This window comes from Hyla sarda, unplaced genomic scaffold (genome assembly GCF_029499605.1).
Source record: "Hyla sarda isolate aHylSar1 unplaced genomic scaffold, aHylSar1.hap1 scaffold_1127, whole genome shotgun sequence".
Taxonomy (NCBI): domain Eukaryota; kingdom Metazoa; phylum Chordata; class Amphibia; order Anura; family Hylidae; genus Hyla; species Hyla sarda.
Genome location: NW_026607748.1, coordinates 1 through 119,141, shown reverse-complemented (window position 1 = coordinate 119,141; position 119,141 = coordinate 1). Strand labels below are relative to the sequence as shown.

At 47.7% G+C, this 119,141-nt stretch overlaps 2 protein-coding genes across 3 annotated transcripts; one reads left to right on the top strand and one right to left on the bottom strand.

Annotated features, from left to right (window-relative positions):
- Positions 1-1,744: 1,744 nt before the first annotated feature.
- On the top strand, positions 1,745-10,682 carry LOC130301388 (oocyte zinc finger protein XlCOF7.1-like). Of its 2 annotated transcripts, XM_056551619.1 has the most exons (8): positions 1,746-1,974; positions 2,216-2,395; positions 5,400-5,526; positions 5,623-5,714; positions 5,807-5,885; positions 5,994-6,085; positions 6,220-6,328; positions 9,134-10,682. In XM_056551619.1, the coding sequence occupies exons 1-8, from the start codon at positions 1,897-1,899 to the stop codon at positions 10,258-10,260; spliced, it is 1,884 nt and encodes a 627-aa protein (XP_056407594.1). In that variant the 5' UTR covers positions 1,746-1,896; the 3' UTR covers positions 10,261-10,682. The 2 variants fall into 2 exon arrangements, with proteins under 2 accessions (XP_056407595.1, XP_056407594.1); XM_056551620.1 differs by lacking the exons at positions 5,623-5,714; positions 5,807-5,885 and having other exon boundaries at positions 1,745-1,974.
- Positions 10,683-27,391: 16,709 nt separating this feature from the next.
- Positions 27,392-102,456, bottom strand: LOC130301389 (zinc finger protein 585B-like). Its single transcript, XM_056551621.1, has 13 exons — positions 102,323-102,456; positions 101,902-102,081; positions 69,606-69,732; positions 56,684-57,833; positions 36,823-36,892; positions 36,494-36,613; positions 36,073-36,252; positions 32,723-32,849; positions 32,531-32,622; positions 32,382-32,460; positions 31,214-31,305; positions 30,971-31,079; positions 27,392-29,048 (listed from the first exon to the last, which is right to left on the bottom strand). Exons 1-13 carry the CDS (start codon positions 102,398-102,400, stop codon positions 28,072-28,074), a joined length of 3,381 nt encoding a protein of 1,126 aa, XP_056407596.1. The 5' UTR covers positions 102,401-102,456; the 3' UTR covers positions 27,392-28,071.
- Between the last annotated feature and the right edge of the window lie 16,685 nt (positions 102,457-119,141).

Below are 119,141 nucleotides of genomic sequence, written 5' to 3'. Positions count from 1 at the left end.
GTATGATATATATAATAAGTGAGGATGTGTATGTGACATATGATGTGGCCCCCTGTATGATATATATAATAAGTGAGGATGTGTATGTGACATATGATGTGGCCCCTGTATGATATATATAATAAGTGAGGATGTATATGTGACATATGATGTGGTCCCTGTATGATATATAATAAGTGAGGATGTGTATGTGACATATGATGTGGCCCCTGTATGATATATATATAATAAGTGAGGATGTGTATGTGACATATGATGTGACCCCTGTATGATATATATATAATAAGTGAGGATGTGTATGTGACATATGATGTGACCCCTGTATGATATATATATAAGTGAGGATGTGTATGTGACATATGATGTGACCCCTGTATGATATATATAATAAGTGAGGATGTATATGTGATATATGATGTGGCCCCTGTATGATATATATAATAAGTGAGGATGTGTATGTGATATATGATGTGATCCCTGTATGATATATATAATAAGTGAGGATGTGTATGTGATATATGATGTGGCCCCTGTATGATATATATAATAAGTGAGGATGTGTATGTGACATATGATGTGGCCCCTGTATGATATATATAATAAGTGAGGATGTGTATGTGATATATGATGTGGCCCCTGTATGATATATATAATAAGTGAGGATGTATATGTGACATATGATGTGACCCCTGTATGATATATATAATAAGTGAGGACGTGTATGTGACATATGATGTGGCCCCTGTATGATATATAATAAGTGAGGATGTGTATGTGACATATGATGTGACCCCTGTATGATATATATAATAAGTGAGGATGTGTATGTGACATATGATGTGACCCCTGTATGATATATATAATAAGTGAGGATGTGTATATGACATATGATGTGACCCCTGTATGATATATATATAGTAAGGGAGGATGTGTATGTGATATATGATGTGACCCCTGTATGATATATATATAATAAGGGAGGATGTGTATGTGATATATGATGTGGCCCCTGTATGATATATATATAATAAGGGAGGATGTGTATGTGATATATGATGTGGCCCCTGTATGATATATATATAATAAGTGAGGATGTGTATGTGATATATGATGTGGCCCCTGTATGATATATATATAAGTGAGGATGTGTATGTGATATATGATGTGGCCCCTGTATGATATATATAATAAGTGAGGATGTGTATGTGACATATGATGTGGCCCCTGTATGATATATATAATAAGTGAGGATGTGTATGTGACATATGATGTGACCCCTGTATGATATATATAATAAGTGAGGATGTGTATGTGACATATGATGTGGCCCCTGTATGATATATATATAATAAGTGAGGATGTTTATGTGACATATGATGTGGCCCCTGTATGATATATATATAATAAGTGAGGATGTGTATGTGACATATGATGTGACCCCTGTATGATATATATATAATAAGTGAGGATGTGTATGTGACATATGATGTGGTCCCTGTATAATATATATAATAAGTGAGGATGTGTATGTGACATATGATGTGACCCCTGTATGATATATATAATAAGTGAGGATGTGTATGTGACATATGATGTGGCCCCTGTATGATATATTTATAATAAGTGAGGATGTGTATGTGATATATGATGTGGCCCCTGTATGATATATATAATAAGTGATGATGTGTATGTGACATATGATGTGGTCCCTGTATGATATATATAATAAGTGAGGATGTGTATGTGACATATGATGTGACCCCTGTATGATATATATAATAAGTGAGGATGTGTATGTGATATATGATGTGGCCCCTGTATAATTTAGGGCCCCATTAGGACTATCCCCCTCCAGCTGATCCCGTTGTCTCCTCTTCTCCTGAATGACCCCCAAGGATGGACACGGACAGGAATGAGATGACTAAGAGAATATTCCACCTCACCTTGGAGATCCTCCACCTGCTGACTGGAGAGGTGAGGTGACCCATCTACATTTCTATCATCTTTATTGTATTATGGAACAAGTCAGAGATACAGAAGAAAAAATCCAGAATAGGAAGAATCCAGGGTCCTGTATAAGATCTTCAAGACCCCAGAACTGCCCCCAGTATTCCAGATGTGGTCACTAGAGCTCTATACAGGGGGCGCCATCTCCTCTTTGTAGTGGGGGAGGAATACTGGGGTCAGTCCCCTCATTGTCTCTCTCCATACACAGGATTACACCATAGTGAAGAAGACATCGGGGGAGTGTGTGGCCCCCAGCAGCCATCTTCAGGAGTCAGGAGGACGGAGCAGGGCCCGGGGCCCCATCATGGAGCCTCCACCTCACTCACCGATACATGATCAGAAGATACTAGAACTTATCCACAGGATCACTGAACTGCTGACTAGAGAGGTGACCCTGCTGGGACATTATACAGTAATGGAGGGGTCTGGTGATGACTGGAGAGGTGACACTGCTGGGACATTATACAGTAATGGAGGGGTCTGGTGATGACTGGAGAGGTGACACTGCTGGGACATTATACAGTAATGGAGGGGTCTGGTGATGACTGGAGAGGTGACACTGCTGGGAATGCTGGGACACTATACAGTAATGGAGGGGTCTGGTGATGACTGGAGAGGTGACACTGCTGGTACATTATACAGTAATGGAGGGGTCTGGTGATGACTGGAGAGGTGACACTGCTGGGACATTATACAGTAATGGAGGGGTCTGGTGATGACTGGAGAGGTGACACTGCTGGGACATTATACAGTAATGGAGGGGTCTGGTGATGACTGGAGAGGTGACACTGCTGGGACATTATACAGTAATGGAGGGGTCTGGTGATGACTGGAGAGGTGACACTGCTGGGACATTATACAGTAATGGAGGGGTCTGGTGATGACTGGAGAGGTGACACTGCTGGGACATTATACAGTAATGGAGGGGTCTAGTGATGACTGGAGAGGTGACACTGCTGGGACATTATACAGTAATGGAGGGGTCTGGTGATGACTGGAGAGGTGACACTGCTGGGAATGCTGGGACATTATACAGTAATGGAGGGGTCTGGTGAGGACTGGAGAGGTGACACTGCTGGGAATGCTGGGACATTATACAGTAATGGAGGGGTCTGGTGATGACAGGAGAGGTGACACTGCTGGGACATTATACAGTAATGGAGGGGTCTGGTGATGACTGGAGAGGTGACACTGCTGGGACATTATACAGTAATGGAGGGGTCTGGTGATGACTGGAGAGGTGACACTGCTGGGACATTATACAGTAATGGAGGGGTCAGGTGATGACTGGAGAGGTGACACTGCTGGGACATTATACAGTAATGGAGGGGTCTGGTGATGACTGGAGAGGTGACACTGCTGGGAATGCTGGGACATTATACAGTAATGAAGGGGTCTGGTGCTGACTAGAGAGGTGACCCTGCTGGGACATTATACAGTAATGGAGGGGTCTGGTGATGACTGGAGAGGTGACACTGCTGGGACATTATACAGTAATGAAGGGGTCTGGTGCTGACTAGAGAGGTGACCCTGCTGGGACATTATACAGTAATGGAGGGGTCTGGTGATGACTGGAGAGGTGACACTGCTGGGAATGCTGGGACATTATACAGTAATGGAGGGGTCTGGTGATGACTGGAGAGGTGACACTGCTGGGACATTATACAGTAATGGGGGTGTCTGGTGATGACTGGAGAGGTGACACTGCTGGGACATTATACAGTAATGGAGGGGTCTGGTGATGACTGGAGAGGTGACACTGCTGGGACATTATACAGTAATGGAGGGGTCTGGTGATGACTGGAGAGGTGACACTGCTGGGACATTATACAGTAATGGAGGGGTCTGGTGATGACTGGAGAGGTGACACTGCTGGGACATTATACAGTAAGGTAGGGGTCTGGTGAGTACTGGAGAGGTGACACTGCTGGGACATTATACAGTAATGGAGGGGTCTGGTGATGACTGGAGAGGTGACACTGCTGGGAATGCTGGGACATTATACAGTAATGGAGGGGTCTGATGATGACTGGAGAGGTGACACTGCTGGGAATGCTGGGACATTATACAGTAATGGAGGGGTCTGGTGATGACTGGAGAGGTGACACTGCTGGGAATGCTGGGACATTATACAGTAATGGAGGGGTCTGGTGATGACTGGAGAGGTGACACTGCTGGGAATGCTGGGACATTATACAGTAATGGAGGGGTCTGGTGATGACTGGAGAGGTGACACTGCTGGGACATTATACAGTAATGGAGGGGTCTGGTGATGACTGGAGAGGTGACACTGCTGGGACATTATACAGTAATGGTGGGGTCTGGTGATGACTGGAGAGGTGACACTGCTGGGACATTATACAGTAATTGAGGGGTCTGGTAGTGACTGGACAGGTGACACTGCTGGGACATTATACAGTAATGGAGGGGTCTGGTGATGACTGGAGAGGTGACACTGCTGGGACATTATACAGTAATGGAGGGGTCTGGTGATGACTGGAGAGGTGACACTGCTGGGAATGCTGGGACATTATACAGTAATGGAGGGGTCTGGTGATGACTGGAGAGGTGACTCTACTGGGAATGTTGGGACACTATACAGTAATGGAGGGATGTGGTGATGACTGGAGAGGTGATACTGCTGGGACATTATACAGTAATGGAGGGGTCTGGTGATGACTGGAGAGGTGACACTGCTGGGACATTATACAGTAATGGAGGGGTCTGGTGATGACTGGAGAGGTGACACTGCTGGGACATTATACAGTAATGGAGGGGTCTGGTGATGACTGGAGAGGTGACACTGCTGGGACATTATACAGTAATGGAGGGGTCTGGTGATGACTGGAGAGGTGACACTACTGGGACATTATACAGTAATGGAGGGGTCTGGTGATGACTGGAGAGGTGACACTGCTGGGAATGCTGGGACATTATACAGTAATGGAGGGGTCTGGTGATGACTGGAGAGGTGACACTGCTGGGACATTATACAGTAATGGAGGGGTCTGGTGATGACTGGAGAGGTGACACTGCTGGGACATTATACAGTAATGGAGGGGTCTGGTGATGACGGGAGAGGTGACACTGCTGGGACATTATACAGTAATGGAGGGGTCTGGTGATGACTGGAGAGGTGACACTGCTGGGACATTATACAGTAATGGAGGGGTCTGGTGATGACTGGAGAGGTGACACTGCTGGGAATGCTGGGACATTATACAGTAATGGAGGGGTCTGGTGATGACTGGAGAGGTGACACTGCTGGGACATTATACAGTAATGGAGGGGTCTGGTGATGACTGGAGAGGTGACACTGCTGGGAATGCTGGGACATTATACAGTAACACCACTGGAGGGGTCGGGGTGATGACTGTATTATTATGTGTCAGGTTCCTATAAGGTGTCAGGACGTGGCGGTCTATTTCTCCATGGAGGAGTGGGAGTATGTAGAAGGACACAAGGATCAGTACAAGGATCAGGTCATGATGGAGGATCAGCAGCCCCTCACATCACCAGGTAAGAAGAGACATATATATATGTCACTGTCACCATCTAGTAACATAGAAATTTCTCCAGCTGGTGATGTATTCATTCCCTGTGTGTTCCCTACAGATGGAGTCATGGATAGAAATCCACCCGAGAGGTGTCCCCGTTCTCTGCATTCCCAGGACTGTCCAGAGGGAAATATCCCAGAGAACCATCAGGTAGATGACGATAAGGTCTCCCAAAAAAAAGATGAACATGAAGTGACTGAACCAAAGATCATTTTACAATCTTTTTTTTCTTCTCTGTTTAGGATGAAAATATTATTTCTATTAAGGTTGAGGTCAAAGAGGAAGAAGAGGAGGAGACGGATTTCTATGCCAATCAGCAGTGTAAGGGGGGGGGGGGATGTAACAGATAAACCTGAGATTCTCCTAGATATTGTACTAATGATCTGATCATCACATGTAAATAATCTATTCCCTGTGTGTTCCCTACAGATGGAGTCATGGATAGAAATCCACCCGAGAGGTGTCCCCGTCCTCTGTATTCCCAGGACTGTCCAGAGGGAAATGTCCCAGAGAAGCATCAGGTAGATGAGGCTGATCCTATCCCACATCTCTATAGGGGGGTCCTGCAGTCATAGATGTGGGGATAGATTTTGGGGGTCTCTGTTGCTCCTCCTGTCTGCTGTATTGTAGTGAATTGTTCTATATGTCACATCAGGGGGGAGATCTGACTAATAATAAAGTGGAGGATGAAGAAGAGAGGATGAGGGGCCATCACCCGTGTATGAGGGAAGTGAAGGAGGAAATTCCAGGAGGTGTTACCCCAGGTAGGTAATAATTCCAGGAGGTGTTACCCCAGGTAGGTAATAATTCCAGGAGGTGTTAGCACAGGTAGGTAATAATTCCAGGAGGTGTTACCCCAGGCATGTAATAATTCCAGGAGGTGTTACCCCAGGTATGTAATAATTCCAGGAGGTGTTACCCCAGGTAGATAATAATTCCAGGAGGTGTTACCCCAGGTAGGTAATAATTCCAGGAGGTGTTACCACAGGTAGGTAATAATTCCAGGAGGTGTTACCCCAGGTAGGTAAGAATTCCAGGAGGTGTTACCCCAGGTATGTAATAATTCCAGGAGGTGTTACCCCAGGTATGTAATAATAATAATAGCTCCCCCTGGTGGCTCAGCCTTCCCTTACATAGCTCCCCCTGGTGGCTCAGTTTTCCCTTACATAGCTCCCCCTGGTAGTTCAGCCTTCCCTTACATAGCTCCCCCTGGTGGCTCAGCCTTCCCTTACATAGCTCCCCCTGGTGGCTCAGTTTTCCCTTACATAGCTCCCCCTGGTAGCTCAGCCTTCCCTTACATAGCTCCCCCTGGTAGCTCAGCCTTCCCTTACATAGCTCCCCCTGGTAGCTCAGCCTTCCCTTACATAGCTCCCCCTGGTGGCTCAGTTTTCCCTTACATAGCTCCCCCTGGTAGCTCAGCCTTCCCTTACATAGCTCCCCCTGGTAGCTCAGCCTTCCCTTACACAGCTCCCCCTGGTGGCTCAGCCTTCCTTTACATAGCTCCCCCTGGTGGCTCAGTTTTCCCTTACATAGCTCCCCCTGGTAGCTCGGCCTTCCCTTACATAGCTCCCCCTGGTGGCTCAGCCTTCCCTTACATAGCTCCCCTTGGTGGCTCAGCCTTCCCTTACATGGCTCCCCCTGGTGGCTCATTTTTCCCTTACATAGCTCCCCCTGGAGGCTCAGCCTTCCCTTACATAGCTCCCCCCGGTGGCTCAGCCTTTCCTTACATAGCTCCCCCTGGTGGCTCAGCCTTCTCTTACATAGCTCCCCCTGGTGGCTCAGTTTTCCCTTACATAGCTCCCCCTGGAGACTCAGCCTTCCCTTACATAGCTCCCCCCGGTGGCTCGGCCTTCCCTTACATAGCTCCCCCTGGTGGCTCAGCCTTCCCTTACATAGCTCCCCCTGGTGGCTCAGTTTTCCCTTACATAGCTCCCCATGGAGACTCAGCCTTCCCTTACATAGCTCCCCCCGGTGGCTCGGCCTTCCCTTACATAGCTCCCCCTGGTGGCTCAGCCTTCCCTTACATAGCTCCCCCTGGTGGCTCAGTTTTCCCTTACATTGCTCCCCTGGTGGCTCAGTCTTCCCTTACATATCACCCCCTGGTGGCTCAGCCTTCCCTTACATAGCTCCCCCTGGCGGCTCAGTTTTCCCTTACATAGCTCCCCCTTGTGGCTCGGCCTTCCCTTAAATAGCTCCCCCTGGTGGATCGACCTTCCCTTATATAGCTCCCCCCGGTGGCTCAGCCTTCCCTTACATAGCTCCCCCTGGTGGATCGGCCTTCCCTTATATAGCTCCCCCCGGTGGCTTAGCCTTCCCTTACATAGTTCCCTCTGGTGGCTCAGCCTTCCCTTACATAGCTCCTCCTGGTGGCTCAGCCTTCCCTTACATATCTCCCCCTGGTGGCTCAGCCTTCCCTTACATAGCTCCCCCTGGTGGCTCAGCCTTCCCTTACATAGCTCCCCCTGGTGGCTCAGCCTTTCCTTACATAGCTCCCCCCGGTGGCTCAGCCTTTCCTTACATAGCTCCCCCTGGTGGCTCGGCCTTCCCTTACATAGCTCCCCCTGGTGGCTCGGCCTTCCCTTACATAGCTCCCCCTGGTGGCTCGGCCTTCCCTTACATAGCTCCCCCTGGTGGCTCGGCCTTCCCTTACATAGCTCCCCCGGTGGCTTCGCCTTCCCTTACATAGCTCCCCCTGGTGGCTCGGCCTTCCCTTACATAGCTCCCCCTGGTGGCTCTGCCTTCCCTTACATAGCTCCCCCTGGTGGCTCGGCCTTTCCTTTATAATTGTTCACAAGCAGAATGAATGGATGAGCCCTTCCTGTCAGGTGTGAACAGTCCTGTAGTGTAGGAGGTGTAATAGTTTGGGGAGGGGGGACATCTAAATTACATCTATCACTAGTTCTCAGTTCTGGATATAGAAGTTTGACTAGTGATAAGAATTACCTCCTCCTCCCTGTACAATGACCTCTGCACAGGTCACAGATTATGCCCAGAAAAGGTGTCACTAGGGTTTCCTCTGGTCTATTGTTTCCTATGATCATAGGGGCGGGGGGGGGCACATATTTCTAAAGTCTCTGGTGAACATTCCCTAGAGTCAGTGCCCGGAGTGACCCCAAAAAGAAGGAAACTATAAAGGGGGGATCATCTCCTCTCTTCTGTATTCTCTTCTGGAGTCTGGTGACCATCAAAAACTGTATCAAAACTTTGTGTTTTTGAACTATTAAGATTTAAAACAATGTCCTTAAGGGTCTTAACCCTTAAGGGGTATTCTGGGTATTCCATCTTTATACATTACCACCTCCATTCATGTCTATGGGAGAGGGCGTGACTGCATGCCCCCTCCCATAGACATGAATGGAAGGGTTTGGCGTGATGTCACGAGGGGGCGGGGCCATGATGTCATGTCTCGGAGGCAGCGCCCAGCACAGAATGCTGGGGGCTGCACAGAGGTCACGGGGGTCCCAGCAGTGAGACCCCTGCAATTCATACATCTTATCTCCTATCCTTAGCCGGAATACCCCTTTAATGGTTTGCAGCAAAAGTCTCATTATCCATTTTTATCCCAACAGAAAATCCCACTAGGAACTTTGGGGAAAACTTCATATTATCTCCAAATTATAAAGTAGAAGATGAAGATATGATGGAGCGCTCTTCAGATGATGGAGCGCTCCTCACCCCTTACGTACATCCTGGACTTCACAGTACAGATCTATCCTACAATAATCCCCCTGATCATGAGGAACCTTCTCCCGACCAATCACACATTGGCTTTTATTATGATGCCAGCGGAAGAGATTTTATAAACAGTTCAAGTGTTGGGCACAGAGAAAGTCTCACAGGAAAAAAGCTGCATGTCTGTTCTGAATGTGGTAAATGTTTTATTGAGAAATCAAAGCTTGTTAGACATGAGAGAAGTCATACAGGAGAGAAGCCATATTCATGTTCTCATTGTGGGAAATGTTTTATTGAAAAATCTGGTCTTGTCAGACACGAGAAAAGCCACACAGGAGAGAAGCCGTATTCTTGTTCAGAATGTGGGAAATGTTTTAAATTGAAATCATATCTTGCTTCACATGCAAGAAGTCACACAGGAGAGAAGCCTTACTCATGTTCAGAATGTGGGAAATGTTTTGCAAATAAATCACATCTCGTTACACATAAAAGAAGTCACACAGGAGAGAAGCCATATTCATGCTCAAAATGCGGGAAATGTTTTGCAAGTAAATCCAATCATGTTAAACACGAGAGAAATCACACAGGAGAGAATCCATTTTCTTGTTTAGAATGTGGGAAATGTTTTGCAAGTAAATCACATCTTGTTATACACGAGAGAAGTCACACAGGAGAAAAGCCATTTTCATGCTCAGAATGTGGGAAACGTTTTTCAAATAAGCCCAATCTTGTTATACATGAGAGAAGTCACACAGGAGAGAAGCCATTTTCATGCTTCGAATGTGGGAAAAGTTTTGCAAGTAGATCAAATCTCGGTATACATGAGAGAATTCACACCGGAGAGAATCCATATTCATGTTCAGAATGTGGAAAATGCTTTACAAGTAGATCCAATCTTGTAACGCATGAGAGATGTCATACCGGAGAGAAGCCTTATTCATGCACAGAATGTGGGAAATGTTTTACAAGTAAATCCAATCTTCTTAAACATAAGAGATGTCACACAGGAGAGACGCTGTATTAATGTTCATAAGGTGGGAAATTGTAAAAAAAAAAAAAAAAAATCACATCTTGTCGGACGTGGGAGAAAACATACAGGGCAAAATCCACTTTGATGTTTTATATGCAAAAAACTTAACAGAGAAGAAACAGTGGCTCACATTTACTATGCCTGATGTGCCTAACGTTTTGGTACCACATGCGCCAAAATAACGTTGCTTTAAAATAATTACAAACTTATTATTAGGTTCATGCCAGAAAGATACCGTATATATTCGAGTATAAGCCTACGCACCTAATTTCACCCCAAAAACCCAGGAAAAGTTATTGACTCGACTAAAAACCTAGGGTGGGAAATACATCACCCCCCCCCAATGTCATCATCCCCCCCATGTCATCACCCCCCCTTCATCATCACCGCCTGTCAATCCCTTTCAGTGGTCTTCAACCTGCGGACCTCCAGATGTTTCAAAACTACAACTCCCAGCATGCCCGGACAGCCGATGGCTGTCCGGGCATGCTGGGAGTTGTAGTTTTGAAACACCTGGAGGTCCGCAGGTTGAAGACCACTGCGGCCTTTGTCATCATCCAGACCCCCCCCTTTAGTTTTCTACTCCCCTCCCCTCGGTGGGAAGGAAGGGTGAGCTGGTCCGGGCCATCTATGCTGCAGGGACCGTCCGGTGGGGAGGGTTAGTCGTTGCGGGCTGTCCATTTTCACCGGGAGGTCCTTTTCTCCGCCCCGGACTAGTGACTTTGCCTTGACGATGATGCACAGGGACGTTCATGCGCATGTACGTCTGCTGCACACGGACGTCCATGTGCGTCGTCGTCAAGGTAACGTCACTAGTCCGGAGGGGAGAAGAGGGCCTCCCGGTGAAAATGGACAGCCCGCAACGACTAACCCTCCCCACCGGACGGTCCCTGCAGCATAGATGGCCCGGACCAGCTCACCCTTCCTTCCCACCGAGGGGAGGGGAGTAGAAAACTAAAGGGGGGTCTGGATGATGATGGAGGCCCGCGCAGTAGTCTTCAACCTGCGGACCTCCAGATGTTTTAAAACTACAACTCCCAGAATGCCCGGACAGCCGATGGCTGGGAGTTGTAGTTTTGCAACATCTTGAGGTCCGCAGGTTGAAGACCACTGAGAAGGGATTGACAGGCGGAGAGTTCCCTCGAGTAAAAGCCGAGGGGGGCGTTTCCAGCACGAAAAATCGTGCTGAAAAACTCGGCTTATACTCGAGTATATACGGTGTGTGTGTATGTATGTATATATGTGTATGTATATATATATATATGCAATTTTTTTCTATTAGACTTTCCTTGAATTTACATGAAATATAACCCTGCATAGCCAAATATACATCTGTTTAATTCACTTGTGCGGCCATAATACACTTTGTCGTTCTATTTAGTATCCGCGTCCTTTTGTTTACATTTTTACAGGGGTATTCTGGCCTTATACATCTTATCCCCCCTATCCTTTCGATAGGGGGATAAGATGTGTGATCGATGGGGTCCCACTGCTGGGACCCCCCATGCAATCTAGGTGCCGGGAGCTTCCTCCGAGACATGACATCACAACCACGACCCCTCGTCACGCCACGCCCCCTCCATTCATGTCTATGGGGGAAGGGCGTGACGGACGTCACACCCCCTCCCATAGACATGAATGGAGGGGTTGTGGTGCGAGGTAACGAGGGGGCGTGGCTGTGATGTCATGTCTTGGAGGCACCTCTCTGAGGACACGTGTCTCGGGAACTGTCCAGAGTAGAAGCAAATCCCCATAGCAAACCTCTTCTACTCTGTGCAGTTCCCGAGACAAGCAGAGATGTCAGCAGAGAGCACTGTTGTCAGACAGAAAAGAACAACCCAACTTCAGCAGCTGATAACTACTGTAAGGATTAAGATTTTTTAATAGAAGTAATTTACAAATCTGGCACCAGTTGATTTAAAAAAAAAAAAAAAGTTTTCCACCGGAGTACCCCTTTAATGGGGACGGGGCCTTGTCAGGCAAATTATCAACTATCAATGAGAGACCATCCGGGATTCATATAGCAAGCACATGTATTCAGTATTACTTCAGAGAGACCATAAGACAGCTTACATCAGTGTTTCCCATCCAGGGTGCCTCCAGCTGTTGCAAAACTACGATTCCCAGCACGCCCGGACAGCCTACCGTTGCCTTACAGGTGGTTGGGTGGTATATAAGCCATAGGAGTTATGTTACCACTATGGAACAGCTATGCGTTTCCCAACCAGGGTGCCTCCAGCTGGTGCAAAACTACAACTCCCAGCATGCGCGGACAGCCAACGGCTGTCCGCGCATGCTGGAAGTTGTAGTTTTGCAACAGCTGGAGGCACCCTGGTTGGGAAACAGTGACTTACATGATGGGTACAGCTTTTATAAGACCTTATTGTGGTCAGCGCATAGACTTCCTGTTTCCAATGGTTTCTTTGCAGGAGATTGTGCTTTACACTTTCTTTTTCGTACATGGTAAGGTACCAATAACTAGTTTCATTAAGCAGAAGCGAATACATTAAATGGGCACGGTCATTAAAACTAATTTTTGTTATTGCACTCCTTATAGTAAATAAAAAATATTTCCAATGTACTTTGTTTAAAAAAAAAATAAAGTTTTCAATGTTTTATTTGTGTTTAAAAAAAGCTGCCACTAGGTGTCTCCCTACTTGTCCAGAGCACATCCCTGTGACATCACAAGCATCTCCCCCCACATCACCAGTCACCCGTCACGGAGCCGAGATCATGGGGGGACCCCCCCCCCCCTGATGAGACATCTCATCTGAGTACCCCTTTAAGTTCAAGATGTCTAGGGGCTGAGTACATCTTTAAAGGGGTACTCCACCCCTAGACATCTTATCCCCTTTCCAAAGGATAGGGGATAAGATGTATGATCATGAGGGTCTGGCTGCTGGTATCCCCCTGTGGTCCCCCAGTCATCCAGTGCATGGAGCAAACATCACTCTTTGCTGGATGATGGGCGACCATAGCAGTCACATCCCCTCCATTCACATCTATGGGAGGGGGTACATAGCCGTCACGCCCCCTCCCACAGACATGGAGGGTGTGTGTCGTGACGTCACAAACATGGAGGCTCCAAGGGTCCGTGTTCATCGTGGTGCCAGGCAAGCCAGAGATCGCGGGGGGTCGCAGCCATCAGGCCCCCTGCGATCAGATAGGAAGCTTAGGGGCGGAGTACCCCTTTAAGGGCTAGGAAATTAGAAAATATCTCCATCTTCCACTATAAAGCAGGTTTCTGGGGATATTTGGCATAACCCCCATATTGGGTGAGGATTACCCAGCAGCTACAGTTCGGGCAGAGATCCATACACGCGGGTATTACGCTTTGCGCTCTCTGCCGAGCTTGCATTCCACAGTGGAACGCACACCGGCCACGGACCAGAAGTGACGTTTTTTTGCACTTCTGGTTTGAATTTTTTTGTATTTTTTTTCTTCTAAATCTGCATTTTCCTTTTTATCACCTAATATCAGACCTATTTTCTTTCAAAGACCACTCCCTGTCTGTCTCCAGGTTGTGTGTGGTATTACAACTTGGCTCTATTCCCTTCAATGGAACAGAGCTGCAAAACCACACCCACCCCGGAGACAGACAAGGAGCGGTCTTTGAAAGAAGTGGTCTCTGTTTTTCGATTCCTGGATAACCTCTTAAGGACCCATGACGTATGCATACGTCATCACACCTGGCGGAGATCGGAAGCGGTTCCCTGCTGAAATCCTTCAGCAGGCATCCAGGGCAAACACCGAGGGGGGGCCCTGTAGGCCCCCCATGTCGGCGATCGTCGCAAATCGCGAGGGAAATAGCCCCTGTGATCTGCGGCGATACCGGGCTGATCGGGTCTCTGGGACCCGATCGCCCGGTAATTTTGCATGATCCCGGCTGTCACAGACAGCCAGGACCATGCTGGAGGCTAGGAGCGAGGTGGCAAGCCTGCCACCTCCTCCTATACCCTGCGATCTGTCGGTTAGATAACCGACCAATCGCAAGGGGGGGGGGGGCGGTTACTTCCTCCCGTCCTGCCCGGCCCCTTGAAGTCCGGAGAGAACGGGAGGAAGACCGGAGGACGCGGCGGGGGACGGGGGAGTGCTGGGGCCAGTTTTGCAACATCTGGAGGTCCACAGTTTTGGTACCACTGTGTCCTTCCAGATGTTGCAAAACTACACATCCTCAGCTTGCCCTTACTGTCCAGGCATGCTGAGAGTTGTAGTCCTGTAACATATGGCCCTTCACATGTTGCAGAACTACAACTCCCAGCATGCCTGGACAGTTTTAGCATACTGGGAGTTGTAGTTTTGCAACATCTGGAAGGGCACAGATTGGGAACCACTGTATTAGTGGTCTGAAAACTGTAGTCCTCCAGATGTTGCCGAACTACTACTTCCAGCATGCCTGAGAATGTTTGGGAGTTGTAGTTTTGCATCAACTGGAGGCACACTGGTTGGGAAACATTGTCTGTTTCCTAACTCAGTGTTTCCCAACCCGTGTGCCTCCAGCTGTTGCAAAACTATAACTACCAGCATGCACTGATAGACTGTTGTAGTTTTGCAACAGCTGGAGATTCCCCCCCCCCCCCCTGTGAATGTACAGGGTACATTCACATGGGCAGGGGGCTTACAGTGAGTATCAGGCTCCAAGTTTGCGATGCAGCTAATTTTGCGCGGCAGCTCAAACTCGCAGCGGGAAACTCGCTGTAATCCCCCGCCCGTGTGACTGTACCCTAAAAACACTACACTAACAAAATAAAATAAAAAGTACTACATATACACATACCCATACACAGCCCCCCTCCCCAATAAAAATGAAAAACGTCTGGTACGCCATTGTTTCCAAAATGGAGCCTCCAGCTGTTGCAAAACAACAACTCCCAGTATTGCCGGACAGCCGATGACTGTCCAAGCATGCTGGGAGTTTTGCAACAGCTGGAGGCACCCTGTTTGGTAATCACTGGGGTAGAATACCCCTATGTCAACCCCTATGCAAGTCCCTAATTCAGGCCTCAAATGCGCATGGCGCTCTCATGGAGCCCTGTCGTATTTCAAGGCAACAGTTTAGGGTCACATATGGGGTATCGCCGTACTCGGGAGAAATTGCCTAACAAATTTTGGGGGTCTTTTTCTCCTTTCACCCCTTATGAAAAGGTGAAGTTGGGGGTCCACACCAGCATGTTAGTGTAAAAAAAGAATTTTTTTACATTAACATGCTGGTGTTGCCCTATACTTTTCATTTTTGACAAGAGGTAAAAGGGAAAAAAGCCCCCCAAAATTTGTAATGCAATTTCTCCCGACTACGGAGATTCCCCCATATGTGGGCGTAAAGTACTCTGGGGGCGCACAACAAGGCCCAGAAGGGAGAGTGCACCATGTACATTTGAGGTGATGTGCACAAGGGTGGCTGATTGTTACAGCGGTTTTGACACACGCAAAAAAAAAAATAAACCATTTTGGAAACTACACCCCTCACGGAATGTAATGAGGGGTGCAGTGAGAATTTACACCCCACTGGTGTCTGACAGATCTTTGGAACAGTGGGCTGTGCAAATTAAAAATTTTGTACAGCCCACTGTTCCAAAGATCTGACAGACACCAGTGGGGGGGTAAATGCTCACTGTACCCCTTGTTACGTTCCTCAAGGGGTCTAGTTTCCAAAATGGTATGCCATGTGGGGGTTATTTTGCTGTCCTGGCACCATAGGGGCTTCCTAAATGCGACATGCCCCCCCGAGCAAAATTTGCTCTCAAAAAGCCAAATATGACTCCTTCTCTTCTGAGCATTGTAGTTCGCCCATAGTGCGCTTCAGGTCAACTTATGGGGTACCTCCATACTCAGAAGAGATGGAGTTACAAATTTTGGGGGGTATTATCTGCTATCAACCCTTGCAAAAATTTGAAATTTGGGGGGAAACACACATTTTTGTGATTTTATTTTTTTACATATGCAAAAGTCGTGAAACACCTGTGGGGTATTAAGGCTCACTTTATTCCTTGTTACGTTCCTCAAGGGGTCTAGTTTCCAAAATGGTATGCCATGTGTTTTTTTTTCCTGTTCTGGCACCATAGGGGCTTCCTAAATGCAACATGCCCCCCAAAAACCATTTCAGAAAAACGTACTCTCCAAAATCCCATTGTCGCTTCTGAGCCCTCTACTGCGCCCGTCAAGCAATTTACATAGGCATATGAGGTATGTGCTTACTCGAGAGAAATTGGGCTACAAATACAAGTAAAAATTCTCTCCTTTTACCCCTTGTAAAAATTCTAAAATTGGGTCTACAAGAACATGCGAGTGTAAAAAATGAAGATTGTGAATTTTCTCCTTCAATTTGCTGCTATTCCTGTGAAACACCTTAAGGGTTAAAACACTGACTGGATGTCATTTTGAATACTTTGGGGGGTGCAGTTTTTATAATGGGGTCATTTGTGGGGTATTTCTAATATGAAGACCCTTCAAATCCACTTCAAACCTGAACTGGTCAATTTTATGATGCAAACATAAAGTAGACATATTGTATATGTGAATAAAAAAAATTATTTGGAATATCCATTTTCCTTACAAGCAGAGAGCTTCAAAGTTAGAAAAATGCAAAATGTTCACATTTTTCATCAAATTTTGGGATTTTTCACCAAGAAAGAATGCAAGTTACCAAAAAATTTTACCACTATGTTAAAGTAGAATATGTCACAAAAAAACAATCTCGGAATCAGAATAACTAAAAGCATTCCAGAGTTATTAATGTTTAAATTGACAGTGGTCAGATGTGCAAAAAATGTCCGGGTCCTAAGGTGTAAAATGGCTGGGTCCTTAAGGGGTTAAAGGGGTATTCCGGCCCCAAGACATCTTATCCCCTATTCAAAGGATAGGGGATAAGATGTCTGATCACGGGGGTCCTGCCGCTGGGGACTCCTGCAATCTAGCATGCAGCACCCACCTATTAGTACTGCAGGAAACACTGGAGGCTCCAAGTCTTATGCCTCCTGACCATGGGGACGGAGTATCGTGACATCACGACTCCGCCCCCGTGTGATGTCACATCCCGCCCCCTCAATGCAAGTCCATGGGAGGGGGCGTGATGGCAGCCACGCCCCCTCCCATAGACTTGCATTGAGGGGGCGGGGCATCACGGGGAGGAGTTGCGACATCACAAGATTATTTGAGCAGCCCGATATCTTACAGTGAGAAGGTTATCTTTCAGTTAAATACCGATTTCTGTAGACCCGGGTGGAACGAGGGGTTGGCAATAAAAGATAGAAGTGGGGAGACGGTTCTCCACAGTGACAAAGCCTGGAGGGAGATCCAAGCCGAAGAGGGTAGCAAAGAGGAAATAGGGCAGGAGGACCATAGCAGAGCAGAATATGAGTAAGGAGAAAAAAAGACTCCAAAGTGACCCATCGTGGTGCACCCTTCCCAACCTGAACTAAGGCCAGCTGCGCAATTCTGGCGGCGTAGTAGTATCTGATAAAGTGGGGCACAGACATCCCACCAACCCTTTTGTGATGATGCATCAAGGATCGGCTAATCCTAGGGCGATTATTCGACCAAATATACCGAAAAACATCATTTTGAAGTTTTCTCAGATCAGGTAGTGGGACAGGAATGGGCAAAGTGCGAAAGAGATAAAATAAGCGGGGCAATATAACCATTTTAATAACATTAATCCGACCTATCCATAAAATATAGGGCAATGACCATTTACGTAAATCGGAGCGTATAGAAGAATATAGGGACGGGTAATTATTTTGGCATAGAAGCGGTAATTTAGGAGTAATTTTGATTCCCAAATAAGGCAAGCCTTTACTAGAATATTTAAACCCAAAATTAAGAGTAATCAAATGTTGGGTGGCGACAGGTACATTACAAAACAGCACCTGCGACTTCGCTATATTAACTTTAAGACCCGACTGCTCATGGAAAGTAAGCAAAAGTAGAAAAATTGGGCAGTGATACTAGGGGTTTAGTCAGTGTGAGCAGGAGAGCATCTGCAAACAAGTTCGTTTTATATTCAGCTGACCCCACCGCTACACCACTGATGTCTGGGTTTCGGCATATCATGGTAGCCAACGGCTCCATCACCGACGTGAAGAGCGCCGGCGACAGGGGACAACCCTGAAGGGTGCCCCGTCTAATAGCAATAGGTGTGGGTGTGGAAGTGGGCAATTTCAGGTAGGCAGTCGGGTTAGCGTATAGGAGACGGAGGACATGCAAAGAAGAGCCAGAAAATCCGAACTTCGATAGAACAGCAAACCGGTACGGCCAGGTGACACTATCGAAGGCCTTCTCGATGTCTAGGGCTAAGGCCAGCATGGGGGTGATGGTAGTATTAGACCACTGTATGAGATTCAAGATAGTGCGGACATTATAAGGAGCCTGCCTACCAGGAACAAACCCCACTTGGTCAGAGTGCACCAACGCTGGAAGGAAACGGTTAAGACGGATGGCAAGGATAGAAGTTAGTAGTTTGGAGTCAAGATTCAGAAGAGAGATAGGGCGGTAATTAGCATGAAAAGTATGGTCTTTAAGGGGTTTAGGAAGAACAGTGATAAGTGCATCCAAGAAGTCCGGAGAAAGAGAGTCCGAGGAAAGTAGTGAGTTAAAGAAATCCGTAAGATGGGGGAGTAGGAGGGGAGAGAATTTTTTGTAATAGGGAGCAGAAAACCCATCAGGGCCTGGAGACTTACCATTTTTCAACCTATCAATCGCTTCCTGCACCTCCTCTTCCGATATCGGGCCGTTCAAAACTTCCCTATCCTCCGGGGAGAGGGATGGCAGTGGAACAGTTGACAAAAAGTCTTGTATCTTAGACTCATCAGCAAGCACACTATTAGGAGGTGAGTATAAAGAAGAGTAAAAATCCTGAAAGGCATCATAAATCTTGTTTGGGTGGGAAGTGCGGAGGCCGGGGCGCAGCTGGATAATGTGTACTCTGTTAAAAGATGTAGTTTTTTTCAGCATGGAAGCTAATAATTTATCGGGTTTATTTGCAAACTTATAATAAGTTGCTCCCGTCCAACGAATTGCTTTTTCTACTTGTGTTGAAAGAAGGGCATCCAGCTGCGTCCTAGCATCGCTAATTGATTTGTATAGGTACATAGATGGAGATTGCTGATGTGCCAAAGATAATCTAGCTAATTTAGTCTCAAGTGCCCTCTGCACCGCCGTCCTATCCCTTCTTATACCGGTCGACAGAGAGATCAATTTACCCCTCATATAAGCCTTATGGGCAAGCCAGACCCACTGCGGGTTGGAGTCAGTGACAGAATTAGAAGTGAAATAGCTCACCAAATCTCCCTCCATTTGGGTCCTAACTCGAGGCATAGTCAGTAAGGACTCATTTAGACGCCACCTAAAGGGAGATGTGGTGCGATGGCCAAAATCAAAGGTCGCTAAAACGAGGTCATGATCTGACCATGAGGCTGGGACATGTCTAGCATACAATAAACAATTCAGGGAGAGCGTGTTAGTCAATATCCAGTCAATCCTGGTATAGTGGTGATGAACCGGGGAGTAGAGGGAGTAACCTCGGGTGGTGCCATTGTGTTCTCTCCACACATTGGCTAAATGGTGGTTAGTAAACAGGGAATGGAGTAAGCGGTGCTGAGACCCTGTCCTACGAAACAGTACAGTGTTGGACCGATCAAGTCCACCGTTAAGCACAAAATTAAAATCGCCAGCCCAAAGCAATGCATCGTAGGAGAGGCGTCCCAATTCATCACACATAGTAGTAAAATATTGAACCGGATTATCAGTTCGAGCATAAGAATTGACAATGCACATACGTCGATCTAAATAATCTCCCAACAGAAATAAAAAACGCCCCTCCGGATCAGTTTTAGTCTCAGATATCGAGAAAGGGAAAGAATTATTAAGCAATATGAGAACCCCTCTACTCTTTGTGGTAAAGGACGACATGTAGCACCTTCTATATGACTTGTAAAGTGTGTTTCCTGTATACATATGATATCAGGAGTGTGACGTGCATAATCCCTAAAGGCTTTCGCCCTCTTGCCCGGAGAGTTGAATCCTCTCACATTATGAGAAATAATTTTACACATTACAGTATAGAGCAATCTCAAGAAAGCCAACAGTAATAATAGGATAAGGAGCAAAATAGATCAGAAGGCCCAGGAGGAGTATCACCGACACAGCAGACATTAATAATTCGGCAAAGCCACAGTAAAGACTGACAAGGTAAATATACATTAAATAAAACAAAACAAGAACAAAACAACCAAAACAGACATAAATAGGAAAGACAGCACACCAGGGGAGTGTACCATTGTACTTCCATTTGCACACCAAGTGTGTTGGGGACACAACAATCTGCTCCGCACCCAGCCAACTGCGAAAGATGCTGCAGCTACCAGCATCATGGTCAACGCCATGAGAATAAAAGATGAGGAAAGAAGAGATCAGAAAGCATAGATAGGTCAGATTGGAAAAGAAGAAAAATAAGGGCCAAAAATCATAAGGTAAAAGGAAGGAGAGAGGGGAGTAAGTGGAGTAAGTAACAGAACATCAAGAAACAGAGAAAAAGTAAGGGATCAGGAAAAGGCATGGGTTTGTATAGGAGGGTATAAGTCACCAAAAGAAAAAGAAGAAATGTAAGAACTGTAGAGAAACGGAGGGAAGGAAGGGGAATGAGGGGAAGTGGCGAGGAAGGAAGGCTGGAAAAAATACAAAATTAGAAAAAATTTAAAAATTTGAAAAATATAAAAATGGTGGCGAAAAAAGGAGTAGTCCAAACAGTCATTCAGAAACCCGATCCAAAAAGCGTCCATTGACAACGGCCGCAAAGAAGAGTCAGCGACTCAGGTACAAGGCTGTATGAGGAAACAGTCCCGAAAAGTCTCAAGGAGATAGAGAGTCCTCTCCAGCGCCATCCCCGCGACTGCAGCTTTTAGGCGCGGGGGTCCAAGTGCGCACAGGTCTCGGTGCCCTCTGGGGTTGGGGGGCAGCTGCTTCCATGGGGACATTCTCCTGACGCAGCACAGCTTTCGCATCAGCGAGATTCCGGACCGTGTGTGAGCGGCCATTAATCCGGAAAGCCAGTGAAAAGGAAAAACCCCATCTATATTTTACTTGGGCTTGCTGGAGCGCTAGGGTGACCGGGCGAAATTCACACCTTCAAGCCAGAGTGGTAGGGGCTAGATCCGAATAAAGATGAACCGAAGGCGGGACACCTGGCAGGGTGGGCAAATTTCTGGTGGCCGCCAGCAATACATCACGTACATCAGGATAGTGGAGCTTAAGAACAATGTCTCTAGGGAGATCAGGGTTCCGCGGTGCTGCCAGGGCCCGGTGGATACGGTCAAATCTCAGCAACTCCGGTTCCAGCTGTGGTGCCAACTCAAAGAACAGTGCAGTTATAACCTTCGTGAGGTCCGTCTCTGACTCAGGTAAGCCTCGGATCCGTAGGTTCGCCCTACGCGATCTGTTCTCCAGATCCTCTAACTTAAGCTCCAGAGACTGGATTTGTGCCTCGTGGTCGTCCAGATCCCGTCTATCCTCCTCTGCTGCGTCAGCCAGTTCATCTATCTTCGCCTCCGTGTCGGAGACTCGCTTTGCCAACTCTTGGATCTGAGAGGTAAAGTCCGATACTGCTTTGGCCAAAGCCGTGTGAAACAGAGTCTTTATATTTTTAAACATGGCGGCCGGAGAGAGATCTTCAGTGTCTCGCTGTTCTTCACCCTCAGAGAGGTCTGTAGGCGAGGCCGAGCGGGACACCATCTTCGCCCTTGCGTGTGTTGGATCGGGGCAGACGCGTCCTCCTCAGTGAGCCGCGCACATGCGCCCCCCCAAGGGTTAATATTTTTTAATAGAAGTAATTTACAAATCTGTTTAACTTTCTGACAACCAATTGATTTAAAAGAAAATGTTTTCCAGTGGAGTACCCCTTTAAAAGGATATTGTAATAACAGGCCAGTTTGTAAACATTCCATAGGTGGAAACGTTAATCGCCGTCATATATACTCGTAACATATTGGCTTTAAGGCCTTTTCTCGAAACCTTTTTGGAAAAATTGTAAAATCACCAGCAAGGTTCTCTCTCGCTGTATTGGTCTTGTTATGGAAGAGGCCGGTACTCTCCACTCAAAAGATGCAACAATTAAAGGGGTACTCCGCTGATCAGCGTTTGGAACAAACTGTTCCGAACGCTGGAGTCGGGAGCTCGTGACGCCATAGCCCCACCCCCTCATGACGTCACATCCTACCCCCTCAATGCAAGTCTATGGGAGGGGGCGTGACGGCTGTCACGCCCCCTCCCATAGACTTGCATTGAGGGGGTGGGGCGTGATGCCACAAGCTCCCAGCACCGACTCCTGCGTTCGGAACAGTTTGTTCCAAACGCTGATCAGTGGAGTACCCCTTTAAGGGGAACCAAGCCCTTCTGGGCTAGAATGTGGGCAAGGAGTATGACTTGTGGCTTGTCCAGAAGTATCTTCCTCAATACTCTGCTGATCATCACTGTTAGGGTATGTTCACACTTCGGAGTTCCGCGAGTAGAATTTCGCGCAGTGAACATTACCATCAGTGTGCAAGGGTCTTCCGCGAGACCCGTTCACACTGAGGAAAATTGTTCCGCGCATAGAAAGAACGTGTTCTTTCTTTGCGCGGAATTCCGCGAGCACTGCATAGCCGTCAATTGTGACGGTGCAGTGCTGCGAGGTCCTACTGCCGAAGTATTTTTGGCGGCGTCCGCCAGACGGAGTCTCCTCTGGTGGACTTCAGCGAGCGGAGATTCCGCAGTGTGAACGTACCCTCAGAAGGAATACGTAAGCAAACAGACCTTTCCAAGACATTGTCTTTGCATCCAGATGGTCTGGAAGATCCCGTGGGTTCAGGGAGCAGTACTTGTTGTCTCTCGTTGCCATGAGATCCTGCAGGGGCAGCCCCACCCTGGACTAGCTCTGCTTAACCCCTTAAGGATTGAGTGTTTTTCCACTTTCATTTTTTCCTCCTCACCTTTTAAAAATCATAACCCTTTTAATTTTGCACATAAAATTCCATATGATGGCTTATTTTTTGTGCCACCAATTCTACTTTGTAATGACATCAGTCATTTTACCCAAAAATCCACAGCGAAACGGAAAAAAAATCATTGTGCATTTTGTAACTTTTGGGGGCTTCCGTTTCTACGCAGTGCATATTTCGGTAAAAATGACACCTTATCATTATTCTGTAGGTCCATACGATTAAAATGATACCCTACTTATATAGGTGATTTTGTCTTACTTCTGGAAAAAATCATAACTACATGCAGGAAAATGTATACGTTTAAAATTGTCATCATATGACCCCTATAACTTTATTTTACCGCGTATGGGGCGGTACTAGGGCTCATTTTTGCACCGTGATCTGAAGTTTTTAGCAGTACCATTTTTGTATGGATAGGACTTTTTGATCGCTTTTTATTCATTTTTTCATGATATACAAAGTACGATTCATGGTATACAAAATACGCTATTTTGGACTTTAGAATTTTTTTTGCGCGTACGCCATTGACCATGCGGTTTCTTTAAAGATATATTTTTATAATTCGGACATTTCCGCATGCGGCGATACCACATATGTTTATTTTTATTTACACTTTTCTTTTTAAATGGGAAAAGGGGGGTGATTCAAACTTTTATCATATTAGGGAAGGGGTTAAATGATCTTTATTCACTTTTTTTTTTTGCAGTGTTATAGGTCCCATAAGAAACTATAACACTGCACACACTGATCTTTTACACTGATCATTGTTATCCCATAGGGGGCTATAACACTGCACACACTGATATCCCATAGGATAACATTGATCAATGATTCTGCCGCTTGACTGCTCATGCCTGGATCTCAGGCATGGAGCAATCATTCGGCAACTGGACACCAGGAGGAAGGTAGGGACCCTCTCGCTGTCCTACAGCTGTTCGGAACGCCGCGGAGGTCCCGAACAGCCCACTGACCTAGGCTGGAGCAGTTTAGTTTTACTTTAGATGTGGCGATCAACTTTGAACACCACGTCTAAAGGGTTAATAGCGCGCGGCCACGTAATCAGTGCCGCGCGCTATTAGCTACGGGTCCCGGCCGTTGCTAGGTGCCAGGCCCGACCCGCTATGACGCGGGGCCACAGGTACGCCCTGCGTCCTTAAGGGGTTAAACAATCTGTTGACAGACCCTTTTATATAGAGACATAAGGGGAGATTGATTAAAACTTGAGCAGAGAAAAAGTTGCTGAGTTGCCCATAGCAACCAATCAGATCCCTTCTTTCATTTTTGAAAAGGCCTCTGAAAAGTGAAAGAAGCGATCTGATTGGTTGCTATGGGCAACTTGGCAACTTCTCCTCTGGACAGGTTGTGATAAATCTCCCCCATGGTTTGTAAGGTTGATAAAAGACCAGAGTAAATCCAGTTCATCCTAAAACCCTACTGTGTTGATCCAGAGGAAGGCGAAACCCCCTATGAGGCTGATGCCAATTGCCCCATGACAGTGGTAAAATTACTTCCGACTCCAATACGGCATCAGAACAAGTCCCTGCTGATATCTGACTAACTCTCTTTTTGCAGTCACGGACTCCTGGTAAACCCTTATTTCTTACATACAGTTACGGATTTTCTGATTGTACACGTACTAGTTTGTTTCTCAGACTAAGGCTGGGTTCACATCACGTTTTTGCCATACTGTTTTCAATCCGTTTTTCTAAAGAAAACCGTATGGCAAAAAAACGGATGGAACAGTATGGAAAAAAGTAAACCGTATGCGTTTTTAAACAGTATACTGTTTTTAAAAGTGCATACTGTTCCGCCAGTTTTTATTTTTAAAAAAACCCCATACGTTTTTGAAAATTTTGTCCATTTTTAATGGGAGGGGTCTTGGGTGGGGACTTTAGGATTCAAATGCGCATGTGCAAAGTAAAAACGTATACGTTTTTCCCGTATACATGTGCGTTTCCCATTGACGTCCATGTTAAAAAAAAACGTATGCGGTTGCAGTACGGTTTTTAAACCGGAGTCAAAACCGTGGTTGACCACGATTCTGTCTCCGGTTTAAAAACCGTACTGCAACCGCATACGTTTTTTTTAACATGGACGTCAATGGGAAACGCACATGTATACGGTTCCATACGGGAAAAACTTATACGTTTTTACTTTGCACATGTGCATTTGAATCCTAAAGTCCCCACCACAGACCCCTCCCATTAAAAATGGACAAAATTTTCCAAAACGTATGGTTTTAAAAAAAAAATTAAACTGACGGAACTGTATGCACTTTTAAAAACAGTATACTGTTTAAAAACGCATACAGTTTACTTTTTTCCATACTGTTCCATCCGTTTTTTTTGCCATACGGTTTTCTTTAGAAAAACGGATTGAAAACAGTATGGGAAAAACGTGATGTGAACCCAGCCTAAGCAAATAATAAGGATGCCAAACAAACTTCAGTTTCCCCAGGTTTGCGGACAGACCACAGTCCCTGCGTCCAGTTTCCTTCCGTCTGCACTTCCCATCTAGTGTTCGGGGCATCTATAGTGACTACCATAGATTCTGTGGGGCGAAAACGGTTTCCCCTATAAAGATTCCTGTGAATTAAAAGGGGCACTCCACTGGAAAGCATCATTATTATTATTTTTTTTTTTTTATCAACTGGTGCCAGAAAGTTAAACAGATTTGTAAATTACTTCTATTTAGAAATCTTAATCCTTCCAGTACTAATCAGCTGCTGTATACTACAAGTTCTTTTCTTTTTGAATTTCTTTTCAGTCTGACCACAGTGCTCTCTGCTGCCACCGCTGTCCATGTCAGGAACTGTTCAGAGCAGGAGCAAATTCCCATAGCAAACCTCTCCTGCCGTGGACAGTTCCTGACACGGACAGAGGTGTCAGCAGAGAGCACTGTAGTCAGACAGAAAAGAAATTCAAAAATAAAAGAACTTGTAGTATACAGCAGCTGATAATTACTGGAAGGAATAAGATTTTAAAATAGAAGTAATTTACAAATCTGTATAACTTTCTGGAGCCAGTTTATGTGAAAACATTTGTTTTCCACCGGAGTACCCCTTTAATATTATTGCTGACAATCTAATGAAATAAGCTAATGTACCAAGGGACAAATCTCATTCCTCGGGTAGAATTCATGGACATAAGGCTATGTTCACATGATGGAATGTCTGCATAGAAAATCTCCGTGTGGACATTCCACATAACATGCCGGCACTAGGACCACTCAGAAATGAGCCGCCTCAGAGATGACAATGGATTGCTGTGCGGACACTGCAGAAAGAATAGACACGTCTTTTCTTTCTGCGAACACCGGAACCTGAAAGCGGGACTCTGTACACTGAGGACAAGCGGGACTCTGTACACTGAGGACAAGCGGGACTCTGTACACAGAGGACAAGCGGGGCTCTGTACACAGAGGACAAGCGGGGCTCTGTACACAGAGGACAAGCGGGGCTCTGGACACACCGAGGACAAGCGGGGCCCTGTACACACCGAGGACAAGCGGGGCCCTGTACACACCGAGGACAAGCGGGGCCCTGTACACACCGAGGACAAGCGGGGCCCTGTACACACCGAGGACAAGCGGGGCCCTGCGCACCGAGGACAAGCGGGGCCCTGCGCACCGAGGACAAGCGGGGCCCTGTACACACCGAGGACAAGCGGGGCCCTGTACACACCGAGGACAAGCGGGGCCCTGTACACACCGAGGACAAGCGGGGCCCTGTACACACCGAGGACAAGCGGGGCCCTGTACACACCGAGGACAAGCGGGGCCCTGTACACACCGAGGACAAGCGGGGCCCTGTACACACCGAGGACAAGCGGGGCCCTGTACACACCGAGGACAAGCGGGGCCCTGTACACACCGAGGACAAGCGGGGCCCTGTACACACCGAGGACAAGCGGGGCTCTGTACACTAAGGCTCTATAACATGCTCTTATCTAACACAGCTGGATGATTGACAAGCCAGGAGCCTGCACAGATCCCTGCTTGTCCCGCCCTCACTTCCTGTATTTGGTCTCCTCATAGAGACACACAGGCAATAGCTGCAGAAACTGCATTTTTTTCACCCACAAATATACACATTTTTAAATCAATGTATTTTACTAATATACATATAATGGTATTATCTACATTATATAAAAAGTTTTTGTTAACAACAGGTACAGTTTAAGAAGGAAGAGTGGAAAGTAGGACAAGAGACTAGGATACAGTAAGGCCATTTTTTATTTATTTTTGGCACTACCTTTCATCTACATTTGTAGGTTAGAACTGGGATTAAGATATAAGCAGAAAAAAGTCTAATGGAAAGATGTGCATGTTTTGGACCTACTTACTGGTGTGTATGAGGTCTTATAATGGGCACCTGCTGGGGGCTGTTAGTGCCACAGAGGCAAAACCAGGAATTTAAAGGGACACTGGTGCTCCAGCGTTCTAAACATTTTGTTCAGAGCGCTTGTAGCTGGAGGCCGTGATTGTGACATCATGACACGCCTCCTCTATTTATGTCTATGGGAGGGGGCGTGTCGACAGACACGCCCCCTCCCATAGACATGAATAGAGGGGGCATGACATCACGAGGGGGCATGGCTGTGAGGTCACGACCACTGTCACAGGAACCCGGCCCCAACAGCGGGACCCCCACGATCAGACATCTTATCCCCTATCATTTGGATGTGGGTGAGATCATGAATACAGGTACTCTGTTGACCCCGTTCACAGTTGGCCTCCAATAAATACAATTTGGTTATTCAGCAAAAATTCTCTGGTAAATTTCGAAAAAAAAAAAAAAAAAAATTTTTATAAAACATTTTCCACATATAGAACATCAATATGATTTTTCTCCTGTGTGACTTCTCTGATGGATCCTTAGTTTGACTTTAGTAATAAAACATTTCCCACATTCCGAACAAGAATGCGGTTTCTCTCCTGTATGAATTCTCTTATGCCTGACAAAATTTGATTTATCTTTAAAACATTTACCACATTCTGAACACGAATACGGCTTCTCTCCTGTGTGGCTTCTCTCATGTGAAATGAGATGCGATTTCTGGAGAAAACGTTTCTCACAATCTGAACAAGAATATGGCTTCTCTCCCCTGTGACTCTTTTCATGTTTAGCCAGATCAGATTTACTTGTAAAACATTTCCCACACTCTGAACATGAAAACGGCTTCTCCCCTTTATGAATTCTCTCATGCGTAACAAGATTTGATTTCTGTATAAAACACTTCCCGCATTCTGAACATGAATACGGTTGCTCTCCTGTGTGACTTCTCTTATGTGAAACAAGATTTGATTTCTGTATAAAACATTTTCCACATTCTGAACATGAATATGGCTTCTCCCCTTTGTGTATTCTCTCATGTGTCACAAGATTTGATTTATTTGCAAATAATTTCCCACATTCTGAACATGAAAATGGCTTTTCTCCTTTGTAACGTCTTTCATGCCTTACCAGATAGGATTTACTTATAAAGCATTTCCCACATTCTGAACATGAATATGGCTTCTCTCCTGTGTGAATTCTTCGGTGTATAAAAAGACCTGATCTCCTTGAAAACTGTTTTCCACATTCAGCACATTGAAACCTTTTCCCCTCTTTCTGATCTGTCCTTGTCGTAATCATCTGTGATTGGTCTGGAGAAGGTTCCTCATGATCAGGAGGATTACTATAGGATAGATCTGGATGGACATTAGGAGTGAGGAGGTCGTCTCCTGAGGAGCGCTCCATCATATCTTCATCTTCTACTTTATAATTCAGCGATAACATGAAGTTTCCCTCAGAATTCTTAATGGGATTTTCTGTTGGGATAAAAATGGATGATGAGACTTTTGTTTCAAACTATTAAAGGGGTATTCCAGGCAAAAACTTTTTTTTATATATATCAACTGGCTCCGGAAAGTTAAACAGATTTGTAAATTACTTCTATTAAAAAATCTTAATCCTTCCAATAGTTATTAGCTTCTGAAGTTGAGTTGCTGTTTTCTGTCTAACTGCTCTCTGATGACTCACGTCCCGGGAGCTGTGCAGCTCCTATGGGGATATTTTCCCATCATGCACAGCTCCCGGGACGTGACATCATCATTGAGCAGTTAGACAGAAAACTTCAGAAGCTAATAACTATTGGAAGGATTAAGATTTTTTAATAGAAGTAATTTACAAATCTGTTTAACTTTCCGGAGCCAGTTGATATATAAAAAAAGTTTTTGCCTGGAATACCCCTTTAAGCAAACAAAATTCCATCAGGTAGGACACATGATCAGTTTGTTGAGTCCACATAACCACTGGCTTTGTCTCTAAAAACCTAATAAAAAATGCCCCAAATGTGTGAACTCAGCCTTAAAGGGGTACTCCGGTGGAAAATAAATGTTTTCAAATCAACTGGTGCCAGAAAGTAAAACAGATTTGTAAATTACTACTATATAAAAATCTTAATCCTTCCAGTACTTATCAGCTGCTGTATGCTTCACAGGAAGTTGTGTAGTTCTTTCCAGTCTGACCACAGTGCTCTCTGCTGACACATCTGTCCATGTCAGGAACTGTCCAGAGTAGAAGCAAATCCCCATAGCAAACCTATCCTGCTCTGGACAGTTCCTGACATGGACAGAGGTGTTGGCAGAGAGCACTGTGGTCAGACTGGAAAGAACTACACAACTTCCACTGGAGCATACACATCTCAGGCTGAAGACATGGATATGACAATGGTGACTATATAGCCTAATGCAGTGTTTTCCAACCAGGGAGCCTCCAGCTGTTGCAAAACTAACTCCCAGTATGCCCAGACAGCCCAAGGCTGTCTGGGAATGCCGGGAGTTGTAGTATTGCAACAGCTGGAGGCACCCTGGTTGGGAAACTCTGGCCTAATGGCTGCACAGTCACCAGAACTCAATGTTATGTTAGGACATAGTTGAAAAGACAGGTGTTTGTGTTTGATATCAGCGATCCCGCTTATACCCGCCATTAACCCTTCAAATACTGATCACTGTATTTTAATTATTAGGGTGGCTTTAGGAGACTCATCGGTCCACCACCCATAGCAGGATCGTGGGGGTCCGATTAGTCAAGATTCTTGTATTCTTGTCTGTCAGACCACAGAAGCAGATCCTTCCTATCACTGATCAAAAATGAAGGAAAAGCTGGGGAGCTGCTGAGACAACACCACACTGACAATAAGAGGACTACACAACTTCCTGTAAAAGGTAAATAAAGCATAAAACATGCTGAAACCAGGACAATTTACTATTCACTATACCAGTAGGGTGTATATCTGGGGATGATCATTTTTAAGTAAAAACTATTTTCTGTGCCAGAATACCCTTTTAAAGAGTTGCTGTCCTTTCCAATTAAAGTGGCCATGTTGTAGCACATTGCGTCACTCATGGGATATAACGTTCCCTGCAATTACGGTATCTATTGTTTTACCAGAAGACATTTAAAATTACATTAACACTAAACCCAGTGTAATACCTGGAGCCTGACCGGACCCATAGATGACACCTCCCTCAGGTCCTGACTATACATAACACACGGGATCACTGGGGCCTGAAGGGTTAATGTCATGTATCTCTAAGGAGGAGCCTCCCCTGAAGAAACCTCTCAATTCTCTCTGTAATCCATTATTACATACCTGGGGTAACACCTCCTGGAATTATTACATACCTGGGGTAACACCTCCTGGAATTATTACATACCTGGGGTAACACCTCCTGGAATTATTACATACCTGGGGTAACACCTCCCGGAATTTCCTCCTTCACTTCCCTCATACACGGGTGATGACCCCTCATCCTCTCTTCTTCATCCTCCACTTTATTATTAGTCAGATCTCCCCCCTGATGTGACATATAGAACAATTCACTACAATACAGCAGACAGGAGGAGCAACAGAGACCCCCAAAATCTACCCCCACATCTATAACTGCAGGACCCCCCTATAGAGATGTGGGATAGGATCAGCCTCATCTACCTGATGCTTCTCTGGGACATTTCCCTCTGGACAGTCCTGGGAATACAGAGGACGGGGACACCTCTCGGGTGGATTTCTATCCATGACTCCATCTGTAGGGAACAGACAGGGAATAGATTATTTACAAGTGATGATCAGATGATGGGTGGAGGTGTCACACAGGGCAGTGAAAAGTGCACTAGGAACTGCCCATATCCCCTTCCCCTGCCTACTTGCGTAGTAACCCTAGGCAGTGGCTAGGTGCGGGGGCGTCAGGTCACTGAAACAAACACAACAAAACAATTACAAAGTACAAGCCATGGAATAGGCCGGGACACAAAAGGTTAAGTGAAACAGGGAAAGATTAATCAGTATGCCAAATACCAGAAGGACAAATGAGGTCCCAAACGATAGACAAAGAGTAGCCTTAAAGGGGTACTCCGCTGCTCAGCGTTTGGAACAAACGGTTCCGAATGCTGGAGCCGGGTGCTCGTGACTACATAGCCCCGCCTCTCATGCCGTCACACCCCACCCCCTCAATGCAAGTCTATGGGAGGGGGCGTGACAACAGTCACGCCCCCTCCCATAGACTTGCATTGAGGGGACGGAGCTTGACATCATGAGGGGTGGGGCTATGACGTCACGAGCTCCCGGCGCCTGCTCCAGCATTTGGAACAGTTTGTACCAAACGCTGAGCAGCGGAGTACCCCTTTAAGAAGAACCGGAGTCAGAATACCAAAATACAAGATAATATGCAGTAAGGAGCGAGTGAGGCAAAATAACTATCACAGGCAACTCCCTAAAAATACTGGAAGACATTTATCAAAACCCGTCCAGAGGAAAAATTTGCTGAGTTGCCCATAGCAACCAATCAGAGCGCTTCTTTCAGTTTTAACAAGGCCTCTGCAAAATGAAAGAAGCGATCTGATTGGTTGCTATGGGCAACTGGGCAACTTTTCCTTTGCACAGGTTTTGATAAACCTCCCCCACTGAGCTCCATTTTATTTTTGGACCCCTAGACAGTAACAATGGGCCAGATGTCCACAATGAATAGGGCATCGTCATGGCAACAGTACAGCCATAACAGACAAGGATACGGCCCACATGCAGACGCCATCATCACAGAAGGATCTAAGGGACCCTCAATACAGGATTTCATTTACCAACCAATGAGAGTCCCCCTCCTTACACTGCTGATCAGCAATGAAATCCGTCTCCTCTTCTGCTTCATCTTTCACCTCAACCTTAAGATCGATCAGATCTTCACCCTAAACAGACAAGAAAAATATCATGATTTTTAGTTGAGTCACTTTTCAGGGACGCTCCAGCCTCATCTACCTTTTGATTTTCTAGGACATTTCCCTCTGGACAGTCCTGGGAATACAGAGGACGGGGACACCTCTCGGGTGGATTTCTATCCATGACTCCATCTGTAGGGAACACAAAGGGAATGAATACATCAGTGCTGCTGGATAGATTTTTATGTTACCAAGTGGTGACAGTGATATCTATATATATGTCTCTTCTTACCTGGTGATGTGAGGGGCTGCTGATCCTCCATCATGACCTGATCCTTGTACTGATCCTTGTGTCCTTCTACATACTCCCACTCCTCCATGGAGAAATAGACCGCCACGTCCTGACACCTTATAGGAACCTGACACATAATGATACAGTCATCACCCCGACCCCTCCAGTGGTGTTACTGTATAATGTCCCAGCATTCCCAGCAGTGTCACCTCTCCAGTCATCGCCAGACCCCTCCATTACTGTATAATGTCCCAGCATTCCCAGCAGTGTCACCTCTCCAGTCATCACCAGACCCCTCCATTACTGTATAATGTCCCAGCAGTGTCACCTCTCCAGTCATCACCAGACCCCTCCATTACTGTATAATGTCCCAGCAGTGTCACCTCTCCAGTCATCACCAGACCCCTCCATTACTGTATAATGTCCCAGCAGTGTCACCTCTCCAGTCATCACCAGACCCCTCCATTAATGTATAATGTCCCAGCAGTGTCACCTCTCCAGTCATCACCAGACCCCTCCATTACTGTATAATGTCCCAGTAGTGTCACCTCTCCAGTCATCACCAGACCCCTCCATTACTGTATAATGTCCCAGCAGTGTCACCTCTCCAGTCATCACCAGACCCATCCATTACTGTATAATGTCCCAGCAGTGTCACCTCTCAAGTCATCACCAGACCCCTCCATTACTGTATAATGTCCCAGCAGTGTCACCTCTCCAGTCATCACCAGACCACTCCATTACTGTATAATGTCCCAGCAGTGTCACCTCTCCAGTCATCACCAGACCCCTCCATTACTGTATAATGTCCCAGCAGTGTCACCTCTCCAGTCATCACCAGACCCCTCCATTACTGTATAATGTCCCAGCAGTGTCACCTCTCCAGTCATCACCAGACCACTCCATTACTGTATAATGTCCCAGCAGTGTCACCTCTCCAGTCATCACCAGACCCCTCCATTACTGTATAATGTCCCAGCAGTGTCACCTCTCCAGTCATCACCAGACCCCTCCATTACTGTATAATGTCCCAGCAGGGTCACCTCTCCAGTCATCACCAGACCCCTCCATTACTGTATAATGTCCCAGCATTCCCAGCAGTGTCACCTCTCCAGTCATCACCAGACCCCTCCATTACTGTATAATGTCCCAGCAGTGTCACCTCTCCAGTCATCACCAGACCCCTCCATTACTGTATAATGTCCCAGCAGTGTCACCTCTCCAGTCATCACCAGACGCCTCCATTACTGTATAATGTCCCAGCATTCCCAGCAGTGTCACCTCTCCAGTCATCACCAGACCCCTCCATTACTGTATAATGTCCCAGCAGTGTCACCTCTCCAGTCATCACCAGACCCCTCCATTACTGTATAATGTCCCAGCAGGGTCACCTCTCCAGTCATCACCAGACCCCTCCATTACTGTATAATGTCCCAGCATTCCCAGCAGTGTCACCTCTCCAGTCATCACCAGACCCCTCCATTACTGTATAATGTCCCAGCATTCCCAGCAGTGTCACCTCTCCAGTCATCACCAGACCCCTTCATTACTGTATAATGTCCCAGCAGTGTCACCTCTCCAGTCATCACCAGACCCCTCCATTACTGTATAATGTCCCAGCAGTGTCACCTCTCCAGTCATCACCAGACCCCTCCATTACTGTATAATGTCCCAGCAGGGTCACCTCTCCAGTCATCACCAGACCCCTCCATTACTGTATAATGTCCCAGCAGTGTCACCTCTCCAGTCATCACCAGACGCCTCCATTACTGTATAATGTCCCAGCATTCCCAGCAGTGTCACCTCTCCAGTCATCACCAGACCCCTCCATTACTGTATAATGTCCCAGCAGTGTCACCTCTCCAGTCATCACCAGACCCCTCCATTACTGTATAATGTCCCAGCAGGGTCACCTCTCCAGTCATCACCAGACCCCTCCATTACTGTATAATGTCCCAGCAGTGTCACCTCTCCAGTCATCACCAGACCCCTCCATTACTGTATAATGTCCCAGCATTCCCAGCAGTGTCACCTCTCCAGTCATCACCAGACCCCTCCATTACTGTATAATGTCCCAGCAGTGTCACCTCTCCAGTCATCACCAGACCCCTCCATTACTGTATAATGTCCCAGCAGTGTCACCTCTCCAGTCATCACCAGACCCCTACATTACTGTATAATGTCCCAGCAGTGTCACCTCTCCAGTCATCACCAGACCCCTCCATTACTGTATAATGTCCCAGCAGGGTCACCTCTCCAGTCATCACCAGACCCCTCCATTACTGTATAATGTCCCAGCAGTGTCACCTCTCCAGTCATCACCAGACCCCTCCATTACTGTATAATGTCCCAGCAGTGTCACCTCTCCAGTCATCACCAGACCCCTCCATTACTGTATAATGTCCCAGCATTCCCAGCAGTGTCACCTCTCCAGTCATCACCAGACCCCTCCATTACTGTATAATGTCCCAGCATCCCCAGCAGTGTCACCTCTCCAGTCATCACCAGACCCCTCCATTACTGTATAATGTCCCAGCAGGGTCACCTCTCCAGTCATCACCAGACCCTCCATTACTGTATAATGTCCCAGCAGTGTCACCTCTCCAGTCATCACCAGACCCCTCCATTACTGTATAATGTCCCAGCAGTGTCACCTCTCCAGTCATCACCAGACCCCTCCATTACTGTATAATGTCTCAGCAGTGTCACCTCTCCAGTCATCACCAGACCCCTCCATTACTGTATAATGTCCCAGCATTCCCAGCAGTGTCACCTTTCCAGTCATCACCAGACCCCTCCATTACTGTATAATGTCCCAGCAGTGTCACCTCTCCAGTCATCACCAGACCCCGCCATTACTGTATAATGTCCCAGCAGTGTCACCTCTCCAGTCATCACCAGACCCCTCCATTACTGTATAATGTCCCAGCAGTGTCACCTCTCCAGTCATCACCAGACCCCTCCATTACTGTATAATGTCCCAGCAGTGTCACCTCTCCAGTCATCACCAGACCCCTCCATTACTGTATAATGTCCCAGCATTCCCAGCAGTGTCACCTCTCCAGTCATCACCAGACCCCTCCATTACTGTATAATGTCCCAGCATTCCCAGCAGTGTCACCTCTCCAGTCATCACCAGACCCCTCCATTACTGTATAATGTCCCAGCATTCCCAGCAGTGTCACCTCTCCAGTCATCACCAGACCCCTCCATTACTGTATAATGTCCCAGCAGTGTCACCTCTCCAGTAATCACCAGACCCCTCCATTACTGTATAATGTCCCAGCAGTGTCACCTCTCCAGTCATCACCTGACCCCTCCATTACTGTATAATGTCCCAGCAGGGTCACCTCTCTAGTCAGCAGTTCAGTGATCCTGTGGATAAGTTCTAGTATCTTCTGATCATGTATCGGTGAGTGAGGTGGAGGCTCCATGATGGGGCCCCGGGCCCTGCTCTGTCCTCCTGACTCCTGGAGATGGCTGCTGGGGGCCACACACTCCCCCGATGTCTTCTTCACTATGGTGTAATCCTGTGTATGGAGAGAGACAATGAGGGGACTGACCCCAGTATTCCTCCCTCACTACAAAGAGGAGATGGCGCCCCCTGTATAGAGCTCTAGTGACCACATCTGGAATACTGGGGGCAGTTCTGGGGTCTTGAAGATCTTATACAGGACCCTGGATTCTTCCTATTCTGGATTTTCCCTTCTGTATCTCTGACTTGTTCCATAATACAATAAAGATGATAGAAATGTAGATGGGTCACCTCACCTCTCCGGTCAGCAGGTGGAGGATCTCCAAGGTGAGGTGGAATATTCTCTTAGTCATCTCATTCCTGTCCTTGTCCATCCTTGGGGGGTCATTCAGGAGAAGAGGAGACGATGGGGTCACCTGGAGGGGGGGGGGGGGGGGGGAGGAAAGAACTTTTTGAGCAGAAACATCTCCTGAAATCCTTCACCACATGAAGTGAGATCCCACCCTGTACATCTATATCCACAGGAAATACCAGAGATGTCAGCTAGATGAGGGTCACACCTCTGGGGCCGACACAGGTGAGGAATAGAGGAACCCCGACCCCTAAGTAACACACTGTAACAAACCTCCTCCTCATGTAATGCACCAGGACCTGCTCTGTATCTGCTACAAAATATTGGAGCTGTAGGACCTGTGATGATGTCACAATCATGTGACCAGGGGATGTGGGGGCGGAGCTCAGCAGGAAAGAAGAGATTGTGGTTGAAGGACCTGTGAGGATGATCATGTGACAGGAGTGGGCGGGGCTCAACTGTATAAATATTACTCTGTCTCTTCCTATTTCCCCATAGATTGTAAGCTCTTGTGATCAGGGTCCTCACTCCTCTTGTCTCCTCATAGATTGTAAGCTCTTGTGATCAGGATCCTCACTCCTCTTGTCTCCTCCTCCTCATAGATTGTAAGCTCTTGTGATCAGGATCCTCACTCCTCTTGTCTCCTCCTCATAGATTGTAAGCTCTTGTGATCAGGATCCTCACTCCTCTTGTCTCCTCCTCATAGATTGTAAGCTCTTGTGATCAGGATCCTCACTCCTCTTGTCTCCTCCTCCTCATAGATTGTAAGCTCTTGTAATCAGGATCCTCACTCCTCTTGTCTCCTCATAGATTGTAAGCTCTTGTGATCAGGATCCTCACTCCTCTTGTCTCCTCCTCATAGATTGTAAGCTCTTGTGATCAGGATCCTCACTCCTCCTGTCTCCTCCTCCTCATAGATTGTAAGCTCTTGTGATCAGGATCCTCACTCCTCTTGTCTCCTCCTCATAGATTGTAAGCTCTTGTGATCAGGATCCTCACTCCTCTTGTCTCCTCCTCATAGATTGTAAGCTCTTGTGATCAGGATCCTCACTCCTCTTGTCTCCTCCTCCTCATAGATTGTAAGCTCTTGTAATCAGGATCCTCACTCCTCTTGTCTCCTCCTCATAGATTGTAAGCTCTTGTGATCAGGGTCCTCACTCCTCTTGTCTCCTCCTCATAGATTGTAAGCTCTTGTGATCAGGATCCTCACTCCTCTTGTCTCCTCCTCCTCATAGATTGTAAGCTCTTGTGATCAGGATCCTCACTCCTCTTGTCTCCTCCTCCTCATAGATTGTAAGCTCTTGTGATCAGGATCCTCACTCCTCTTGTCTCCTCCTCCTCATAGATTGTAAGCTCTTGTGATCAGGATCCTCACTCCTCTTGTCTCCTCCTCCTCATAGATTGTAAGCTCTTGTGATCAGGATCCTCACTCCTCTTGTCTCCTCCTCCTCATAGATTGTAAGCTCTTGTGATCAGGATCCTCACTCCTCTTGTCTCCTCCTCCTCATAGATTGTAAGCTCTTGTGATCAGGATCCTCACTCCTCTTGTCTCCTCCTCATAGATTGTAAGCTCTTGTGATCAGGATCCTCACTCCTCTTGTCTCCTCATAGATTGTAAGCTCTTGTGATCAGGATCCTCACTCCTCTTGTCTCCTCCTCCTCATAGATTGTAAGCTCTTGTGATCAGGATCCTCACTCCTCTTGTCTCCTCATAGATTGTAAGCTCTTGTGATCAGGATCCTCACTCCTCTTGTCTCCTCATAGATTGTAAGCTCTTGTGATCAGAATCCTCACTCCTCTTGTCTCCTCCTCATAGATTGTAAGCTCTTGTGATCAGGATCCTCACTCCTCTTGTCTCCTCCTCAATAGATTGTAAGCTCTTGTGATCAGGATCCTCACTCCTCTTGTCTCCTCCTCCTCCTCATAGATTGTAAGCTCTTGTGATCAGGATCCTCATTCCTCTTGTCTCCTCCTCCTCATAGATTGTAAGCTCTTGTGATCAGGATCCTCATTCCTCATGTCTCCTCCTCCTCATAGATTGTAAGCTCTTGTGATCAGGATCCTCACTCCTCTTGTCTCCTCATAGATTGTAAGCTCTTGTGATCAGGATCCTCACTCCTCTTGTCTCCTCATAGATTGTAAGCTCTTGTGATCAGGATCCTCACTTCTCTTGTCTCCTCCTCCTCATAGATTGTAAGCTCTTGTGATCAGGATCCTCACTCCTCTTGTCTCCTCCTCATAGATTGTAAGCTCTTGTGATCAGGATCCTCACTCCTCTGGTCTCCTCATAGATTGTAAGCTCTTGTGATCAGGATCCTCACTCCTCTTGTCTCCTCCTCCTCATAGATTGTAAGCTCTTGTGATCAGGATCCTCACTCCTCTTGTCTCCTCATAGATTGTAAGCTCTTGTGATCAGGATCCTCACTCCTCTTGTCTCCTCCTCATAGATTGTAAGCTCTTGTGATCAGGATCCTCACTCCTCTTGTCTCCTCCTCATAGATTGTAAGCTCTTGTGATCAGGATCCTCGCTCCTCTTGTCTCCTCCTCATAGATTGTAAGCTCTTGTGATCAGGATCCTCACTCCTCTTGTCTCCTCCTCCTCATAGATTGTAAGCTCTTGTGATCAGGTCCTCACTCCGCTTGTCTCCTCCTCATAGATTGTAAGCTCTTGTGATCAGGATCCTCACTCCTCTTGTCTCCTCCTCCTCCTCATAGATTGTAAGCTCTTGTGATCAGGATCCTCACTTCTCTTGTCTCCTCCTCCTCATAGATTGTAAGCTCTTGTGATCAGGATCCTCACTCCTCTTGTCTCCTCCTCATAGATTGTAAGCTCTTGTGATCAGGATCCTCACTCCTCTTGTCTCCTCATAGATTGTAAGCTCTTGTGATCAGGATCCTCACTCCTCTTGTCTCCTCCTCCTCATAGATTGTAAGCTCTTGTGATCGGGATCCTCACTCCTCTTGTCTCCTCCTCCTCATAGATTGTAAGCTCTTGTGATCAGGATCCTCACTCCTCTTGTCTCCTCCTCATAGATTGTAAGCTCTTGTGATCAGGATCCTCACTCCTCTTGTCTCTCTTATTTCTTTATAGATGTCAGCTTATTTATGTCATACTCTAGGTTCTGTTGCTTTTTATACACCTCTGGGCCTGTGCTTAAGGCAGCAGTGTTTTGAGTATGGCAGTAAATTCGAAAAAAATAATTTCTTTTGATGTAGGCACTGCCACTGTACCATGGAGGTTCGGAAAATCCAATCATAAAAATGGATAGAATACCAAAAACCTACGAAGACAAGGCCGTCTACCCAAACTGACAACTCGGGCAAGGAGAAAATGAATCAGAGAAGCAACCAAGATACGCATGATAACTCTGAAAGAGCTGCCGAGATCAACAGCTGAGGGGGTAGAATCTGTCCACAGGAAAACTATTCGGCTAGTTTCACGATACGGAATCTCCATGCCTGATGTTCCTCCACTAAATTTCCCCTACCAAAAGAATGATCTTTCTCATTCATTTGTGGTGGATTAAACTCATCGTTCTTGTACAGAATGTATATACCGAAGCATAGAGAAATAACTCAGACAGAGCCATTGTGCTTTAGCGTTCCCTGTGTGCTGTCCACTGGGCTTTATTTCAAATCGTTCAAGCTTTTATCACCTTTGTCATTAACATAAGTTCCCACCCCCTGCTAGGGGATGTTCTAGCATTTAGGGAGTGTGCAAATATCATGAGGAATGTGCCTTGTCCTCATGGCACTCCACTTCCTGTAACTGTTTCACAAGTCTCTTTTGTTCAGTCTTCACACGATGGTGGGGGCCAAGTTACCGGTGTTACGCCGAGCGCTCCGGGTCCCCGCTCCTCCCCGGAGCGCTCGCTTCTCTCTCGCTACCGCAGCGCTCCGGGCAGCTCCACTGACCCGGTGCGCTGCGATACCGTCCCCAGCCGGGATGCGATTCGCGATGCGGGTAGCGCCCGCTCGCGATGCGCACCCCGGCTCCCGTACCTGACTCGCTCTCCGTCTGTCCTGTCCCGGCGCGCGCGGCCCCGCTCCCTAGGGCGCGCGCGCGCCGGGTCTCTGCGATTTAAAGGGCCACTGCGCCGCTGATTGGCGCAGTGGTTCCAATTAGTGTGTTCACCTGTGCACTCCCTATTTATACTTCACTTCCCCTTCACTCCCTCGCCGGATCTTGTTGCCATTGTGCCAGTGAAAGCGTTTCCTTGTGTGTTCCTAGCCTGTGTTCCAGACCTCCTGCCGTTGCCCCCGACTACGATCCTTGCTGCCTGCCCCGACCTTCTGCTACGTCCGACCTTGCTTCTGTCTACTCCCTTGTACCGCGCCTATCTTCAGCAGTCAGAGAGGTTGAGCCGTTGCTAGTGGATACGACCTGGTCACTACCGCCGCAGCAAGACCATCCCGCTTTGCGGCGGGCTCTGGTGAAAACCAGTAGTGACTTAGAACCGATCCACTAGCACGGTCCACGCCAATCCCTCTCTGGCACAGAGGATCCACTACCTGCCAGCCGGCATCGTGACAGTAGATCCGGCCATGGATCCCGCTGAAGTTCCTCTGCCAGTTGTCGCCGACCTCACCACGGTGGTCGCCCAGCAGTCACAACAGATAGCGCAACAAGGCCAACAGCTGTCTCAACTGACCGTGATGCTACAGCAGCTACTACCACAGCTTCAGCAATCATCTCCTCCGCCAGCTCCTGCACCTCCTCCGCAGCGAGTGGCCGCTTCTGGTCTACGACTATCCTTGCCGGATAAATTTGATGGGGACTCTAAATTCTGCCGTGGCTTTCTTTCCCAATGTTCCCTGCACTTGGAGATGATGTTGGACCAGTTTCCTACTGAAAGGTCTAAGGTGGCTTTCGTAGTCAGCCTTCTGTCTGGAAAAGCTCGGTCATGGGCCACACCGCTCTGGGACCGCAATGACCCCGTCACTGCCTCTATACACTCCTTCTTCTCGGAAATTCGAAGTGTCTTTGAGGAACCTGCCCGAGCCTCTTCTGCTGAGACTGCCCTGTTGAACCTGGTCCAGGGTAATTCTTCCGTTGGCGAGTACGCCGTACAATTCCGTACTCTTGCTTCAGAATTATCCTGGAATAATGAGGCCCTCTGCGCGACCTTTAAAAAAGGCCTATCCAGCAACATTAAAGATGTTCTGGCCGCACGAGAAATCCCTGCTAACCTACATGAACTCATCCATCTTGCCACTCGCATTGACATGCGTTTTTCCGAAAGGCGTCAGGAGCTCCGCCAGGATATGGACTTTGTTCGCACAAGGCGTTTTTTCTCCCCGGCTCCTCTCTCCTCTGGTCCCCTGCAATCCGTTCCTGTGCCTCCCGCCGTGGAGGCTATGCAGGTCGACCGGTCTCGCCTGACACCTCAAGAGAGGACACGACGCCGCATGGAGAATCTCTGCCTGTACTGTGCCAGTACCGAACACTTCCTGAAGGATTGTCCTATCCGTCCTCCCCGCCTGGAAAGACGTACGCTGACTCCGCACAAAGGTGAGACAGTCCTTGATGTCTACTCTGCTTCTCCACGTCTTACTGTGCCTGTGCGGATATCTGCCTCTGCCTTATCCTTCTCTACTATGGCCTTCTTGGATTCCGGATCTGCAGGAAATTTTATTTTGGCCTCTCTCGTCAACAGGTTCAACATCCCAGTGACCAGTCTCGCCAGACCCCTCTATATCAATTGTGTAAACAATGAAAGATTGGACTGTACCATACGTTTCCGCACGGAGCCCCTTCTAATGTGCATCGGACCTCATCACGAGAAGATTGAATTTTTGGTCCTCCCCAATTGCACTTCCGAAATCCTCCTTGGACTACCCTGGCTTCAACTCCATTCCCCAACCCTGGATTGGTCCACTGGGGAGATCAAGAGTTGGGGGCCCTCTTGTTTCAAGGACTGCCTAAAGCCGGTTCCCAGTACCCCTTGCCGTGACTCTGTGGTTCCCCCTGTAACCGGTCTCCCTAAGGCCTATATGGACTTTGCGGATGTTTTTTGCAAAAAACAAGCTGAGACTCTACCTCCTCACAGGCCTTATGATTGTCCTATTGACCTCCTCCCGGGCACTACTCCACCCCGGGGCAGAATCTATCCTCTGTCCGCCCCAGAGACTCTTGCTATGTCGGAGTACATCCAGGAAAATTTAAAAAAAGGCTTTATCCGTAAATCCTCCTCTCCTGCCGGAGCCGGATTTTTCTTTGTGTCCAAAAAAGATGGCTCTCTACGTCCTTGCATTGACTACCGCGGTCTTAATAAAATCACGGTAAAGAACCGCTACCCCCTACCCCTCATCTCTGAACTCTTTGATCGCCTCCAAGGTGCCCACATCTTTACTAAACTGGACTTAAGAGGTGCTTATAATCTCATCCACATCAGAGAGGGGGATGAATGGAAAACGGCATTTAACACTAGAGATGGACACTTTGAGTATCTGGTCATGCCCTTTGGCCTGTGCAACGCCCCTGCCGTCTTCCAAGACTTTGTTAATGAAATTTTTCGTGATCTCTTATACTCCTGTGTTGTTGTATATCTGGACGATATCCTGATTTTTTCTGCCAATCTAGAAGAACACCGCCAGCATGTCCGTATGGTTCTTCAGAGACTTCGTGACAATCAACTTTATGCCAAGATAGAGAAATGTCTGTTTGAATGCCAATCTCTTCCTTTCCTAGGATACTTGGTCTCTGGCCAGGGACTACAAATGGATCCAGACAAACTCTCTGCCGTCTTAGATTGGCCACGCCCCTCCGGACTCCGTGCTATCCAACGTTTTTTGGGGTTCGCCAATTATTACAGGCAATTTATTCCACATTTTTCTACCGTTGTGGCCCCTATCGTGGCTTTAACCAAAAAAAATGCCAATCCCAAGTCTTGGTCTCCTCAAGCGGAAGACGCCTTTAAACGGCTCAAGTCTGCCTTTTCTTCGGCTCCCGTGCTCTCCAGACCTGACCCTTCTAAACCCTTCCTATTGGAGGTTGATGCCTCCTCTGTAGGAGCTGGAGCGGTCCTTCTACAAAAAAATTCTTCCGGGCATGCTGTTACTTGTGGTTTTTTTTCTAGGACCTTCTCTCCGGCGGAGAGAAACTACTCCATCGGGGATCGAGAGCTTCTAGCCATTAAATTAGCACTTGAGGAATGGAGGCATCTGCTGGAGGGATCAAGATTTCCAGTTATTATTTACACCGATCACAAGAACCTCTCCTATCTCCAGTCTGCCCAACGGCTGAATCCTCGCCAGGCCAGGTGGTCTCTGTTCTTTGCCCGATTTAATTTTGAAATTCACTTTCGGCCTGCCGATAAGAACATTAGGGCCGATGCTCTCTCTCGTTCCTCGGATGCCTCGGAAGTTGAACTCTCTCCGCAACACATCATTCCTCCTGACTGCCTGATTTCCACTTCTCCAGCCTCCATCAGGCAAACTCCTCCAGGAAAGACCTTCGTCTCTCCACGCCAACGCCTCGGAATCCTCAAATGGGGTCACTCCTCCCATCTCGCAGGTCATGTAGGCATCAAGAAATCTGTGCAACTCATCTCTCGCTTCTATTGGTGGCCGACTCTGGAGACGGATGTCGTGGACTTTGTGCGAGCCTGCACTGTCTGTGCCCGGGATAAGACTCCTCGCCAGAAGCCCGCTGGTTTTCTTCATCCTCTGCCTGTCCCCGAACAGCCTTGGTCTCTGATTGGTATGGATTTTATTACAGACCTACCCTCATCCCGTGGCAACACTGTTGTTTGGGTGGTCGTTGATCGATTCTCCAAGATGGCACATTTCATCCCTCTTCCTGGTCTTCCTTCAGCGCCTCAGTTGGCTAAACAATTTTTTGTACACATTTTTCGTCTTCACGGGTTGCCCACACAGATAGTCTCGGATAGAGGCGTCCAATTCGTGTCAAAATTCTGGAGGGCTCTCTGTAAACAACTCAAGATTAAATTAAACTTTTCTTCTGCATATCATCCTCAATCCAATGGACAAGTGGAAAGAATTAACCAGGTCTTGGGTGATTATTTACGACATTTTGTTTCCTCCCGCCAGGATGATTGGGCAGATCTTCTACCATGGGCCGAATTCTCGTATAACTTTAGAGTCTCTGAATCTTCCTCCAAATCCCCATTTTTCGTGGTGTACGGCCGTCACCCTCTTCCCCCCCTCCCTACTCCCTTGCCCTCTGGTTTGCCCGCTGTAGATGAAGTGACTCGTGATCTTTCCATCATATGGAAAGAGACCCAAGATTCTCTTTTACAGGCTTCATCTCGCATGAAAAAGTTTGCCGATAAGAAAAGAAGAGCTCCCCCCATTTTTGCTCCCGGAGACAAGGTATAGCTCTCCGCTAAATATGTCCGCTTTCGTGTCCCCAGTTACAAACTGGGTCCACGCTATCTTGGTCCTTTCAAAGTCTTGTGCCAAATTAATCCTGTCTCTTACAAACTTCTTCTTCCTCCTTCTCTCCGTATTCCTAATGCCTTTCATGTCTCTCTTCTTAAACCACTCATCATCAACCGTTTCTCTCCCAAGTTAGTTTCTCCCACTCCTGTCTCCGGTTCTTCTGACGTCTTCTCGGTGAAAGAGATACTGGCCTCTAAGACGATCAGAGGAAAAAAGTTCTTTTTGGTGGATTGGGAGGGCTGTGGACCTGAAGAGAGATCCTGGGAACCTGAGGACAACATCCTAGACAAAAGTCTGCTCCTCAGGTTCTCAGGCTCTAAGAAGAGGGGGAGACCCAAGGGGGGGGGTACTGTTACGCCGAGCGCTCCGGGTCCCCGCTCCTCCCCGAAGCGCTCGCTTCTCTCTCGCTACCGCAGCGCTCCGGGCAGCTCCACTGACCCGGTGCGCTGCGATACCGTCCCCAGCCGGGATGCGATTCGCGATGCGGGTAGCGCCCGCTCGCGATGCGCACCCCGGCTCCCGTACCTGACTCGCTCTCCGTCTGTCCTGTCCCGGCGCGCGCGGCCCCGCTCCCTAGGGCGCGCGCGCGCCGGGTCTCTGCGATTTAAAGGGCCACTGCGCCGCTGATTGGCGCAGTGGTTCCAATTAGTGTGTTCACCTGTGCACTCCTTATTTATACTTCACTTCCCCTTCACTCCCTCGCCGGATCTTGTTGCCATTGTGCCAGTGAAAGCGTTTCCTTGTGTGTTCCTAGCCTGTGTTCCAGACCTCCTGCCGTTGCCCCCGACTACGATCCTTGCTGCCTGCCCCGACCTTCTGCTACGTCCGACCTTGCTTCTGTCTACTCCCTTGTACCGCGCCTATCTTCAGCAGTCAGAGAGGTTGAGCCGTTGCTAGTGGATACGACCTGGTCACTACCGCCGCAGCAAGACCATCCCGCTTTGCGGCGGGCTCTGGTGAAAACCAGTAGTGACTTAGAACCGATCCACTAGCACGGTCCACGCCAATCCCTCTCTGGCACAGAGGATCCACTACCTGCCAGCCGGCATCGTGACAACCGGAAGGAGCAGAGGGGGAAAACAGATGGGGAAGGGGCCTCCTAAATGAATAATTTTTTTACGTGGAAGGAAACCATAGAAACATCTATTACACATTTGGCAGAATCCGTCTTTGGGGACGGCAATGTATGCGAGGTGCTAGGGCCGACTGAGTCTGCGCTGGCCGCACACTTGGAATCTCCAGCTTGAATTTTCTTTTTGAGGAACATAATAATGTAGTTGTCACGATGCCGGCTGGCAGGAGGTGGATCCTCTGTGCCAGAGAGGGATTGGCGTGGACCGTGCTAGTGGACCGGTTCTAAGTCACTACTGGTTTTCACCAGAGCCCGCCGCAAAGCGGGATGGTCTTGCTGCGGCGGTAGTGACCAGGTCGTATCCACTAGCAACGGCTCAACCTCTCTGACTGCTGAAGATAGGCGCGGTACAAGGGAGTAGACAGAAGCAAGGTCGGACGTAGCAGAAGGTCGGGGCAGGCAGCAAGGATCGTAGTCAGGGGCAACGGCAGGAGGTCTGGAACACAGGCTAGGAACAAACAAGGGAACGCTTTCACTGGCACAATGGCAACAAGATCCGGCGAGGGAGTGCAGGGGAAGTGAGGTATACATAGGGAGTGCACAGGTGAACACACTGATTAGAACCACTGCGCCAATCAGCGGCGCAGTGGCCCTTTAAATCGCAGAGACCCGGCGCGCGCGCCGGGACAGGACCGACGGAGAGCGAGTCAGGTACGGGAGCCGGGGTGCGCATCGCGAGCGGGCGCCACCCGCATCGCGAATCGCATCCCGGCTGGAGGCGGTATCGCAGCGCACCCGGTCAGTGGATCTGACCAGGGCGCTGCGGGAGCGAGAGTGTAGCGAGCGCTCCGGGGAGGAGCGGGAACCCGGAGCGCTCGGCGTAACAGTACCCCCCCCCCTTGGGTCTCCCCCTCTTCTTGGAGCCTGAGAACCTGAGGACCAGATTTTTATCTAGGATATTGTCCTCAGGTTCCCAGGATCTCTCTTCAGGACCACAGCCCTCCCAGTCAACCAAAAAGAAGGTTTTTCCTCTGACCTTTTTGGAGGCCAGTATCTCCTTTACAGGAAAGACGTCTGAAGAACCGGAGACAGGAGTGGGAGAGATAAGTTTAGGAGAGAAACGGTTGATGATGAGTGGTTTAAGAAGAGAAACGTGAAAGGCATTAGGAATACGAAGAGAAGGAGGGAGAAGAAGTTTATAAGAGACAGGATTAATCTGGCACAAAATTTTGAAAGGACCAAGATAGCGTGGTCCCAATTTGTAGCTGGGAACACGGAAGCGGACATATTTAGCGGAGAGCCATACCTTGTCTCCGGGAGAAAAAATGGGGGGAGCTCTTCTTTTCTTATCAGCAAACTTCTTCATGCGTGATGAAGCCTGTAAGAGAGAATTTTGGGTCTCTTTCCATATGGTGGAAAGATCACGAGATATTTCATCCACAGCGGGTACACCAGAGGGCAAGGGAGTAGGGAGGGGGGGAAGAGGGTGACGGCCGTACACCACGAAAAATGGGGATTTGGAAGAAGATTCAGAAACTCTGAAGTTATACGAGAATTCGGCCCATGGTAGAAGATCTGCCCAGTTATCCTGGCGGGAGGAAACAAAATGCCGTAAATAATCACCCAGGACCTGGTTAATTCTTTCTACTTGCCCATTGGATTGAGGATGATAAGCAGAAGAAAAGTTTAATTTAATCTTGAGTTGTTTACAGAGAGCCCTCCAGAATTTAGACACGAATTGGACGCCTCTATCCGAGACGATCTGCGTGGGCAACCCGTGAAGACGAAAAATGTGTACAAAAAATTGTTTTGCCAACTGAGGCGCAGAAGGAAGACCAGGAAGAGGGATGAAATGTGCCATCTTGGAGAATCGATCAACGACCACCCAAACAACAGTGTTGCCACGGGATGAGGGTAAGTCTGTAATAAAGTCCATACCAATCAGAGACCAAGGCTGTTCGGGAACAGGCAGAGGATGAAGAAGACCAGCGGGCTTCTGGCGAGGAGTCTTATCCCGGGCACAGACAGTGCAGGCTCGCACAAAATCCACAACATCCGTCTCCAGAGTCGGCCACCAATAGAAACGAGAGATGAGTTGCACGGATTTCTTGATGCCCGCATGACCTGCGAGATGGGAGGAGTGACCCCATTTGAGGATTCCGAGGCGTTGGCGTGGGGAGACGAAGGTCTTCCCTGGAGGAGTTTGCCTGATGGAGGCTGGAGAAGTGGAGATCAGGCAGTCAGGAGGAATGATGTGTTGCGGAGAGAGCTCTACTTCCGAGGCATCCGAGGAACGAGAGAGAGCATCGGCCCTAATGTTCTTATCGGCAGGCCGAAAGTGAATTTCAAAATTAAATCGGGCAAAGAACAGAGACCACCTGGCCTGGCGAGGATTCAGCCGTTGGGTAGACTGGAGATAGGAGAGGTTCTTGTGATCGGTGTAAATAATAACTGGAAATCTTGATCCCTCCAGCAGATGCCTCCATTCCTCAAGTGCTAATTTAATGGCTAGTAGCTCTCGATCCCCGATGGAGTAGTTCCTCTCCGCCGGAGAGAAGGTCTTAGAAAAAAACCCACAAGTAACAGCATGCCCGGAAGAATTTTTTTGTAGAAGGACCGCTCCAGCTCCTACTGAGGAGGCATCAACCTCCAATAGGAAGGGTTAGATGGGTCAGGTCTGGAGAGCACAGGAGCTGAAGAAAAGGCAGACTTGAGCTGTTTAAAGGCGTCTTCCGCTTGAGGAGGCCATGACTTAGGATTGGCATTCTTTTTGGTTAAAGCCACGATAGGAGCCACAATGGTGGAAAAATGTGGAATAAATTGTCTGTAATAATTGGCGAACCCCAAAAAACGTTGGATAGCACGGAGTCCGGAGGGGCGTGGCCAATCTAAGACGGCAGAGAGTTTGTCTGGATCCATTTGTAGTCCCTGGCCAGAGACCAAGTATCCTAGGAAAGGAAGAGATTGACATTCAAACAGACATTTCTCCATTTTGGCATAAAGTTGATTGTCACGAAGTCTCTGAAGAACCATGCGGACATGCTGGCGGTGTTCTTCTAGGTTGGCAGAAAAAATCAGGATATCGTCCAGATACACAACAACACAGGAATATAAGAGATCACGAAAAATTTCATTAACAAAGTCTTGGAAGACGGCAGGGGCGTTGCACAGGCCAAAGGGCATGACCAGATACTCAAAGTGTCCATCTCTAGTGTTAAATGCCGTTTTCCATTCATCCCCCTCTCTGATACGGATGAGATTATAAGCACCTCTTAAGTCCAGTTTGGTAAAGATGTGGGCACCTTGGAGGCGATCAAAGAGTTCAGAGATGAGAGGTAGAGGGTAGCGGTTCTTTACCGTGATTTTATTAAGACCGCGGTAGTCAATGCAAGGACGTAGGGAGCCATCTTTTTTGGACACAAAGAAAAATCCGGCTCCGGCAGGAGAGGAGGATTTGCGGATAAAGCCCTTTTTTAAATTTTCCTGGATGTACTCAGACATAGCAAGAGTCTCTGGGGCAGAGAGAGGATAAATTCTGCCCCGGGGTGGAGTAGTGCCCGGGAGGAGGTCAATAGGACAGTCATAAGGCCTGTGAGGAGGTAGAGTCTCAGCTTGTTTTTTGCAAAAAACATCCGCAAAGTCCATATAGGCCTTAGGGAGACCGGTTACAGGGGGAACCACAGGGTCACGGCAAGGAGTACTGGTAACCGGTTTAAGGCAGTCCTTGAAACAAGAGGGACCCCAACTCTTGATCTCCCCTGTGGACCAATCCAGGGTTGGGGAATGGTGTTGAAGCCAGGGTAGTCCAAGGAGAATTTCGGAAGTGCAATTGGAGAGGACCAAAAACTCAATTTTTTCGTGGTGAGGTCCGATGCACATTAGGAGGGGTTCCGTGCGGTAACGCACGGCACAGTCCAATCTTTCATTGTTAACGCAATTGATGTAGAGAGGTCTGGCGAGACTGGTCACTGGGATGTTGAACCTGTTGATGAGAGAGGCCAAAATAAAGTTTCCTGCAGATCCGGAGTCCAAGAAGGCCTTAGTGGAGAAGGAGAAGGTAGAGGCAGATATCCGCACAGGCACAGTAAGACGTGGAGAAGCAGAGTTGACATCAAGGACTGTTTCACCTTTGTGCGGAGTCAGCGTACGTCTTTCCAGGCGGGGAGGACGGATAGGACAATCCTTCAGGAAGTGTTCGGTACCGGCACAGTACAGGCAGAGATTCTCCATGCGGCGTCGTGTCCTCTCTTGAGGTGTCAGGCGAGACCGGTCAACTTGCATAGCCTCCACGGCGGAAGGCACAGGAACGGATTGCAGAGGACCAGAGGAGAGAGGAGCCGGGGAGAAAAAACGCCTTGTGCGAACAAAGTCCATATCCTGGCGGAGCTCCTGACGCCTTTCGGAAAAACGCATGTCAATGCGAGTGGCTAGATGAATGAGTTCATGTAGATTAGCAGGAATTTCTCGTGCGGCCAGAACATCTTTAATGTTGCTGGATAGGCCTTTTTTAAAGGTCGCGCATAGGGCCTCATTATTCCAGGAAAGTTCTGAAGCAAGAGTACGGAATTGCACGGCGTACTCGCCAACGGAAGAATTACCCTGGACCAGGTTCAGCAGGGCAGTCTCAGCAGAAGAGGCTCGGGCAGGTTCCTCAAAGACACTTCGAATTTCCGAGAAGAAGGAGTGTACAGAGGCAGTGACGGGGTCATTGCGGTCCCAGAGCGGTGTGGCCCATGACAGAGCTTTTCCAGACAGAAGGCTGACTACGAAAGCCACCTTAGACCTTTCAGTAGGAAACTGGCCCGACATCATCTCCAAGTGCAGGGAACATTGTGAAAGAAAGCCACGGCAAAACTTAGAGTCCCCATCAAATTTATCCGGCAAGGATAGTCGTAGGCCTGAGGCGGCCACTCGCTGCGGAGGAGGTGCAGGAGCTGGCGGAGGAGATGATTGCTGAAGCTGTGGTAGTAGCTGCTGTAGCATCACGGTCAGTTGAGACAGCTGGTGGCCTTGTTGCGCTATCTGTTGTGACTGCTGGGCGACCACCGTGGTGAGGTCGGCGACAACTGGCAGAGGAACTTCAGCGGGATCCATGGCCGGATCTACTGTCACGATGCCGGCTGGCAGGAGGTGGATCCTCTGTGCCAGAGAGGGATTGGCGTGGACCGTGCTAGTGGACCGGTTCTAAGTCACTACTGGTTTTCACCAGAGCCCGCCGCAAAGCGGGATGGTCTTGCTGCGGCGGTAGTGACCAGGTCGTATCCACTAGCAACGGCTCAACCTCTCTGACTGCTGAAGATAGGCGCGGTACAAGGGAGTAGACAGAAGCAAGGTCGGACGTAGCAGAAGGTCGGGGCAGGCAGCAAGGATCGTAGTCAGGGGCAACGGCAGGAGGTCTGGAACACAGGCTAGGAACAAACAAGGGAACGCTTTCACTGGCACAATGGCAACAAGATCCGGCGAGGGAGTGCAGGGGAAGTGAGGTATACATAGGGAGTGCACAGGTGAACACACTGATTAGAACCACTGCGCCAATCAGCGGCGCAGTGGCCCTTTAAATCGCAGAGACCCGGCGCGCGCGCGCCCTAGGGAGCGGGGCCGCGCGCGCCGGGACAGGACCGACGGAGAGCGAGTCAGGTACGGGAGCCGGGGTGCGCATCGCGAGCGGGCGCCACCCGCATCGCGAATCGCATCCCGGCTGGAGGCGGTATCGCAGCGCACCCGGTCAGTGGATCTGACCGGGGCGCTGCGGGAGCGAGAGTGTAGCGAGCGCTCCGGGGAGGAGCGGGAACCCGGAGCGCTCGGCGTAACAGTAGTTAACCAAAACCGTTCAGGATGCGATATATGATAAGAGGAAAGCATTCAGACTACTGAAACAAGAAAGTAGTGGGAAGTCATTTAAAAGTATAAAGGAGAAGAATAAATTCTGTTAAAAACAAGTAAAATTTGAAAAAAAATTGCAACAGAGAGAACAATTCTCATAGAAAGTAATAAGAACCCAAAAATATTCTTTACCTTCATAAATAATGAGTTTAAAGCTAAAAATGTTGGCACCTAAGAAATATTCTGGGTGTGATGTGGAGGAGGATGAGCAAAAGGCCAATCTACTAAATGTCTTCTTCTCTGTTTTTACAGAGGGAAATTCAGTGTCAGTTGACATGAGTAGGAATAAGGTAAATTGTCCAACGAGAAGTGCGGAGCCAAGTTATCAACATTAAAACAAACAAATCTTCGGGATCAGATGTCATCTATCCTTGGTTTTGCAGAAATTAAGTACCGAGCTAGACAGAAACTTATTCCTTATAGTTAAAGAATGAAAGTGATGTTTCCTATTGAGGAACAACATTCCAAAGAATGGATGCTTCTACCCAAAGTTAATGTTGCAATAGCAAAAAAAACATTTTAAAGGGGTACTCCGCCCCTAGATATCTTATCCCCCATCTAAAGGATAAGATGTCTGATCACTCTGTGGCTGATGACGGGTGATGCAGGGGACGGAGTATCGCAATGTCACACCATGCCTCCTCAATGCAAGTCTGTGGGAGGGGTCGTGGGATACTCTGTCCCCTGCATCGCCAGTCATCAGCCACAGAGCGTTCCTCACTCTGTGCAGCTGAGAAACGGGTGCTGCAGGAGAGATCGCGGGGGTCCCAGCTGTAGGGGATAAGATATCTAGAGGCGGAGTACCCCTTTAAAGACCAGAATAAGATGGATCAAGTCGGATGGACCCTATAGATGGGTGTATAGAAGTGGCTTGAAGATGAGCCAAGTGATATACTGAAGGCTTCCCTTCCCCCCTATGCTGGACCTGGTGTCTCGGGACATGTTGCTCTGCCAGAATCTGAGCTTTATTGATCATCATTACAATCATACAATAAATTACAATCACACAAAGCCTGATGGTACAATGTCCAGGTTCCCTAAACTATACACTATGCCACATGCTACACTAACATTCCGCTCCCGTTCATGGGTGGTCAGATGTTTGAGAATCTACCTAACCAGAGTAAAGGCCTCCATACGAAGGGAGAACTTATTTATCCGTCAAGAAGCTGGGAAAGGCATCTAAAACTTCCATCACAAGATGGATATGTTACTGCGTAAAAACCTGCTATGCTACTTCTGGGTATAATTCTCTGAATTTTGCTGCTCACTCTACCTACAGCATTCTCTACGGACTCCTACAGCTATAGATCATATATGTCAGTTTGCTACTAATTCTCGGTCAAAGTTTCTTTTGTCAGATCTGTCTTAGTGCTAAGCAAGTAAGCCCACCTGATGGGGGTACTGCTTTCTAAATCCTCATCTTGTGCTGCTGCTGGACTCAAGGGAAGATTGTCTTAGACAGTGCTAAACGAGTAAGCCCACACAATGGGGGTACTGCTTGCTAGATCCTTATCTTGTGCTACTGCTGGACTCGAGGGAAGATTGCCTTAGACAGGGCTACGTGGGAAAAGCCCACCTGGCATGGGTACTGCAAGCTAAATCCTCATCTTGTGCTGCTATTGGACTCAAGGGAAGATTGTCTTAGACAATGTTAAGTGAGTCAGCGCACCCGACGGGGGACTGCTTGCTAAATCCTTATAATGTGCTGCTGTTGGGCTCAAAGGAAGATTTAATTTGTTAATCTGTTTTTTTTTTTTTTTTTTTTTTATTAACCACCATCAAAAGAAATTACAAATAATGAATAAGCGTTAGATAAATAGAAGCAAAAATAGTAAAGCAGGGATATTCATCAAACAGTGTACAATGTGAGAGAAGTACAGTGGTCATTTCACGTACAGTTCAAGTACAGTGAATTCCAAAGCCTTATAAACCCTCCCCACCATTTCCATAGGTTTTTAAAAAGGGGTACTCCGCCCCTAAACATTTTTGGATAGGGGATAAGATGTCCCGATAGCGGGGGTCCGGCTGCTGCTATCCCCCGGGCCGTCACCACAGACGTACTGAACACGGAAGCTTGGGGCTTCTGTGTTTGTGACGTGACGGCCTGCCCCCTCCATTCAGGTCTATGGGAGGGTGCGTGACGGCTAGTTCACAGCCATGACGCCCCCTCCTATAGACTAGAATGGAGGGGTGTGATGGCGGTTGTTGCCTGTCATCCAACGCAGAGTTCGCTCCGTGCATCAGATTACGGGGTGCGGTGCTGGAGATCATGGAGGGTCCCAGTGGCCCGACCAGACATCTTATCCCCTATCATTTGGATAGGGGGATGTCATGTTAAAGGGCGGAGTACCCCTTTAAGTTGCAATGATGTCTTCTTTAATATAAAGAAGCAAGTAATGACACTGTGATGTTCTGTATGTGTGAGGACCAAATTTGCAATACTGGGGGCGTATAAAATATTAATATATAAATGTTATTAAAAAAATTTTTTTATTACAGCAATAAGATGTACATTTTTGTATAAAGTACAGCAAATGAGATGGATAAGATGAAAAAAAGGTTATGTTCGATATTAAAGGAGTAGTCCAGTGGTGATTCAGTGGTGAGCAACTTATCCCCTATCCTAAGGATAGGGGATAAGTTGCAGATCGCGGGGGGTCCGACCGTTGGGGCCCCCCGAGATCTCCTGTATGGAGCCCCGACAGCCGGCGGGAAGGGGGCGTGTCGACCTCCGCACGAGGCGGCGGCCGACACGCCCCCTCAATACAACTCTATGGCAGAGCCGAAGTGCTGCCTTCGGCATTCTCCGGCTCTGCCATTGAGATGTATTGAGGGGGCGTGTCGGCCGCCGCTTCGTGCGGGGGTCGACACCCGCTATCTCGGCGGAGAGCCGGGGCCCCGTACAGAGAGATCGCAGGGGGCCCCAGCGGTCGGACCCCCCGCGATCTCAAACTTATCCCCTATCCTTATCCCCTATCCTTAGTTTTTCACCACTGGACTACCCCTTTAAAGAGAACCTGTCAGCAGATTTTACCATATATGACTCAGAGCAACATGTTATATATGGTACAATCTTTTTCCTCACCATCCCGGGAGATGTGTCTGCTCGCAGTGATGGTGAGGATATGTAGTTTAACCCCTTAAGGACCAGACCAATTTTATTTTAGCATTTTCGTTTTTTCCTCCTCGCCTTCTAAAAATCATAACTCTCTTATATTTCCATCCACAGACCCATATGAGGGCTTGTTTTTAGCGTCACCAATTGTACGTTGTAATGAAATCACTTATTTTACCATAAAATGTACGGCGCAACCAAACAAATATTATTTATGTGGGAAAATTGAAAAGAAAACCTCAATTTAGCAATTTTGGAAGGTTTTGTTTTCACGCTGTACACTTTCCGGTAAAAATGACATTTTCTTTATTCTGTGGGTCAATACGATTAAAATGATCCACATGTTATATGCTTTTCTATAATTGTACCGCTTAAAAAAAAATCTCAAACCATTTTAACAAAATTAGTATGTTTGAAATTGCCCTATTTTGACCACCTATAACTTTCAAATTTTTCCATATATGGGGCGGTATGAGGGCTCATTTTTTGCGCCATGATCTGTAGTTTTTATCAGTACCACTCTTGCTTAGGTTTTACTTTTTATAAATTTTTTATAAAAAAATTTTGCAATAAAATGTGATAAAAAAAGCAGCAATTTTGGACTTTTTTTTTAACGTTTACGCCGTTCACCGTTCGGGATGATTAACAATATATTTTAATAGTTCAGACTTTTACGCACGCGGTGATACCAAATATGTGTATTCATTATTTTTTTTTACGCTTTTTTGGGGGGTAAAATGGGAAAAACTGACGTTTTACTTTTTTATTGGGGGAGGGGATTTTTCACTCTTTTTTTTCTTTTACATTTTTTTTCTTTTTTTTTTTTCTTTACACTTTTTATGTCCCCATAGGGGGCTATTCATTGCAATCAGTTGATTGCTAATACTGTGCAGTGCTATGTATAGGACATAGCAATGATCAGTATTATCGGTCATCTTCTGCTCTAGTCTGCTCGATCTCAGACCAGAGCAGAAGACCCCGGGAGACGGCCGGAGCCAGGTGAGGGGACCTCCGTCCGCCATGCTGGATGATCGGGTCCAAGCGATCCGATCATCAGTTCAAAGTACTGCAATGCCGCAGATGCCGTGATCTGTATTGATCACGATATCGGAGAGGTTAATGGCGGATGTCCGCCATTACCGCCGGGTCCCTGGCTGCTGATAGCAGCCTGGACCTGCCGGGCATGACGCGAGCACCGCTCCGGTGCTCGCGATCATGTCGGCGCGTAAATGTACGTCATGGTGTGTTAAGTACATTTACGTCCATTGTTGTTAAGGGGTTAAAAGACTCCCCCACTAGCCCCATAAGTAGTCCCCTGGAAGGGGCACTATACTTACCTAATCCTGTCTTCTCTGTCTGTAATCACACCCCATCAGCATGATTGACAGCCCGAGCACTGCCTGTGTAGGGAGCAGGGCGGTTACAAGGGTTGTCAATCATGCTGAGGGGGTGTGGTTGCAGCCAGAGCAGCAGAACTAGGCGACTATAGCTCCCCGCCTAGGGGTTTACATATGGGGACGGGGCAAACCTCATATCCTCATCATTCCTGCCTGAAGGAACATCTCCCGGGGATGGTGAGGAAGAAGATTTCACCATATATAGCATATTTGTGCTGTAAAAAGACGAAATATCTCTTTTAACATACAGAACATCAAAGCAGCTTCTCTGTGTGACTTCTCCCGTGTATAACAAAATGTGATTTACTTGTATAACATTTCCCACAATCTGAACATAAATATGGCTTATCTCCTGTGTGACTTCTCTCATGTAAAACAAGATGTGATTTATTTGTAAAACATTTCCCACATTGTAAACATGAATACGGCTTCTCTCCTGTGTGACTTCTCTCATGTATAAGAAGTTGTGATTTCTGCATAAAGCATTTCCCACATTGTGAACATGAATAAGGTTTCACTCCTGTGTGACTTCTCTGATGTGCAACAAGATTTGATCTGCTTGTAAAACATTTCCCACATTCCGAACATGAATAAGGCTTCACTCCTGTGTGACTTCTCTCATGCGATACAAGATGTGATTTATTTGTAAAACATTTCCCACATTCTAAACATGAATATGGCTTCTCTCCTGTGTGGCTTCTCTCATGTCTGACAAGCTGTGATTTCTCTATGAAACTTTTTCCACATTCTGAACAGGAATATGGTTTCTCTCCTGTGTGAATTCTCTCATGTATGACCAGATATGATTTCTGCATAAAACATTTCCCACATTCTGAACAGGAATATGGCCTCTCTCCTGTGTGACTTCTCTTATGTATTACAAGACTGGATTTACTTGTAAAATATTTCCCACATTCAGAACATGAAAACGGATTCTCTCCTGTATGAATTATCTCATGTATTACCAGATGTGATTTATGTTTAAAACATTTCCCACATTCTGAGCACAAATATGGCTTCTCACCTGTGTGCCTTTTCTCATGTATTACAAGTTGGGATTTCTCTATAAAACATTTCCCACATTCTGAACACACATGCAGTTTCTTTCTTGTGTGACTTTTCCTGTGAGCAACGAGAGCCAATCTTTTTGTAAAATCTTTTCCACATTCATCACGATGAAAACCTTTACCATGTTTTTGATCTGTCCTTGAGGTAACAATCTGTGATTGGTCAGGAGAAGGTTCCTCATGATCAGGGGGATTGTTATAGTATAGATCTGTACTGTGAAGTCCTGGATGGACATTAGGGGTGAGGAGGTCTTCTCCTGAGGAGCGCTCTATCATATCTTCATCTTCTACGTTATTATTTGTCAATAACATGAAGTTTCCCTCAGAATTCTTACTGGGATTTTCTGTTGGGATAAAAATTAATTATGAGACTTTTGTTGCAAAACATTAAGTAAATGTTAAAGATTTTAATAAGTTAAAGACACACACATGAAGTTTTGATGCAGTTTTCGATGGTCACCTGACCCCAGAAGAGAATACAGAGGAGAAGAGATGACCCCCCCTTTTATAGTTTCCTTCTTTTTGGGGTCACTCCAAGCATTTAGAAATAGGTGCCCAATGATCATAGGAAACAATTGACTGGAGGAACCCTATTGACTCCTTTTCTAGGCATGCTTTGTGACCTGTGCAGAGGGCATTGTGCAGGGACTATCTATAGCATCCATGAGATGCATATCTGTAGCACTGATCAGTAATACCGGCAATCGGAGAAGATTGCCGGGCCAGCCTGGAGACAGGTAAGGGGACCTTCAGCAGCTATTATAACTCATTGGACCCCCATAATTTTGCCGTGGGCAGTCCGATGGGTCACTAGTCCATATAATGCTGCAGATTTCGTGATCAGTACTGAGAGGTTAAAGGGGTACTCCGCCCCTAGACATCTGATCCCCTATCCTTTGGTGGGGGGGGGGACCCCCGCAATCAGACATCTTATCCCCTATCCTTTGGTGGGGGGGACCCCCACAATCAGACATCTTATCCCTTGCTGCATCAGGTGTTCGTTTAGAGCATCGGGTGCAGTGCCGGAGGCAGTCACGCCCCCTGCCATAGACTTGCATTGAAGGGGCGTGGCCGTGATGTCATGAGCCTCTGCCCCACAGAGTGAAGTGCGCTCCATGCACCTGATGTCTGGAGTGCACAGCCAAGATTGTGGGGGTCCCCAGTGGCGGGACCCCCGCGATCAGACATCTTCAAAGGATAGGGGATAAGATGTCCAGGAGCGGAGTACCCCTTTAATGGCGTGATCGCTGATGTCCTCCATTGCCAGCGGGTCCCTGGCAGCTGGGACCGGCCGTGCACGAAGCTCCTAGTACTAACGCACCATGACATACATTTACCGATGTCCTTAAGGGGTTAACTATGTGATGGGCTCTCCGAATGCCCTGCCCCCGCAGGTCTGTTTGCTGGATGTGTCAGACTCTGATCAGTGTTCCCCCTCCCAGAGATCCTAACTACAGGAAACCCTTTTCTAGGCGAGGAAACAGGTGTCCTGTAATTGGATGAATGGCCCCATGGGTTGCACATGTGAATGGGTCCCTGCCTTTTAAGACACCGATGAACCTTCATAGGGACCTTCTGGAAAAATAAGACACTATATAGCCCTAGGGACCCTCGCTAGAGACGCGCCCACAGATTGCGCAATAAGTGTTTCAGCTTATTACGCCTGATTGTTCCTCTTCGTCTACTCCACCTGTGCTTGATATCTCAGCTAGAAGATTCCTGTTTGTCACCCTCAAGTGTATCCCCTCTAGTGTATCCCCTCCTTGTATCCCCTCCAGTGTATCCCCTCCTTGTATCTCCTCCAGTGTGTCCCCTCCAGTGTATCCCCTCCTTGTATCTCCTCCAGTGTATTCCCTCCAGTGTATCCCCTCCTTGTATCTCCTCCTTGTATCTCCTCCAGTGTATCCCCTCCAGTGTATCCCCTCCTTGTATCTCCTCCAGTGTGTCCCCTCCAGTGTATCCCCTCCTTGTATCTCCTCCAGTGTATTCCCTCCAGTGTATCCCCTCCTTGTATCTCCTCCTTGTATCTCCTCCAGTGTATCCCCTCCAGTGTATCCCCTCCTTGTATCTCCTCCAGTGTGTCCCCTCCAGTGTATCCCCTCCTTGTATCTCCTCCAGTGTATCCCCTCCAGTGTATCCCCTCCTTGTATCTCCTCCAGTGTATCCCCTCCTTGTATCCCCTCCAGTGTATCCCCTCCTTGTATCTCCTCCTTGTATCCCCTCCAGTGTATCTCCTCCAGTGTGTCCCCTCCAGTGTATCCCCTCCTTGTATCTCCTCCAGTGTATCCCCTCCTTGTATCCCCTCCAGTGTGTCCCCTCCAGTGTGTCTCCTCCAGTGTGTCTCCTCCAGTGTATCCCCTCCTTGTATCTCCCCCAGTGTGTCCCCTCCAGTGTATCCCCTCCTTGTATCTCCTCCAGTGTATCCCCTCCAGTGTATCCCCTCCTTGTATCTCCTCCAGTGTATCCCCTCCTTGTATCCCCTCCAGTGTGTCTCCTCCAGTGTGTCTCCTCCAGTGTGTCCCCTCCAGTGTGTCCCCTCCAGTGTGTCCCCTCCAGTGTGTCTCCTCCAGTGTATCCCCTCCAGTGTGTCCCCTCCAGTGTGTCTCCTCCAGTGTGTCTCCTCCAGTGTGTCCCCTCCAGTGTGTCCCCTCCAGTGTATCCCCTCCAGTGTATCCCCTCTAGTGTATCTCCTCCAGTGTATCCCCTCCAGTGTATCCCCTCCAGTGTATCCCCTCCAGTGTATCCCCTCTAGTGTATCCCCTCTAGTGTATCCCCTCCAGTGTATCTCCTCCAGTGTATCCCCTCCAGTGTATCCCCTCCAGTGTATCTCCTCCAGTGTATCCCCTTCAGTGTATCCCCTCCAGTGTATCACCGGTAGTGTATCGCCTCCAGTGTGTCCCCTCCAGTGTGTCCCCTCCAGTGTGTCCCCTCCAGTGTGTCTCCTCCGTGTGTCCCCTCCAGTGTATCCCCTCCAAGTGTCTCCTCCAGTGTATCTCCTCCAGTGTATCCCCTCCAGTGTATCCCCTCCAGTGTATCCCCTCCAGTGTATCCCCTCCTTGTATCTCCTCCAGTGTATATCCTCCAGTGTATCCCTTCTAGTGAATCTCCACCAGTGTATCCCCTCCAGTGTATCTCCTCCAGTGTATCCCCTCTAGTGTATCCCCTCCTTGTATCTCCTCCAGTGTATCCCCTCCAGTGTATCCCCTCCTTGTATCTCCTCCAGTGTGTCCCCTCCAGTGTATCCCCTCCTTGTATCTCCTCCAGTGTATCCCCTCCTTGTATCCCCTCCAGTGTATCCCCTCCTTGTATCTCCTCCAGTGTATCCCCTCTAGTGTATCCCCTCCTTGTATCCCCTCCTTGCATCCCCTCCGTGCGTCCCCTCCAGTGTGTCCCCTCCAGTGTGTCCCCTCCAGTGTGTCCCCTCCAGTGTATCCCCTCCAGTGTGTCTCCTCCAGTGTGTCTCCTCCAGTGTGTCCCCTCCAGTGTATCCCCTCCAGTGTGTCTCCTCCAGTGTGTCCCCTCCAGTGTGTCCCCTCCAGTGTGTCCCCTCCAGTGTGTCCCCTCCAGTGTGTCTCCTCCAGTGTGTCCCCTCCAGTGTATCCCCTCCAGTGTGTCTCCTCCAGTGTGTCCCCTCCAGTGTATCCCCTCCAGTGTGTCTCCTCCAGTGTGTCTCCTCCAGTGTGTCTCCTCCAGTGTATCTCCTCCAGTGTATCCCCTCTAGTGTATCTCCTCCAGTGTATCCCCTCCAGTGTATCCCCTCCGTGTCCCCTCCAGTGTATCCCCTCCGTGTGTCCCCTCCAGTGTATCCCCTCCGTGTGTCCCCTCCAGTGTATCCCCTCCGTGTGTCCCCTCCGTGTGTCCCCTCCGTGTGTCTCCTGCAGTGTATCCCCTCAGTGTGTCTCCTCCAGTGTATCCCCTCCAGTGTATCCCCTCCGTGTGTCCCCTCCAGTGTATCCCCTCCGTGTGTCCCCTCCAGTGTATCCCCTCCGTGTGTCCCCTCCGTGTGTCTCCTCCAGTGTATCCCCTCAGTGTGTCTCCTCCAGTGTATCCCCTCCGTGTGTCCCCTCCAGTGTATCCCCTCCGTGTGTCTCCTCCAGTGTATCCCCTCAGTGTGTCTCCTCCAGTGTATCCCCTCCAGTGTATCCCCTCCAGTGTATCCCCTCCTTGTATCTCCTCCAGTGTATCCCCTCCTTGTATCTCCTCCAGTGTGTCCCCTCCAGTGTATCCCCTCCTTGTATCTCCTCCAGTGTATTCCCTCCAGTGTATCCCCTCCAGTGTATCCCCTCCTTGTATCTCCTCCTTGTATCCCCTCCAGTGTATCCCCTCCAGTGTATCCCCTCCTTGTATCTCCTCCAGTGTGTCCCCTCCAGTGTATCCCCTCCTTGTATCTCCTCCAGTGTATCCCCTCCTTGTATCCCCTCCTTGTATCCCCTCCAGTGTGTCCCCTCCAGTGTGTCTCCTCCAGTGTGTCTCCTCCAGTGTATCCCCTCCTTGTATCTCCCCCAGTGTGTCCCCTCCAGTGTATCCCCTCCTTGTATCTCCTCCAGTGTATCCCCTCCAGTGTATCCCCTCCTTGTATCTCCTCCAGTGTATCCCCTCCTTGTATCCCCTCCTTGTATCCCCTCCAGTGTGTCTCCTCCAGTGTGTCCCCTCCAGTGTGTCCCCTCCAGTGTGTCCCCTCCAGTGTGTCTCCTCCAGTGTATCCCCTCCAGTGTATCCCCTCCAGTGTGTCCCCTCCAGTGTGTCCCCTCCAGTGTGTCTCCTCCAGTGTGTCCCCTCCAGTGTGTCCCCTCCAGTGTATCCCCTCCAGTGTATCCCCTCTAGTGTATCTCCTCCAGTGTATCCCCTCCGTGTGTCCCCTCCAGTGTATCCCCTCCGTGTGTCTCCTCCAGTGTATCCCCTCAGTGTGTCTCCTCCAGTGTATCCCCTCCAGTGTATCCCCTCCAGTGTATCCCCTCCTTGTATCTCCTCCAGTGTATCCCCTCCTTGTATCTCCTCCAGTGTGTCCCCTCCAGTGTATCCCCTCCTTGTATCTCCTCCAGTGTATTCCCTCCAGTGTATCCCCTCCAGTGTATCCCCTCCTTGTATCTCCTCCTTGTATCCCCTCCAGTGTATCCCCTCCAGTGTATCCCCTCCTTGTATCTCCTCCAGTGTGTCCCCTCCAGTGTATCCCCTCCTTGTATCTCCTCCAGTGTATCCCCTCCTTGTATCCCCTCCTTGTATCCCCTCCAGTGTGTCCCCTCCAGTGTGTCTCCTCCAGTGTGTCTCCTCCAGTGTATCCCCTCCTTGTATCTCCCCCAGTGTGTCCCCTCCAGTGTATCCCCTCCTTGTATCTCCTCCAGTGTATCCCCTCCAGTGTATCCCCTCCTTGTATCTCCTCCAGTGTATCCCCTCCTTGTATCCCCTCCTTGTATCCCCTCCAGTGTGTCTCCTCCAGTGTGTCTCCTCCAGTGTGTCTCCTCCAGTGTGTCCCCTCCAGTGTGTCCCCTCCAGTGTGTCCCCTCCAGTGTGTCTCCTCCAGTGTATCCCCTCCAGTGTGTCCCCTCCAGTGTGTCTCCTCCAGTGTGTCCCCTCCAGTGTGTCCCCTCCAGTGTATCCCCTCCAGTGTATCCCCTCTAGTGTATCTCCTCCAGTGTATCCCCTCCAGTGTATCCCCTCCAGTGTATCCCCTCCAGTGTATCCCCTCCAGTGTATCCCCTCTAGTGTATCCCCTTCAGTGTATCCCCTCCAGTGTATCCCCTCCAGTGTATCTCCTCCAGTGTATCCCCTTCAGTGTATCCCCTCCAGTGTATCTCCTCCAGTGTATCCCCTCCAGTGTATCCCCTCCAGTGTATCACCGGTAGTGTATCGCCTCCAGTGTGTCCCCCCCAGTGTGTCCCCTCCAGTGTGTCCCCTCCAGTGTGTCTCCTCCGTGTGTCCCCTCCAGTGTATCCCCTCCAAGTGTCTCCTCCAGTGTATCCCCTCCAAGTGTCTCCTCCAGTGTATCCCCTCCAGTGTATCCCCTCCAGTGTATCCCCTCCAGTGTATCCCCTCCTTGTATCTCCTCCAGTGTATCCCTTCTAGTGTATCTCCTCCAGTGTATCCCCTCCAGTGTATCCCCTCCTTGTATCTCCTCCAGTGTATCCCCTCTAGTGTATCCCCTCCTTGTATCTCCTCCAGTGTATCCCCTCCAGTGTATCCCCTCCTTGTATCTCCTCCAGTGTGTCCCCTCCAGTGTATCCCCTCCTTGTATCTCCTCCAGTGTATCCCCTCCTTGTATCCCCTCCAGTGTATCCCCTCCTTGTATCTCCTCCAGTGTATCCCCTCTAGTGTATCCCCTCCTTGCATCCCCTCCGTGTGTCCCCTCCAGTGTGTCCCCTCCAGTGTGTCTCCTCCAGTGTGTCCCCTCCAGTGTGTCCCCTCCAGTGTGTCCCCTCCAGTGTGTCTCCTCCAGTGTGTCTCCTCCAGTGTGTCCCCTCCAGTGTGTCCCCTCCAGTGTGTCCCCTCCAGTGTGTCTCCTCCAGTGTGTCCCCTCCAGTGTGTCCCCTCCAGTGTGTCCCCTCCAGTGTGTCCCCTCCAGTGTGTCCCCTCCAGTGTGTCCCCTCCAGTGTGTCTCCTCCAGTGTGTCCCCTCCAGTGTATCCCCTCCAGTGTGTCTCCTCCAGTGTGTCTCCTCCAGTGTGTCTCCTCCAGTGTATCTCCTCCAGTGTATCCCCTCTAGTGTTTCTCCTCCAGTGTATCCCCTCCAGTGTATCCCCTCCGTGTCCCCTCCAGTGTATCCCCTCCGTGTGTCCCCTCCAGTGTATCCCCTCCGTGTGTCCCCTCCAGTGTATCCCCTCTGTGTGTCCCCTCCGTGTGTCCCCTCCGTGTGTCTCCTGCAGTGTATCCCCTCAGTGTGTCTCCTCCAGTGTATCCCCTCCAGTGTATCCCCTCCGTGTGTCCCCTCCAGTGTATCCCCTCCGTTTGTCCCCTCCAGTGTATCCCCTCCGTGTGTCCCCTCCAGTGTATCCCCTCCGTGTGTCCCCTCCGTGTGTCTCCTCCAGTGTATCCCCTCAGTGTGTCTCCTCCAGTGTATCCCCTCCGTGTGTCTCCTCCAGTGTATCCCCTCAGTGTGTCTCCTCCAGTGTATCCCCTCCAGTGTATCCCCTCCAGTGTATCCCCTCCATATATCCCCTCCGTGTGTCTCCTCCAGTGTATCCCCTCCAGTGTATCCCCTCCGTGTGTCTCCTCCAGTGTATCCCCTCCGTGTATCCCCTCCAGTGTATCCCCTCCATATATCCCCTCCGTGTGTCTCCTCCAGTGTATCCCCTCAGTGTGTCTCCTCCAGTGTATCCCCTCCAGTGTATCCCCTCCAGTGTATCCCCTCCATATATCCCCTCCGTGTGTCTCCTCCAGTGTATCCCCTCCAGTGTATCCCCTCCGTGTGTCTCCTCCAGTGTATCCCCTCCGTGTATCCCCTCCATATATCCCCTCCGTGTGTCTCCTCCAGTGTATCCCCTCCGTGTGTCTCCTCCAGTGTATCCCCTCCAGTGTATCCCCTCCTTGTATCCCCTCCTTGTATCTCCTCCAGTGTATCCCCTCCGTGTGTCTCCTCCAGTGTATCCCCTCCAGTGTATCCCCTCCTTGTATCTCCTCCAGTGTGTCCCCTCCGTGTGTCCCCTCCAGTGTATCTCCTCCAGTGTATCCCCTCCTTGTATCCCCTCCAGTGTATCCCCTCCGAGTGTCTCCTCCAGTGTATCCCCTCCTTGTATCCCCTCCAGTGTATCCCCTCCGAGTGTCTCCTCCAGTGTATCCCCTCCAGTGTATCGCCGCTAGAGTATCGCCTCCAGTGTATCCCCTCCTGAATGGGTCCCTGCCTTTTAAGACACCGATGAACCTTCATAGGGACCTTCTGGAGAAATAAGACACTATATAGCCCTAGGGACCCTCGCTAGAGACGCGCCCACAGATTGCGCAATAAGTGTTTCAGCTTATTACGCCTGATTGTTCCTCTTCGTCTACTCCACCTGTGCTTGATATCTCAGCTAGAAGATTCCTGTTTGTCCCCCTCCAGTGTATCCCCTCTAGTGTATCCCCTCCTTGTATCTCCTCCAGTGTATCCCCTCTAGTGTATCCCCTCCTTGTATCTCCTCCAGTGTATCCCCTCTAGTGTATCCCCTCCTTGTATCTCCTCCAGTGTATCCCCTCTAGTGTATCCCCTCCTTGTATCTCCTCCAGTGTGTCCCCTCCAGTGTATCCCCTCCTTGTATCTCCTCCAGTGTATCCCCTCCAGTGTATCCCTTCCTTGTATCTCCTCCAGTGTATCCCCTCCAGTGTATCCCCTCCTTGTATCTCCTCCAGTGTATCCCCTCTAGTGCATCCCCTCCTTGTATCCCCTCCTTGTATCCGCTCCAGTGTATCCCCTCCTTGTATCTCCTCCAGTGTGTCCCCTCCAGTGTGTCCCCTCCAGTGTGTCTCCTCCAGTGTATCCCCTCCAGTGTATCCCCTCCAGTGTATCCCCTCCAGTGTATCGCCGCTAGTGTATCGCCTCCAGTGTATCGCCTCCAGTGTATCCCCTCCAGTGTATCCCCTCCAGTGTGTCTCCTCCAGTGTGTCTCCTCCAGTGTGTCTCCTCCAGTGTATCCCCTCCAGTGTATCCCCTCCTTGTATCTCCTCCAGTGTATCCCCTCTAGTGCATCCCCTCCTTGTATCCCCTCCTTGTATCCGCTCCAGTGTATCCCCTCCTTGTATCTCCTTCAGTGTGTCCCCTCCAGTGTGTCCCCTCCAGTGTGTCTCCTCCAGTGTATCCCCTCCAGTGTATCCCCTCCAGTGTATCCCCTCCAGTGTATCGCCGCTAGTGTATCGCCTCCAGTGTATCGCCTCCAGTGTATCCCCTCCAGTGTATCCCCTCCAGTGTGTCTCCTCCAGTGTGTCTCCTCCAGTGTGTCTCCTCCAGTGTGTCTCCTCCAGTGTATCCCCTCCAGTGTATCCCCTCCTTGTATCTCCTCCAGTGTATCCCCTCCTTGTATCTCCTCCAGTGTATCTCCTCCAGTGTATCCCCTCTAGTGTATCTCCTCCAGTGTATCCCCTCCAGTGTATCCCCTCCTTGTATCTCCTCTAGTGTATCCCCTCCTTGTATCTCCTCCAGTGTATCCCCTCCAGTGTATACCCTCCTTGTATCACCTCCAGTGTGTCCCCTCCAGTGTATCCCCTCCTTGTATCTCCTCCAGTGTATCCCCTCCAGTGTATCCCCTCCAGTGTATCCCCTCCTTGTATCTCCTCCAGTGTATCCCCTCTAGTGTATCCCCTCCTTGTATCTCCTCCAGTGTATCCCCTCCAGTGTATCCCCTCCAGTGTATCCCCTCTAGTGTATCCCCTCCTTGTATCCCCTCCAGTGTGTCCCCTCCAGTGTGTCCCCTCCAGTGTGTCCCCTCCAGTGTATCCCCACCAGTGTGTCCCCTCCAGTGTGTCTCCTCCAGTGTATCCCCTCCAGTGTGTCTCCTCTAGTGTATCCCCTCCTGAATGGGTCCCTGCCTTTTAAGACACCGATGAACCTTCATAGGGACCTTCTGGAGAAATAAGACACTATATAGCCCTTGGGACCCTCGCTAGAGACGCGCCCACAGATGGCGCAATAAGTGTTTCAGCTTATTACGCCTGATTGTTCCTCTTCGTCTACTCCACCTGTGCTTGATATCTCAGCTAGAAGATTCCTGTTTGTCCCCCTCCAGTGTATCCCCTCTAGTGTATCCCCTCCTTGTATCTCCTCCAGTGTATCCCCTCCAGTGTATCCCCTCCAGTGTATCCCCTCCTTGAATCTCCTCCAGTGTATCCCCTCTAGTGTATCCCCTTCTTGTATCCCCTCCTTGTATCCCCTCCAGTGTATCCCCTCCTTGTATCTCCTCCAGTGTGTCCCCTCCAGTGTGTCCCCTCCAGTGTGTCTCCTCCAGTGTGTCCCCTCCAGTGTGTCCTCTCCAGTGTGTCTCCTCCAGTGTATCCCCTCCAGTGTATCCCCTCCAGTGTATCCCCTCCAGTGTATCCCCTCTAGTGTATCCCCTCTAGTGTATCCCCTCTAGTGTATCCCCTCCAGTGTATCCCCTCCAGTGTATCCCCTCCAGTGTATCCCCTCCAGTGTATCGCCGCTAGTGTATCGCCTCCAGTGTATCCCCTCCAGTGTGTCCCCTCCAGTGTGTCCCCTCCAGTGTGTCTCCTCCGTGTGTCCCCTTCAGTGTATCCCCTCCAAGTGTCTCCTCCAGTGTGTCTCCTCCAGTGTATCCCCTCCAGTGTATCCCCTCCAGTGTATCCCCTCCTTGTATCTCCTCCAGTGTATCTCCTCCAGTGTATCCCCTCCAGTGTATCCCCTCTAGTGTATCGCCTCCAGTGTATCCCCTCCAGTGTATCCCCTCCTTGTATCTCCTCCAGTGTATCCCCTCTAGTGTATCCCCTCTTTGTATCTCCTCCAGTGTATCCCCTCCAGTGTATCCCCTCCTTGTATCTCCTCCAGTGTGTCCCCTCCAGTGTATCCCCTCCTTGTATCTCCTCCAGTGTATCCCCTCCTTGTATCTCCTCCAGTGTATCCCCTCCAGTGTATCCCCTCCTTGTATCTCCTCCAGTGTGTCCCCTCCAGTGTATCCCCTCCTTGTATCTCCTCCAGTGTATCCCCTCCTTGTATCTCCTCCAGTGTATCCCCTCCAGTGTATCCCCTCCTTGTATCTCCTCCAGTGTATCCCCTCCAGTGTATCCCCTCCAGTGTATCGCCTCCAGTGTATCGCCTCCAGTGTATCCCCTCCAGTGTATCCCCTCCAGTGTATCCCCTCCTTGTATCTCATCCAGTGTGTCCCCTCCAGTGTGTCCCCTCCAGTGTGTCTCCTCCAGTGTATCCCCTCCAGTGTGTCCCCTCCAGTGTGTCTCCTCCAGTGTGTCCCCTCCAGTGTGTCCCCTCCAGTGTATCGCCTCCAGTGTATCGCCTCCAGTGTATCCCCTCCAGTGTATCCCCTCCAGTGTATCCCCTCCTTGTATCTCATCCAGTGTGTCCCCTCCAGTGTGTCCCCTCCAGTGTGTCTCCTCCAGTGTATCCCCTCCAGTGTGTCCCCTCCAGTGTATCCCCTCCAGTGTGTCCCCTCCAGTGTATCTCCTCCAGTGTATCCCCTCTAGTGTATCTCCTCCAGTGTATCCCCTCCAGTGTATCCCCTCCGTGTGTCCCCTCCAGTGTATCTCCTCCAGTGTATCCCCTCCGTGTGTCCCCTCCAGTGTATCCCCTCCGTGTGTCCCCTCCAGTGTATCCCCTCCGTGTGTCCCCTCCAGTGTATCTCCTCCAGTGTATCTCCTTCAGTGTATCCTCTCCAGTGTATCCCCTCCAGTGTATCCCCTCCGTGTGTCTCCTCCAGTGTATCCCCTCAGTGTGTCTCTTCCAGTGTATCCCCTCCAGTGTATCCCCTCCAGTGTATCCCCTCCGTGTGTCCCCTCCAGTGTGTCCCCTCCAGTGTGTCCCCTCCAGTGTGTCCCCTCCAGTGTGTCCCCTCCGTGTGTCCCCTCCGTGTGTCCCCTCCAGTGTATCTCCTCCAGTGTATCCCCTCCAGTGTATCCCCTCCAGTGTGTATCTCCTCCAGTGTATCTCCTCCAGTGTATCCGCTCCAGTGTATCCCCTCCAGTGTATCCCCTCCTTGTATCTCCTCCAGTGTATCTCCCCCAGTGTATCCCCTTCAGTGTATCTCCTCCAGTGTATCCCCTCCAGTGTATCCCCTCCAGTGTATCCCCTCCAGTGTATCCCCTCCAGTGTATCCCCTCCGTGTGTCCCCTCCAGTGTATCCCCTCCAGTGTATCCCCTCCAGTGTATCCCCTCCAGTGTATCCCCTCCAGTGTGTCCCCTCCAGTGTATCTCCTCCAGTGTATCCCCTCCAGTGTATCCCCTCCAGTGTATCCCCTCCGTGTGTCTCCTCCAGTGTATCCCCTCCATATATCCCCTCCATGTTTTGATTTGTTGCTTGGCTTGTGATGAAGACATTCACTCCGCATACCACTGTTGATTTTTTGTTTTTGTTCAAAGGTGAACTCCACTCACCCCACGTTCTGGACATTATGTAAAGGAAGGGATGACCGTGACGTTACTCCATGTTACTAGGTGGTGACAGTGATATCTATATATATGTCTCCTCTTACCTGGTGATGTGAGGGGCTGCTGATCCTCCATCATGACCTGATCCTTGTACTGATCCTTGTGTCCTTCTACATACTCCCACTCCTCCATGGAGAAATAGACCGCCACGTCCTGACACCTTATAGGAACCTGACACACAATGATACAGTCATCACCCCGACCCCTCCAGTGGTGTTACTGTATAATGTCCCAGCATTCCCAGCAGTGTCACCTCTCCAGTCATCACCAGACCCCTCCATTACTGTATAATGTCCCAGCATTCCCAGCAGTGTCACCTCTCCAGTCATCACCAGACCCCTCCATTACTGTATAATGTCCCAGCAGTGTCACCTCTCCAGTCATCACCAGACCCCTCCATTACTGTATAATGTCCCAGCATTCCCAGCAGTGTCACCTCTCCAGTCATCACCAGACCCCTCCATTACTGTATAATGTCCCAGTAGTGTCTCCTCTCCAGTCATCACCAGACCCCCCATTACTGTATAATGTCCCAGCAGTGTCACCTCTCCAGTCATCACCAGACCCCTCCATTACTGTATAATGTCCCAGCATTCCCAGCAGTGTCACCTCTCCAGTCATCACCAGACCCATCCATTACTGTATATTGTCCCAGCATTCCCAGCAGTGTCACCTCTCCAGTCATCACCAGACCCCTCCATTACTGTATAATGTCCCAGCATTCCCAGCAGTGTCACCTCTCCAGTCATCACCAGACCCCTCCATTACTGTATAATGTCCCAGTAGTGTCTCCTCTCCAGTCATCACCAGACCCCCCATTACTGTATAATGTCCCAGCAGTGTCACCTCTCCAGTCATCACCAGACCCCTCCATTACTGTATAATGTCCCAGCATTCCCAGCAGTGTCACCTCTCCAGTCATCACCAGACCCATCCATTACTGTATATTGTCCCAGCATTCCCAGCAGTGTCACCTCTCCAGTCATCACCAGACCCCTCCATTACTGTATAATGTCCCAGCAGTGTCACCTCTCCAGTCATCACCAGACCCCTCCATTACTGTATAATGTCCCAGCATTCCCAGCAGTGTCACCTCTCCAGTCATCACCAGACCCCTCCATTACTGTATAATGTCCCAGCATTCCCAGCAGTGTCACCTCTCCAGTCATCACCAGACCCCTCCATTACTGTATAATGTCCCAGCAGTGTCACCTCTCCAGTCATCACCAGACCCCTCCATTACTGTATAATGTCCCAGCAGTGTCACCTCTCCAGTCATCACCAGACCCCTCCATTACTGTATAATGTCCCAGCAGGGTCACCTCTCCAGTCATCACCAGACCCCTCCATTACTGTATAATGTCCCAGCATTCCCAGCAGTGTCACCTCTCCAGTCATCACCAGACCCCTCCATTACTGTATAATGTCCCAGCAGTGTCACCTCTCCAGTCATCACCAGACCCCTCCATTACTGTATAATGTCCCAGCAGTGTCACCTCTCCAGTCATCACCAGACCCTTCCATTACTGTATAATGTCCCAGCAGTGTCACCTCTCCAGTCATCACCAGACCCCTCCATTACTGTATAATGTCCCAGCAGTGTCACCTCTCCAGTCATCACCAGACCCCTCCATTACTGTATAATGTCCCAGCAGTGTCACCTCTCCACTCATCACCAGACCCCTCCATTACTGTATAATGTCCCAGCAGTGTCACCTCTCCAGTCATCACCAGACCCCTCCATTACTGTATAATGTCCCAGCAGTGTCACCTCTCCAGTCATCACCAGACCCCTCCATTACAGTATGATGTCCCAGCAGTGTCACCTCTCCAGTCATCACCAGACCCCTCCATTACTGTATAATGTCCCAGCATTCCCAGCAGTGTCACCTCTCCAGTCATCACCAGACCCCTCCATTACTGTATAATGTCCTAGCAGTGTCACCACTCCAGTCATCACCAGACCCCTCCATTACTGTATAATGTCCCAGCAGTGTCACCTCTCCAGTCATCACCAGACCCCTCCATTACTGTATAATGTCCCAGCAGTCTCACCTCTCCAGTCATCACCAGACCCCTCCATTACTGTAAAATGTCCCAGCATTCCCAGCAGTGTCACCTCTCCAGTCATCACCAGACTCCTCCATTACTGTATAATGTCCCAGCATTCCCAGCAGTGTCACCTCTCCAGTCATCACCAGACCCCTCCATTACTGTATAATGTCCCAGCAGTGTCACCTCTCCAGTCATCACCAGACCCCTCCATTACTGTATAATGTCCCAGCAGTCTCACCTCTCCAGTCATCACCAGACCCCTCCATTACTGTAAAATGTCCCAGCAGTGTCACCTCTCCAGTCATCACCAGACCCCTCCATTACTGTATAATGTCCCAGCAGTGTCACCTCTCCAGTCATCACCAGACCCCTCCATTACTGTATAATGTCCCAGCAGTGTCACCTCTCCAGTCATCACCAGACCCCTCCATTACTGTATAGTGTCCCAGCATTCCTAGCAGTGTCACCTCTCCAGTCAACACCAGACCCCTACCTTACTGTATAATGTCCCAGCAGTGTCACCTCTCCAGTCATCACCAGACCCCTCCATTACTGTATAATGTCCCAGCAGTGTCACCTCTCCAGTCATCACCAGACCTCTTAATTATTGTATAATGTCCCAGCATTCCCAGCAGTGTCACCTCTCCAGTCATCACCAGACCCCTCCATTACTGTATAATGTCCCAGCATTCCCACCTCTCCAGTCATCACCAGACCCCTCCATTACTGCATAATGTCCCAGCATTCCCAGCAGTGTCACCTCTCCAGTCATAACCAGACCCCTCCATTACTGTATGATGTTCCAGCAGTGTCACCTCTCCAGTCATCACCAGACCCCTCCATTACTGTATAATGTCCCAGCAGTGTCACCTCTCCAGTCATCACCAGACCCCTCCATTACTGTATAATGTCCCAGCAGTGTCACCTCTCCAGTCATCACCAGACCCCTCCATTACTGCATAATGTCCCAGCATTCCCAGCAGTGTCACCTCTCCAGTCATCACCAGACCCCTCCATTACTGTATAATGTCCCAGCAGTGTCACCTCTCCAGTCATCACCAGACCCCTCCATTACTGTATAATGTCCCAGCATTCCCAGCAGTGTCACCTCTCCAGTCATCACCAGACCCCTCCATTACTGTATAATGTCCCAGCAGTGTCACCTCTCCAGTCATCACCAGACCCCTCCATTACTGTATAATGTCCAAGCAGTGTCACCTCTCCAGTCATCACCAGACCCCTCCATTACTGTATAATGTCCCAGCAGTGTCACCTCTCCAGTCATCACCACATCCCTCCATTACTGTATAGTGTCCCAGCATTCCCAGCAGAGTCACCTCTCCAGTCATCACCAGACCCCTCCATTACTGTATAATTTCCCAGCAGTGTCACCTCTCCAGTCATCACTAGACCCCTCCATTACTGTATAATTTCCTAGCAGTGTCACCTCTCCAGTCATCACCAGACCCCTCCATTACTGTATAATGTCCCAGCAGTGTCACCTCTCCAGTCATCACCAGACCCCTCCATTACTGTATAATGTCCCAGCAGTGTCACCTCTCCGGTCATCACTAGACCCCTCCATTACTGTATAATGTCCCAGCAGTGTCACCTCTCCAGTCATCACCAGACCCCTCCATTACTGTATAATGTCCCAGCAGTGTCACCTCTCCAGTCATCACCAGACCCCTCCATTACTGTATAATGTCCCAGCAGTGTCACCTCTCCAGTCATCACCAGACCCCTCCATTACTGTATAATGTCCCAGCAGTGTCACCTCTCCAGTCATCACCAGACTCCTCCATTACTGTATAATGTCCCAGCATTACCAGCAGTGTCACCTCTCCAGTCATCACCAGACCCCTCCATTACTGTATAATGTCCCAGCATTCCCAGCAGTGTCACCTCTCCAGTCATCACCAGACCCCTCCCATTACTGTATAATGTCTCAGCAGTGTCACCTCTCCAGTCATCACCAGACTCCTCCATTACTGTATAATGTCCCAGCATTCCCAGCAGTGTCACCTCTCCAGTCATCACCAGACCCCCCCATTACTGTATAATGTCCCAGCATTCCCAGCAGTGTCACCTCTCCAGTCATCACCAGACCCCTCCATTACTGTATAATGTCCCAGCAGTGTCACCTCTCCAGTCATCACCAGACCCCTCCATTACTGTATAATGTCCCAGCAGTGTCACCTCTCTAGTCATCACCAGACCCCTCCATTACTGTATAATGTCCCAGCAGTGTCACCTCTCCAGTCATCACCAGACCCCTCCATTACTGTATTATGTCCCAGCATTCCCAGCAGTGTCACCTCTCCAGTCATCACCAGACCCCTCCATTACTGTATAATGTCCCAGCAGTGTCACCTCTCCAGTCATCACCAGACCCCTCCATTACTGTATAATGTCCCAGCAGTGTCACCTCTCCAGTCATCACCAGACCCCTCCATTACTGTATAATGTCCAAGCAGTGTCACCTCTCCAGTCATCACCAGACCCCTCCATTACTGTATAATGTCCCAGCAGTGTCACCTCTCCAGTCATCACCACATCCCTCCATTACTGTATAGTGTCCCAGCATTCCCAGCAGAGTCACCTCTCCAGTCATCACCAGACCCCTCCATTACTGTATAATTTCCCAGCAGTGTCACCTCTCCAGTCATCACTAGACCCCTCCATTACTGTATAATTTCCTAGCAGTGTCACCTCTCCAGTCATCACCAGACCCCTCCATTACTGTATAATGTCCCAGCAGTGTCACCTCTCCAGTCATCACCAGACCCCTCCATTACTGTATAATGTCCCAGCAGTGTCACCTCTCCGGTCATCACTAGACCCCTCCATTACTGTATAATGTCCCAGCAGTGTCACCTCTCCAGTCATCACCAGACCCCTCCATTACTGTATAATGTCCCAGCAGTGTCACCTCTCCAGTCATCACCAGACCCCTCCATTACTGTATAATGTCCCAGCAGTGTCACCTCTCCAGTCATCACCAGACCCCTCCATTACTGTATAATGTCCCAGCAGTGTCACCTCTCCAGTCATCACCAGACTCCTCCATTACTGTATAATGTCCCAGCATTACCAGCAGTGTCACCTCTCCAGTCATCACCAGACCCCTCCATTACTGTATAATGTCCCAGCATTCCCAGCAGTGTCACCTCTCCAGTCATCACCAGACCCCTCCCATTACTGTATAATGTCTCAGCAGTGTCACCTCTCCAGTCATCACCAGACTCCTCCATTACTGTATAATGTCCCAGCATTCCCAGCAGTGTCACCTCTCCAGTCATCACCAGACCCCCCCATTACTGTATAATGTCCCAGCATTCCCAGCAGTGTCACCTCTCCAGTCATCACTAGACCCCTCCATTACTGTATAATGTCCCAGCAGTGTCACCTCTCCAGTCATCACTAGACCCCTCCATTACTGTATAATGTCCCAGCAGTGTCACCTCTCCAGTCATCACCAGACCCCTCCATTACTGTATAATGTCCCAGCAGTGTCACCTCTCTAGTCATCACCAGACCCCTCCATTACTGTATAATGTCCCAGCAGTGTCACCTCTCCAGTCATCACCAGACCCCTCCATTACTGTATTATGTCCCAGCATTCCCAGCAGTGTCACCTCTCCAGTCATCACCAGACCCCTCCATTACTGTATAATGTCCCAGCAGTGTCACCTCTCCAGTCATCACCAGACCCCTCCATTACTGTATAATGTCCCAGCAGTGTCACCTCTCCAGTCATCACCAGACCCCTCCATTACTGTATAATGTCCCAGCAGTGTCATCTCTCCAGTCACCACCAGACCCCTCCATTACTGTATAATGTCCCAGCATTCCCAGCAGTGTCACCTCTCCAGTCATCACCAGACCCCTTCATTACTGTAAAATGTCCCAGCAGTGTCACCTCTCCAGCCATCACCAGACCCCTCCATTACTGTATAATGTCCTAGCAGTGTCACCTCTCCAGCCATCACCAGACCCCTCCATTACTGTATAATGTCCCAGCAGTGTCACCTCTCCAGTCATCACCAGACCCCTCCATTACTGTATAATGTCCCAGCAGTGTCACCTCTCCAGTCATCACCAGACCCCTACCTTACTGTATAATGTCCCAGCAGTGTCACCTCTCCAGTCATCACCAGACCCCTCCATTACTGTATAATGTCCCAGCAGTGTCACCTCTCCAGTCATCACCAGACCCCTCCATTACTATATAATATCCCAGCAGTGTCACCTCTCCAGTCATCACCAGACCCCTCCATTACTGTATAATGTCCCAGCATTCTCAGCAGTGTCACCTCTCCAGTCATCACCAGACCCCTCCATTACTGTATAATGTCCAAGCATTCCCAGCAGTGTCACCTCTCCAGTCATCACCAGACCCCTCCATTACTGTATAATGTCCCAGCAGTGTCACCACTCCAGTCATCACCAGACCCCTCCATTACTGTATAATGTCCCAGCAGTGTCACCTCTCCAGTCATCACCAGACCCCTCCATTACTGTATAATGTCCCAGCAGTTGTCACGATGCCGGCTGGCAGGAGGACTGTCACGATGCCGGCTGGCAGGAGGTGGATCCTCTGTGCCAGAGAGGGATTGGCGTGGACCGTGCTAGTGGACCGGTTCTAAGTCACTACTGGTTTTCACCAGAGCCCGCCGCAAAGCGGGATGGTCTTGCTGCGGCGGTAGTGACCAGGTCGTATCCACTAGCAACGGCTCACCCTCTCTGGCTGCTGAAGATTGGCGCGGTACAAGGGAGTAGACAGAAGCAAGGTCGGACGTAGCAGAAGGTCGGGGGCAGGCGGCAAGGTTCGTAGTCAGGGTGGATAGCAGAAGTTCTGGTACACAGGCTTGGGACACACAAAACGCTTTCACTGGCACAAGGCAACAAGATCCGGCAAGGGAGTGCATGGGAGGAGGTCAGATATAGTCAGGGACCAGGTGGAAGCCAATTAAGCTAATTGGGCCAGGCACCAATCATTGGTGCACTGGCCCTTTAAGTCTCAGGGAGCTGGCGCGCGCGCGCCCTAGAGAGCGGAGCCGCGCGCGCCAGCACATGACAGCAGGGGACGGGAACGGGTAAGTGACCTGGGATGCGATTCGCGAGCGGGCGCGTCCCGCTGTGCGAATCGCATCCCCGACGGCCATGACAGTGCAGCGCTCCCGGTCAGCGGGACCGACCGGGGCGCTGCGGAGAGAGAGACGCCGTACGCGCTCCGGGGAGGAGCGGGGACCCGGAGCGCTAGGCGTAACAGTACCCCCCCCTTAGGTCTCCCCTTCTCTTTGTCCGGTAACTGCCCCCCCCGGGATGAGGACACCGGGAAAGGATGGAGGGATTCCTCAACGGCAGGCAGTACAGCAGGAGTGGGAATGGGGAGGGAGGGCAGAGGGCGAGGCCTGGCACGGGGCAGTGTGACACCAGGACGAGGGCCACGAGGAGGCACCGAGGCTTGACTGACTGGACTGGGAGGGGGGGAGAGGCACTTCTTAAGGCGGGCAGAGTCCATAACGACCTTAGGGAGACCGGATACAGGAGGAACCACAGGGTCACGGCAGGGAGTACTGGGAACCGGTTTAAGGCAGTCCTTGAAGCAAGAGGTACCCCAGCTCTTGATCTCCCCTGAGGACCAATCCAGGGTTGGGGAATGGTGTTGAAGCCAGGGTAGTCCAAGGAGAATTTCAGAAGTGCAATTGGAGAGGACCAAAAACTCAATTTTCTCATGATGAGGTCCGATGCACATTAGGAGGGGCTCCGTGCGGAAACGCACGGTGCAATCCAACCTGGCTCCGTTGACCGCGGAAATGTGGAGTGGCTTGACAAGACGGGTCACCGGGATGCGGAATTTATTCACCAAGGACTCCCGAATAAAATTCCCAGAGGCACCAGAGTCCAGGCAGGCCACGGCTGAGAGGGAAGAGCTGGCTGAAGAAGAAATCCGTACAGGCACCGTGAGACGTGGAGAAGCCGACTTAGCATCAAGAGACGCCACACCCACGAGAGCTGGGTGCGAGCGTGCGTTTCCCAGACGTGGAGGACGGATAGGGCAATCCACCAAAAAATGTTCGGTACTGGCACAGTACAGACAAAGATTCTCTTCCTTACGGCGATTCCTCTCTTCCAGGGTCAGGCGAGACCGATCCACTTGCATGGCCTCCTCGGCGGGAGGCCTAGGCGCAGATTGCAATGGAGACTGTGGGAGAGGTGTCCAGAGATCTAAGTCTTTTTCCTGGCGGAGCTCTTGATGCCTCTCAGAAAAACGCATGTCAATGCGAGTGGCTAGATGAATGAGTTCATGCAGATTAGCAGGAGTATCTCGTGCGGCCAGAACATCTTTAATGTTGCTGGATAGGCCTTTTTTAAAGGTCGCGCAGAGGGCCTCATTATTCCAGGAAAGTTCAGAAGCAAGAGTACGGAATTGTATGGCGTACTCGCCAACGGAAGAATTACCCTGGACCAGGTTCAGCAGGGCAGTCTCAGCAGAAGAGGCTCGGGCAGGTTCCTCAAAGACACTTCGAATTTCCGAGAAGAAGGAGTGTACAGAGGCAGTGACGGGGTCATCGCGGTCCCAGAGCGGTGTGGCCCATGACAGGGCTTTTCCAGACAGAAGGCTGACTACGAAAGCCACCTTAGACCTTTCAGTAGGAAACTGGTCCGACATCATCTCCATGTGCAGGGAACATTGTGAAAGAAAGCCACGGCAAAACTTAGAGTCCCCATTAAATTTGTCCGGCAAGGACAGGCGGAGGCTAGGAGTGGCCACTCGCTGCGGAAGGGGTGCAGGAGCTGGCGGAGGAGATGATTGCTGCTGAAGTTGCGACTGAAGTTGCTGCACAATGGTGAATACTTCCGACAGCTGGTGGGTTAGATGGGCGATCTGTCGGGATTGCTGGGCGACCACCGTGGTGATATCAGAGATATAAGGCAGAGGGACGTCAGCGGGATCCATGGCCGGATCTACTGTCACGATGCCGGCTGGCAGGAGGACTGTCACGATGCCGGCTGGCAGGAGGTGGATCCTCTGTGCCAGAGAGGGATTGGCGTGGACCGTGCTAGTGGATCGGTTCTAAGTCCCTACTGGTTTTCACCAGAGCCCGCCGCAAAGCGGGATGGTCTTGCTGCGGCGGTAGTGACCAGGTCGTATCCACTAGCAACGGCTCACCCTCTCTGGCTGCTGAAGATTGGCGCGGTACAAGGGAGTAGACAGAAGCAAGGTCGGACGTAGCAGAAGGTCGGGGGCAGGCGGCAAGGTTCGTAGTCAGGGTGGATAGCAGAAGTTCTGGTACACAGGCTTGGGACACACAAAACGCTTTCACTGGCACAAGGCAACAAGATCCGGCAAGGGAGTGCATGGGAGGAGGTCAGATATAGTCAGGGACCAGGTGGAAGCCAATTAAGCTAATTGGGCCAGGCACCAATCATTGGTGCACTGGCCCTTTAAGTCTCAGGGAGCTGGCGCGCGCGCGCCCTAGAGAGCGGAGCCGCGCGCGCCAGCACATGACAGCAGGGGACGGGAACGGGTAAGTGACCTGGGATGCGATTCGCGAGCGGGCGCGTCCCGCTGTGCGAATCGCATCCCCGACGGCCATGACAGTGCAGCGCTCCCGGTCAGCGGGACCGACCGGGGCGCTGCGGAGAGAGAGACGCCGTACGCGCTCCGGGGAGGAGCGGGGACCCGGAGCGCTAGGCGTAACAGCAGTCTCACCTCTCCAGTCATAACCAGACCCCTCCATTACTGTATAATGTCCCAGCATTCCCAGCAGTGTCACCTCTCCAGTCATCACCATACCCCTCCATTACTGTATAATGTCCCAGCAGTGTCACCTCTCTAGTCATCACCAGACCCCTCCATTACTGTATAATGTCCCAGCAGTGTCACCTCTCCAGTCATCACCAGACCCCTCCATTACTGTATAATGGCCCAGCATTCCCAGCAGTGTCACCTCTCCAGTCATCACCAGACCCCTCCATTACTGTATAATGTCCCAGCAGTGTCACCTCTCCAGTCATCACCAGACCCCCCCATTACTGTATAATGTCCCAGCAGTGTCACCTCTCCAGTCATCACCAGACCCCTCCATTACTGTATAATGTCCCAGCAGTGTCACCTCTCCAGTCATCACCAGACGCCTCCATTACTGTATAATGACCCAGCAGTGTCACCTCTCCAGTCATCACCAGACCCCTCCATTACTGTATAATGTCCCAGCATTCCCAGCAGTGTCACCTCTCCAGTCATCACCAGACCCCTCCGTTACTGTATAATGTCCCAGCAGTGTCACCTCTCCAGTCATCACCAGACCCCTCCATTACTGTATAATGTCCCAGCATTCCCAGCAGTGTCACCTCTCCAGTCATCACCAGACCCCTCCATTACTGTATAATGTCCCAGCATTCCCAGCAGTGTCACCTCTCCAGTCATCACCAGACCCCTCCATTACTGTATAATGTCCCAGCAGTGTCACCTCTCCAGTCATCACCAGACCCCTCCATTACTGTATAATGTCCCAGCAGTGTCACCTCTCTAGTCATCACCAGACCCCTCCATTACTGTATAATGTCCCAGCAGTGTCACCTCTCCAGTCATCACCAGACCCCTCCATTACTGTATTATGTCCCAGCATTCCCAGCAGTGTCACCTCTCCAGTCATCACCAGACCCCTCCATTACTGTATAATGTCCCAGCAGTGTCACCTCTCCAGTCATCACCAGACCCCTCCATTACTGTATAATGTCCCAGCAGTGTCACCTCTCCAGTCATCACCAGACCCCTCCATTACTGTATAATGTCCCAGCAGTGTCATCTCTCCAGTCACCACCAGACCCCTCCATTACTGTATAATGTCCCAGCATTCCCAGCAGTGTCACCTCTCCAGTCATCACCAGACCCCTTCATTACTGTAAAATGTCCCAGCAGTGTCACCTCTCCAGCCATCACCAGACCCCTCCATTACTGTATAATGTCCTAGCAGTGTCACCTCTCCAGCCATCACCAGACCCCTCCATTACTGTATAATGTCCCAGCAGTGTCACCTCTCCAGTCATCACCAGACCCCTCCATTACTGTATAATGTCCCAGCAGTGTCACCTCTCCAGTCATCACCAGACCCCTACCTTACTGTATAATGTCCCAGCAGTGTCACCTCTCCAGTCATCACCAGACCCCTCCATTACTGTATAATGTCCCAGCAGTGTCACCTCTCCAGTCATCACCAGACCCCTCCATTACTATATAATATCCCAGCAGTGTCACCTCTCCAGTCATCACCAGACCCCTCCATTACTGTATAATGTCCCAGCATTCTCAGCAGTGTCACCTCTCCAGTCATCACCAGACCCCTCCATTACTGTATAATGTCCAAGCATTCCCAGCAGTGTCACCTCTCCAGTCATCACCAGACCCCTCCATTACTGTATAATGTCCCAGCAGTGTCACCACTCCAGTCATCACCAGACCCCTCCATTACTGTATAATGTCCCAGCAGTGTCACCTCTCCAGTCATCACCAGACCCCTCCATTACTGTATAATGTCCCAGCAGTTGTCACGATGCCGGCTGGCAGGAGGACTGTCACGATGCCGGCTGGCAGGAGGTGGATCCTCTGTGCCAGAGAGGGATTGGCGTGGACCGTGCTAGTGGACCGGTTCTAAGTCACTACTGGTTTTCACCAGAGCCCGCCGCAAAGCGGGATGGTCTTGCTGCGGCGGTAGTGACCAGGTCGTATCCACTAGCAACGGCTCACCCTCTCTGGCTGCTGAAGATTGGCGCGGTACAAGGGAGTAGACAGAAGCAAGGTCGGACGTAGCAGAAGGTCGGGGGCAGGCGGCAAGGTTCGTAGTCAGGGTGGATAGCAGAAGTTCTGGTACACAGGCTTGGGACACACAAAACGCTTTCACTGGCACAAGGCAACAAGATCCGGCAAGGGAGTGCATGGGAGGAGGTCAGATATAGTCAGGGACCAGGTGGAAGCCAATTAAGCTAATTGGGCCAGGCACCAATCATTGGTGCACTGGCCCTTTAAGTCTCAGGGAGCTGGCGCGCGCGCGCCCTAGAGAGCGGAGCCGCGCGCGCCAGCACATGACAGCAGGGGACGGGAACGGGTAAGTGACCTGGGATGCGATTCGCGAGCGGGCGCGTCCCGCTGTGCGAATCGCATCCCCGACGGCCATGACAGTGCAGCGCTCCCGGTCAGCGGGACCGACCGGGGCGCTGCGGAGAGAGAGACGCCGTACGCGCTCCGGGGAGGAGCGGGGACCCGGAGCGCTAGGCGTAACAGTACCCCCCCCCTTAGGTCTCCCCTTCTCTTTGTCCGGTAACTGCCCCCCCCGGGATGAGGACACCGGGAAAGGATGGAGGGATTCCTCAACGGCAGGCAGTACAGCAGGAGTGGGAATGGGGAGGGAGGGCAGAGGGCGAGGCCTGGCACGGGGCAGTGTGACACCAGGACGAGGGCCACGAGGAGGCACCGAGGCTTGACTGACTGGACTGGGAGGGGGGGAGAGGCACTTCTTAAGGCGGGCAGAGTCCATAACGACCTTAGGGAGACCGGATACAGGAGGAACCACAGGGTCACGGCAGGGAGTACTGGGAACCGGTTTAAGGCAGTCCTTGAAGCAAGAGGTACCCCAGCTCTTGATCTCCCCTGAGGACCAATCCAGGGTTGGGGAATGGTGTTGAAGCCAGGGTAGTCCAAGGAGAATTTCAGAAGTGCAATTGGAGAGGACCAAAAACTCAATTTTCTCATGATGAGGTCCGATGCACATTAGGAGGGGCTCCGTGCGGAAACGCACGGTGCAATCCAACCTGGCTCCGTTGACCGCGGAAATGTGGAGTGGCTTGACAAGACGGGTCACCGGGATGCGGAATTTATTCACCAAGGACTCCCGAATAAAATTCCCAGAGGCACCAGAGTCCAGGCAGGCCACGGCTGAGAGGGAAGAGCTGGCTGAAGAAGAAATCCGTACAGGCACCGTGAGACGTGGAGAAGCCGACTTAGCATCAAGAGACGCCACACCCACGAGAGCTGGGTGCGAGCGTGCGTTTCCCAGACGTGGAGGACGGATAGGGCAATCCACCAAAAAATGTTCGGTACTGGCACAGTACAGACAAAGATTCTCTTCCTTACGGCGATTCCTCTCTTCCAGGGTCAGGCGAGACCGATCCACTTGCATGGCCTCCTCGGCGGGAGGCCTAGGCGCAGATTGCAATGGAGACTGTGGGAGAGGTGTCCAGAGATCTAAGTCTTTTTCCTGGCGGAGCTCTTGATGCCTCTCAGAAAAACGCATGTCAATGCGAGTGGCTAGATGAATGAGTTCATGCAGATTAGCAGGAGTATCTCGTGCGGCCAGAACATCTTTAATGTTGCTGGATAGGCCTTTTTTAAAGGTCGCGCAGAGGGCCTCATTATTCCAGGAAAGTTCAGAAGCAAGAGTACGGAATTGTATGGCGTACTCGCCAACGGAAGAATTACCCTGGACCAGGTTCAGCAGGGCAGTCTCAGCAGAAGAGGCTCGGGCAGGTTCCTCAAAGACACTTCGAATTTCCGAGAAGAAGGAGTGTACAGAGGCAGTGACGGGGTCATCGCGGTCCCAGAGCGGTGTGGCCCATGACAGGGCTTTTCCAGACAGAAGGCTGACTACGAAAGCCACCTTAGACCTTTCAGTAGGAAACTGGTCCGACATCATCTCCATGTGCAGGGAACATTGTGAAAGAAAGCCACGGCAAAACTTAGAGTCCCCATTAAATTTGTCCGGCAAGGACAGGCGGAGGCTAGGAGTGGCCACTCGCTGCGGAAGGGGTGCAGGAGCTGGCGGAGGAGATGATTGCTGCTGAAGTTGCGACTGAAGTTGCTGCACAATGGTGAATACTTCCGACAGCTGGTGGGTTAGATGGGCGATCTGTCGGGATTGCTGGGCGACCACCGTGGTGATATCAGAGATATAAGGCAGAGGGACGTCAGCGGGATCCATGGCCGGATCTACTGTCACGATGCCGGCTGGCAGGAGGACTGTCACGATGCCGGCTGGCAGGAGGTGGATCCTCTGTGCCAGAGAGGGATTGGCGTGGACCGTGCTAGTGGATCGGTTCTAAGTCCCTACTGGTTTTCACCAGAGCCCGCCGCAAAGCGGGATGGTCTTGCTGCGGCGGTAGTGACCAGGTCGTATCCACTAGCAACGGCTCACCCTCTCTGGCTGCTGAAGATTGGCGCGGTACAAGGGAGTAGACAGAAGCAAGGTCGGACGTAGCAGAAGGTCGGGGGCAGGCGGCAAGGTTCGTAGTCAGGGTGGATAGCAGAAGTTCTGGTACACAGGCTTGGGACACACAAAACGCTTTCACTGGCACAAGGCAACAAGATCCGGCAAGGGAGTGCATGGGAGGAGGTCAGATATAGTCAGGGACCAGGTGGAAGCCAATTAAGCTAATTGGGCCAGGCACCAATCATTGGTGCACTGGCCCTTTAAGTCTCAGGGAGCTGGCGCGCGCGCGCCCTAGAGAGCGGAGCCGCGCGCGCCAGCACATGACAGCAGGGGACGGGAACGGGTAAGTGACCTGGGATGCGATTCGCGAGCGGGCGCGTCCCGCTGTGCGAATCGCATCCCCGACGGCCATGACAGTGCAGCGCTCCCGGTCAGCGGGACCGACCGGGGCGCTGCGGAGAGAGAGACGCCGTACGCGCTCCGGGGAGGAGCGGGGACCCGGAGCGCTAGGCGTAACAGCAGTCTCACCTCTCCAGTCATAACCAGACCCCTCCATTACTGTATAATGTCCCAGCATTCCCAGCAGTGTCACCTCTCCAGTCATCACCATACCCCTCCATTACTGTATAATGTTCCAGCAGTGTCACCTCTCTAGTCATCACCAGACCCCTCCATTACTGTATAATGTCCCAGCAGTGTCACCTCTCCAGTCATCACCAGACCCCTCCATTACTGTATAATGGCCCAGCATTCCCAGCAGTGTCACCTCTCCAGTCATCACCAGACCCCTCCATTACTGTATAATGTCCCAGCAGTGTCACCTCTCCAGTCATCACCAGACCCCCCCATTACTGTATAATGTCCCAGCAGTGTCACCTCTCCAGTCATCACCAGACCCCTCCATTACTGTATAATGTCCCAGCAGTGTCACCTCTCCAGTCATCACCAGACGCCTCCATTACTGTATAATGACCCAGCAGTGTCACCTCTCCAGTCATCACCAGACCCCTCCATTACTGTATAATGTCCCAGCATTCCCAGCAGTGTCACCTCTCCAGTCATCACCAGACCCCTCCGTTACTGTATAATGTCCCAGCAGTGTCACCTCTCCAGTCATCACCAGACCCCTCCATTACTGTATAATGTCCCAGCAGTGTCACGTCTCCAGTCATCACCAGACCCCTCCATTACTGTATAATGTCCCAGCATTCCCAGCAGTGTCACCTCTCCAGTCATCACCAGACCCCTCCATTACTGTATAATGTCCCAGCAGTGTCACCTCTCCAGTCATCACCAGACCCCTCCATTACTGTATAATGTCCCAGCATTCCCAGCAGTGTCACCTCTCCAGTCATCACCAGACCCCTCCATTACTGTATAATGTCCCAGCAGTGTCACCTCTCCAGTCATCACCAGACCCCTCCATTACTGTATAATGTCCCAGCAGTGTCACCTCTCCAGTCATCACCAGACCCTTCCATTACTGTATAATGTCCCAGCAGTGTCACCTCTCTAGTCATCACCAGACCCCTCCATTACTGTATAATGTCCCAGCAGTGTCACCTCTCCAGTCATCACCAGACCCCTCCATTACTGTATAATGTCCCTGCAGTGTCACCTCTCCAGTCATCACCAGACCCCTCCATTACTGTATAATGTCCCAGCAGTGTCACCTCTCCAGTCATCACCAGACCCCTCCATTACTGTATAATGTCCCAGCAGTGTCACCTCTCCAGTCATCACCAGACCCCTCCATTACTGTATAATGTCCCAGCAGTGTCACCTCTCCAGTCATCACCAGACCCCTCCATTACTGTAAAATGTCCCAGCAGTGTCACCTCTCCAGTCATCACCAGACCCCTCCATTACTGTATAATGTCCTAGCAGTGCCACCTCTCCAGCCATCACCAGACCCCTCCATTACTGTATAATGTCCCAGCAGTGTCACCTCTCCAGTCATCATCAGACCCCTCCATTACTGTATAATGTCCCAGCAGTGTCACCTCTCCAGTCATCACCAGACCCCTCCATTACTGTAAAATGTCCCAGCAGTGTCACCTCTCCAGTCATCACCAGACCCCTCCATTACTGTATAAGGTCCCAGCAGTGTCACCTCTCCAGTCATCACCAGACCCCTCCGTTACTGTAAAATGTCCCAGCAGTGTCACCTCTCCAGTCCTCACCAGACCCCTTCATTACTGTATGTCCCAGCAGTGTCACCTCTCCAGTCATCACCAGACCCCTCCATTACTGTATAATGTCCCAGCATTCCCAGCAGTGACACCTCTCCAGTCATCACCAGACCCCTCCATTACTGTATAATGTCCCAGCAGTGTCACCTCTCCACTCATCACCAGACCCCTCCATTACCGTATAATGTCCCAGCAGTGTCACCTCTCCAGTCATCACCAGACCCCTCCATTACTGTATAATGTCCCAGCAGTGTCACCTCTCCAGTCATCACCAGACCCCTCCATTACTGTATAATGTCCTAGCAGTGTCACCTCTCCAGTCATCACCAGACCCCTCCATTACTGTATAATGTCCCAGCAGTGTCACCTCTCCAGTCATCACCAGACCCCTCCATTACTGTATAATGTCCCAGCATTCCCAGCAGTGTCACCTCTCCAGTCATCACCAGACCCCTCCATTACTGTATAATGTCCCAGCATTCCCAGCAGTGTCACCTCTCCAGTCATCACCAGACCCCTCCATTACTGTATAATGTCCCAGCAGTGTCACCTCTCCAGTCATCACCAGACCCCTACCTTACTGTATAATGTCCCAGCAGTGTCACCTCTCCAGTCATCACCAGACCCCTCCATTACTGTATAATGTCCCAGCAGTGTTACCTCTCCAGTCATCACCAGACCCCTCCATTACTGTATAATGTCCCAGCAGTGTCACCTCTCCAGTCATCACCAGACCTCTCCATTACTGTATAATGTCCCAGCATTCCCAGCAGTGTCACCTCTCCAGTCATCACCAGACCCCTCCATTACTGTATAATGTCCCAGCATTCCCAGCAGTTTCACCTCTCCAGTCATCACCAGACCCCTCCATTACTGTATAATGTCCCAGCAGTGTCACCTCTCCAGTCATCACCAGACCCCTCCATTATTGTATAATGTCCCAGCAGAGTCACGTCTCCAGTCATCACCAGACCCCTCCATTACTGTATAATGTCCCAGCATTCCCAGCAGTGTCACCTCTCCAGTCATCACCAGACCCCTCCATTACTGTATAATGTCCCAGCAGTGTCACCTCTCCAGTCATCACCAGACCCCTTCATTACTGTATAATGTCCCAGCATTCCCAGCAGTGTCACCTCTCCAGTCATCACCAGACCCCTCCATTACTGTATAATGTCCCAGCAGTGTCACCTCTCCAGTCATCACCAGACCCCTCCATTACTGTATAATGTCCCAGCAGTGTCACCTCTCCAGTCATCACCAGACCCCTCCATTACTGTATAATGTCCCAGCAGTGTCACCTCTCCAGTCATCACCAGACCCCTCCATTACTGTATAATGTCCCAGCAGTGTCACCTCTCCAGTCATCACCAGACCCCTCCATTACTGTATAATGTCCCAGCATTCCCAGCAGTGTCACCTCTCCAGTCATCACCAGACCCCTCCGTTAATGTATAATGTCCCAGCAGTGTCACCTCTCCAGTCATCACCAGACCCCCCCATTATTGTATAATGTCCCAGCAGTGTCACGTCTCCAGTCATCACCAGACCCCTCCATTACTGTATAATGTCCCAGCATTCCCAGCAGTGTCACCTCTCCAGTCATCACCAGACCCCTCCATTACTGTATAATGTCCCAGCAGTGTCACCTCTCCAGTCATCACCAGACCCCTCCATTACTGTATAATGTCCCAGCATTCCCAGCAGTGTCACCTCTCCAGTCATCACCAGACCCCTCCATTACTGTATAATGTCCCAGCAGTGTCACCTCTCCAGTCATCACCAGACCCCTCCATTACTGTATAATGTCCCAGCAGTGTCACCTCTCCAGTCATCACCAGACCCTTCCATTACTGTATAATGTCCCAGCAGTGTCACCTCTCTAGTCATCACCAGACCCCTCCATTACTGTATAATGTCCCAGCAGTGTCACCTCTCCAGTCATCACCAGACCCCTCCATTACTGTATAATGTCCCAGCATTCCCAGCAGTGTCACCTCTCCAGTCATCACCAGACCCCTCCATTACTGTATAATGTCCCAGCAGTGTCACCTCTCCAGTCATCACCAGACCCCTTCATTACTGTATAATGTCCCAGCAGTGTCACCTCTCCAGTCATCACCAGACCCCTCCATTACTGTAAAATGTCCCAGCATTCCCAGCAGTGTCACCTCTCCAGTCATCACCAGACCCCTCCATTACTGTATAATGTCCCAGCAGTGTCACCTCTCCAGTCATCACCAGACCCCTCCATTACTGTATAATGTCCCAGCATTCCCAGCAGTGTCACCTCTCCAGTCATCACCAGACCCCTCCATTACTGTATAATGTCCCAGCAGTGTCACCTCTCCAGTCATCACCAGACCCCCCCATTACTGTATAATGTCCCAGCAGTGTCACCTCTCCAGTCATCACCAGACCCCTCCATTACTGTATAATGTCCCAGCAGTGTCACCTCTCCAGTCATCACCAGACCCCTCCATTACTGTATAATGTCCCAGCAGTGTCACCTCTCCAGTCATCACCAGACCCCTCCATTACTGTATAATGTCCCAGCATTCCCAGCAGTGTCACCTCTCCAGTCATCACCAGACCCCTCCGTTACTGTATAATGTCCCAGCAGTGTCACCTCTCCAGTCATCACCAGACCCCCCCATTATTGTATAATGTCCCAGCAGTGTCACGTCTCCAGTCATCACCAGACCCCTCCATTACTGTATAATGTCCCAGCATTCCCAGCAGTGTCACCTCTCCAGTCATCACCAGACCCCTCCATTACTGTATAATGTCCCAGCAGTGTCACCTCTCCAGTCATCACCAGACCCCTCCATTACTGTATAATGTCCCAGCATTCCCAGCAGTGTCACCTCTCCAGTCATCACCAGACCCCTCCATTACTGTATAATGTCCCAGCAGTGTCACCTCTCCAGTCATCACCAGACCCCTCCATTACTGTATAATGTCCCAGCAGTGTCACCTCTCCAGTCATCACCAGACCCTTCCATTACTGTATAATGTCCCAGCAGTGTCACCTCTCTAGTCATCACCAGACCCCTCCATTACTGTATAATGTCCCAGCAGTGTCACCTCTCCAGTCATCACCAGACCCCTCCATTACTGTATAATGTCCCAGCATTCCCAGCAGTGTCACCTCTCCAGTCATCACCAGACCCCTCCATTACTGTATAATGTCCCAGCAGTGTCACCTCTCCAGTCATCACCAGACCCCTTCATTACTGTATAATGTCCCAGCAGTGTCACCTCTCCAGTCATCACCAGACCCCTCCATTACTGTAAAATGTCCCAGCAGTGTCACCTCTCCAGTCATCACCAGACCCCTCCATTACTGTATAATGTCCTAGCAGTGTCACCTCTCCAGTCATCACCAGACCCCTCCATTACTGTATAAGGTCCCAGCAGTGTCACCTCTCCAGTCCTCACCAGACCCCTTCATTACTGTATGTCCCAGCAGTGTCACCTCTCCAGTCATCACCAGACCCCTCCATTACTGTATAATGTCCCAGCATTCCCAGCAGTGACACCTCTCCAGTCATCACCAGACCCCTCCATTACTGTATAATGTCCCAGCAGTGTCACCTCTCCAGTCATCACCAGACCCCTCCATTACTGTATAATGTCCCAGCAGTGTCACCTCTCCAGTCATCACCAGACCCCTCCATTACTGTATAATGTCCCAGCAGTGTCACCTCTCCAGTCATCACCAGACCCCTCCATTACTATATAATGTCCTAGCAGTGTCACCTCTCCAGTCATCACCAGACCCCTCCATTACTGTATAATGTCCCAGCAGTGTCACCTCTCCAGTCATCACCAGACCCCTCCATTACTGTATAATGTCCCAGCATTCCCAGCAGTGTCACCTCTCCAGTCATCACCAGACCCCTCCATTACTGTATAATGTCCCAGCATTCCCAGCAGTGTCACCTCTCCAGTCATCACCAGACCCCTCCATTACTGTATAATGTCCCAGCAGTGTCACCTCTCCAGTCATCACCAGACCCCTACCTTACTGTATAATGTCCCAGCAGTGTCACCTCTCCAGTCATCACCAGACCCCTCCATTACTGTATAATGTCCCAGCAGTGTCACCTCTCCAGTCATCACCAGACCTCTCCATTACTGTATAATGTCCCAGCATTCCCAGCAGTGTCACCTCTCCAGTCATCACCAGACCCCTCCATTACTGTATAATGTCCCAGCATTCCCAGCAGTTTCACCTCTCCAGTCATCACCAGACCCCTCCATTACTGTATAATGTCCCAGCAGTGTCACCTCTCCAGTCATCACCAGACCCCTCCATTACTGTATAATGTCCCAGCAGTGTCACCTCTCCAGTCATCACCAGACCCCTTCATTACTGTATAATGTGCCAGCATTCCCAGCAGTGTCACCTCTCCAGTCATCACCAGAACCCTCCATTACTATATAATATCCCAGCAGTGTCACCTCTCCAGTCATCACCAGACCCCTCCATTACTGTATAATGTCCCAGCAGTGTCACCTCTCCAGTCATCACCAGACCCCTTCATTACTGTATAATGTCCCAGCATTCCCAGCAGTGTCACCTCTCCAGTCATCACCAGAACCCTCCATTACTATATAATATCCCAGCAGTGTCACCTCTCCAGTCATCACCAGACCCCTCCATTACTGTATAATGTCCCAGCAGTGTCACCTCTCCAGTCATCACCAGACCTCTCCATTACTGTATAATGTCCCAGCATTCCCAGCAGTGTCACCTCTCCAGTCATCACCAGACCCCTCCATTACTGTATAATGTCCCAGCATTCCCAGCAGTGTCACCTCTCCAGTCATCACCAGACCCCTCCATTACTGTATAATGTCCCAGCAGTGTCACCTCTCCAGTCATCACCAGACCCCTTCATTACTGTATAATGTCCCAGCATTCCCAGCAGTGTCACCTCTCCAGTCATCACCAGACCCCTCCATTACTGTATAATGTCCCAGCAGTGTCACCTCTCCAGTCATCACCAGACCCCTCCATTACTGTATAATGTCCCAGCAGTGTCACCTCTCCAGTCATCACCAGACCCCTCCATTACTGTATAATGTCCCAGCAGTGTCACCTCTCTAGTCATCACCAGACCCCTCCATTACTGTATAATGTCCCAGCAGTGTCACCTCTCCAGTCATCACCAGACCCCTCCATTACTGTATAATGTCCCAGCAGTGTCACCTCTCCAGTCATCACCAGACCCCTCCGTTACTGTATAATGTCCCAGCAGTGTCACCTCTCCAGTCATCACCAGACCCCTTCATTACTGTATGTCCCAGCAGTGTCACCTCTCCAGTCATCACCAGACCCCTCCATTACTGTATAATGTCCCAGCATTCCCAGCAGTGAAACCTCTCCAGTCATCACCAGACCCCTCCATTACTGTATAATGTCCCAGCAGTGTCACCTCTCCAGTCATCACCAGACCCCTCCATTACTGTATAATGTCCCAGCAGTGTCACCTCTCCAGTCATCACCAGACCCCTCCATTACTGTATAATGTCCTAGCAGTGTCACCACTCCAGTCATCACCAGACCCCTCCATTACTGTATAATGTCCCAGCAGTGTCACCTCTCCAGTCATCACCAGACCCCTCCATTACTGTATAATGTCCCAGCATTCCCAGCAGTGTCACCTCTCCAGTCATCACCAGACCCCTCCATTACTGTAAAATGTCCCAGCATTCCCAGCAGTGTCACCTCTCCAGTCATCACCAGACCCCTCCATTACTGTATAATGTCCTAGCAGTGTCACCTCTCCAGTCATCACCAGACCCCTCCATTACTGTATAATGTCCCAGCAGTGTCACCTCTCCAGTCATCACCAGACCCCTCCATTACTGTATAATGTCCCAGCAGTGTCACCTCTCCAGTCATCACCAGACCCCTCCATTACTGTATAATGTCCCAGCAGTGTCACCTCTCCAGTCATCACCAGACCCCTCCATTACTGTATAATGTCCCAGCAGTGTCACCTCTCCAGTCATCACCAGACCCCTCCATTACTGTATAATGTCCCAGCATTCCCAACAGTGTCACCTCTCCAGTCATCACCAGACCCCTCCATTACTGTATAATGTCCCAGCAGTGTCACCTCTCCAGTCATCACCAGACCCCTCCATTACTGTATAATGTCCCAGCAGTGTCACCTCTCCAGTCATCACCAGACCCCTCCATTACTGTATAATGTCCCAGCAGTGTCACCTCTCCAGTCATCACCAGACCCCTCCATTACTGTATAATGTCCCAGCAGTGTCACCTCTCTAGTCATCACCAGACCCCTCCATTACTGTATAATGTCCCAGCAGTGTCACCTCTCCAGTCATCACCAGACCCCTCCATTACTGTATTATGTCCCAGCATTCCCAGCAGTGTCACCTCTCCAGTCATCACCAGACCCCTCCATTACTGTATAATCTCCCAGCAGTGTCACCTCTCCAGTTATCACCAGACCCCTCCATTACTGTATAATGTCCCAGCATTCCCAGCAGTTTCACCTCTCCAGTCATCACCAGACCCCTCCATTACTGTATAATGTCCCAGCAGTGTCATCTCTCCAGTCATCACCAGACCCCTCCATTACTGTATAATGTCCCAGCATTCCCAGCAGTGTCACCTCTCCAGTCATCACCAGACCCCTTCATTACTGTAAAATGTCCCAGCAGTGTCACCTCTCCAGCCATCACCAGACCCCTCCATTACTGTATAATGTCCTAGCAGTGTCACCTCTCCAGCCATCACCAGACCCCTCCATTACTGTATAATGTCCCAGCAGTGTCACCTCTCCAGTCATCACCAGACCCCTCCATTACTGTATAATGTCCCAGCAGTGTCACCTCTCCAGTCATCACCAGACTCCTCCATTACTGTATAATGTCCCAGCAGTGTCACCTCTCCAGTCATCACCAGACCCCTCCATTACTGTATAATGTCCCAGCAGTGTCACCTCTCCAGTCATCACCAGACCCCTCCATTACTATATAATATCCCAGCAGTGTCACCTCTCCAGTCATCACCAGACCCCTCCATTACTGTATAATGTCCCAGCATTCTCAGCAGTGTCACCTCTCCAGTCATCACCAGACCCCTCCATTACTGTATAATGTCCAAGCAGTGTCACCACTCCAGTCATCACCAGACCTCTCCATTACTGTATAATGTCCCAGCAGTGTCACCTCTCCAGTCATCACCAGACCCCTCCATTACTGTATAATGTCCCAGCAGTCTCACCTCTCCAGTCATCACCAGACCCCTCCATTACTGTATAATGTCCCAGCATTCCCAGCAGTGTCACCTCTCCAGTCATCACCATACCCCTCCATTACTGTATAATGTCCCAGCAGTGTCACCTCTCTAGTCATCACCAGACCCCTCCATTACTGTATAATGTCCCAGCAGTGTCACCTCTCCAGTCATCACCAGACCCCTCCATTACTGTATAATGTCCCAGCATTCCCAGCAGTGTCACCTCTCCAGTCATCACCAGACCCCTCCATTACTGTTTAATGTCCCAGCAGTGTCACCTCTCCAGTCATCACCAAAACCCCCCATTACTGTATAATGTCCCAGCAGTGTCACCTCTCCAGTCATCACCAGACCCCTCCATTACTGTATAATGTCCCAGCAGTGTCACCTCTCCAGTCATCACCAGACCCCTCCATTACTGTATAATGTCCCAGCAGTGTCACCTCTCCAGTCATCACCAGACCCCTCCATTACTGTATAATGTCCCAGCATTCCCAGCAGTGTCACCTCTCCAGTCATCACCAGACCCCTCCATTACTGTATAATGTCCCAGCAGTGTCACCTCTCCAGTCATCACCAGACCCCCCCATTATTGTATAATGTCCCAGCAGTGTCACGTCTCCAGTCATCACCAGACCCCTCCATTACTGTATAATGTCCCAGCATTCCCAGCAGTGTCACCTCTCCAGTCATCACCAGACCCCTCCATTACTGTATAATGTCCCAGCAGTGTCACCTCTCCAGTCATCACCAGACCCCTCCATTACTGTATAATGTCCCAGCATTCCCAGCAGTGTCACCTCTCCAGTCATCACCAGACCCCTCCATTACTGTATAATGTCCCAGCAGTGTCACCTCTCCAGTCATCACCAGACCCCTCCATTACTGTATAATGTCCTAGCAGTGCCACCTCTCCAGCCATCACCAGACCCCTCCATTACTGTATAATGTCCCAGCAGTGTCACCTCTCCAGTCATCACCAGACCCCTCCATTACTGTATAATGTCCCAGCAGTGTCACCTCTCCAGTCATCACCAGACCCCTCCATTACTGTATAAGGTCCCAGCAGTGTCACCTCTCCAGTCATCACCAGACCCCTCCGTTACTGTATAATGTCCCAGCAGTGTCACCTCTCCAGTCCTCACCAGACCCCTTCATTACTGTATGTCCCAGCAGTGTCACCTCTCCAGTCATCACCAGACCCCTCCATTACTGTATAATGTCCCAGCAGTGTCACCTCTCCAGTCATCACCAGACCCCTCCATTACTGTATAATGTCCCAGCAGTGACACCTCTCCAGTCATCACCAGACCCCTCCATTACTGTATAATGTCCCAGCAGTGTCACCTCTCCAGTCATCACCAGACCCCTCCATTACTGTATAATGTCCCAGCAGTGTCACCTCTCCAGTCATCACCAGACCCCTCCATTACTGTATAATGTCCTAGCAGTGTCACCTCTCCAGTCATCACCAGACCCCTCCATTACTGTATAATGTCCCAGCATTCCCAGCAGTGTCACCTCTCCAGTCATCACCAGACCCCTCCATTACTGTATAATGTCCCAGCATTCCCAGCAGTGTCACCTCTCCTGTCATCACCAGACCCCTCCATTACTGTATAATGTCCCAGCAGTGTCACCTCTCCAGTCATCACCAGACCCCTACCTTACTGTATAATGTCCCAGCAGTGTCACCTCTCCAGTCATCACCAGACCCCTCCATTACTGTATAATGTCCCAGCAGTGTCACCTCTCCAGTCATCACCAGACCCCTCCATTACTATATAATATCCCAGCAGTGTCACCTCTCCAGTCATCACCAGACCCCTCCATTACTGTATAATGTCCCAGCAGTGTCACCTCTCCAGTCATCACCAGACCCCTACCTTACTGTATAATGTCCCAGCAGTGTCACCTCTCCAGTCATCACCAGACCCCTTTATTACTGTATAATGTCCCAGCAGTGTCACCTCTCCAGTCATCACCAGACCCCTCCATTACTATATAATATCCCAGCAGTGTCACCTCTCCAGTCATCACCAGACCCCTCCATTACTGTATAATGTCCCAGCAGTGTCACCTCTCCAGTCATCACCAGACCCCTCCATTATTGTATAATGTCCCAGCAGAGTCACGTCTCCAGTCATCACCAGACCCCTCCATTACTGTATAATGTCCCAGCATTCCCAGCAGTGTCACCTCTCCAGTCATCACCAGACCCCTCCATTACTGTATAATGTCCCAGCAGTGTCACCTCTCCAGTCATCACCAGACCCCTTCATTACTGTATAATGTCCCAGCATTCCCAGCAGTGTCACCTCTCCAGTCATCACCAGACCCCTCCATTACTGTATAATGTCCCAGCAGTGTCACCTCTCCAGTCATCACCAGACCCCTCCATTACTGTATAATGTCCCAGCAGTGTCACCTCTCCAGTCATCACCAGACCCCTCCATTACTGTATAATGTCCCAGCAGTGTCACCTCTCCAGTCATCACCAGACCCCTCCATTACTGTATAATGTCCCAGCAGTGTCACCTCTCCAGTCATCACCAGACCCCTCCATTACTGTATAATGTCCCAGCAGTGTCAAGTCTCCAGTCATCACCAGACCCCTCCATTACTATATAATGTCCCAGCATTCCCAGCAGTGTCACCTCTCCAGTCATCACCAGACCCCTCCATTACTGTATAATGTCCCAGCAGTGTCACCTCTCCAGTCATCACCAGACCCCTCCATTACTGTATAATGTCCTAGCAGTGCCACCTCTCCAGCCATCACCAGACCCCTCCATTACTGTATAATGTCCCAGCAGTGTCACCTCTCCAGTCATCACCAGACCCCTCCATTACTGTAAAATGTCCCAGCAGTGTCACCTCTCCAGTCATCACCAGACTCCTCCGTTACTGTATAATGTCCCAGCATTCCCAGCAGTGTCACCTCTCCAGTCATCACCAGACCCCTCCGTTACTGTATAATGTCCCAGCAGTGTCACCTCTCCAGTCATCACCAGACCCCTTCATTACTGTATGTCCCAGCAGTGTCACCTCTCCAGTCATCACCAGACCCCTCCATTACTATATAATGTCCCAGCATTCCCAGCAGTGTCACCTCTCCAGTCATCACCAGACCCCTCCATTACTGTATAATGTCCCAGCAGTGGCACCTCTCCAGTCATCACCAGACCCCTCCATTACTGTATAATGTCCTAGCAGTGCCACCTCTCCAGCCATCACCAGACCCCTCCATTACTGTATAATGTCCCAGCAGTGTCACCTCTCCAGTCATCACCAGACCCCTCCATTACTGTAAAATGTCCCAGCAGTGTAACCTCTCCAGTCATCACCAGACTCCTCCGTTACTGTATAATGTCCCAGCATTCCCAGCAGTGTCACCTCTCCAGTCATCACCAGACCCCTCCGTTACTGTATAATGTCCCAGCAGTGTCACCTCTCCAGTCATCACCAGACCCCTTCATTACTGTATGTCCCAGCAGTGTCACCTCTCCAGTCATCACCAGACCCCTCCATTACTGTATAATGTCCCAGCATTCCCAGCAGTGAAACCTCTCCAGTCATCACCAGACCCCTCCGTTACTGTATAATGTCCCAGCAGTGTCACCTCTCCAGTCATCACCAGACCCCTTCATTACTGTATGTCCCAGCAGTGTCACCTCTCCAGTCATCACCAGACCCCTCCATTACTGTATAATGTCCCAGCATTCCCAGCAGTGAAACCTCTCCAGTCATCACCAGACCCCTCCATTACTGTATAATGTCCCAGCAGTGTCACCTCTCCAGTCATCACCAGACCCCTCCATTACTGTATAATGTCCCAGCAGTGTCACCTCTCCAGTCATCACCAGACCCCTCCATTACTGTATAATGTCCCAGCAGTGTCACCTCTCCAGTCATCACCAGACCCCTCCATTACTGTAAAATGTCCCAGCATTCCCAGCAGTGTCACCTCTCCAGTCATCACCAGACCCCTCCATTACTGTATAATGTCCCAGCATTCCCAGCAGTGTCACCTCTCCAGTCATCACCAGACCCCTCCATTACTGTATAATGTCCCAGCAGTGTCACCTCTCCAGTCATCACCAGACCCCTACCTTACTGTATAATGTCCCAGCAGTGTCACCTCTCCAGTCATCACCAGACCCCTCCATTACTGTATAATGTCCCAGCATTCCCAGCAGTGTCACCTCTCCAGTCATCACCAGACCCCTCCATTACTGTATAATGTCCCAGCATTCCCAGCAGTGTCACCTCTCCAGTCATCACCAGACCCCTCCATTACTGTATAGTGTCCCAGCATTCCTAGCAGTGTCACCTCTCCAGTCAACACCAGACCCCTACCTTACTGTATAATGTCCCAGCAGTGTCACCTCTCCAGTCATCACCAGACCCCTCCATGACTGTATAATGTCCCAGCAGTGTCACCTCTCCAGTCATCACCAGACCCCTCCATTACTGTATAATGTCCCAGCAGTGTCACCTCTCCAGTCATCACCAGACCCCTCCATTACGTATAATGTCCCAGCATTCCCAGCAGTGTCACCTCTCCAGTCATCACCAGACCCCTCCATTACTGTATAATGTCCCAGCAGTGTCACCTCTCCAGTCATCACCAGACCCCTTAATTATTGTATAATGTCCCAGCATTCCCAGCAGTGTCACCTCTCCAGTCATCACCAGACCCCTCCATTACTGCATAATGTCCCAGCATTCCCAGCAGTGTCACCTCTCCAGTCATCACCAGACCCCTCCATTACTGTATGATGTTCCAGCAGTGTCACCTCTCCAGTCATCACCAGACCCCTCCATTACTGTATAATGTCCCAGCAGTGTCACCTCTCCAGTCATCACCAGACCCCTCCATTACTGTATAATGTCCCAGCAGTGTCACCTCTCCAGTCATCACCAGACCCCTCCATTACTGTATAATGTCCCAGCATTCCCAGCAGTGTCACCTCTCCAGTCATCACCAGACCCCTCCATTACTGTATAATGTCCCAGCAGTGTCACCTCTCCAGTCATCACCAGATCCCTCCATTACTGTATAATGTCCCAGCAGTGTCACCTCTCCAGTCATCACCAGACCCCTCCATTACTGTATAATGTCCCAGCAGTGTCACCTCTCCAGTCATCACCAGACCCCTCCATTACTGTATAATGTCCCAGCAGTGTCATCTCTCCAGTCATCACCAGACCCCTCCATTACTGTATAATGTCCCAGCATTCCCAGCAGTGTCACCTCTCCAGTCATCACCAGACCCCTTCATTACTGTAAAATGTCCCAGCAGTGTCACCTCTCCAGCCATCACCAGACCCCTCCATTACTGTATAATGTCCCAGCAGTGTCACCTCTCCAGTCATCACCAGACCCCTCCATTACTGTATAATGTCCCAGCAGTGTCACCTCTCCAGTCATCACCAGACCCCTCCATTACTGTATAATGTCCCAGCATTCCCAGCAGTGTCACCTCTCCAGTCATCACCAGACCCCTCCATCACTGTATAATGTCCCAGCAGTGTCACCTCTCTAGTCATCACCAGACCCCTCCATTACTGTATAATGTCCCAGCAGTGTCACCTCTCCAGTCATCACCAGACCCCTCCATTACTGTATAATGTCCCAGCATTCCCAGCAGTGTCACCTCTCCAGTCATCACCAGACCCCTCCATTACTGTATAATGTCCCAGCAGTGTCACCTCTCCAGTCATCACCAGACCCCCCCATTACTGTATAATGTCCCAGCAGTGTCACCTCTCCAGTCATCACCAGACCCCTCCATTACTGTATAATGTCCCAGCATTCCCAGCAGTGTCACCTCTCCAGTCATCACCAGACCCCTCCATTACTGTATAATGTCCCAGCAGTGTCACCTCTCCAGTCATCACCAGACCCCTCCATTACTGTATAATGTCCCAGCATTCCCAGCAGTGTCACCTCTCCAGTCATCACCAGACCCCTCCATTACTGTATAATGTCCCAGCAGTGTCACCTCTCCAGTCATCACCAGACCCCTCCATTACTGTATAATGTCCCAGCAGTGTCACCTCTCCAGTCATCACCAGACCCCTCCATTACTGTATAATGTCCCAGCAGTGTCACCTCTCCAGTCATCACCAGACCCCCCATTACTGTATATTGTCCCAGCAGTGTCACCTCTCCAGTCATCACCAGACCCCTCCATTACTGTATAATGTCCCAGCAGTGTCACCTCTCCAGTCATCACCAGACCCCTCCATTACTGTATAATGTCCCAGCAGTGTCACCTCTCCAGTCATCACCAGACCCCTCCATTACTGTATAATGTCCCAGCAGTGTCACCTCTCTAGTCATCACCTGACCCCTCCATTACTGTATAATGTCCCAGCAGTGTCACCTCTCCAGTCATCACCAGACCCCTCCATTACTATATAATGTCCCAGCATTCCCAGCAGTGTCACCTCTCCAGTCATCACCAGACCCCTCCATTACTGTATAATGTCCCAGCAGTGTCACCTCTCCAGTCATCACCAGACCCCTCCATTACTGTATAATGTCCCAGCAGTGTCACCTCTCCAGTCATCACCAGACCCCTTCATTACTGTATGTCCCAGCAGTGTCACCTCTCCAGTCATCACCAGACCCCTCCATTACTGTATAATGTCCCAGCATTCCCAGCAGTGACATCTCTCCAGTCATCACCAGACCCCTCCATTACTGTATAATGTCCCAGCAGTGTCACCTCTCCAGTCATCACCAGACCCCTCCATTACTGTATAATGTCCCAGCAGTGTCACCTCTCCAGTCATCACCAGACCCCTCCATTACTGTATAATGTCCCAGCAGTCTCACCTCTCCAGTCATCACCAGACCCCTCCATTACTGTATAATGTCCCAGCAGTGTCACCTCTCCAGTCATCACCAGACCCCTCCATTACTGTATAATGTCCCAGCAGTGTCACCTCTCCAGTCATCACCAGACCCCTACCTTACTGTATAATGTCCCAGCAGTGTCACCTCTCCAGTCATCACCAGACCCCTCCATTACTGTATAATGTCCAAGCAGTGTCACCTCTCCAGTCATCACCAGACCCCTCCATTACTGTATAATGTCCCAGCAGTGTCACCTCTCCAGTCATCACCAGACCCCTCCATTACGTATAATGTCCCAGCATTCCCAGCAGTGTCACCTCTCCAGTCATCACCAGACCCCTCCATTACTGTATAATGTCCCAGCAGTGTCACCTCTCCAGTCATCACCAGACCCCTCCATTACTGTATAATGTCCCAGCAGTGTCACCTCTCCAGTCATCACCAGACCCCTCCATTACTGTATAATGTCCCAGCAGTGTCACCTCTCCAGTCATCACCAGACCCCTCCATTACTGCATAATGTCCCAGCATTCCCAGCAGTGTCACCTCTCCAGTCATCACCAGACCCCTCCATTACTGTATAATGTCCCAGCAGTGTCACCTCTCCAGTCATCACCAGACCCCTCCACTACTGTATAATGTCCCAGCAGTGTCACCTCTCCAGTCATCACCAGACCCCTCCATTACTGTATAATGTCCCAGCAGTGTCACCTCTCCAGTCATCACCAGACCCCTCCATTACTGTATAATGTCCCAGCAGTGTCACCTCTCCAGTCATCACCAGACCCCTCCATTACTGTATAATGTCCCAGCAGTGTCACCTCTCCAGTCATCACCAGACCCCTCCATTACTGTATAATGTCCCAGCAGTGTCACCTCTCCAGTCATCACCAGACCCCTCCATTACTGTATAATGTCCCAGCAGTGTCACCTCTCCAGTCATCCCCAGACCCCTCCATTACTGTATAATGTCCCAGCAGTGTCACCTCTCCAGTCATCACCAGACCCCTCCATTACTGTATGATGTTCCAGCAGTGTCACCTCTCCAGTCATCACCACATAACTCCATTACTGTATAGTGTCCCAGCATTCCCAGCAGAGTCACCTCTCCAGTCATCACCAGACCCCTCCATTACTGTATAATGTCCCAGCAGTGTCACCTCTCCAGTCATCACCAGACCCCTCCATTACTGTATAATGTCCCAGCAGTGTCACCTGTCCAGTCATCACCAGACCCCTCCATTACTGTATAATGTCCCAGCAGTGTCACCTCTCCAGTCATCACCAGACCCCTCCATTACTGTATAATGTCCCAGCATTCCCAGCAGTGTCACCTCTCCAGTCATCACCAGACCCCTCCATTACTGTATAATGTCCCAGCATTCCCAGCAGTGTCACCTCTCCAGTCATCACCAGACCCCTCCATTACTGTATAATGTCCCAGCAGTGTCACCTCTCCAGTCATCACCAGACCCCTCCATTACTGTATAATGTCCCAGCAGTGTCACCTCTCCAGTCATCACCAGACCCCTCCATTACTGTATAATGTCCCAGCAGTGTCACCTCCCCAGTCATCACCAGACCCCTCCAGTACTGTATAATGTCCCAGCAGGGTCACCTCTCCAGTCATCACCAGACCCCTCCATTACTGTATAATGTCCCAGCAGTGTCACCTCTCCAGTCATCACCAGACCCCTCCATTACTGTATAATGTCCCAGCAGGGTCACCTCTCTAGTCAGCAGTTCAGTGATCCTGTGGATAAGTTCTAGTATCTTCTGATCATGTATCGGTGAGTGAGGTGTAGGCTCCATGATGGGGCCCCGGGCCCTGCTCCGTCCTCCTGACTCCTGTAGATGGCTTCTGGGGGCCACACACTCCCCCGATGTCTTCTTCACTATGGTGTAATCCTGTGTATGGAGAGAGACAATGAGGGGACTGACCCCAGTATTCCTCCCTCACTACAAAGAGGAGATGGCACCCCCTGTATAGAGCTCTAGTGACCACATCTGGAATACTGGGGGCAGTTCTGGGGCCTTGAAGATCTTATACAGGACCCTGGATTCTTCCTATTCTGGATTTTCCCTTCTGTATCTCTGACTTGTTCCATAATACAATAAAGATGATAGAAATGTAGATGGGTCACCTCACCTCTCCGGTCAGCAGGTGGAGGATCTCCAAGGTGAGGTGTAATATTCTCTTAGTCATCTCATTCCTGTCCTTGTCCATCCTTGGGGGTCATTCAGGAGAAGAGGAGACAACGGGGTCAGCTGGAGGGGGATAGTCCTAATGGGGCCCTAAATTATACAGGGGCCACATCATATGTCACATACACATTCTCACTTATTATATATATAATACAGGGGTCACATCATATGTCACATACACATCCTCACTTATTATATATATCATACAGGGACCACATCATATGTCACATACACATCCTCACTTATTATATATATCATACAGGGGCCACATCATATGTCACATACACATCCTCACTTATTATATATCATACAGGGGTCACATCATATGTCACATACACATCCTCACTTATTATATATATCATACAGGGACCACATCATATGTCACATACACATCCTCACTTATTATATATATCATACAGGGGCCACATCATATGTCACATACACATCCTCACTTATTATATATATCATACAGGGGCCACATCATATGTCACATACACATCTTCACTTATTATATATATCATACAGGGGCCACATCATATGTCACATACACATCCTCACTTATTATATATATCATACAGGGACCACATCATATGTCACATACACATCCTCACTTATTATATATATCACACACACATCCTCACTTATTATATATATCATACAGGGGTCACATCATATGTCACATACACATCCTCACTTATTATATATATCATACAGGGGCCACATCATATGTCACATACACATCCTCACTTATTATATATCATACAGGGGCCACATCATATGTCACATACACATCCTCACTTATTATATATATCATACAGAGGCCACATCATATATCACATACATATCCTCACTTATTATATATATCATACAGGGGTCACATCATATGTCACATACACATCCTCACTTATTATATATATCATACAGGAACCACATCATATGTCACATACACATCTTCACTTATTATATATATCATACAGGAACCACATCATATGTCACATACACATTCTCACTTATTATATATATCATACAGGGGCCACATCATATGTCACATACACATTCTCACTTATTATATATATCATACAGGGGTCACATCATATGTCACATACACATCCTCACTTATATATCATACAGGGGCCACATCATATGTCACATACACATCCTCACTTATTATATATATCATACAGGGGCCACATCATATGTCACATACACATCCTCACTTATATATCATACAGGGGCCACATCATATGTCACATACACATCCTCACTTATTATATATATCATTCAGGGGCCACATCATATGTCACATACACATCCTCACTTATTATATATATAATACAGGGACCACATCATATGTCACATACACATCCTCACTTATTATATTTATCATACAGGGACCACATCATATGTCACATACACATCCTCACTTATTATATATCATACAGGGGTCACATCATATGTCACATACACATCCTCACTTATTATATATATCATACAGGGGCCACATCATATATCACATACATATCCTCACTTATTATATATATCATACAGGGGCCACATCATATGTCACATACACATCCTCACTTATATATCATACAGGGGCCACATCATATGTCACATACACATCCTCACTTATTATATATATCATACAGGGGCCACATCATATGTCACATACACAGCCTCACTTATTATATATATTATACAGGGGTCACATCATATGTCACATACACATCCTCACTTATTATATATATTATACAGGGGCCACATCATATGTCACATACACATTCTCACTTATTATATATATCATATAGGGGTCACATCATATATCACATACACATCCTCACTTATATATATTATACAGGGGTCACATCATATGTCACATACACATCCTCACTTATTATATATATTATACAGGGGCCACATCATATGTCACATACACATCCTCACTTATTATATATATCATACATGGGCCACATCATATGTCACATACACATCCTCACTTATTATATATATCATACAGGGGTCACATCATATGTCACATACACATCCTCACTTATTATATATCATACAGGGGTCACATCATATGTCACATACACATCCTCACTTATTATATATATCATATAGGGGTCACATCATATATCACATACACATCCTCACTTATTATATATATATCATACAGGGGTCACATCATATGTCACATACACATCCTCACTTATTATATATATCATACAGGGACCACATCATATGTCACATACACATCCTCACTTATTATATATATCATACAGGGGTCACATCATATATCACATACACATCCTCACTTATTATATATATCATACAGGGGCCACATCATATGTCACATACACATCCTCACTTATTATATATATCATACAGGGGCAACATCATATGTCACATACACATCCTCACTTATTATATATATCATACAGGGGCCACATCATATGTCACATACACATCCTCACTTATATATTATACAGGGGTCACATCATATGTCACATACACATCCTCACTTATTATATATATCATACAGGGGCCACATCATATGTCACATACACATCCTCACTTATTATACATATCATACAGGGGCCACATCATATGTCACATACACATCCTCACTTATTATATATATCATACAGGGGTCACATCATATGTCACATACACATCCTCACTTATTATATATATCATACAGGGGTCACATCATATGTCACATACACATCCTCACTTATTATATATATCATACAGGGACCACATCATATGTCACATACACATCCTCACTTATTATATATCATACAGGGGTCACATCATATGTCACATACACATCCTCACTTATTATATATATATCATACAGGGACCACATCATATGTCACATACACATCCTCACTTATTATATATATATCATACAGGGACCACATCATATTTCACATACACATCCTCACTTATTATATATATATCATACAGGGACCACATCATATGTCACATACACATCCTCACTTATTATATATATCATACAGGGGCCACATCATATGTCACATACACATCCTCACTTATTATATATATCATACAGGGGTCACATCATATATCACATACACATCCTCACTTATTATATATATCATACAGGGGCCACATCATATGTCACATACACATCCTCACTTATATATATATCATACAGGGGACACATCATATATCACATACACATCCTCACTTATATATATATCATACAGGGGTCACATCATATGTCACATACACATCCTCACTTATTATATATATCATACAGGGGCCACATCATATGTCACATACACATCCTCCCTTATTATATATCATACAGGGGCCACATCATATGTCACATACACATCCTCACTTATTATATATATCATACAGGGGTCACATCATATGTCACATACACATCTTCACTTATTATATATATCATACAGGGGCCACATCATATGTCACATACACATTCTCACTTATTATATATAGCATACAGGGGCCACATCATATGTCACATACACATCCTCACTTATTATATATATCATACAGGGGTCACATCATATGTCACATACACATCCTCACTTGTTATATATATATATATATATATATATATATATATATATATATAACAAGTGAGGATGTGTATGTGACATATGATGTGACCCCTGTATGATATATATAAGTGAGGATGTGTATGTGACATATGATGTGGCCCCTGTATGATATATATAATAAGTGAGAATGTGTATGTGACATATGATGTGGTCCCTGTATGATATATATATATATATATATATATATATATATATATCATACAGGGACCACATCATATGTCACATACACATTCTCACTTATTATATATATCATACAGGGGCCACATCATATGTCACATACACATCCTCACTTATATATATCATACAGGGGTCACATCATATGTCACATACACATCCTCACTTATTATATATATCATACAGGGACCACATCATATGTCACATACACATCCTCAACTTATTATATATATCATACAGGGGCCACATCATATGTCACATACACATCCTCACTTATATATATATATATATATATATATATATATCATACAGGGGCCACATCATATATCGCATACACATCCTCACTTATTATATATATCATACAGGGGCCACATCATATGTCACATACACATCCTCACTTATTATATATATCATACAGGGGTCACATCATATGTCACATACACATCCTCACTTATTATATATATCATACAGGGTCACATCATATGTCACATACACATCCTCACTTATTATATATATCATACAGGGGTCACATCATATGTCACATACACATCCTCACTTATTATATCATACAGGGCCACATCATATGTCACATACACATCCTCACTTATTATATATCATACAGGGGCCACATCATATGTCACATACACATCCTCACTTATTATATATTATACAGGGACCACATCATATGTCACATACACATCCTCACTTATTATATATATCATACAGGGGCCACATCATATATCACATACACATCCTCACTTATTATATATATCATACAGGGGCCACATCATATATCACATACATATCCTCACTTATTATATATATCATACAGGGGCCACATCATATGTCACATACACATCCTCACTTATTATATATATCATACAGGGGCCACATCATATGTCACATACACATCCTCACTTATTATATATATCATACAGGGGCCACATCATATGTCACATACACATCCTCACTTATTATATATATCATACAGGGGTCACATCATATGTCACATACACATCCTCACTTATTATATATACTATACAGGGGTCACATCATATGTCACATACACATCCTCACTAATTATATATATCATACAGGGGCCACATCATATATCACATACACATCCTCACTTATTATATATATCATACAGGGGCCACATCATATGTCACATACACATCCTCACTTATATATCATACAGGGGTCACATCATATATCACATACACATCCTCACTTATTATATATATCATACAGGGGCCACATCATATGTCACATACACATCCTCACTTATTATATATATCATACAGGGGTCACATCATATGTCACATACACATCCTCACTTATTATATATATCATACAGAGACCACATCATATGTCACATACACATCCTCACTTATTATATATCATACAGGGGCCACATCATATGTCACATACACTTCCTCACTTATTATATATATCATACAGGGGCCACATCATATATCACATACATATCCTCACTTATTATATATATCATACAGGGGCCACATCATATGTCACATACACATCCTCACTTATATATCATACAGGGGCCACATCATATGTCACATACACATCCTCACTTATTATATATATCATACAGGGGTCACATCATATGTCACATACACATCCTCACTTATTATATATATCATACAGGGGTCACATCATATGTCACATACACATCCTCACTTATTATATATATATCATACAGGGGCCACATCATATGTCACATACACATCCTCTCTTATTATATATATCATACAGGGGCCACATCATATGTCACATACACATTCTCACTTATTATATATATATCATACAGGGGCCACATCATATGTCACATACACATCCTCACTTATTATATATATCATACAGGGGCCACATCATATGTCACATACACATCCTCACTTATTATATATCATACAGGGGCCACATCATATGTCACATACACATCCTTACTTATTATATATCATACAGGGGCCACATCATATGTCACATACACATCCTCACTTATTATATATATCATACAGGGGCCACATCATATGTCACATACACATCCTCACTTATTATATATATCATACAGGGGCCACATCATATGTCACATACACATCCTCACTTATTATATATATCATACAGGGGCCACATCATATGTCACATACACATCCTCACTTATTATATATATCATACAGGGGCCACATCATATGTCACATACACATCCTCACTTATTATATATATCATACAGGGGTCACATCATATGTCACATACACATCCTCACTTATATATTATACAGGGGCCACATCACATGTCACATACACATCCTCACTTATTATATATCATACAGGGGCCACATCATATGTCACATACACATCCTCACTTATTATATATATCATACAGGGCCACATCATATGTCACATACACATCCTCACTTATTATATATATATATATCATACAGGGGCCACATCATATGTCACATACACATCCTCACTTATTATATATATCATACAGGGGCCACATCATATGTCACATACACATCCTCACTTATTATATATATCATACAGGGGCCACATCATATGTCACATACACATCCTCACTTAATATATATATCATACAGGGGTCACATCATATGTCACATACACATCCTCACTTATTATATATATATCATACAGGGGCCACATCATATGTCACATACACATCCTCTCTTATTATATATATCATACAGGGGTCACATCATATATCACATACACATCCTCACTTATTATATATATATCATACAGGGGCCACATCATATGTCACATACACATCCTCACTTATTATATATATCATACAGGGGCCACATCATATGTCACATACACATTCTCACTTATTATATATATCATACAGGGGCCACATCATATGTCACATACACATCCTCACTATTATATATATCATACAGGGGCCACATCATATGTCACATACACATCCTCACTTATTATATATATTATACAGGGGTCACATCATATGTCACATACACATCCTCACTTATTATATATATATCATACAGGGGCCACATCATATGTCACATACACATCCTCACTTATTATATATATCATACAGGGGTCACATCATATGTCACATACACATCCTCACATATATATATCATGCAGGGGCCACATCACATGTCACATACACATCCTCACTTATTATATATCATACAGGGCCACATCATATGTCACATACACATCCTCACTTATTATATATATCATAACAGGGGCCACATCATATGTCACATACACATCCTCACTTATTATATATATCATACAGGGGCCACATCATATGTCACATACACATCCTCACTTATTATATATATCATACAGGGGTCACATCATATGTCACATACACATCCTCACTTATTATATATATCATACAGGGGTCACATCATATGTCACATACACATCCTCACTTATTATATATATCATACAGGGGCCACATCATATGTCACATACACATCCTCACTTATTATATATATCATACAGGAACCACATCATATGTTACATACACATCCTCACTTATTATATATATACATACAGGGGCCACATCATATGTCACATACACATCCTCACTTATTATATATATCATACAGGGGTCACATCATATGTCACATACACATCCTCACTTATTATATATATATCATACAGGGGCCACATCATATGTCACATACACATCCTCACTTATTATATATATCATACAGGGGTCCACATCATATGTCACATACACATCCTCACTTATTATATATATCATACAGGGTCCACATCATATGTCACATACACATCCTCACTTATTATATATATTCATACAGGGCCACATCATATGTCACATACACATCCTCACTTATTATATATATCATACAGGGGACCACATCATATGTCACATACACATCCTCACTTATTATATATATCATACAGGGGCCACATCATAATGTCACATATAGCATCCTCACTTATTATATATATCATACAGGGGCCACATCATATGTCACATACACATCCTCACTTATTATATATATATCATACAGGGGCCACATCATATGTCACATACACATCCTCACTTATTATATATATCATACAGGGGTCACATCATATGTCACATACACATCCTCACTTATATATATCATACAGGGGCCACATCATATGTCACATACACATCCTCACTTATTATATATATATCATACAGGGGCCACATCATATGTCACATACACATCTTCACTTATTATATATATCATACAGGGGTCACATCATATGTCACATACACATCCTCACTTATATATTATACAGGGGTCACATCATATGTCACATACACATCCTCACTTATTATATATATCATACAGGGGTCACATCATATGTCACATACACATCCTCACTTATTATATATATATCATACAGGGACCACATCATATATCACATACACATCCTCCTTATTATATATCATACAGGGACCACATCATATGTCACATACACATCCTCACTTATTATATATATCATACAGGGGCCACATCATATGTCACATACACATCCTCACTTATATATATATATCATACAGGGGCCACATCATATGTCACATACACATCCTCACTTATTATATATATCATACAGGGGCCACATCATATGTCACATACACATCCTCACTTATTATATATATATCATACAGGGGCCACATTATATGTCACATACACATCCTCACTTATTATATATATATCATACAGGGGCCCACATCATATATCACATACACATCCTCACTTATTATATATATCATACAGGAACCACATCATATGTCACATACACATCCTCACTTATTATACATATCGGTACAGGGGCCACATCATATGTCACATACACATCCTCACTTATTATATATATCATACAGGGGCCACATCATATGTCACATACACATCCTCACTTATTATATATATCATACAGGGGTCACATCATATGTCACATACACATTCTCACTTATTATATATATCATACAGGAACCACATCATATGTCACATACACATCCTCACTTATTACATATATATATCATACAGGGGTCACATCATATGTCACATACACATCCTCACTTATTATATATATCATACAGGGGCCACATCATATGTCACATACACATCCTCACTTATTATATATATATCATACAGGGGCCACATCATATATCACATACACATCCTCACTTATATATATATATATCATACAGGGGTCACATCATATGTCACATACACATCCTCACTTATATATATATATATCATACAAGGGTCACATCATATGTCACATACACATCCTCACTTATTATATATATATCATACAGGGACCACATCATATGTCACATACACATCCTCACTTATATATAATATATATCATACAAGGGTCACATCATATGTCACATACACATCCTCACTTATTATATATATATCATACAGGGGCCACATCATATGTCACATACACATCCTCACTTATTATATATATATCATACAGGGGCCACATCATATATCACATACACATCCTCACTTATTATATATATCATACAGGGGCCACATCATATATCACATACACATCCTCACTTATATATATATATATCATACAGGGGTCACATCATATGTCACATACACATCCTCACTTATTATATATATATCATACAGGGGTCACATCATATATCACATACACATCCTCACTTATTATATATATATCATACAGGGGCCACATCATATGTCACATACAACATCCTCACTTATATATATATATCATACAGGGGCCACATCATATATCACATACACATCCTCACTTATTATATATATCATACAGGGGTCACATCATATGTCACATACACATCCTCACTTATATATATATATCATACAGGGGCCACATCATATGTCACATACACATCCTCACTTATTATATATATCATACAGGGGCCACATCATATGTCACATACACATCCTCACTTATTATATATAAATCATACAGGGGCCACATATATGTCACATACACATCCTCACTTATTATATATATATATCATACAGGGGCCACATCATATATCACATACACATCCTCACTTATTATATATATCATACAGGGAACCACATCATATGTCACATACACATCCTCACTTATTATACATATCATACAGGGGCCACATCATATGTCACATACACATCCTCACTTATTATATATATCATACAGGGGTCACATCATATGTCACATACACATCCTCACTTATTATATATATCATACAGGGAACCACATCATATGTCACATACACATCCTCACTTATTATATATATATCATACAGGGGTCACATCATATGTCACATACACATCCTCACTTATATATTATACAGGGGTCACATCATATGTCACATACACATCCTCACTTATTATATATATCATACAGGGGTCACATCATATGTCACATACACATCCTCACTTATATATATATATATATCATACAGGGTCACATCATATGTCACATACACATCCTCACTTATTATATATATATCATACAGGGGCCACATCATATGTCACATACACATCCTTCACTTATTATATATATCATACAGGGGTCACATCATATGTCACATACACATCCTCACTTATATAATTATACAGGGGTCACATCATATGTCACATACACATCCTCACTTATTATATATATCATACAGGGGTCCACATCATATGTCACATACACATCCTCACTTATTATATATATATCATACAGGGGACCACATCATATATCACATACACATCCTCACTTATTATATATATCATACAGGGACCACATCATATGTCACATACACATCCTCACTTATTATATATATCATACAGGGGCCACATCATATGTCACATACACATCCTCACTTATATATATATATCATACAGGGGCCACATCATATGTCACATACACATCCTCACTTATTATATATATCATACAGGGGCCACATCATATGTCACATACACATCCTCACTTATTATATATATATCATACAGGGGCCACATTATATGTCACATACACATCCTCACTTATTATATATATATCATACAGGGGCCACATCATATAGTCACATACACATCCTCACTTATTATATATATCATACAGGGAACCACATCATATGTCACATACACATCCTCACTTATTATACATATCGTACAGGGGCCACATCATATGTCAGATACACATCCTCACTTATTATATATATCATACAGGGGCCACATCATATGTCACATACACATCCTCACTTATTATATATATCATACAGGGGTCACATCATATGTCACATACACATTCCTCACTTATTATATATATCATACAGGGACCACATCATATGTCACATACACATCCTCACTTATTACTATATATATATCATACAGGGGTCACATCATATGTCACATACACATCCTCACTTATATATATATATCATACAGGGACCACATCATATGTCACATACACATCCTCACTTATATATATATATATCATACAGGGGTCACATCATATGTCACATAACACATCCTCACTTATTATATATATATCATACAGGGGCCACATCATATGTCACATACACATCCTCACTTATTATATATATATCATACAGGGGCCACATCATATTCACATACACATCCTCACTTATTATATATATATCATACAGGGGTCCACATCATATGTCACATACACATCCTCACTTATATATATATATTCATACAGGGGTCACATCATATGTCACATACACATCCTCACTTATTATATATATATACAGGGGTCACATCATATGTCACATACACATCCTCACTTATTATATATATATCATACAGGGGCCACATCATATGTCACATACACATCCTCACTTATATATATATATCATACAGGGGCCACATCATATGTCACATACACATCCTCACTTATTATATATATCATACAGGGGTCACATCATATGTCACATACACATCCTCACTTATATATATATATATCATACAGGGGCCACATCATATGTCACATACACATCCTCACTTATTATATATATCATACAGGGGCCACATCATATGTCACATACACATCCTCACTTATTATATATAAATCATACAGGGCCACATATATGTCACATACACATCCTCACTTATTATATATATATCATACAGGGGCCACATCATATATCACATACACATCCTCACTTATTATATATATCATACAGGGAACCACATCATATGTCACATACACATCCTCACTTATTATACATATCATACAGGGGCCACATCATATGTCACATACACATCCTCACTTATTATATATATCATACAGGGGTCACATCATATGTCACATACACATCTCACTTATTATATATATCATACAGGGAACCACATCATATGTCACATACACATCCTCACTTATTATATATATATCATACAGGGGTCACATCATATGTCACATACACATCCTCACTTATATATATTATACAGGGGTCACATCATATGTCACATACACATCCTCACTTATTATATATATCATACAGGGGTCCACATCATATGTCACATACACATCCTCACTTATATATATATATATATCATACAGGGGTCACATCATATGTCACATACACATCCTCACTTATTATATATATATCATACAGGGGCCACATCATATGTCACATACACATCTCACTTATTATATATATCATACAGGGGTCACATCATATGTCACATACACATCCTCACTTATATATTATACAGGGGTCACATCATATGTCACATACACATCCTCACTTATTATATATATCATACAGGGGTCACATCATATGTCACATACACATCCTCACTTATTATATATATATCATACAGGGACCACATCATATATCACATACACATCCTCCCTTATTATATATATCATACAGGGACCACATCATATGTCACATACACATCCTCACTTATTATATATATCATACAGGGGCCACATCATATGTCACATACACATCCTCACTTATATATATATATCATACAGGGGCCACATCATATGTCACATACACATCCTCACTTATTATATATATCATACAGGGGCCACATCATATGTCACATACACATCCTCACTTATTATATATATCATACAGGGGCCACATTATATGTCACATACACATCCTCACTTATTATATATATATCATACAGGGGCCACATCATATATCACATACAACATCCTCACTTATTATATATATCATACAGGAACCACATCATATGTCACATACACATCCTCACTTATTATACATATCGTACAGGGGCCACATCATATGTCACATACACATCCTCACTTATTATATATATCATACAGGGGCCACATCATATGTCACATACACATCCTCACTTATTATATATATCATACAGGGCCACATCATATGTCACATACACATCCTCACTTATATATATATATATCATACAGGGGTCACATCATATGTCACATACACATCCTCACTTATTATATTATACAGGGTCACATCATATGTCACATACACATCCTCACTTATTATATATATCATACAGGGGCCACATCATAATGTCACATACACATCCTCACTTATATATATATATCATACAGGGCCACATCATATAGTCACATACACATCCTCACTTATTATATATATCATACAGGGGTCACATCATATGTCACATACACATCCTCACTTATATATATATATATCATACAGGGGCCACATCATATGTCACATACACATCCTCACTTATTATATATATCATACAGGGGCCACATCATATGTCACATACACATCCTCACTTATTATATATAAATCATACAGGGGCCACATTATATGTCACATACACATCCTCACTTATTATATATATATATCATACAGGGGCCACATCATATATCACATACACATCCTCACTTATTATATATATCATACAGGAACCACATCATATGTCACATACACATCCTCACTTATTATACATATCATACAGGGGCCACATCATATGTCACATACACATCCTCACTTATTATATATATCATACAGGGGCACATCATATGTCACATACACATCTCACTTATTATATATATCATACAGGGACCACATCATATGTCACATACACATCCTCACTTATTATATATATCATACAGGGGTCACATCATATGTCACATACACATCCTCACTTATATATTACAGGGGTCACATCATATGTCACATACACATCCTCACTTATTATATATATCATACAGGGGCCACATCATATGTCACATACACATCCTCACTTATATATATATATATATATCATACAAGGGTCACATCATATGTCACATACACATCCTCACTTATTATATATATATCATACAGGGGCCACATCATATGTCACATACACATCCTCACTTATTATATATATCATACAGGGTCACATCATATGTCACATACACATCCTCACTTATTATATATATCATACAGGGGTCACATCATATGTCACATACACATCCTCACTTATTATATATATCATACAGGGGTCACATCATATGTCACATACACATCCTCACTTATTATATATATCATACAGGGGACCACATCATATAGTCACATACACATCCTCACTTATTATATATATCATACAGGGACCACATCATATGTCACATACGACATCCTCACTTATTATATATATATCATACAGGGGCCACATCATATGTCACATACACATCCTCACTTATATATATATATATCATACAGGGGCCACATCATATGTCACATACACATCCTCACTTATTATATATATCATACAGGGGCCACATCATATGTCACATACACATCCTCACTTATTATATATATATCATACAGGGCCACATCTATATGTCACATACACATCCTCACTTATTATATATATATCATACAGGGGCCACATCATATATCACATACACATCCTCACTTATTATATATATCATACAGGAACCACATCATATGTCACATACACATCCTCACTTATTATACATATCGTACAGGGGCCACATCATATGTCACATACACATCCTCACTTATTATATATATCATACAGGGGCCACATCATATGTCACATACACATCCTCACTTATTATATATATCATACAGGGGTCACATCATATGTCACATACACATTCTCACTTATTATATATATCATACAGGAACCACATCATATGTCACATACACATCCTCACTTATTACATATATATATCATACAGGGGTCACATCATATGTCACATACACATCCTCACTTATTATATATATATCATACAGGGTCCACATCATATGTCACATACACATCCTCACTTATATATATATAATATCATACAAGGGGTCACATCATATGTCACATACACATCCTCACTTATTATATATATATCATACAGGGGCCACATCATATGTCACATACACATCCTCACTTATTATATATATCATACAGGGGCCACATCATATATCACATACACATCCTCACTTATTATATATATATCATACAGGGGCCACATCATATGTCACATACACATCCTCACTTATTATATATATATCATACAGGGGTCACATCATATGTCACATACACATCCTCACTTTATATATATCATACAGGGGTCACATCATATGTCACATACACATCCTCACTTATTATATATATCATACAGGGGCCACATCATATGTCACATACACATCCTCACTTATATATATATATCATACAGGGGCCACATCATATATCACATACACATCCTCACTTATTATATATATCATACAGGGGTCCACATCATATGTCCAATACACATCCTCACTTATATATTATATCATACAGGGGCCACATCATATGTCACATACACATCCTCACTTATTTATATATATCATACAGGGGCCACATCATATGTCACATACACATCCTCACTTATTATATATATCATACAGGGTCCACATCATATGTCACATACACATCCTCACTTATTATATATATATCATACAGGGCCACATCATATTCACATACACATCCTCACTTATTATATATATCATACAGGGGACACATCATATGTCACATACACATCCTCACTTATTATATATATCATACAGGGGCCACATCATATGTCACATACACATCCTCACTTATTATATATATATCATACAGGGGTCACATCATATGTCACATACACATCCTCACTTATTATATATATCATACAGGGGACCACATCATATGTCACATACACATCCTCACTTATTATATATATATCATACAGGGGACCACATCATATGTCACATAACACATCCTCACTTATTATATATATCATACAGGGGTCACATCATATGTCACATACACATCCTCACTTATTATATATATCATACAGGGGCCACATCATATGTCACATACACATCCTCACTTATTATATATATATATATCATACAGGGTCACATCATATGTCACATACACATCCTCACTTATTATATATATATCATACAGGGGCCACATCATATGTCACATACACATCCTCACTTATTATATATATATCATACAGGGGCCACATCATATTCACATACACATCCTCACTTATTATATATATATCATACAGGGGCCACATCATATATCACATACACATCCTCACTTATTATATATATATCATACAGGGGCCACATCATATATCACATACACATCCTCACTTATTATATATATCATACAGGGGCCACATCATATGTCACATACACATCCTCACTTATATATATATATATCATACAGGGGTCACATCATATGTCACATACACATCCTCACTTATTATATATTAATACAGGGGTCACATCATATATCACATACACATCCTCACTTATTATATATATCATACAGGGGCCACATCATATGTCACATACACATCCTCACTTATTATATATCATACAGGGGCCACATCATATGTCACATACACATCCTCACTTATTATATATATCATACAGGGGTCACATCATATGTCACATACACAATCC

What these genes read in the sequence shown, in the direction of transcription:
- LOC130301388 (XM_056551619.1), top strand. Translation starts at nt 1,897, where the DNA reads ATGGACACGGACAGGAATGAGATGACTAAGAGAATATTCCACCTCACC. An exon ending in CTGAACTGCTGACTAGAGAG is followed by an intron (nt 2,396 to 5,399) that starts GTGACCCTGCTG and finishes ATTATGTGTCAG; the next exon opens with GTTCCTATAAGGTGTCAGGA. An exon ending in ATGTCCCAGAGAAGCATCAG is followed by an intron (nt 6,086 to 6,219) that starts GTAGATGAGGCT and finishes ATGTCACATCAG; the next exon opens with GGGGGAGATCTGACTAATAA.
- LOC130301389 (XM_056551621.1), bottom strand. Translation starts at nt 102,400, where the DNA reads ATGGACAAGGACAGGAATGAGATGACTAAGAGAATATTACACCTCACC. An exon ending in GCAGCCCCTCACATCACCAG is followed by an intron (nt 57,834 to 69,605) that starts GTAAGAGGAGAC and finishes TTATCCCAACAG; the next exon opens with AAAATCCCAGTAAGAATTCT. An exon ending in GCAGCCCCTCACATCACCAG is followed by an intron (nt 32,623 to 32,722) that starts GTAAGAAGAGAC and finishes TGTTCCCTACAG; the next exon opens with ATGGAGTCATGGATAGAAAT.